The sequence below is a fragment of the Phodopus roborovskii genome, unplaced genomic scaffold (assembly GCF_943737965.1).
Source record: "Phodopus roborovskii unplaced genomic scaffold, PHOROB, whole genome shotgun sequence".
Taxonomy (NCBI): Eukaryota; Metazoa; Chordata; class Mammalia; order Rodentia; family Cricetidae; genus Phodopus; species Phodopus roborovskii.
This window is the reverse complement of record NW_026126721.1, coordinates 642,640-786,818: the sequence shown is the minus strand read 5'-3', so window position 1 is coordinate 786,818 and position 144,179 is coordinate 642,640.

Genomic DNA, 144,179 nt, shown 5'->3' with positions numbered 1-144,179 from the left:
TAAAGACAGTCCATCGTGTGTGGATTTGTCTGGTCCTCTGTGTCTGGTGTCTACAGACTCCCAGAACACAGCTGGAAACTGAATCAGGACCATAAAGAATATGTCTCACGTTAGCTTCTGAGGAGGGCCTAACACACCAGGGCTGCCTCTTTCTGGAGACATCTGCTTTCCCACAAATCCTAGGGAGACACCTGGGTTTCCCTCATATGCTTCTCTCTTGGCCACATACTTAGAAACAAGTGGGAATTGTAGCAATTGTGTCAACTAGGTAGCATATGACAATCTGGGCAAGTTTCAGAGTGAATATACTTAGAAAGTTATACTTGCCTCTAGTTTCTTCACCTTATCACCAGGGGCAAACAGCAGCAGTAAATGAGAACGTGTGTCTATGCAGATAACAAGTAAATACATGCATCTCTCAATTTGGGTTCTATGGCTTTCAAAAACACATGTAGTTTACATCTGTATGATAGGAACACATTGTATCTTCTTTCCAACTTAATATATTAAAGTATTTATAATTTTCAATTGTTATATAATGCACTCATTTTCCCTATTTACATTTTTTTTCCTGATTTGTTGTCCTGTATTAAGAACAGACATTTCTCTAGGGCAGAGTTTTTAAGGGAAGTTGTTGAAGTCTAAGGCAAGAATATTTGTTTAATTGGCTTAATTTTCAGAAATTCTTTAACTCATGTTAAGTTACCATTAATTTAAAGTCCAGTTTATGTATCATTGCTCATTGATTTATGATTAAATAATAGAGTATTTAGAAGTAAGCCTCACAATTTGATATTTCTATGATATGTATAAATATGTGATTTTTGTATTTTGCAAAAGCATCAGACTTTAAAAAAGTTATTATTTTAAAGAAATAACAATAATACCAGTATTAAAACAAAGATTATAGAAAGAATCTATTTGGATGATATGGCTTAAGTGGGATATATTTTTTCCATCATGAAAATGAATATAATTTAGGAGTATATTCTTAGGCAGCATATGAGGGTAAATGTAAAATCCAATCATTAAAACTTTTAACAAGTTTTGTTGGGGAAATCCATGCTGTGTTTGGAAGAGGAAGTAGGGCGTGACTAATCACATAAGGAATTCTTCTCAGTAGAAGGAATCAAAGGACCTGACTCTGCACAATGAAAGCACTCTGGGGAGCACCTGCCTCCCAGAGAGGTCGGTGAGATTTGTATTTCCTGTTCTGAATCTTTACCCCTAGTCCATATAGTCAGTAGTTAAAAGTGCATGTTGGTCTGTTGCTTTTCACCTCTCTCACTGTTGGCTGGAGATGAATTTCCATAAATGCTAATGATAGCGTAGCATTATTGCTTACTTGGGTTTCTTCTTGCTGTTTATGTTCTTTGTGCCATTTTTAAAGCTAGCTTGGAGTTTTTTCTTGAATTCGTGGATTTGACATGGCTATTTTTGGGGTTCTCTGTTGTTCATCTTATACCTTACCCTAGTTCTCTGCATACAGCAAGCTAGGAATTGATCTCCCCTGCAAACACTGTTGTATTTTCTTTTTCTCCAGTTTTGGTTTAAGTAATTGCTCTGTAGATTTTTGTATAGTTATATTTTTGAACTTCAATTCTAATAGGTGTTATGAGAAGATAACTTCCCCTTTCTTATACCTTTCTTCTTTATATCCATTTCTCACAACAGTACTGTATTTTCTGAACATACATACATACCTTCAATTTACAATTTCACTTTTTGTCAGCATGCTCTGTATGGTAGTGCCCCCCCCCAAAAAAAAAAAACCAAAACTGTGGTAACCAGGCATGGTGGTACACCCCCTGGATCCCAGCACTCTGGAAGCAGAGGCCTGTAAGTTCAAGACCAGCCAGTTCTACATAATGAATTCTAGTTCAGCCAAAGCTACACAGTATGAGCCTTTCTAAAAGGAAACAACTGAAAAAGGGTCTGAAATTGCAAAATCGTTCTTTAAATAGAGCGTATTTAGAAAACAAATGCCCTTGTTCCCATGAAGTTCTTCTCTGATCAAGACTGGCATTTCCCTCCCAAAATAATGCTGCCAGTCTTTTCAGAGGCTTTCAGACCTGACTATTTCGATCCTCTCTGTCCACAAATCGGCTCCACGCCCTAGCTCATAAGCCAAATAGCAAGTCAAATGAAGCCTTGAAGTGTAGCCATCTGTGGGTGTTGAAGCAGGATGATTGTGGTCAGCCCTGGGAAGCTGCTGGTGTAGACCACAGATTGGCAAACAACTGTGGGATAGGAGAGGGGGGTGAGCTGGCAGAGGGTGACATGTGCACACTGAAGCAAACAAAGAGCTTCAAGTGATCAAGTATCAGAGCAGACAGCTGGGACTGAGGTTAGCCGCCACCACCTGCTGGAGAGCAGCTGTCAAGGGGGAACAGCCAAGTTCAGGGCCCTGACACAGGCAGTGCCAGCCCAACAGGTGAAAGCTGGAGACAGAAAAGAGCCAGAATCTCGGGGACAGACATTTGGCTTGTAGCCTGGGATTTGCAATCATACCTCATGTCCCAAGAGAAATGTCAGCTATTCCCATGTCCTCTCTCAAAACCCCTCCCCCTCCTCATCCTGCCTTTTTTTCTCTTTATCCTTCATCTTTTTTTTTTTCTTCTTCTTCTTCAAGACAGGGTCTCATGTAGTCCAGGCTGGCCTTGAACTCTCTATGTGGCTGGGAAAATCCAACTTCTGATAAAGATCACAATTGTGTACCACCGCACATCATTTATGCAAAGTGGCACGAGGGCATAGTGCACGTTGCTCAGGCAGCATGGCATGTGCCACCAACTGGGGTACAGTCACACCTGCTTCTCACAAGTCTTAATGAAGACTCAAGCTCTTGGGGTAGCTTCTTGGGCCACATCAGAAATGTAATCAAGTCTATAGCCAAGATCATTTGCCTGAGTTCTGGGATCACAAAAGGAAACAGGGTCCCATACTCTTGACAGAATGATAAGCTCACCTCCATGCAGTTGTTTGCAAATCTGTAGCGCACTCCCCCCAGCTTCCTGACAGAGCAGCCCAGTGGTCGGGAAAGTCCTGAGCCACAGTAAATGCACAGGGTAGAGAGGCCAAGTGCAGGGTCAAGCATCAGCCCAGCACCAAGCAGACATGACACAGGCTGAAAGGGTTGCTGAGCAAGGCCTAGTATCTGGTCAACAGAGAAGCATAATCTACTTGGGAGGGGCTACTATATTGCAGTCTATCTCTGGTACATTTTAAAGACCTCATATCTATCACCATGGACAAATATTCATGATTGCTTTAAATCTGCTTATTTGTGGACCTATATCTGAGAAACAATGAGTGGTCTCTTGGCTTGTGATGCTTGCAATGCAGTTGAATATAAAATGGTGAACCACTTTGGCCATTAGCAGTTTCTACCAGTGAAAATGTTCAGTATTGGCAAAAGAAAGAAAAACATGTGCCCTCATATACAACCAGTGAGAGGTCAATTGAGACAGTTCCAGGGGAGCAGTCATGACCATTCAGTCAACTAACTCTACTTTATGAGCACAGCATATGCATAGAAGGTTAAGCATGTGGATATTCAATGTGACACTGTGTAACAGCATGACAGGAATCAGATAAGCAGGCATGTTTGCTCCACACCATCTACCTTGTCTCCTCCTTAGAATACCTGTGACTAGCAGGTTCATGCATGGTTCCAGCCTAGACTCTACTACGGATCCACTGTTGTGTCTGAAGACTTCCTACATCAAGACTTTCTCAGGCCACAGAAGGCCACTCAGACTGTGACATGAAGAGCAAAAAAAATTGTATAGTAGTTAACTATAGGGACCACATGGCATCAATGGGAGAAAGTGATAAAGGATGAATGCCCAACCTCCTTATTTTCTAGACAGATAATTTAAGTGCAGTTCCATACCATTCCTGAGAGAGAGACACCATGGGATTGAGCTCCATTTGCCCAAAGCTCACTAACATACCTTTTGACTCCTCTGTTCCTTTCTCTAGCTCATTTTCCCCATCTCTTTTCTGATTTCTAGGATCTTTTCTGAGACAAATTACCTGTGTCCAAATCCTTGCCTCAGATACTATTTACTTGGGAACCCAAACCAAGGGAAAATCTATTATCAAAAATATGTGGGGAAAATAAAAATAAATGGGGTACAATTATTGGGGTACATTCTTAAAGTAGAATATCATGAAGTCATAATGTTATCTTGGACTCAAGGTAAAAAGAAAGCACATGGCCATATAAGGATTTGTGTATGAAAGCTCATAGAAGATTTATTCATAATAGCCCTAAATTGAAAAAATGCAAATATTAATTATCATGTGACTGAATAAAAATGTGGTATACACATATTATAGAATACCGCTTAAAAGAGATGGAATATTGTTGATGTAGGCAGCAACATGAACCTCAAAATGAATATAGTGAATGAAAAGTATGCAGATAATACATAACAAATGATTTCAGTTATGTAAAACTTTAGTATTAGAGGGTATATTGAAGCAAGCCTCTAATCTCAGCATTTGGGAAGCAGAGGGAAGTGGATCTCTGTGAGTTTGAGGTCAGTCAAGTCTACATAATGATTTCCAGGACAGCCAGAGCTATATAGTAAGGACCTGTCTCAAAAAAAAACAAAAACAAAAACAAAAAAACAAAAAATAACACTTTAGTATAAGCTAATCTACACTGACAAAGCACATATAGTCGCCTTGGATAAGGGCTAGGAGTGGAGGCATCAATGAGGACAAAGGGGGAGAAAAGTGGAATTACAAATAGATACAAGGAAACTTTTAGAAGAAATGGACATGCTCATTATCTTGATTGCAATATTCACTCCATGAATGTTCACAAATGCTGACACCCATCAGTGTGTGTAGTTTCCTGTATGCCACTTGTTAAAAATGAAAAATGGCCTTGGATGAAAATAATGACATGAAAATTATTCATATTAAAAGGATAGCTTGAAACCAAAAGCTGATTTTAAGTCAGTATGGCCATATGAGCATAGTTATCCATAGATTAATGACAAAAATAAAAACGCCCAATTTTTACTGGTATTTATGTCAGAGTTTGGGGGATGATGGTGAACTGTTTTATTTTCTTTCTTTCCTTCTTTTTTCTTTCCTTACTTTTTTAATAGCTACAACTTTCGCTTTTGATAACAAAAAGTTATTACTTCTGTAAAGTAGAAAAATTATAAGAGATAAAGTATCTTATGCTACATGCCAGGAAAAGAGGAGAGGCCAGTGACTTTCAAATTAGGTTTTTGGAGTCTTGGGTATTTCATAAAGATGTTTCAGAGACTGACCCACAAGGAAACCAGGATAGATGTGGTCAGATTGTCATTTTGCCTTGAAATTGAGCAGCTGTTTTCATTTAAGGAACAAATTTGAAGGTCAGAAGTATGTTATTTACTGAGACTCGAGGCGGTTTGAGTACTTTATGGTAAAGACAGACCTTAGAGGAAATATGAGCCTTAAATAAGAAAGCAGCAGAAAGTGGGTCTTAGAGACTAGTCCAAGAGGTGAAAATGAGCATACTTTTCTTTATACCCATTACTCTGTCAATGCAAAAGCATAGCTCCCATTTCAAAGGGAATAAGAGGTAGTTTATTTAAATATGAGTGACCATGGTCCAGGAAGACTGAGGTAACTGTAAATATCATATTTCAATGTGTAACAGTTTGATGAAATTTTTACAGTAGGAGAACAAGAAAGGTATTTGTAAAATGCATTGATGGAAACATCAGGTAGGCAGTTACAGCCAGGCAGGGAAGTAGGTCTGTGCTATAGATCAGGGAAGTCTCTGCTATTTAATGTGTTATCTGATGACATTTCTTAGAAGCTGGGGGATCTGTTTATATATTCCAAAAGAGAATTTTACTGGATCATCACAAGGACATTAGTTCAAACACAGAAGTGATGAAAGGATGTTAAGGGTACTAGTGATATTGTGAAGTATTGATATCTACAACATTCCAGCTCTCCACAATCACTGAAGACTTAGTCAACTTTGTAGAATTTTCACACAGCTTTTCTCTGGGGACTTCAGTTCACATTACTCAGCTCTACCTTCAAGTAAGAGCCATTCACTGCACAAGATGGAGCTCAAGTGTAAGACCACACAACATCACTCTTTTTAGGACTCCAAAGGACTCCACAGCAGTAGCAAGGGTGATGGCAGAGATACTTTTCGTGGACTTTCTCCTCCTAATCTGTGGCAGAAACTGTGGTATTAAATCACTAATACTTTGTCAGGGTACTATGAATTTCCCTGCACATATAACTTTTAATCCTTACCAAACCTCCAAATGACTTTTGTCTTTTCCTAGTGCTGTCACAAATGCTACTGAAAATCCAAAGACTCCTCACTTCCATGTGAATCTCTGAACATCCTTTTGAATGCAACATCCATTTGAACATCCTTTTGATGTGAACACACAACTTTTTACTGGCTTTCTTTTTTCTTTTTCTTCTTCTTCTTCTTCTTTTTTTTTTTCAAGGATCCCTAACAGTTCTTGAGTGTTCTACAGTAAACTCATGCCACCTTCCTGGAATTACCCAAGTGACAACTAAGAAAGGCTTGTAATGTGAGCTGCTGCCAAAGTATGTGTGAGGTAACAAGCTGGTTTTACATGGGCTGGATGCAAAGTCCTGAGCCATCAACGGATACATGGACCAAGGGACTTGCACTGGAGCTTGCTATCTTCTTGATGATCCTCACAATCCTAGCTTAATACCAAATATTGTCTTTGCTGTCATCAAAATTGACATATCTTGTTGGGTTCATGTTTTGAAGACAATTGAAAGTGCATGGCAGTTCAAGGCTTGCCAAGGAAAAGCAACACACAGAGACTCTGTATTTGATATTATGCTGTTGGCCAGTTACTTGTTTCTTATCGGCTAGCTCTGTCTTAATTATTAACCCATTTCTATGTATTTCCACGTGGTCTTACCGAGAGTGGAGAAATGGCGGTTCTGTTCTCTCCAGACTCTCCATCTTGACCCCTCCTTCCTACTTCCTCTTTCCTCCTTGTCTCCTAGTCCCTCCTATCTTCCTTTCCTATTGGCCAACAGTCCATTCATTAACAAGTATGAGAAACATACATAATGGCATCTCCCATCACTCATTTCTGGCCCATGTCATGCTATAAGGTTTTCTTTTGTGACAGGCAGGAAGCAATATATCAGATACAGTATGGCCCTGTCCATGCACAGACTGCCTCAGCACAGTGTTGCTCTTCAAGTTAAATGTTCACCAGGCAATTCAGGTTCCGAATGACTTAAAATATCATTTTCATCTGGTTCAACCTAGGCTCTAGTTGAATAGGGAATGATTAAAGCAGTCTTCCACTGACAAAGATATGTTTGTGAAGACTTTCAAAGCATAGCCATGAACTAAGCATTAGCTTTGTGATTTGCTTGCAGAAAATGTACTGTTTTGGTCTTAGGAGCTCCATTTAAAAATTGTAGTTGTTAGCAGGATTCTTTTTCCCTCTGAGATAAAAAGTATAATACCACACAATATCACTTCCGTTAGGAATCCAAAGGACTCCACAGCAGTGCCAAGGGTGGTGGTAGAGATACTAAAAGGACACTGTTGAGAGACTGGGATGTAAAGTCCACTTCTTTTTAGTGTCTCCACAAAAGAGAGACTTTCTGTGTCTATTAGCTGCTAAGACCGAAACACTGTCAAGTACATTAGTATTTCTCAGTTTAGAGGAGAATAGTGGGTTAATATAAAGATAGTTTATCCAAAAAGAATGTGCCAATTATCCCCACCCAAGGAATTTCAGTTTCCTAAATGAAGTATTTATGCTTGCAGCTGCAAAGTCAAGAAACACGCAGGCAAAGGTCATAGTTTAGAGCACACTGGAGTAAGGGCTGCTCACAGTAGGTCCCACCTGGCCACTTGAGCAACTGCAGATCTGTAGCTCACTTAGGACCAGATGGCTCCTGATGCTTCGGGCTAAGAGACAAGAACAGTTTCCAGCTGGCTTGCTCCTAAGTGGTTTTGGATTCACTCAAGGAAGTTTAAGATACTGATGATGGTGTCCCATCCTAAAATGTCTAATGCCATTCATTGGCCTGGGTCTGGTCTGGACATGAGGTATTTAAAAGCCTTGAAGATAGTACCGATAGACAGCCATGATTGGGGAGTATTGTTTTAAGGAAGAGCCCATTTGCCTGTTTTTACAATAAAGTCTTATTGGAACACAATAGCCATTTGTTCCCATATTGTGCATTGTGCCTTGTACATGCCTTGTACATGTCAGTGACAGGGCTCAGAAGTTTCAACAAATATGTAAAAGCCTGCAAAGGCAAAAGTGCTTATTATCCAGTCTTTCACAGAAAATATTCAATGAGCCTGTTTTAAAGAGAAGTTTCAGGAAGCCTTTCAATGTCCTGGAAAAAAATCTCCACAGAATGTAAATATTAAAGTAATGAGGCTTTGGGATCCTTCCTGTTGCCCTGTTGCCTTATAAAATACATGTTGTTCTCAAGTCATAGCTAAGGACACCCAGGGAAGGAAAGGCTGAGCTAGTTTGTGTTAGCAAAAGCAGGGAGCTACATTCTGGGAGACACATTTCCCAAAGAATAGAGTAGAGGTATGGAGGAGTGAGCATCAGGGAAGAGTTTGAGAAGCTTTTGGAAGATGGGGGCTTGTTTGGGAGCTGTCACTCTGAGATGAGAGGCACTGCAGAGGTGGACGAATCTGGTGATTTTTAGAAATGTGGTTGTCTGGTATGAATCATATTCCTCTTAGTCTGGGAGGCTTCTGCAAAGCTGCATACATTTCTCAGACTTTTGTGGGGGCATTGGGTTAGGTTTGTTTGGGGTTTTGTTTGTTTGTTTGTTTTTGTTTTTTTGTTTTTCAATGCTGTGGATTTAAGCCACAGGATGAATATACCTAAAAGCCAGCCATTTTGAAAAATTTGGAGCAGTGATGATGGAACATCTCAAAAATGTGGTATTTCTGGGTTTGTTCTCCCAGCTGCAGCTCTGAGTGGCTCTGATGAGACAGGTATAAATTAGTATCTGCTATCCTCCTGGTCACTGGAATCCATAACATCCATTCCTACTTCACTGTGAGGAGTACCTTACTGGTACTCACTTGCCAGTATCAGCAAAGTGACCACACTGCATAATCCCCTTGCAGATCTCGACTGCCATCACCCAAAATCTAAGCCTTTAAAAAATAGATGGAAATTGCTGTAATGAAACAAGTGCATGCTTCTGGAGAAGCCTTTCCAGAATAGTCAGTAAATGTCTTACTTATTCTATGGCATGTTGGTCCTCAAAACAAGAGAAGAATGGTGGCTTCTCAATCTGCAGATCAAGATCCCTTTGTGGTCTAACCACATTTTCACAAAGTCACCTAAGACCATCAGAAAACAGATATTTACATTAAGATTCATAACAATTGTGAAATTATAGTTATGAAGTAGCAATGAAAATAATTTTATGGTTGGGGTCACCACAAAGTGAGGAGCTGTATTAAAGGGTCACAGCATTAGGAAGCTTGAGAACAAGTGCTTTGGGAGCTTGCATCTATCAACAGATTTTATAGCAAGTTGATCCATGAAAGTGACATAGGCCAAGGTGAATCATAGGACTCTGCTGTCTTAAACCAAGGACCAAACCTGAAATGAAAGGGATAAAAAGGACATCTGAGCTGTTACATAGTGTTCCAGAATTGTGGACCAACATGAGCTAGTGTTTATCTTCAATTCAGAAAACAGTAGTCATCATGATCACTTACTCATCTTCTGCCCACAGGTTGGACCTGGAGAGCATCTGACTCAAGGAGTATTGGGATAAAACATCACATGACACATGTACACTAATAGAGTACCTATTTTCCTATTTGTGATGATTTATGCATGTTTAACATATGATCTCATAAACTCTGCTTTAGTACATTTTTACTACAGTAAGAGAACACTACAGACTAGATAGTTTATAACTGACAGAAACTTATTTTCCTCATGATTCTAAAGGCGTGGAAGTCTGAAAGCATGGTACTGATACCTGACTGCAGAATCTCAAGGTAGAAAGAAGATAAAAGGACAAGTAAAAAGCAAGAAGAAAGACTGGGTGACAGGAAATAAGAATCAAAAGGGAGAAGACGAGGGAAGAGGCAAGGGAGGGGAAACTTTTGCCTTTCATTAGGAATGTATCACATCGATGGCATTAATTCATTCCCTTATGATGTACAGTTAAAGGTCCCACCTCTGAACACTGTTATATTAGAGATTAGACAGCAGCACTTACATTACCCACACATAGTACGGGTGGTGGAGGGATAACTAACACCGAGGATGTTAGAAAAGCAAAATGGAAGCATATTCTTTCAGGGTGTGTGTGTGTGTGTGTGTGTGTGTGTGTGCGCGCGCGCATGCGCGCGCATGCTTCTTCACAGCTGTTGATCAGAGGTTTCTCAGAGACCCCCTAAACCATATAAGCTAATGCCATTTCTCTTGGTTTCCCACAAGAACTTGATGGTAAGATCCTATTGCTGAAGACACCACACACTTTGGCCAAAGGACATAGAGAAGTCAAGTTGGGAGTGAACATGAAGCTTCCTCTTCCCTTCTGGGTAGCATTCCTAGGGCCAAAAGGTGCTGTGTATGCTCTATGGGGGAAAGGTCATCAATAGTCTTATCCAGCTGTGAACTCTGCCAATTACTATAATAACCAGTGTGACACAATATAACTATTGGGTACAATAGCAGCAGGAATGTCGTAGGGTTAACCAGTTGCTTTCTGATTGAAATTAAGGCCCAATCCACATGCTTGGTACTGTAAATCTAGACACGAATTTGTGATTGGGAGCATGCAGGCCCCAGGGATGAACTTAATACTGGACATAGTGTCAAACCAACCCTTCAGTTTATACCTCTCCACCCATAGTTTAGTGCAACACTCAGACATCATCAGAGACACATCTCTGTGCAGGAGACAGTGGTTAGTGCAGAAATTCACACCTGGTCGAAGTGCAGAGAATAAGTGTCAGTGGAGTGCTCAGCGATAAATGGGGCAGCTATGGCAGCACACCCTAGCCCTTATCCAAGGCTCAGGAACCATTGTGAAAGACAGAGATGAAAGACTGTAAGAGCCAAATGTCAGTGAGGAATAGAGCAAAGCAATGTCTTCTGGGCATGGCAGAACCACTGTGCTCATTACCTCATGGCAGATACAGTTGCCTGCATATGATCTTCTCAATACTTGCCAATCCAGATTCTATCATGAAGAAAGGAGGTGTTCATGAGCTCCGACCCCGAATTGAGGTAGTGTGGACAGGTGATGGCTTCTGGGTGAGAGAAAGTTGCTTTTCTTTATAGATATGGCCCCTGTTAGTTTGACCATGTTCCACTAGATAGCCATACACCCAGGAGTATATGGGCAACACACATTAAAGGGGATGGATTGTTTTTAAGAGAGAGAAAGAACCCAAAATTTGAGAGGGTCAGAGGGTGGGGTGGGTCTTGGAGAAGTTAGAGGATGGAGTAGGGTGAGTATAATTAAAACACAGTGAATAAAACTCAAATGCTTAGTACAAATATTTTAAATAAAAATTAAATAAATTTAAAAAAAGGAAGTGAAAACCAATCTGTTTAGAGCTGGGTATGTGGCTCTGTGGTAGTATTCTTTCCTCTCACATGTGCAAAGCCATGTTCTATCCCTAGCACTGCAAAGGAAAAAGAAAAACTATAATTAATCTGCCTAATATAGAAACCAAATGTCATAGTAAGTGCTAAAAAAAAGTAGGGTTTTCTGAAAAGAAAATGAATTCATTTCTTTAAAGAAAGAAAGTTTATATTTTCTTTTGGAACCAAGGCCATCATTGAGAGACCAGAAAGGGAGCAGGTCTCTGTCAGGGAATTTCCACAATGCAAGCCTGGTCCAGAATGTTTTCCAAAAAGAAAACAGTGGCCCCTTTTCTGGGAAACCCTGAGCAGCAGCAGAATAATATAACTGAAGGAGGCCAATCAAAATCAATGACAACTACAGAGCTGTCAAGCACTTCCCAGAATTAACCATTGGCCAATCAGAGCTGCCTTCGTTTGCATGACAGGGATTTCGTAGTGCATTGGCCTAATCAAAAAGGGGATATAGCTTCCAAATAAAAGCCATCACACCCAAGCCCAGGGCAGACATTTATTCTGCCATTTCCCTTGCCTGCTCCTCCCTTGCAGTGTACTAAATAAATTTCCCTTTTCTACTCTGATGTGATGTGGATGAATTCATTTACTGCTCTCTAGTCCCTACCATGTTGATTGCGTGTTAGATTTAAGATAATAGTACTACCATACATTAAGCAACAGTGATACTTGTTGACTTTTCTTTTGACACAACTCTTCTGGTAAAAGCTGTTTGATAGCTAGGTGTGCACAGCTATACTCCTAGATACTTAAGAAGTAGAGGCTAGAGGAGCAAAAGTTTCAAGGCCAGCCATCGCAACACAGCAAGACTTTGTCTAAACATAAAGTAGAAAGAAAAATTCAAAAGGGTCAAGGATGTAGTTCAATGATATAGTGCTCATCTAGCATATGTATACTCTCCTGGGTTAAATTGCCAGCACCAGAAAATGTTGTGTGACTCTTCAGTCAGAGCTGAACTTCATGCACAATCATAAATAACACTATCAGATTCTTATTCCAGCTTTGCCAGTTGCTTCAGCCATTCACCAGAATCATCATCCATTTTTATGAATGCCTTCACATCAGCAAGCTTGGCAGTTTCAGTCTAAAAACTGTTTGCATTGCAACATTACATTTTACAACATCCACATTCAATAACAGTTACTTACCAAGCTCCTTTGCTAGACTATGAACTCTTTATCTTTTAGTATCAATGACTGCCATAAAATAGGTACCAAGCAACATTAGCTGAATGTGATTGATTGATTTTCATTTAAGATCTTCGTCTTCAAATGCCAACTAGTAAAGAGCCTAGCATGATGTTTGATTGAGGACAGACTTTACTACGTAATCAGTTTCTTTCTATGATTTTGAAATTCTCTGTTGACTTTTACTTCCATGTCCAATTTATGAGTATTTGTACAATAAATATTTGAACTGTTAAAACTCACTAATATTAATTACTGACATCCTTAGTGGAGTATCTATGAGTTATTCATCTACTGCCAATGACTGCCATAAAGTAGGTAGCAATTAATAGTCATTGAATTGAATGTAGTTTCATTTAAGACTATCATCTTCAATATTTCTAGAACCACATCATAAGTAAAACCACATTTAAATTATTAGCAAGATCAGAACATATAGATGCAACTTTGGGTGCTTGTACAATGTTTTGTAAGTGTTCTTTGGGCTTATGAATTGATATTCAAGTAAAAGAACATATTTATAACCTTTACATGGAAATTTTCAATGACTAGGTATCTCTCCTTCTCTTTCTCCCTCTCTCCCTCTCTCCATCTCTCTCTCTCTCTCTCTCTCTCTCTCCTTCCCTTTCTGTGATTTCCCAGCCTTTTGGCTTGTTTGCTGACACTTGCCTTGTCAGGAGGCAGCCTTCAATGCAGAGTTCTTAAACAGCAAAGTCTGTGGTCTCATTTAGAAGGACCTCTCTAAGCAAGTTTAGGAAGATGCAAGATAATGACTCTCACTCCCCTAGAACTTGAACACACAAATGAAAAAAAGCCCATTAACTCTGCTTTTATTTAAAAACAAAGAAGAAAGAAAAAAAGAAAGGAAGAAAGAAAGAAAGAAAGAAAGAAAGAAAGAAAGAAAGAAAGAAAAGCAAAATGTCACAAAAAGTGAGATCAACTCAGATGTAGTTTTGATTAATGAAGGAGCCATGTCCCGTCACTATTTGTTCTGGGAACTTTTCAATCATTTAGCATTGGCAAAGCTTCAGAACAAAGACAGTAATTACCAAATAAAAATTGCCTTCAGTGCATTGTCTGTGTTCACAGTTTGGCATGAACGGATTTATGATCCTTTCATTCCAATAGGAACTACCAGTCTGCCTTTCACTTCAAATAGCCTATTCATCTCAGCATAAAAACAGCTAAAATCCACCAGCAGAATATGCTGCCTCTGCAGCCAGGGTTGCAGACAGCAGGAGTCAGCTTCTTCCAGCAGCCCCAAATATAACTGGCTTTGAGGAACTACAAAACAAAGGCTCCAAAAAGCACTTACATAAGTTTTTGAAAAACAGCAATTATTTAGTTCCAGTTCCTTTGACTATTGTGTGTCTTTATCCAAAATTAAATTAATTCTGTTGTGTACAAAATAGCCAAAATGCAGAGTACCATGGGCAATTTGTGCTTAAATAAATGATCTATGGCTTCTACTCAGATACATAGATTTATACTTGGAGTGCAATGTCAGAGAGTGCTATTTTTGTTTTGTTTTTCTGTTTTGTTTTTCTGTTTTTCTTTTTCTTTTTTTTGCTTCATGAAGTTAAAAAAAGCATAAAGAAACACTTTAGCACAAACAAACAGTAACAATCAGTGAAACATTATCTTTTTGCTGCCCTCAATCCCGTATTTGAAATAAATGTGTATGTTCATGGAGTCATAAAATAGCAACCATAGCGCATGGATTCATAAAAGAAGCCTCATGAAAATATAGACACTCATGGAAAACAACATACACATGCATACATATATGTTAAAACATGTGAAACAATTTCCACCTCAACAGTTTACAGCCACAATTTTCTCATTGATGCATATCTTGTTTTGTTTCATGTCAATGAGGGCCTTGCAAGTGTCCCTGTTGGCTTTTTTTGCTCTACTTGGTCTATCCCAAGTAAGCACTCACTGTAACTATTCAGTTAACATGGATGTGTAACTATAACAGAGTGGCAGGAGCCTTATTTTCATGCCTTAATCTGTTGCTAAGCCTATGTATGACAAAATGTAACTCTCTTGACCTTATTAAATCTCAAGATGTCTTTTCTTAGTAGATATATATAATTTTCTGTTTACAAGTGGTTCGCTTGCGTGTATGTCTGTGTACCATGTGTGTGCCTGGTGCCCATGGAGGTCAGTAGGGAATGTCAGATCTCCTGGGACTGAAGTTCCAGATGGTTGTGTGCTGCCCTATCAGTGTTGGGACTTGAACCTGGGTCCTCTGGAAGAACAACAGGTGCTCTTTAACCACTTAGCCATTTCTCCAGGCCCATGATGGCTTTTAAAATTTTATTTATGAAATATTTTTAGCAGTGGTAGAGATTTAATCTTGGGCAAGCCCTCTGTCATGGACATATTTCCTGCCAGTGTTTTCTTTTAAAGCTGTTTGGCAACAGGGCCTCAACAAGGTTCCCAAGCTATCTTGAAGTCACTCTGTAACACAGGCAGTCTATGAACTTGTCATCTTCCTACCTCTTCCTGAGTAGCTGAAGTTAGAGAACTAGGCCCAACTACTATGCTATTTTTATTTTCATTTGTTTGCTGAGACAGGGTCTCTTGTTTTCCAGGCTGGCCTCAGATCTGCAATATAGTCAAGCGCAACCTTGAAATTCTTATCTTCCTGCCTCTCCACTTTCAAAGTGCTGGGATTACCGGCTTGTACCACCACACCTGGTTTTATGTAGTATTCATAATCAGATCCAGGACGTCATGCATGCTAGGCAAGCCTTCTATCAACTAAGCCACAAACCTAACTCTATTAGTTTGTTTTGTTTTATTGATTGATGTTTGGGGTTTTGAGATAAAGTCTCACACTAAAGCGCAGCCTAGCCTGGAACTCATTATACTAGAGCCCAAACTAGTTTCAAACTTATAGCAATCCTCCTGCTTTAGCCTCCTAGGCACTGAAATTAGAGGTGGGAGTCCTATAGCAAGCTAGGATGCCCTTTTTAAATGCAGCATAGAGAACTGTCCTTAACTGCTTTTATTCCTCTCATCACACTCTTCCATAGAGAGGTGATCTGATGAGCTGCTAAGCTGCAGCTGGATGGGCTGGTTAGCAATGCTCTGTGCCCTGCTTGAAGAATGAAGCCTTTAAGAATCCCCATAGCAGTGAACCTGTTGAAATTTTTAACCCAGGCACATATAGCTTAAACACAGCTGAAACACTAAATAACTTCTGTACTTGAGGTGTTTCTCAAGAACATGTGAGTAAGCGCTAAACTAGAGAGTGTCTCCAAGCTCGCTTCTGTAGCTAATATTATGTAACTAATTCTAGGCTCAGGAACCACTTTTGTGAACTGATAACCCTAAGTCTCCATCTGCCAATTGATAAAAAGCCTGAGAATTTTGAAAACTCGGGGCAATTTTTTTTTCCATAAAAGTCCTTTACCTCCTCATTCTTCATCTTCCATGTGCACAAATTGTCTAAAATTCCTAGACATCAGGCCAACGTCTGTAGTAATGCAACTCTAAATTCTGCAAGCATATCCTTGGTTGGAGGTCACTGATTGATGTTGTTCATACAGAATCACAACTCTCACCTCAAAGGGAATAAAAGACAGATTGTTTTAGAACCACATATGAGTGACTGTGGCCCAGGAACACAGATTTATAGCATCCCCAAAAGCCATGTCCCAATATGAGAACAGTTTCATGAAGTTTTACAGTAACAAAACAAAATAAAGTCAGAAGTTAAGGCATTTTAAAATATATTGTGTGATGGGAGATGTCATTCTGTAAATACGTTTCTCATATTGGTTAATGAATAAAATACTGTTGCCCAATAGGAAAGCAAGATAGGTGGAACTAAGCAACTAGTAGGAGAGAGGAAGTAGTAGAGAGGAGTTTCAAGATGTTGGGCCAACAGGGTAGAACTCTGGGCCCTCTCTCCAGTAAGATAAGACCACGTGGAAATACTTAAATTAATATAAATGGGTTAATATTTAACACAGAGCTAGCCAATAAGAAATGCTAATAACAGGCCAACAGCTTTGTATCTAAAACAGCTTCTCTGTGTGTTATTTGGGACTTGCACAGCTGTGGGACCAGGCAGGCGGGAAAACATGCTCGGAACAATTGTGGGGCTAGAAAAAGAGCCCCATGTTTGCAGAGGACCAGAGTTCAGTTACCATAATACATGTCTGGAAGCTCACAACTGCCTGCTACTCCCTATCCAGAGAGTTTGTTTGATGCCTCAACCCTTCATGGGAAGCTACACACACACACACCAAGTAGATAGGTTCCAGTAAATCAGGGGAATCTCTGCTATAGGCTTTAGATGCTATCTGATAACATTCTTAGCCGTTGGGTTACTGGAAGCTAGTAGTCTACTCAACATTCCAAAAAGATTTCACATAGTAGTCACAGGATGTTACGTCAACCACAAAGATAGGCAATGAATGGCCATTAAGGGAGGCTAAAGTTAAAGCCCAAGTTAATTTGGCTTCAGATCTGCAACATTCTAACTACCACAATCACTAAAATTCCAATCAGCCAATCAACTTTATAGAATCTGGACTTCGAATGAGGCTTCTTTCTGGGAAATTTGATTCACAATATAGATTAAAGGTCAGTTCTGAGGAATTGGCCTATAAATATAAAGCAACCATAATCTGCCCTAAATCCCATCTTTGCAAATCAAGTTTCCAAAACATCTCCATCACTGCTATAATCCTGTATTGCTTGACAACACCCCTCAGGCCTTATCCAAACTTTGCTTGTCTGTCTGCTTTAAATCCCAGTTGTTCATCTTTTACTCTCTCTGGCTTCTCTCCCTGGCACACCTACAGGATAGTTCCCAACAACCACCAATATAATAGTCATTTCAATATCTAAGATCTGATTCTTCTTCTGCAATCTGTTTTTCCATTTAACTTGCATTTCTTTTTTCTAGAATTTCTCTATCCTAACTCTTAATGGCTTTGATTACTCTGCTCTGGACTGGCTCCAAGCGAACTGAAGTTCCCAGTTTGAATAGAGTACTTCCATGGAGATAAGACTAATAAAGCATTGGCTCTTAAATTTAGCTGAACATCAGGATCATACTTTTAAACTACGGATTACTAAATCCGTAGACTTTCCTAGACTTTCTGTTCTTAAGGAACAGGATTTCACTGGGCCAAAGAACAACTTTGGCCTAGTTCCTCATGAGGTTTGTAACTACAAACGGCCAGCCACTATTTCTCTCTCTCAAATATTAACTTTCTTTGATTAGAGAAGTTCTCCTGAAAGACAGTCATCATACTACAAAAAATATTGATTTTCATTCGAATAGATTCCTTCAAAAATTCTAGGTCCTTCTCAGCAGGCACTTGGAGGCCTTTCCAGTCCAACACAACTCCACCAACAGCTCACACAGTTCACGAATTCTGAAGGGGTTTTGCACACTAAATTGCTTTGCTAGTATCCTCCATGAGCTTTTAGGTTGTGGGGTCCTTCTTCTCTCCTACTACTAGAACTAAATCTATTTCAGTTCGATTAACATTTGGAACAAGTGCTCATTATATACCTCTGTGTGATTTCCCCACTAATCAGTAGCTACAGTTGGGGTCCCTTCAACATCATGGACACTTGGAACCAACCTGCTTGCCTCCACCATAAATGTATTGTACAATAGCTGCCTTTTTGTTGAATCAATTTGTTTTCCTGAATGACATTTGGAATAGTCTGAAGACAGGGGTTATGCTTAAATATGTTTAAATTCCCTTTAGGAAATGTTGTCAACGATCTTTAGTGAATATACCTTCAAAATGCAAAACACAAATGGATTAAGCTCTATATCTAACTAACTAATTGACTGGCTTACAGCTAAGGAACTTGAGGCCCAAAGCATTAGTGGGACTTGTGAAAAGAGTAGCTCAGTGAGGCTGTGAACTCGCATAGGCCCTAGGCTCTCTTTTGCTTGCTTCATCAGAGTAGGTAAATGACATCTTCCCCATTGAAATCTTGGAAGGCGTGTTTTGGGAAGGTTGGAATGTCCCAGCCAAGGAATAGAGGGGAGTGGCACCACCAGTAAATTGAAAACTAACTCTCCTTTACTGTGTCAGGCATGATCTTAGTGACTAAGCACTTACATAGACAGGGGTACACTGACATTGGGAAGGGTCATAGTATTTGAATAAATCAGTTGACCGAGAACTGTTTGGTACAAACTACTACAGGTCCAAACTCTTGACCTTATCCCAGTCACAGAATTAACATTAAGAATTAGCAGTGGGAAAAAAAAAGAATTAGCAGTGTGAGCATTTCTGTGGTGTTCCTACTCTAACTGGCTCATAGAATCAACTAACCTGGGCTCATAGGGGCTCCCAGAGGCTGAACAACCAGGCAACCTTCATGCAAAACGGACCTAGTCCCTCTGTATATATGTGACACTTGTGTAGCTTGATCCTCTTGTGGGACTCCTAATAGTAGGAACAGGGACTGTCTCCAATTTTTTTCCTGACTATTAGGACCCTGCTTGTCATACTGGGTCACCTTGCCCAGACTTAATACACGGGGGGGGGGTGCTTAGTCTTACTGTAATGTTATATGGACTGTTTTATTGATAATTATAGGAGGCCTTCTCTTTCTGGATAGGGAGAGAAGAGGAGGGAATTGGCAGGATGGGAAGAGGAAATGGGGGAGAGAGCCTTGGAGGGGAGGATGGGGGAGAGTTTGCAGCTAGGATGTAAAATAAATAGATTAATAAGAAAAATAATAAGCTGTAGTCAGCAGTTGTGGCACATGCCTTTAATTCTAGCACTTAGGAAACAGATGCAGGCAGATCTCTGAGTATGAGGCCAGCCTGGTCTAGAGAGTGAGTTCCAAGTCAGCTAGGCATATTACACAGGGAACCCTATCTCAGAAAAAAAGAGAGAGATTTCAAAGTAAAGAGTAACAAGGAAGATTTTCATGCAATTGGCTGCACTAGACAACACTTACATTCCCTTAGCAAGACGTCATCAGAAGGTTCATCCTGCAAACTGAGGTCTATCTTGTTCTTATTTGCTTCCCTTGTATACAAGTACACTTTGGAGCATCTCAGTGTGATTGCTGCCACTGCTGTTGCTATCACTGTTGGATGCTGGGACTATTATCCCCCAACCAGGCTCTCACCCAGCTGAATTAGCCTACAGTTAGATCCAAAAGAAATTCCCTGTGAGGAAGAGGCTACAATTCAGTTCCAATGAACCCAGGCACTGTGGAACATAAGAGACTTTTTATCAGCCAAATTTCAGGGAGGAAGAAAAAGGAAACAAATTAGAGACCAAGTCTGTAAGTTTGTAGAAGGTATTCTTTGGAGATGATTCCCAAAGGCAAGTTAAACCTTTTCACTCCAAAGCAATGCTTGGGGAGTACCGTAAGGGGGGGGGGGTAAGGTTGGGGATTCAGAGGCATTGCTCAGAGCAAGAGTGGCTTCATTGATATCATGTGCCTATGAACTCTTGAAGCTCAACTGCAAATGAGTCAGCAGAGTGTTCTGGAACAACCAAGGAGAGGATGTTGCCTTTAGAAGACTATTTATTTGGTTGCTACATAATAGTCTAGGTTAATTAGGAGCAAGAATGAGTGAAGCTATTTGGAAAAAGTGATAGCAGCTTGAAAGCCTCTCCCACCCCTGAGCTAATGCATGAAGAAACATTCCAGCTCTGCGCAATTCATTATTTTGAGGGGGTGTAAGAAAGTGACATCAACCAAATATTATTACAAAATCTTTGATTGTATTGGCCCAGATACCAGTCTCATAAAGTCAAGATTACAGAGGGGAAAAAAGAATTGGCTCAACATTTGAAACAACCCTTCATATTTCAAAGTATCGTATATGCCCAGTGTGACTCCAGGATGTTAAGTACATCAAAAGCAAACGCTGGCCAACATGCAAATTAACATAGCTTGGAAAATATCTCTTCTCCTTTTCTGAATCTTTCTAACCTGGCAAAATGACAAGGGTGGAGCTTAAATGCTTTCAATATGCTTAGTAAAGTAGGTTTATAGTGATGCTTAGAGTGATTCCTTAAAAAACCCTGGTCTCAAGCAAACAAAAATGAAGCAGGGAAGAAAGGAGATTTGATTTTGAAAATCTATCTGACTTCATATGACATCCTTAAATGCTGCTTCTGATATTATTCCATCTCTCTTCTTAGTCCTTGGTTGCCTCAAATATATACATATGTTTACGTGTGTGTGTGTGTGTGTGTGTGTGTGTGTGTGTGTGATATTCTCACATATTCAGCACCAGCTTAAACTTATTTCATCCATTCTCATTCTCCCCCAAATGTTTTGAAGCACTTTCCAAGCTTTCTGCTGTTTTGCCTATAAATAGATAATTATCTATGTCTGAAAAGCAATAGTCATTTTTTAAAAATACAACCAGGCTGGGAATACAATTGAATGGTAACTTGTTTCCTTCAAGTGTATGAGGCTCTAAGTTCCATCTTGTCCTAGAGTTTCTATTACTGTGAAGACACACCATGACCACAGCAACTCTTAATAATAATAATAATAGTTATAATAATAATAATAATACAACACTTAATTGGGCCTGGCTTTTAGTTCAGAGCTTTAATCCATTATCATGATGGTGGGAAGCATGGTGATATGCAGGAAGATATGGTGTTGGAGAAGGAGCTGAGAGTACTATATCCAGATCACCAGGCAGCAGGAAGAGAGACACTGGACTTAGCTTCAGCTTCTGGAACTTAAAAACCCACAGCAGAGCAGGGCGATGGTGGAACATGCCTTTAATCCCAGCACTCAGGAGGCAGAGAGCAGGCGGATCCAGATCTCTGTGAGTTCAAGGCTAGTGTGATCTACAGAGTGCCAAGATAGGCTCCAAAGCTACACAGAGAACCGTGTCTCAAAACACTAAAAGGAAAAACAAACAAACAAACAAAAAAAACCCACCACAGAAATACACTTCCTCCAACAAGGCCACTCCTCCTAAACGTGTCACTCCCCAGTATCAGATATGTAGATATGTGGATAAATGTTGATCCTATATTTCTCACTAGAAAACATAGTATAAACTAACCAGGTAGAAAAATTTTAAATTGCTTGGTCCTTTACTGTAGTCACTTGTTCATCATGTACCACATGCCTACATAAAGAGGGTGTGCCCATCCTTATTCTCTCTCTAGCTATTGCATTGGACCTAGAAGCTACACTTAAACAAGTCTGTTTTGGGGTTGCCTGTTTGGTTTATAAGAGATAACGTTGAAAACCTTCATTGTGGTCTTGCAACACCAAATCATTCCTTCAACATTGACTGCAGGTACAAGGACAGGGTATATTATAGATGTAACAGGCTTTCTAGAAATGCCTTTGCTTCACAGAAAAAAAGAAAGCAGACTGTCTCAGGAAAACTATGCCAGAGGTGTGTATAGCTCCCTAGTGCAACACTTTCTTATAATATTGGCTCTAATTGAGTCTTAAAAAATGGCTCACAGGCCACATCTGAGCAGGCCAGCTAAGAATGAGCTCCCAAACTGAACTGTAAAGTTATTGAAAACATTAGGATTCTTGCATTTTAATTCTGTAACTCCATTGCAGCATACTTAGAATGAACTCTGTAGATGGCAAGTGTTGTATAAAAACGTCCAAAGGATGAACATATGTAGAACTGAAACTGAAGAAATGCCTAGAAGGCTCTTGACTTTGTTTTATGTTCATTGCTTCTGATTGTTTTTTCAGAGTTTGAAAAGCTGGTCCAGGAAACTTACAGGTTATTTCCTCAGAAGAGCACTGAAGAAGGGGAAGACCCCAGGTTCCAAGACACTCAACAAACTAAGACCCAAACTGGATTATCTCATAGAACAAGCAATCCTCTAGCCTTTTGCCAGCCCACAGCTTCCAACTGGCCCTAAAATTTAGCCAAAGTAATGGTAAATTGCTTTGGTTTCTGCAGTGAGCTTTTACCAAGTCATATATTCTGTAACAGGGGAAACCTCAAGGGTGAAGAGATGATTCAACAGTTAAAAGCACTACTTGTTCTTCCAGAGGACCCAGGTTCAATTGCAAGTACCCTGAGACCCAGTTTCAATTGCAAGTACCCTGATGGCAGCTCACAACTGTCTTTAACTCCAGTTAGAGAGGATCCAAAGCCCTCTTCTGACATCCAGAGGTACCAGCCAACAAACATACATACAGGAAAAACATCGACACACAAAATAAAATAAAATAAAATAAAGGACAACCTGAGCAAATGCAATCCCATGTCTTTGAGATCTCCTTTACAGAGAACAGGACCATCCAGATGTTCCCCTGAGCATGGCAGCAGCATAAGAAATCCAGATGCCAAATACAAATGGACTGTTCAACCTTGACACCACTGACATAGGGAACCAGACAGTACCTTACTGAGCATGTCTTATGCCCTGTAAGATGTCTACACTGTCCCTGGACTCTGTCCATGAGATGGCAAGAGCATTCTCTCTCCACAAATTATGAAAACTAACACATCTCCAGACATCATCAAATATCTTCCCTTTGGTATAGGGCATGACAAAATGAATCCTACTTTATCATCACTGAAATACGGTGTTGTTAAATGTGTGAAACATAAAATGGTAAAAGGATATAGAATAGAGTCAATCAGGTGACAAATCTTCAAGGAAACCAGTCATATCATCATTACCAGAAATTAAGGGGAAAAAACTGAAGCAACAACTACACATTAAATAATTAAAGCTGCCTTTGTTTTGAAATCATCCCTGAGGAACTAGAACATGGGTGTGTCAATTCCATCCTTTCACCTGGGAATATGAGTGATAGAAAAGAGACTGTCCACAGTGTGTTCTGTGATTTACTCATGAGAATGTTACCTAGTTTGTAGCTACAGTTGCCATGCTGCAGCTTTCAGCTGGCAATCCTTGTCAACCACACCCCCAAATCCCCACATTGTCTCCTATTGAGTTTGGAACTCTGGGAAGGTGAGCCTTAGGGCCAAAAGTAAGGCAGGCTGACCAGAGGAGTAAGACGCAGGCCTAGGCACTTGAGACCAGTTGACTTGAGTGCCTGTGGCTTCAAGTGCCCATAAGGGAAGAGAAGAAGGGTTGATTTTTTTTTTAATTATCTTCAACTCATCAGAGGCCTTGTCATGCTTTTTATTGTTAGAGACAATAAAGAAGCCAAATGGAGTGCAAGGATGCTATAGATATGCTGTTATGAGCCTGCATTGTTGTGTGCATATTGAAGACAATGAAGTTATATGTCTGCATGCATGTAAAATGGTCATTATGTGCACACATACACATGCATATGCATATGGAGCATCAATTCATCTCTGGAAGTAGCTAAGGCGATGGCGGTGATGGGAGTAGTTTAAAAACATTAAGTACAAATGAGACTGAGACGCTAAGAGAAAACTGATCTGTAACCCTTAGAAAGAACCATCTGTCATGGCTGGAGGCTCAAGCAGGGAAAAGATAGGTGGAGAGGCCTCAGGGACAGATGGAGTGGCTTCAACTCCCACACAGAGCAGACGGTACAACAGCTGGGACAGATTCATCCAGATGGATGGCTATGACGTCATGTGTCAGTTTTTACCCAAGTGAGTGGCTGAAACTCCAAGAAGTCCACGCCAACATGAAGACACTTCACAGACAGCGTTCACCTCAGAATTCCACAAGGATGAAAATACCACACCTTTCTGTTTTCTGTAGAAAGAGCAGGAGGAAGGATAACCCCTCTCTATCCCTTTTTTGCCCCTTGTTCCCAGAGTAAATGGAAAGAGAAAGGGAGAGAGATTAGGCTTTTTGGGATTATTGGCTTATGTCTTTATTTTGTGTTGTTCTGCTCACTCTGTAAATTACATGATGAAGGAAATATTTCACAATTTTCATGTGTAAATCCAACAAAGTGATTTCATAGTACAAGATTCCAGAAAAGGGAATGCACTGAAGGTTATCTTAATCCAGTCTTCCTTTTAGTAATCCCACAGGCACTTCAAACAACACAGCAGAAGCTAGTGTTCCTTTCTAATAAGAAACCCTAGTGCTTAGTGCCTAGTTCATTTAAGCCTCTGAGCCTTGTAAAATTAATAAAGTCGTAGATTCCACATTCTCAGAATCACTTGAAGCCACTGAGGCTTCTTTGTCCCCATTGTGTTGTCTTCATTCTTGTGTTTTTCAATACCTGCTTGGTATGTTACAACAATCTCTTCTAGACTTATCAATTTTTAAACTTTTCTCTTCTGCTCCAATAAAATCTATTCATAGCTTCCTTTAAAAAAAAAAAAGTCAGGGTCCAATTATGTAGCTCAGTTGACAGAGCACTTGTCTAGCATGTACCAAGCCTCCTCTTATGACTAAAGTCTCTGGCTTCTCTAAGAAACTTGACCAATCTTAAACTCACAAAGATTTTTTTCCTGCATTTATTTTGGATGCTCTATAATTTCAGCATGTATATGTAGGTCAATTATTCGTCTTAAATATCTGCATATGATATGAGATGAGTCAAAGATTTCTCTTCTATATACATCCAAGAACTGGGCTATAGATCAGTTGGTAGAGTGCTTTCCCAGCATTCCTTAAGCCCTGACTTCAGTTCCCAGCACTGCATAAACTGAGGGTAGTGGTCCACACTTTTAATCCCTTCCTAAACTACATAGTATTCAAGGCCAACCTATATTACACAAGATCCTGTCTCAAAGCAAATCTGTTCATATTATTTTTGTGTCTACAAATATTGCATGCCTAACCATTCTCAAAGGTTTTCAGATGCTGGGCGATTTTGTTTTTGTTTTGTCCTGAGAAAGGACAAAATTTTATCAGGGCAATTTTTTTCAGGAAAATCACATCAGCACAGTGAGTCATGGTGCCTCATTCCAAACTATGGTGTAGATTACAGAGGCAAAGCCATGTGCACAGTTGCTTTTTTTTTTTTTTTTTTTTTTTTTTTTGCTAAATATAACACATCACCTCTCATAAAAGGATATGTGTTGATATCAATAGAAATGTTTTGTCCTTGATAAGGATTCCATGCTCACTGAAGACATTAAGAGAAGCCAGGAGAAAGTATACTGTATTGCATTTATAATTACTCTGGGCCATTCATAGTGGAGACAGTTTGGTCATTTTGAGACACATATTTATTCAACCACTATGTGAATCAGGATTGTGGGTTTTGCCTTGGACGAACTTTACTATGGGTTGTTCACTGTTGTGAAAAATCACAACACCACTAATTTTCAATATATCACGACTGTTCCAAGAGACATTGGTAACTATGGCATTCTTGGTAACCCTTTAGATAGGCACAGGAAGTTAATGACTGTCTTCTGCTCTAGTTTTGCACAAAGTAAAACTGTGTTCTTGTTGCTCTGGATTATCTTCTTCACATACTATAGGAATAACATTTTCAATTTAGAAAATTGTATAGATAGGTTTCAATAATCATTTTAACTATATATAGCTCTGTGCTTGCATGCGTGCGTGCGTGGTGTGTGTGTGTGTGTGTGTGTGTGTGTGTGTGTGTGCGCGCACGCGCGCATGCACACATAAGTACTGGTGCCCTCGGAGACCGGAGACTTCAGAAGCCCTGGAGCTAGAGTTACAAAGGGCTGTGAGCTAGCTGATCAGTGGGTGCTAAGAACTGAATTCCGGCCCTTCAGAAGAGCAACAAATGCTCTTAACCACTGAACCATGTCTCCAGGCTCTAGAGATAGGTTTTGATTGTGTACACATTTCATTTCAGAATAGAAAAAAGTTGTTACAAAATCAGTTACTAAAAAGGAGCAGTAAGTCTGATGAGGTTGGGAATCTGGCTTCAATTTCTTTAAAGTAGTATGAAACCTAAGTTTCTTGAAAGAAAGTAGAGAATGAAAATTTCATTTTTTTTTACTTCGCATTCAGGCTATGGGCTTCTTTCTCAAGGTCACTGGGGTTTTCTAGATCAGCTTAACTTGAGGCAAAGCTACCCAATCTCAGGACCTTTTAAACCTTTTGGGAGGCAGGAGTGAACTGTGGAAGGTTCAGCAATATCACTTGCTTCTTATCTATTAAATACCAGCAGCAACCCACTCCCCAAAGTCAAGACAACTGGAAGTATCCCCAAGTGTCCCCTGGTGGGGTAAAATTGTTCCCTGTTGAGAACATCTGACTTAAGGCAACTTTACTCTGGAGTTCATTTCAGAGTCCAAGTTATAACAATATTTCACAAAACACAATTTCCACATCAAAGAATAATTATGAGATTCTCCCCGAGGGTACAGGCAGGAAGTGCAAACCAGAATGTGGACAAATCAAGTTATGGGCAAATGATCTGATTCAAACAATACAAAAACCTTTATCTCAACTCAGCCCACAAGCAATGGTGTGACTGCAATTTAACCTCGTTGGTCTTCAGATCATCAGCAGCAGCATGAGTGAGAATCACATCACAACCAGAGTTCTCATGAAGATGAATTACAACCCTGTGTTGGAGGAACTCCCAGAGCCACAGGCTTACTTATCTCTGCAATGCCTTCTTCTCCTAAACCTAGCTTGGTGCATACAGCATGTGGGAACTGAGGAATCATCCCTGGCCTTTAAGTGGCAAATGCTTTGAACTATTGCTATAGATGGTCTGCAGCTCAGCCCAGCTGCCATCCTTATCATCAGCTTAACTGTGACTTCATCCATTTGGGTGTGGGAATCCAGACTCCTTCTTCTTTCCTGTTCCCTTCCCTTCAAGTGATCACTATAACCTCAGCAAGCAAAATTAAAAAGAAAAAAAAATCAAGATGGATATAGCTCAGGGGTAGAGAACTTTATTAGCTTGTACAAAGCCCTAGATCAAAGCCCCAGTGTCATAGAGAGTGAACGAGAGAGAAGACAGAGAAAGGGGGAGGGAAGGAGAAAGAGAGAGGAGAGAAAGGAGCAGGAATGAGGGAGATGTAAAAATAATTAATCACAGACATTTGGTGTTAATAACAGACATTTTGAGTTAATTACTTTAACAACTTCAGGCCCAGTTCTTCTATAAGACATGTTTTTTTTTTTACTTACATATTTATAATTTAAATAACTTTTTTTCATATATTTTTCATGTCAACCAGTTTCCCCTCATTCTCTCCTCTCCTCCCTTCCCACCTCCTTTCCATATATGCCCCTCCCCATTCACTCCTACTCCATCTCAATTCAGAAAGGGAGAGGCCTCCAGGGACTTGCAAGTTGAGGCAGGACAGAACACCTCCCCTTATGTCGAGGTAGGGCCAGGTAATCCAGTATGAGAAACAGGTTACCAAAAGTCAAGTAAGTGCCAGGGAAAATTCCTGATCCTACTCTTAAAAGGCTTACTAAGAGACCAAGACACTATTGCGCAAGACAGCTTCTACACGTCGCCTCCTCCTCATCCTATTTCATTTCATGTGCAACATTTACAGCTCTCAAATCTAAAGAGGTCGAGTCGCTTGGCCAATGTTACGCAGCTAGCAAGTCTTTGACTCCAGGATGATCAAAGTACATGCTTCAACAAATAGAAACATGAAGCAACAGGGATTACACATTAAGACTGTAGGCTAACACTGTGGGTTTAGATAGTACAGACAGCTTCAATACCTATTAATTCAGATTTCAAATATTGTAAACAAATCAATTCTCAGCCATACTAGCTATATTCAACTGCACAGCCACACATGACTAGGGACTACTATATTCGATTATAATATATATGTGTGTGTGCATGTGCATGTGCATATGTATATATGTGACACTACATATTCAAATATACCATATAGTATCATATATACAATAATATGTGTAATATATTATATATATAATATGCTATATTATATAGTATGTTACATATCACAAATACAGAACATTTGTGTCAACCCATTATGAATTTTAAAAGTTACAGTGACCCAGTATTTTTATTGTATTAATAAGAATATGTAAAAACAAGATGAAAATACACTAGAAATTCTTGAGGAAGGGGAATCATTAAAGTTTGTTCATCTTGAGACTGTGTGTGTGTGTGTGTGTGTGTGTGTGTGTGTGTGACTTTAGAAATTAAGAAGCAAAATATTCCTTACACCTGTATTGATTCATTAAGTTAATAACAACCACAAAAAAACACTATTCCATTTTGTAACACTGTTTAATAGCCAAGCTTCCAATTTTCAAAGATAAGTTATTTAGAAAATACTCTACGCAGAATTATTACATTATCTTCAATTATGGGTTTGTCTGTGTTTTAATTAGCTAGGAAATCTTCACAAAAGTATTAGAAAGGTTGTTATTCATAAGTAGCCATACATCATTTTCCACTGATTACCTCAAGAAAGAATAAAGGAGAGCAAAGCACACTTGATTTTTCAGAGTTTGCAAACCCAGTATTGACCAAAAACAAGTGTAGCTGTCTTCCAAGGAGAACAAGACATTGGAGGTTCCTCAACAAAATAAAGTAGTCCCATTTACTTCATGGACTTTGAGTATCTTGGGGCTTACTAGAGGAATCATGTACTGAAGAGGCGGTGGGAAAAAAAAAAAAAAACATGAGAAAACACTATATCTATACTTGTCAATGGAGAACCCGAGATTTTGAGTGAAGGGAACATTCATTCACAAAGTAGCAGGACCAAGATAACAGGAGTGCTAAGCTTGTATTTGGCTTCACATCACTGGTTCTTTCCTTGCATAACTTTTCCTTGGGCAGAATAGTGGCTGTCCTTTGACAATGGTACCAAGAGAAGATAAGCACGCCTGGGAAGTCTGCTAAGTTAATGTCTCCAGATGGTGTTTATCAAATCCATGACACAACATAAAACCACAAACACCCCTTTCCTTTCTATTCACTGGTTCTAAACATCTTTGAAAGTAGAGGTCAGCCACTTTTGCCCTCCAAGGCTCTCTTCTGCTTACTTCAAAGGAGGTAGAGTTCAAAGGGAAAAGGCAATGTGGAGGCCCATTGTTCAGTCATGGGCTGGCTGTATTCCCAAGGCCTCAAGGGAACTGGGAGTTGAGGACCATGTCCACTTAATTACATGATCTTCACCCGGCCTTTCATGAAGCAGTTCTCTCATTTAAGAGTAACAGAACCTTTATCCCCACACTTAGTACATCATGCCTGGTCCCTTCTTGATGCCTTGCTTTCTTCTCATTTTTGAATATTTGTAAGTCACTAGATATTTATGAAGAGATTCCCCAAAGTTTTTAATACCCCCCACATTTGTGTGCACTGCTAAAACATGATACTTCCTTTTCTTCTGCTTTAAATCGTTCAACTGGTTCCTACAACCCAGTACTGTTAAAGGATTAGCTGTAATTCTTTTATTAAGTGAGTTGGAGATTCTGGGTTACTCAGTTCCTTTGGGAATTTCTGCCACAGAAAAGGCACAACAAATTATTTCAAGCAAAAGTCCTTCAGTCTTAACAGAAAAAAAAAAAAAAAAAACTAAAGAGACAATCGGTACATCCACTGCCAATAAGGGAGAACAAGGGTCAGTCTCTCTATTGCCTTTTTCTTTCACTGTGGATGAGAACAGAAAGATCTTCATACTTGGAGTATGATGGCTGGGTCCAAATAATGACACTCTGAGTGCCCATATATGCTATCCTTGAAACAACACCCACCCCACGCCCCAATAGCATCACTCAGGATGATAAACATTGAGTATGCCTAGGGGATGAAGATTCAGGAGCAGCTTCACTGAGTGGCTCTGGATTTTCTTGAGGTTTCAGTGAAGATGTTAGCTGAATCTATTCATCTGAAAGCTTGACTAGGGTTTGTGGATTTACTTCAAACATGGCTGCTTCACAATTTGTGTCAGGTCTCAATTTCTCACCAAGTGGACATCTCCATAATGCTGCTTTAGTGTCATAGGACAAACAACAAGCAATCTAGTTCCCAAAGTTACACAACATCACTGCAGCCATATTTTATGAGGTAGAAGTGAATACTCTTTCCCCAAAACTCAAGGGGAAAATGAGATTCTATCCCTTAAAGGGGGGAGTTCAAAATAATTAATGGACTTATTTTAAGTCATACGCTGAAGTGGCCTACCGGTCAGCTTTTGTATACTATTCCATATAAGCTCTGAAGCAGTCAAACCTTAGTGATCACAAGCACAGATGTACAGCCACAACTAAAACGTTCCGAAAAACTAGATAGGAGAAATCTAAAATAGTGTATGGCTTTGCCCTGCTTCTTCATTCCCTTTTAATGTGTTTTCACTGGAATGGGGACTTCCATAAACTACATATTCAACTGCCTTTATGGACCATTGCTAATCTAAAGCTTACGGTCATTTACTTTGGGATTGGATTATAAAATAGCTTTCCTTGTAGAAACAACAAAAAAAAAATGTGGAACTGAGATCTGAAGAGCAGCATGAATATACTTAATAAGGTCACTGCTTTGGGGAACTTGATGAGCAAACTGTCTGCTTAATTGAATTCTAGAAGACAGATGTTAAGCTGACACTTAGAAATGTTCATTAAAAAGTAATTTTCTTATACCCCAGACCTGAAGGAAAAGCCATGGAGGCTAACACTATGTTCTTTACAGAATCACATTTTGGAACAACAAGATAATCTACTTTTTAGAGCTATTTTTCTTTGTTAATGTTACTTTTGTTGAAAAAGAAATTATGAAAAGTTTTAACCTTCAGGAAATTGAAAGAATGGCACAGTAAACACTGGTAAAAAGCCCAGATTAGATTTTTACCATATTTGCTCATTTATTCTGTCCCTATCCCATCTCCCTCATACTGAGAGACAAGGGAGAGAGAGAGAAAGAGAAAGACAGAGAAGCATGTCTGCATACAGACAGACATGTTATTGTTGTTGTTTACTCATTTGAAAGTTGAAAACACTGTGATATTTCAGTCCTAAATACAGCTCCCCCAAAGAAGAAATCCTTCTATATAACCAATTGCCTTCCGTAGCTGAAAGAATTCATAATAATTAAACTAACTGTCAAAGGTACACAGAAGTCACCTTAAATGCCTGTTTAAGCTTAAGATACACTAGCAATTGTGAGGGGGGGGGGGGGAATGTGCATCAACAAATGAGTAAGGAGCTCTTCACAACACTGCTCAACCATCACCATGGGGAAGCTGAGCAAAGATACCAAATATAGGCTGTAGCAGCTTTGCAAGGATGGCCAGTTTGCCATCTGAGGGGATTTACTCCCCTTGTGATTTACCTGGATTTATGGGCAGTGAAGACCCTGGAATGCCTGGCCCATCCATGTTAAGCCTACTTTGGAGATAAAGAACTGGTCATCTGATTTTGGAAACAATACAACATTGACGGGTGTGTACTCTGTCTGCCTGAGATAGGAAACAGTGTTTGGATGAACCCTTGTCAGAGTGGCATCTCTACTATAGGTTATCAAAATAAATATTTTTTTAAAATGTTTCATTAAAAGGATGGAAATAAAAGATCATAACGCTCAGAACAAAATAAGAAACTACATCCAAAGACTAGAGAGATGGCTCAGCAGTTAAGATCACTGGCTTCTTTTTTACAGAAGATCAGGGTTTGAGTACCAGTACCCACCTAATAGCTCACAACAGTCTCTAACTCTATTTTCAGGGGATCTCATGATTTCCTGGAGCACTAGGAATGTAAGTGGAACCCAGGCAAAACACACATATACATAAAATAAAAAAAAAAGTTGAAAAAGGAGACTGCCTTCATATTGATGTTATTAAATAAGTGAAACCTTATCTTTGTTATAGAAAATCTACCATTAAATAGAAAGAACAATGAAAAAAATGGTTTCTAAATTCTCCTAAGATATCTTTTCACACTAAGCCTCCACTGCTCAAACAAAAGTGAACATAGCTGGTTTCACCTTGTAAGAAATGGAGGGTTTCTTTCTATCAAAGGTAGTCAGGCAATGATCTGTATTTCTTGAACTGCCTACCTTCTTTTTGAGCCAATTAGCCAGTCTTGTCAGATTGTAAAGCCTGTGAAGTTGAGCTTCTACCAATGGGATGAAATGCAGTCGCGATAACCACTTATACTAGTGATAAAGACACACCTGGAGGCGTGGGTTTGTATCCCACGTCTAACATCAGATATCAAATGGAAAATAAGATTCACTGGGACACAGTATAGGTTGACTGATGTTTATTTGGGGAGAACTCACTTTACACCTGAAGCATATGACCGCTGCAGGCCACCCGGATGCTCTAGTAACCCGACCAGGAAGTAAGAGAGCGAGTTGGGGTCCTGGATCCCAGACCTAGCTTTTCCTGACAAGTCCACACCTGTACCAACTCCCCAATGGGCATGGTCAGTGCAACAGGTGTGGGCAGGGTGGGTATCTCATTACAGAGGCCATTTTGGCCAGTATGTTCACTCTCCTTGTCTGGGTTCTAATGTACCCTTTTTGCAAATGAAAATCTGTTGCTGTATTACCTTTGCTTTGTTCATTTGTTCCCTTGTGCAATAGCAAGATTATTCTTTCCAACCATGTTCCTAAGTAACTTGACTAGTTTATCTCTGACCAGGTCATGCTTCTACTCAGCTTACTATTTGAAAATGTAGAATTTATTACTGTTATTTATCTACAGGCACTTCAATAGATCAGGAGCATACCTTAACTGATCAGACTGAGCACATTTCTGAAGACGAAGGGGCATTGGATCCCTCAACGAGTCACACAGAGAGTAAATGTCAAGGAAGAAGAGGATTAGGATTTGAGCATTGGAGTAGCTGCATTGCATATGAAAGATAAACTTACCGGCCAGTGATTGCTAGTGACTGGATAGTCCTGCAAAATGCTTTCTCTCCCGAGGCTACCAAGGAACTAAGATGTCAAAGCAGCTGAAATACCTGGTGAAAGTGCACACCCAGAATATGGAACTACTTATTCAGTTTTCCAAGATGACTCACTTGTGTGGCTGGTGGCCTGATATCACCAGTCTTTACCAGGTGGACTTTCCCAAGGGTCTTAAAAGTCTCCCATGCCTGTGATTTGAGTCAGTTGTTGGTAAAGTGCTTTTCTATTAATTACACACAAACTCTTAGGTTTTATCTCAAACAGACAAACATCACCCAATTCTAAATAAAAATGCTTAGCCACTAAGCTAAGGCCCCTTTAAAGCCAAACTTCTATATTAGTGCTTTCAAAGTATCCCTTCCTTTTCTTTCAACTGCACCTTTTTTGGTAGAAACTGAAAATGCCCAGAGGTGTTCCTGTCTGCCATTTTATGACACAAACTGAAAATGCCCAGAGGTGTTCCTGTCTGCTATCTTTATGACACAAACTGAGCATGCCCAGAGATGTTCCTTTCTTCCATTTTAGTATTTTGAACATACGATCCATGACTTTGATTTAAACATGCCCCAAAACATTTTCAGCATGTTTCCCTCTTGAACTTAAGCCCTTGAAGTGAGCATGCCACTATAGTACTTTCTTATACATGACTCCTTTCTATTCAGTTACAGAAAGAAACAGAAAAGCAAACTGGAGCCCCTTAAGTGAAGGACACACTGAGGTTTCAACAGTTTGTGTCACATCCTGTAGGTCTTGATGGGCTAGAAAAATGACAAGACCCTAACTCACTAAGAGCAGGAAAAGTGTGAGGAAAGCAGATAAAGGAGGGTGCTATTTGCTTCACTGATTTCCTCAGGGGTTTTGCCTACCACCCATTGAATGAACTTGATTTTTTTATACTATGTCATTTATCAATAAAAATTAAAATTACATTAGTTTCTGTAACTCAAGCTTTCTTTCCAGTTGGTATTGAAATTTCTGTATATTATTAGCATTGCGCTGAATAGAATAAACAGCCAGTTAATTCAATCAGTATTTTTGGAACCCATTCAATGTGCTAGGCACTGTAATGGGCACTGGGGGGAAATGATTAAAACAGCAACAACAAATATGTGCTCTAAGCCAGAAGGCAAGCAACATACAAAAAAGATTCAAGACTCTAATAAAGTTAAGTGCTACAAGTCACAAACAACCAACACTGGGTGAAGTTTCTTAAAAGGAAGGCGAATATCAGATGGTGATCCCTAAAATAGTATAGCCATAGCTATGTTGGAAGCTACATATGGTGAAAATAAAGCTCAAAGACCAGGCACACATGTCCTGTGTGAATACTAAGGTGCACAGAGGTCAACGCAGGAGAGAGAAAGCAGGCACAAGTATCAAATGGCATGAGCTCAAAAGAGGTTCCATTTTCTAAAGAATGGTGAGGATGATTGGATGTAATGAAGAAAAAAGAGGATTGTGAAAAATAAATACAAACATTTTAGTTTTGTGTACACATGGAGGTGGTATATGAATGTCTACTGTTAATATGAGTGTTCTGTGTTAATGTATGTTGAAGACCGAAATTTATATTGAATGTCTGCCTCAATCACTGTCCACTGTGTATGTTCAGGCAAAGTCTGGCTGAAGCTAAAGCTTAACAAATGCAGCTAGCCTAGCTAGCCAGCTTCCCCAGGGGTTCCCTGTCTCTGCCTCCTAAGTCTTGGCCTTACACAGTGGCCACCATCCCTACCTTATTACCAGTGGGCTAGGGATCTGAAATAAAGTCCTCAAATTGCATGGCACAAAACTATTATTTTTAGCTTCCTAGGAATAACCATGAGTCTTCATTCTCTCCTATTGGAAGTCAATACAATATAGAATTGCTTGAAGAGAGTCAGTGTGGTTCAGCACTGCATTCAGAAGCATTTTGCTAATGAGCCACTCCTATCTCTATCTTTCCTTCCTGTGGCTTCATGCTTTGTCTGTCGTCCCCATAAGCCAATTGCCAAATGGTGGTTTCCAGTCCAAGCTGACTTTCACAGTCCTAGTGCCTTCAAATGCACAATTTGTTCCCGGGTTCATGTGCTCCTTTCAGCAACAGATCTGCTTTCAGAAAAGCAGCCTGGAGGAACAGCAAGCACAAAATGCAGTCCATCAAGCACAGAGGGCGTTCCCAACAACCCACTCCCTGCTCACAAATCACAGAACAATTGTTCTCACTGATTTGCTCCGAACCTACATTCAATTTGCAACCCAACCATTTTGATTGATAAAAGTAATATGCTTTAATGGTTTCTGCTCTCTGAACTTTTAAAAACTAGAGTGCACCCTAACTAGCTTGTTAAGATAGTGAAATATATGGTACATTACAGGTAGAAACTGGCCATTTATGAAAACTTGACCCTTCTTTTTACCTAGTGAGAGAAGAGGTCCAATTTGAAGAGCTTTTGGCAGGAATTTTGACAAGACTCCAATCAGCCAAAGGCTTCCTCCCCATGGAAGCTGGTATCCACCCATCTGGAGATCAGCAATTCCAAAACATATACCCAGAGGTCACTGAGATTTTCAAGGAAACAAGTAACTTCTCAATTACTAGAGAGGTTTATTAACTTCTCCATTTTTTCCCTGTAGGAAGCTTGAGTTTGCCTTTGAAAGACTTTGGAAGGATATGTGATAATAGCTGTTGTGGGAAACAAAGATCATAACAAGTATGAATCTCAAGTTCCAGAAAAGAAAAATTGATTTTTTTTAAGGCAACCTCAAGAAATACAAGCTTTGCCTTGTATTTAGGCTTGATAAACTAAAAGCAAATCAATAGGCAAGGACTTGCATAAGCTTTATTAATTAGATTCCGTGAACTGCTAATGTGTTATTAGATAACATAGTGACATGAAAGAATAGGTACTTATGTTTGTGGCCATTTGGAAAAGATTCCATACAAAAGCAGAATTAGGAAACCCACTGGCTATCCCTGGAAATGTGTCAAAATAAGTTGAAAAATAAATGACACCAAGATAAGGATGACGTTGTAAGGACATGACAGAAAAAGTAGACCGGCTAATAAAAAGAAAAAGATACAGCATTGTGCAAGATTTCCATGGTGTTTTTAGCATTCTCCTGCATTGCTGTTGCAGACAAGTTTTGATGAAACAAAGAGGTGACTATGGACTTGAGCCTTCTGATTTAGGTTAGCTACGCAAGAACCTTTGCATCAACCTAGAAAGAAGCAAAGTGTGGTGTGCCAGTTCTCAGGCCTGACAACCTCATTCTAGAAGAAGAGCAGACAGGCCAAGCCACAAGTTTTACAGACAAGGATGACTTCATATTTCAGTCTAGAAAGGAAGAATCAGTGTGTGACTCCTATGAAGTGTTTGAGCAGATTCATCAACCTCTCACAGTTGCAGGAAGTGACTCAGAGGTCAGATTCAGTGGCCCATCCAGCTGCACCTTCCTTGGAATGTCATGAGTCATGAGGATATCAGCTGGATAAGGAGACCTCACAGACCTTGTTCATTTTTATCTTTTTTGTGGATTTATTTTGTATTATTATTAAAATATAATTTTGCATCATTTTTTCCCATATAGACATTGCATTCAACTCACCCAATTCCAACAAACCCCAAGAGTAGATAGGGAGAAGAAGTAATTAACAAAAGAGAAAAATTGTCCCTTTTTAAACCTTTTAGCCAGTATGAAGGAATAAAATGAGGACTTTTAAAGAGCACTCCCCGAAGTATGTTTAAAATGACTTGAATGCTATAATACTTTCTTATAATCTTTTTGCCTTCTCTACCTCATAGATGAGGGGAGGGATGTGACATAGGTTCCCACACAGGAATGAGTGCTCCAAAGTTTCTGACTCTCTACATGTTGTCTAGTTGTGAGTCTCTGTAATTTGTGAGTCTCTGTAATTGTACCCATCTACTACAAGAAGAAGCATCTCTGATGAAGGCAGAGTGAGACACTGATCTATAGTGTAGCAATAGATCCTTTCATGGCTATGTTCATTTATGAGAAAAAAAATGTAGTAGGTTTTCCCTTAGGGTCTATGACCTACCTAGTTCTTCTGTTTGTTTGTTATTATCTTTTTAAAAATTGAAACAAGCTTGTTTTACATGTCAATTCCAGTTCCTGCGCCCTCCCATCCTTCCCTGCCCCCCACCAACCCCCCCATCACATTCCCTTTTTGCTCCCCAGAGAGGGTGAGGTTTCTCTTGGGAGCAGAAACCAGCATAGGACTGACCCAGACCCCCTGAATATGGGCATTAGTTGGGAGGACTAGGCAGTCTTTGGGGACTCTGGTAGTGGATCAGCATTAATACCTAGTATACAAATGGACTTTGGGAGCCCACTCCACATAGAGGGATACTCTCTCAGCCTAGACACATGGGGGGAGGGCCTAGGCCCTGATCCAAATGATGAAAGTTCCTGGTTTTTAGCCTCACTAACAGTATCAGGTGTGGGCTCATCTCATGGACCAGGTCTTAAATTCAAACAAAATGTGGGAGCACCATTGTGAGTTTATAACCCAGCACATAGGCCCTAATATCTACCAAAATGGAAACAAAAGACCTGGTCCATTGTTCTTGGCAAACATTTTTGCAAAGCTGAAACATTTTTGATAGAAGGTACTAGCTTGGTCATTCACATTGTATACTTGTAATGAGATCTGGCCTTGTGGTCTTTTGTTAGTTATATGACTGATATTCACATAGCATGTTGGGGCAGAGGAGAGGATGTGTGAATGAGTTGGGACTGAAGTTTGGAAAGTTCTTAGGGTGGGATAAAGTCAAGTAGACTAAAGTGCCTGGGCTGGTGTCAAGGGGTGTGTCCTGTTCCGTGTTCAGAGTATAGGGATAGCAATGGCTAGGTGGTTGAGAGGTTGAGTGTGATGTGGGAGGGGCATGTGGATTGGAGTTTAGGAAGACCAGGTCCTAGCAGAAGCCTAGCGGTTGGCTGAGGGCATGCAAGGGCAGCCAGAGTAGTCTGTGACAGAGGGTGTGTGGAGGAGAGGGCCAGGCAGACCCACCAGGCTAGACTTTGGAGAAGGATATTCAGAATCTGGCTGGGTAAAGAGTTTGGATATCCAGCTTTTTAAATGTAGGCTCTGGACTCTGAGCTTTATCCCCAACCCCTCAACTGCACTCTTTAGCCAGCCTGAATATCTGTCCCGAGTGGGAAGGACAAATATGTTAGATACTAAAAACCCTAGGTCTGCAAGTCTCAGCTATGCAACTGTGTTGGTTGTGACACGGTATTGAAGACACAGCCCACTCGTTTTGAAAGCTCAGCAAACATGAGTACAGGCTGTCTTGACAGTTGAGCAGAGTCAAATGAGCACATTGCTTCTCTGTCCTTCACAGTTCTCATGCAGACCTGGCTTTCATTCTCAATGTAGCAAGATGCCATAAATCACCTCTACTTTGCAACAATGTAAAGGAGGAAAAGCAAGAAGTCTGCTGTTACCTTTCAAGATTTACAGGAAGTGCCACCCAGCAGCTTACAGACCAGTCAGAACTCAGGCATATGGCCATGTATACCTAATAAATATACTCTTCTTGTTGAGCTGCTATTCTGAAAAGTTCCAGGACTCTGACTAAAAATAAAAACAAAACTGAGTATTAAGTAGGCCATATGCACTCTCAATCAGGGATACCTAAAGGTATTCACTTGTCTGAGTCTGTGGACTTGTTGTAAGCTAACTCCACCAAAAAAACACATGCATAAAGCCAAATAGAGTCTTTATTCTCATTGGCCTGCTGCTGCACAAGGAACTCGCCCAAATCATGCAGACCCCAGCCTTGCTACTCCTGGTACTTTATGTAACAAAAAAGAAATCCTAGTTTGACACACTTTAGTCACTAAGAACAGTTAGCAATAAGTGGAGCCACAGAAGCCAAGAAAGCAAGGTTAGTACATTTTGTGACTTTACTAGAAGTATGGACTATAATGGATTGAGTGTTCATTTTCATCTGGGATCTATGTGCTGAGTTCTTAACTCAGACTGGCACCTCTAACATGGTGTTAGTTGTGTAAGGTCTGGGGGGGTCTGTTGCAGACCCATTTGTAAAATGGGTAGTCAGTACCCAGTACACATAGATGGTGCAATTAAAAACACTATATGCATGTTAGCTGTCAGTAGCCCCCACGCATTACCTTAGAGTGACAGGCACTCAGTACAAGACCATCTATTAGTTGCTTTTAACATTGCTGCTGTGACCAAATACCTGACAAGCAGCAACAAAAGAAAGAAAGGGCCTCTTCTGGTTTACAGTCCAAAGGAATACAGTCCGTCACGGCAGGAAAACATGGCAACATGAGGTGGATCACATTTTTTCTGCAATCAGGAAGCAGAGTACATGAATACTTGTGCTCATCTGCTCCCCCCTTTTTAGTTTAATCCATACCCCCAGCCAATAGAAAGGTGCTGCCCACACTTACAGATCTTTACACTTCAATAAACCTAGTTTAACTAATACCCCACAGGCATAAGCAAAGGTTCATCACCCTTGCTTAATTCTAGATCCTAGCAACGTAGAGCTTGAGATAAAAATTAACTGTTACATCACTCTTTCTAAAAAATATTAGTGCTCTAAACCTTAGAGAGCTCTAAGAGTTCTAGAGACCCAGCTTCCTTTGCTGTCTGATCTCAGTTCTAGCAATAGTACATGATGACTGATTTAGGATGAACATGGGTATGACTTCATTATAGGTTTTAGTTCCCTGGTCCCTCTAGAACATGAGCCTGGCCTTGCTCTCCCATGTGTTTTTCTACACTGTCCAAGCCTATGCATTTCTCCATCAGAACAAAAATGCCTGCTTCATATTCAAGTCTACATGAACTACATTGCTCTATGTTAAGATTCATTGAGAAAATGCCAGGTTTAAAACTTAGAAGTCTAAAATATGCTTCCATCATGATAAATTGCACTACTGTATTAGCTCTTAGGATTTCAAACACTAAAATAAATGATGGTAGTAAAGAGAAATTAATCCATGCTAGTCATTTATTTATAAGCATTTATCCTCCACTAGTCTATTTGATGTATAGACAGGTCAATCAATGTTCACTATAATGAAAAATTTTGCTTGACTAAGAAGAGGCATAAAGCTCAGACCATGTTTTTCCAAAAAGAATTTTTCTATAAATAGCTTTACAAGAATATAAAGATTATTGAAATTTCATATTTGGGGATTACAGACAAAATTTCAAACTGCCAAGGTTAAAATAATTGTTTCATATAGAGATGCCTTAGCATCTAAAGCTGGTGTATTGATGTGTGTGTGAGGGGGGAGAACCTAGCCTAATATACCCAAACAATTTATATACAGAGGATACAGAAGAGCAGACATAGAGAAGAGGCTTCACAAGTGCCTGGAGCTAAAGGTATTGATTGAAAAGGTCAGCATACTAGCAGAAGCATCCATTAAGCCAAATTATTCATTGTAACCAGGGAAACCAGAGGGAAAATGGAATGCTCTTAAACAATGAAATGGCGTTTGTTTTCCTGAGATGAAACCTGAATATATCTGTGTCTCTATCCCTGTAACATTTTCTTTAGATTCTTGACTATGGTGGTTATCCCAATGCAAAAAATGAGAAGTCTATTATGGAGCACAATTACACAGTGAGGTTTGTTGATGACTCACTGGCATGCAAAACTAAATGACTCGCTTGATCACAACAATCATGACTTGTCTTGATAGTTAAATAGACAAGAGTCTACAGATAATGACTACCAAAGTTAGTATTGTACAGAAGACAGTCTGTTGCATTGTAATTGTATATAAGCAGTTACGTGAAAGATTTCAAGAGCCACCTATGGGTTTCAATTTGTGCTCAAGAAATCCTGGCCAATATAATTACATTGAACTGGCAATGGGTATCTCTTTGTGATGTCATACACATATTAGAGACCACTAATATAAACCTTAACATAGCCAAGCTATAGCTTGGTTTCCAGCAGTGGCTTAATTCCCTCCATTTACCATCACCACCCTTAGACTCCAATGGCCTTGGTCTGTAGGAGACAGTGTCTATTGAGATTTATCATGGTATAGCCAAACACATGGACCTAAGATCATTGTTTTCCTGCTGTGCCAAATGGAAAGATAATAGATTTTCCACATTACCACATAAGAAGATCCCTAATGTGTTTTCTAGCAAGGAATAACTGGTTCCCAGGAACTATCACATATCTTCTCATTCTTTGTTGCTTTTGTTTTGTTTGAAATAGGGGTTCCTATAGCCCAGGCTAGCCTTGAACTCAGTATGTAACCAAGAATGACTTTGAACTCCAGTTCTTCCTGCTTTTGCCTCCCAGGTGCTGGAATTACAGACCCTGCAATGCTATAGCCAAATTCTTATTTTCCTTCTTTCAGCTCAGAGAAGAAAGAAATGGATGTAGCCTCTCATTCACAGGAGGAGGCAAGCTATAATAGCACTGGTCCCACATGGCTATTGATCAATCAAAGTAAAGTCAATTCAAATTCATCTGTGCCATTAAAATCTACACTTTTGAACATTTTATAAAAGAATATTTTAAAAATTAATGTTATAGTTACACGTCAAAGACAACATTGTGGATATACTGGATTAAGTAACCTATATTATTGAAAGTAATTTCATTTGCTTCTTTGCAACTTTTTATGTAGAACAGAGAAAATTTCAAATATTTGATTTATTTTGTGGCCTACATCCGTCTCTATGAGATAAAATTGAGACAGTGTATAAGATTCTACAAGTGCTTAAAAGAAAATCATGGGCTTGGAAACAGCTTGGTCAGTAATGTGCTTGTAGTGCAAACATAAAGAGCAGAGTTTGACCCCCCCCCAACCCACATGAAAAGCTAGGCATATTTGCTCTTGGTTGCCCACCAGAACTCAATTGTAAGATCCCATTTGTGAAACACCACATACATAGAGAAATCAAGTAGGTACTGACTGGGAAGCTTTCTCTTTGTTGGATAGATTTCATAGTACTGAAAAAGTGCTATGTATACAGCTAAGGGCAAATTACCCACCAAAATAGTATTACCGAACTATTATTATTCTGCTAAACGTACATAGTATCAAACTTCCACTTAAATTTGTATCTCTCTACCCATAGAGTAGTTCAGCTCTTGGACCTTGTCAGAGAAGTTTCATTGTGCAGTGGATGGTAGTTAACACAGAACCTCATAAGGGAAAAAAAATAAACAAAATAAATGACTATGGAGTTCCCAGCCACAAGTTAAGCATTTATAACACTGCTCCCTAACCGAAGGCTCAAAGACCATCAAGGAAGAGAGAGTGGAAAGGCCAAGATTCAGAAATTTAGGCAAACCAAAGCAAAACTGTTTCCCAGACATGACAGTACCACTGCAAACATGAATTCAGAGTAGCCGTAATTTAATTACATTTCTTCCTTCTCTTTACTCCCTCCAGACCCTCACATATACCCATTCCCATTCTCTCAAATTCATTGCCAGTGCTATTCATATTCAAGGTGCACATTCACATTTCTCTTAATGATTGCATTGATGTAGAAAGGTCTACTTATGGGATGTTTGGCTTTAATGGACTTTCCCAAAGTGGGATTAGCTGAAATATCTAAATGCATAATTATGGGATGCACTTGTTCTCAAAATTCCACCCTCTCCCATTTATGCTGTCAGCCCTTAACTGTTCTTTCCTAAGTAGCTATTTGAGTCTATAAAATCTCTACAGGAAAAAAAAATGTAATGTCTAATTAATGTCAAACAATATCACCTCTCACGAGATGTGCATTTTCTTGAGTGACAAGTGCTGCATTTTGTGTTTTCTTTCACTGTACTGTACTCGATATATTAAGACTTTGGAAAAATCATCAGTCAGGGTTACAGAATTAATGGAGGGGGCTGGAGATGCCGTATGTGAAAGAGATCAGGGATGGTCAAGGAGTGTGTTGTTCTTATTGCTGTGGAGGAGGAGACAGCACAAAGAGAATTGATATCTAACATAGAAAGCGCTATGATGAGAGAAAGACTATGAATTCGCAGGTCACATGGGCAGCTATGTTACTAGTGGAAAAATAAATGGCTGCTTTCTTTCATTTAAGTAACAAGAATGAAAAAATACAAGCACTTCATTTATTTAACAAATGATATTGAACTGCTGGTTTCATGTTAGTCCAGGCTGGCCATGAATTAGAAATACAACCAAGGATGACCTTGACCTTCTGATCTTCCAGCCTCCACTTTTGGAATCCTGGCATTACAAGTGTGTGGCATCATACATGGCATATGTGGTGCTAGGAATTGAGATCATTGTTTTGTGCATGATAAGACAAGAACTCTACCAACTTAGCTACATCTATAGCCTATACATATATAAATTTTTAAAGATAACTTTGGCTCTTACCTCATAGCACATGCAACTACTTAATTAGAGATGAATCACAGACCCAAATGTAAATGCTAAAATTACAGCACCTTTAAATCAAATGCAGGGAAATATCATTGCCATTTCCAGATGGATAGAGATGTTTTTCAGAACATTAATTACAATAGAAAACATTAATAAATTGAACTCCCTTGAGATTATACATGCCTGGTATTCAAAGAACAGTATTAAGAGTATAAAAAGGAAAACCATATGCTGAATGAAATATCTACAGCCCACAAAACTAAAGCAGTACTTGTATTTGGAAAGCAGAATACATTCATATAATTCAATAGCAAGAAGTTAAATGACTTAATAAAATGTATGTGAAACTTGAATAGGCATTCATAAAAGAAAATATAGCAAATAAACCATTTTAAAGAATTAGACAGCCTTATTCATGCGTGAAATGAAAGTTAAAAGCCCAATGAGCTATGCCTCTATACCTCTAAATGGGCTAGAATGAAAGAGTTAGTCAACAGCAAGTGTTGACAAGGATGCCGAACAATCAAAACACTCATGTGGTTAAGGGTTGGAAACACTGCAACCACTTTGTAGAAAGCTTTGGTTTAAATACACATTGACCTTATGCGTCAGTAAAGATTAAACACATGTAGACCCTATGCCTTAGCAATCACATCCATAGGTATCCAAGATAAATAGTTACCTGCTAAGCCAAGCAGACACCTAGAAAAAAAACTCACATGTTTCTACATTTTCAAAGTATCCTGTCCTTTAGTTTTAGCTGAAGGCTTTTAGAGGAAAAAAAGCCAGTCAAGTTCACAAAGCTACTATAAGGCATTCTTTTAGATACCTAAGGTGAACTTGGTTCATTATAATATTGTGTGCTATCTTAAAACTTTGAACATGTGCTCTATGATCTTGAACTAAGCCTTTCCAGAAACATGTGACCCATCTTTCTAACTTGAACAATGATCTTACAGTGAGTATGCTTAAAATAAAATTTACATAAATAAAAAATTGTTCATATACTGTCTGAGTAAAATCTCCACGTTTCTGATTCTTTGAAGAGAAATTTGCTTAGTAGTAATTCATGTAGCAATTCATATTGTTGTGAAGAGACACCAACCATGGTGATTCTTTTTTTTTTTTTTTTTTTTTTTTGAGACAGGGTTTCTCTGTATTATTTTGGAGCCTGTCCTGAAACTTCTGTTGACCAGGCTGATCTTGAACTTACAGAGATCTGCCTGCCTCTGCCTCCCAAGTGTTGGGATTAAAGGTGTGCACCACCAATGCCCAGCGATCATGGCAACTCTTATAAATGAAAACATTTCATTGAGGTGGCAGCTTACAGTACATCATGACAGGGAGCATGGTGGCATGCAGGCAGATGTGGTGCTGGCTACAACTTGATCAGAAGGCAACAGGAAGTAGACTCAGGTTCACACTGAGGGAAGACAAAGAAAAAGGCACCTCAAACCTGCCCCTACAGTGAAATATTTCCTCCAACAAGACCACACCTCCTAATAGTGCCAGTCCCATTGCGGGGCCATTTTCTTTCAAACCACCACACATATGCTTTTCTCCGTCACCACAGATGATGAATCTGTCTCTCTCCTTCTTTTTCTTTAGAAGAAATTTGTTTACTGATTATACAAGGAAAATGTGTTTACTGCAAGGGCCAGCAGGCCAGGTAGTAAAAACGTTCTTCCCACTGTTCTTTGTTCTGTCTCTAGATTTTGTCATCCTGATCAGGATTGTCTCTTGTTACTTACCAAGAACAGAACATATCATGTTCCTTTTCAAAATGGGAGCATATGGGCAGAAACAATCATGTTGACAAATTATTTGTAGCAGCTTTATTTATAATAGCTAAAAACTACAAACTGCTTGTGTTAAACAAGACAGTAAGTAAATAAACTATGGCAGAGTTTGACAAAGGATTTCTAGTGAATAGTTTAAACAAATCAGCAGAATTGTCTGGAGGTATAGCTCAGTAGAACAGTGCTTGCCTACTCTACACAAGTCCCTGGGTTTAATCTCTAGTACTGCTGGATGGGGAGGTAAGGAGGATCTGGGAGTGGTTGAAGAAGGGGAAACTATGATCAGAATATATTGTATGAAAAAATATTTTCCATAAACATGTATTTTTATTATTGATACTTTTAAACATTAAACTGTTATATTTTAATTTTAAATGTTACATCTTAGTAAAATGAACTTTGCAGCATTTCATATACACTATAGCAGGCAAGAATAAAAGATACCTCTATTTAAAAAATTCCAGTGTTGGGCTAAGTTGTCTGGTCATCAAACTCCAGAGATTCACCTACTCTGCCTCCCCATACACACCTTTTTACACTGGTACTGGGAATTCTAATTACTCTCAATTGATAAAGCTTAGGGGTCTGACTTCAGATCCTCAGTACCCATATAAAAATCCAGTGGAAAAATTCATACGGACAATCCTACTTTGGGGGAGGTGGAGACACTCTGGATCTCACTGGTCAGTCAGCTTAGCCAAAACAGTGAGTGCAATAAGGTGGAGAGCAATTGAGGGAGACAATTAACATCAACCTCTATCCTCTAACGCACCTACATGCACACAAGAGCACACAAATACACACACCACAGGTAACCAAAGACTATGACAGTACTGATTGATACTAACAGCGCGCAGATTTTGCTTTTGAGATGTTGATGGAAGGGTCAACTATTAAGCTGGTCAATGAGCATAGGGATCAAGAATAGAGTTGCCTCATGTTTTAAGGAGAACTAAGAATTATGTGGTGGTTTGAATAATGTCCCCCATTGGCTCATATATTTGAAGACTTAGTTATCAAGTAGTGGCACTACTTAAGAAGGACTAGGAGGTGGGGCCTAGCTGGAGTAGTTCTGGTGTTGGAGGAAGTATATCACTGGGGGTGGATTGGGTTTTAAAAGCCCAAGCCAGGTCCAATGTCTCTCTCTTCTGCTGCCTGCAGATCCAGATGTAGAATCCTCAACTACTTTATCAGCACCATGTCTTCCTATATGCCACCATTCTTTTCTCCATGATGATAATGGACTAAGCCTCTGAAACTACAAGTATGCTCCAAAGTCTTTCTTTCATAAGAGTTGTTATGGTTGGGCCAGGTGGTGGTGGTACACATATTTACTCCCAACACTCAAGTGGCAGAGGCAGAGGCAAGCAGAACTCTGTGAGTTTAAGGCCAGCCTGGTCTACAAAGTAAGTTCCAGAGACAGCCAACAATATTACACAGAGAGAAACTCTATCTTGTGGGGCGGGGTTGGAGTAGTTGTCATAGTCCTGGTGTCTCTTCACAGCAATAGAACACTAAGATACATTACTCTCAGTTTTTTAAATTTTTTAGTGGGGTCATGTAACAAGTACGGTTTTTCTGCCTCCCGGTCTTGTCCCGCTGCCACGCCGCCAGCCCCAAATAATACACAGAGACTCTGTATTTGATACAATACTGTTGGCCTGGTTACTTGTTTCTTATTGGCTAGCTCTGTCTTAATTATTAACCCATTTCTGCTGATCTATGTATTTCTCTTACCGGGGAGCCGGCGGCATACTGCTTTCTCCATACTCTCCATCTTGACTCCTCCCTACTACTTCCTATTTCCTCCTTGTCTCCTAGTCCCTCCTATCTTCCTTTCCTATTGGCCAACAGTGCTTTATTATTAACCAGTATGAGAAACATACAGAATGACATCTCCCATCAGGGTCATTTGTATTATCCTTTGACATCTTTATACATATATAAAATACAATTTCGTCATTGTCATCCTGCATTATGCCCTCAAATCCCACCCTTGCTCCAGCTGAATCTTTTCTTAGCAACACTATTTGTTTCCCACCTATTTCCATGTGTTTTTCGTGGTATTATGTTTTGCTTTAGCTTTTGTGACCCACGGAGTTTAATCAGGGCTGCTTGCATGATCATGGGTGTGGGTTTGTTTATTAGAGCATGAACAACTTACCATTGGCTACAACCCTGAAGAAAATTACTCCCTTTTCCCTTAGCAGCCCCACCTTTCAGCAATGCTCTCTGAGCCTTACTTATAGTTTTAAAGAATTGTTTTCCCATCACATTTTCTGAGCATACCAAATGTGTTGCTATGGCAAATACAGCAAATGCATTTCTAAGAACTAAATGAAAGCCCTGTGGGCAGTTCAGAAGCAGCTGATTGAATGCTTCAAAAGAGAGAGGAAGAAGTAAGCTTGGGGAAAAATTAAAAAATAAAAATTACTAAAATATGCATATTTAATTTTCTTGATAAAAATAGTTTCAAATAAGATGCACAATTGTAATTGATATTTGAACATTAAAATGATATAATGCTTCCAGAAATACTGATAATTTTGTACTGATGTATATGCATGTGTTTTTTAAGAATCTAAATAATCCAGATAATGGTACACACCTTTAACTTCAGCCCTCAAGAGAAAGTATGTGGGTCTCTATGGATTGGAGACCAGCTTGTTCTTCATAGGCAGCTCTAAGCCAGCTAGCTCTACATGGTAAGGTCATGTCTCAAAAAAACAAAAAAGATTCTAAATAATTAAAGCATGTCTACAGGAACTGAGAACACAGAATCACAGTAACAGTCATTTGACTTATATTCTCTTGCAAATGATCAGGACCAAACTGGTAAAATGATCTCATGGATATGATTGCATATTTGACAAACATGGCAAACTCAATTGCAAGCCCCAATGAACTACTTTTCTTAGTTTTTCTCTATACTCCCATTAAGACATCCAAGGATACAATCTGAATTTTATAATAGATAATAGCCAGAGTCGTTATTTTTTTTTTTCTGAAAAAGGCCAGGAGGTAAATGTTTTAGGAATGACGGGCCATATGTTCTCTGTCACTGCTACTGAACTCTGACATTGCAGTTGTAAAGCAGTTATAAAGAATATGTAAGCAAATGGGGTTTTGGGTCCCAGTAAAATTTTTTTATGGATGTTGTAATCAAATTTCATACAAATTTTGTAGCGTGAAATATTCTTTTGCAAGTTTGAAACCACGTAATGATATTAAACCGTCCTTTATTTGAGTAAGATCCATAAGCACATAGCATGCTGGATTAGGCCCAAAGGCCATAGTTTGCAGATGCTTGGTACCAATATTTTTCTAGTTACTTGACTTTTGTGAAGTCATTTATCTTTCCTGAGACTCAGTATCTTTGTGCAACTGGGGGTTGCTGGGCATTCAATACATAAAATACAGAGAAGTGCTGTTGATTTTTGAAGAGCAATTAAAAATGAAACATTCTTATTCTGAATATGGTAAAATAGGTTTATTGTCATATACCATACATTGGATGTTACTGCACAAGTGATCATTGCTACTATGATATTATGTAAACAGCATAATAATAAAGCTGGCAATGAAGACCCTGAGGCAAAAACTCTCATTTTTAATGATTCTCCATGATCCTGTTTCATCTTTCTTAGGTAGATAAAATGGTACATCAGGACTGTTGGAGGAGCTGGGAGAAGGGGAGACATAGGTTAAAATGTACTTCAAGTCCCATTTGAAAGCTTTCGCTCATCCAGTTAAGCAGCAGCTCCCCACTGAGACCTTTCAGGAGAGAAAGGTCATCTGTTCTGAATGACTCAGACCTTCACCTGCATGGAGATAGGAGATGGTCTTCTGTTAGTGGGAGACATAATCAGTTCTTACCTGAATGAGGCTGGAAGGAGACTACTGCAAAAGACACTGTCCTGGGGTCATTTTCAGCTGCAGAACACCCAACCGAAAGAGCAGTCTTTTACAAACTCTTTCATGCCCTAATGTTAGGGAGCTAGTTGATATTAGCAAGCATGAAGGTCATTAGGGCTGGAGCCCTGCCTCATAATCATCAGTTTGTAAAGCCAATAAGTAAAACCTCAGGGCAATAATTACTGGCAAGAGGAATACGGACTGAATCCTGTCTCTGCTCCTGGAAAGAGATGTGATATCGTGAACTACCCAGATAGTCATTAATAGATAGCTGTATAAACCTGCTTCCAAAAGCCCTAAGTCATACAAGATTACTGTCTAGTGGGAGGCTTTATGATAAAGAACAAAGGCATACCACTGTCCCTCTGTGAAAGTCAATCCAAATGGGTCTGTCAATCCCCAAACACTCCCCTCAGGAAAGCTGTTTGTTCCAGGGCCTTTAAAACCAATACAAACCCTGTCTAGAATGTAAATCAGAACAATTATCTTTTGGGCCACTGTGATCTCTCTCTCTCTCTCTCTCTCTCTCTCTCTCTCTCTCTCTCTCTCTGTGTGTGTGTGTGTGTGTGTGTGTGTGTGTGTGTGTGGTGGGTGGGTGGGTGGGTGGGTGGGTGTGGGTGTGGGTGGGTGTGTCTGTCTATCTGTTGGTCTCGGTTTCTGTCTTTCTGTCCCTCCTTCCCTCCCTCTCTCATCTGCCCTTCTCTCTTGTACCCTGGAGAATGCCCCACTTTCCTCTGTAATAAACTATACCTATCTTTACACCACATTCTGTGTATCTTGCCAAAACTCTTTCAACAGAGATCATAAGGCTCAAGGAGCCCAAGGGAGCCAGGAATGAGATCCTGGTGACATTAATTTATAAAGAGCTAGTTTTGCAAGTCATTAGAATTCATGTAAGATGGAAGCTTAGCAGCCTCCCTCTTTACCTTCTGTTCTCTCACTCCTCCAGCTATATGATGCCAATGCGAGCCAATTAGGAGAAAAATGAATTCAATCTCCAAGCTCTTCTACTTCCCCTGGAGTAAGTAGATCCTGAACATTGTGATTTAATGGCATGTGTTTGAAGGGTTGCCTTAACGAAGTAATTATTTCATACTGAATGAATAAGTAATTTTAGAATCACATGAGTCCACACTTGTCACTACTAAACCTTTCCCCTGTCTCCATTATGTTTCCTCTTGTATAGGGCTGTAAAAGCCATTTAAGCCAGAATCAATTTGAATGACCTTGTGATTTGAAATGGGCCTCTAGACCTTGGTTTCCCACAATCTATATTGAGATGAGTATGAAAGTGTTCAAAAAGAACTCATTTAGTTGTTTATTTTATTGTGTTGAAAAATACACATGAAAAAGATCTCTCTCTCTCTCTCTCTCTCTCTCTCTCTCTCTCTCTCTCTGATATGGCCCCACTGTGTAGCCTAGGCTAACCTTGAACTTGGGCTCATCCTGCCTCTTTATTCAATGTGTTGAGGACTATAGTTGTGTATATTTCACATAAATATAGTTCACATCAGCTGAAAAGGAAATCTTTGTAATGTTGTAAATTTGAAATTTGTATATTGTTATTAGTTTTAGTGATCCTTGTTGATATTATTTGACAATTAGAGAGTAAATTGGAGTTTCTTAAATATCATAAGTTCACTCTAGCCTTATTGGGTTTTTTTTTAATACTGTAGCTATAAAGTAAACATTTTGATAATGAGCATTTATACTTCAGCTAACGCCATTCAAGACAACAGGATCCTATATATGGTAGTTGATTAACACAGTCCTGATAATACCTGTGGGAAATACTTTAAGAACATATATTCAAGACTTAAATAAAAGGGAAAAGATGATTGACATAGGTCTGATTTTTTTTACCTATAAAACCTTCGTATTGTCTCATATATGTATATGACATTTTATTTATTTATTGACAGATACCTAGGATGATGACACAGTGGCTTTGAATGGTGTTGCGATAAACACTGTGACATATTTATTAACTTGATGTCTTTCTGATAAGTTTACAAGAGTAGTGTGGCTAGATCATATGGTAGATCTAATTTTAATTTACTGAGGAACTGCCATACTGATTTCCACTAATAGCTACACTATTTTATATTCAAACCAGCAGTATATAAAGGTGCCCTTCTATATATCTGCAGCTTTGTCAACATTTGTTGTTGCTTTCTTAATGACTGTCATTCTGACTGGAATGAAATGAATCTGTGTAGCTTTAATTCACATTTCTCTGGTGGCTACTGAGGGTAAACTTTTTTCCATGAATTCACTGATCATTTGCATTTCATCCTTTGAGAGCTGTCCATTCATTTCAATTAACTTGTTACTTAATCAAGTTGTTTGATTTTTTTTTTTTTTTAGTTTTTTGAGTATTCTAGATATTCATTCGCTGTCAGATATATAGCTATCAAAGACTTTCTCTTATTCTGTAGGCTCTTTTTGTTTAGTTGTTTCCTTTGCTTTGTAGAAGTACTCATGTAAACCCAGGACTCTGGAGGCTACAGCAGAGGGATTGTGAGTTCCAGGACAGATTGGGCTGCATAGCAAGACCCTATTTCAAGCAACCTTCTCCACATCCACATACATCTGAAAAAAAAAAAGAAGAACTAACACAGACAGACAGGAAAGAAAGAAAAAGAAAGGAATGGAGAGCAACCAACATTCCTACTGTTTCTTGATCCATCAGTCACATGTGTCCTTGAGTTGTACTTCATAAAACCACCTTACAATTTCATTTATAAAAGGAAATTCTTCAGGAAGAAATAAGGAAAATAGATAGCGTTTTTGCTTAATTTTGAATTCCACTTTCATTTTCTTCCTTTTCATTATTTTTTAAATTTTTCATACAGTTTATTTTGACCAAATTCTTTCCCTTCCCCAAGTCATCTCAGATCCTTCCCATTTTTTATCTCTCTCAAAAGAAAAAAAAGAAGACAAAAAGGAACAAGAATTAAAAGAACAAAAAATCCCAAGCCATAACCAAAAGAAGCACACATAAAATTCCAGAGCTTGTTTTATGTTGGCCACCACATCTGAGCAGCTTTAACCTGTCCAGGTTTGTGCATGGTATCACCATTTCTGTGGTTTCATATGTACATCACCCTATTGTGTCAGGAGAAAGTTTCCTTGGAGGCATCCACTACCTCTCACACCTACACTCTTTCCATCTACTCTTCTACTTAGATTCTTAAACCTTTAGAGGAAGGCTTTGATCAAGGCATCTGACAAAGTCTCTCATGCTTTGCATCCTATTCAATTATGGAACTCTGTGTTATCTTCTGCAAAGAGAAGCTTCTCTGATGTGGGTTGAACAATGCAATGGTCTGTAAGAATAACAATATATCAAACACGGAGAAGTCAAGCTAGTGTCCAACAAGAAGCTTCCATGCTGTTGACTAGTGTTCATAGTGCGGGGAAGTTTATTATTGGACACTAGCTTGACTTCTCCATGTTTGATGACATGAGTACGTGATGTCCTCAGCAATAACTATCAAGTTGTATAGGATAACCAATAACATTGGCATTGGCCTATAATGTTTTGGGGGAAATCCATGGGATTCCTTTGACTAATGACTCAACCAAAGATAAACCATTCCCAATTCTGGGGTTTTTACTTGGTGAAATACAGTGCTTAGTTGGGACATTGTCTCATACATTATGTGGTAATTCCATTTCAATTCCTTTTATTCATTTTAGAAAGCTTCTAGAGTAGTAGGGTTCCATAGAGCTCTTCTAAAGGTCGTTAGCTTAATTCTAACATGTTTTATATAAATTACAACCTTTGAGAAATGTAACTTAGAAAGGGGGAAAACTAAATATATAGCCATTATAAATACACATAAGTGCAGTACTCTCTTGAGAAGTGTGTATTGTCCTTTTCCTGCATGTCTCTCTACCTAAATACTAACTACACTCACTGACTTACTTCCCTGTGACTAGTCATGAGATACCTTTCTTTTGCACAGTCAAGGACTCTTCTGTGACCAGAATGGAGAGCACCATGTGTGAAGGTGGGAAGCCTGATCCTGGCAGCTGTGCTAGGCTGTGTCTCACTGGTGCAGCTGACAGTATCTCACTGTGCACTTGTTTTGCACTTCCCCAGTAGCCATTGATGCTGGGGCTCTTTTCATCTTCCATCTTGCTCAGGTGGCTGTTTTACAAATCACAGCATGGTTCCTTTGATTTATCCAAGTGGACATAAGTAAATCTTGTATGCTCAAGCCAGGCAAATTTTGTCCCCTAACAAGTGCTGCCAATGCTACAGAGATAGCTCAGTCAATAAAGTGCTTGCCTCACAAACACAAGGACTTACCTGAGTTCAGTCCCCAGAGTCTATTTTTTAAAGATGAACTTCATGTGATATATGCATGGAATTCCAGAACTAAGGAAGTAGAGACAGACTGATAAATTCCCTGGGACTCACTAGCAAGCCAACCTAGCCTAATAGGCAAGCTGCAGGCCAGTGAAGAGAGAGAGCCTGCCTCAAACAAACAAAAACAACAACAACAAAAAAAAAAAACGCAAGGTGGATCGCTCCTGAGGAACAACACCTGAGTTTGACATCTGGTTTCCACGTGCATGCACACACACACACACACACACACACACACACACACACACACACACACACGCATATAAACCTGCACACACAGATACAAACATGTACACCTACACTTGTGCATGCATGCATGTGCACACACAAACAAAGAAGTACTACCAGGTAAAATATAAATGCCCAGTTCAATCTGAATTTCAAACAATTAACAAATACATTTTAGTGTACATATGTTCCAAAATGTGAGATACATATGCTTAAAAAAATATTTTGTTACTACTTAACATCCCAGAATACACAGAAAACAAAGAATGATTCTGCATAAATTGTCAATACCAGTGCCCAAGCTGTGAAACCCTGCCTCAACCGTTTAGGAAAATAAATTCTGTAAAATGAAATAAATCCGGTGAGGCAAAAAGGCCTGGTGGCCTGGAAGAAGGGAGGCCTCTGAGAAGTAGAACCAACACAGAGGATTGAAGTAAGAATCAACTTAACTCACCTGTATTTTCATAGTTACTAAGGCCTGCCTTAGCTAATGTAATAGAGTCAATATGATTTGACCTCTCTACAGGCGGGAAGGGACCCACCTGACTATCAGGGAAGCTGCTGCCAAATACACGATCCACAAACAGTATCATGTTCCTGATGAAATCAGAGCAGATCCTCTCAGGCAAGAGCCACAAAGACCCTCCTAACATCAGGCACTGTAAGCATACATTGCAAATACACACACACACACACACACACACAACACACACACACACACGTACGTGCGTGCGGGCACATATGCACACACACATGCACACACTCCAGCCCACAGACTAAGAGGCACCCCATACAGCTTCATTCCTGTGAAGTGAATAAAATTGGTCAAACATTCAGACAGAATGACTGAAAGACAGCTTCTTCAGGCAGCCACCTCTGCACATCTTGCCATTGTCTCTGTTTTCTCCTCTGACTCAAACCACACAATCCTGTGGGTGTTATGACAGCCCTTACCAAATTCTTCTGTGCAAGAGTCATCCCCAGTAATGTCAAGTATCCTCATCTTCCATAACCCCATACAGTAGAAATAAGAAGTTAGACCTGGAGTGGCCCGAAATCCTAGCACCCAGCTTTCTGGGTCTAATCTGTCTTTTTGCTTCATTTTTATTTGCTATTATTTATGCAGTATCCCCATGGTAAAACAGTTGACGTGTGAAATTCTGTGTACAGGGATATGAGCAATTCAATTATTCAGAGAGCTCCTTGTCAACCATATGAATTTGCTGCCAGCGGTCCTGTCAAAAGTAATTTAATTGCTCAGAGCCATCTTCAAACTCAAAAGACGTCAGACAATTATTTCCTTCAAGCGACAAAAAACAAGTGCCAGGCTGATTGATCGAGAACGCATGACAGAGACTTGTGATATATGAAACTTTTTCGGTGGTTTGGGGCTATTCATTGTGTTTGCGGCTATAGGGAACCAGGGGGTTTGGCATTTGTGTTGTGTGTCTGTTCCAGAGAGCTAAGCTTCTTGGAATAACTAATTTTTTTTAATGAGTGTCAAAATCTAGGTGTGGTGGCATCTGTAACTCTGGCTCTTTGGAGGTAGAGGCAGGAGGATTAGGGGTTTGAGGCTAGCCCCAAACACATGAGACACTGTAAAATAAAACAAGAGTGAGTATCAAGTTCAATTGCTATTGATGAATCTAGGAGTATTTAGTACTGGTTCATAAAATTGTAAAGAAAATACTTGCTTTTTACTGTTTAAACATTGACTGTATGTATTTTTAACTAAACACTATTTTGCCTCCAAAGTCTTATATTTCTGTGATATATAAATTGAAGGAGCAAGAAAGGTGCAAGGGTACAAAGTACCAGCCATTTGTATTATACAAAAGGAAGCAGAACTCTGCTGCATAGAACAGCTCTTCCCAAGCAGGTAGTTGTTTTTCCTAGAGGATACGACACTCAGTGGAGCATGATAATCGGGAAATAAATCAACGCTTTCTGTTCCCATTGGCTTTCTCTGCATGATAGCCACACTCACTCTGTGAGAAAGTAGCATTGAATCATCATATGGGGAAACGGTAGTATCACGCAGCCAGCATGTGTGCAGTGCACTTATACTTAGGCATCCACTTCAGTGCCAGAGCTGTCATTCTATGTGAACACTTCATTCCCTGTACTCTCATTTTATAGCTCACCAAAATTAAAAAAAAAAAATTATTGTTTGTCCCAATAGTACCTTCTTTTGTTGTAAAACCATAGTAATTACCAGACACCCAAGACACAAGAGTTGTGTTTAGCTGTGATTAATTATTGAATTGTTGTTTATTCATCTTGTGTGTGTGGTATATGTGTATGTATATACACATGTGTGTGCACATGCATGTGGAGATCAGAGGCCGATACTTGGTGTCTTTCTCAATCACTCTACCTTGTTTGATGAAACAAGGTTTCTCACTGAACCTGGAACTCACAGATTCAGTAGACATAATTCCAGCAAGCCTCAGGGATCCTCCTATTCCTACCCCCACCCCAGTGCTAGAATTAGAGGCGTGCACTATCATGCCTGGTTTATGTGGGTGTTGGAAGTCGAAACTCAGGTCCTTGTGTTTATGCAGAAAGCACTTTACCCATCTCTCCAGCCTGGAGAGAGGGTTTTATTGTCCCTTCTTTCTTATATCATGTGAAGTATGCAATGGTATGAATGTATTTCTCAGGGAACATGTACATCTTCCTGAACATTCTTGAAGCACCTTGGGTCCTGAGGAAGTGACTCCTACACAAGGCTTATGTCTCAGGTACTTTTCTATTGTTGTGACAAAACACCATGACCAAAGCAACTTATAAAAGAAAGAATTCATTTGGGGCTCACAGTTACAGAAGGTTATAGTCCAAGACAATCATGGCAGGAAGCATGGCTCTGGGTAGTCAAGGAGGGCACTGGATCAGTAGCTGACAGCTTACATTGTTCCACAAGCACAAGGCAAAAAGAAAGTTAACTGAGAATGGCAAGACCTTTTAAAATCTCAAAGCCCACCCGCAGTGACACATATCCTCCAACAAGGCTGGGAACTAAATATTTAAATACATGATCTTATGAGGGCCACCAGAGCTGATGACAGCATTTCCCACTTCTACCACCAAGAGCATGGTTCCAGCCAGACACGATATCCTAAGAGCCAGGATTAACTTTGTCTCCTGGGATCACAGGATATTTAGGTTAGGCTGTTTACTGTTCCATACACTTATATCATCAATAACCCCCAAAATAAAGAACTTGCTTGGAAAGAAGATCATCACTGTATCTCTCATGGTAATCTATCATGTCCATGCTCCATCTTTTGAATCTGACTACCACCTCCACATTCGGTGTTTCCAACACAATCCCTGAGCAGCAAACAATCCTCCTCTCCTGTAACCTGTAATCTATCTTTTTGTTCTCTCCAAAATCTTTTTATTTATAAAGGATTCGATCTTAACTGCCCATAAGTTCTGCTGTTTCTACTTTTAAAAAGGAAAGGGAAAGGAAAATCATGTCCTTGTACTATAAAACCTATGTGAAGACAAAAGCCACTGGGAGAAGAGGCTGGCTCCCTGTCACAATCCCTACCAAATCCCAAAGAGCTGCTATCTGCCCACCAAGAGGGTAAATTGAAAAATGGAAAAATGACAAGATTGTGGGAGGAGGCAATTTGAGAGACCAGTTCCTGTGAGACAGACTCAAAAACAACTCCCTGGGACTGTACTACAGGAAGGGTCTTGAAGTCCAGTTCAACTCAAAGGGATAGCTAACTCAAAATGACATCTATGAAGCACCTTTTCTGCCCTGTGTGTCCTCCTGCATCACAACAGTAATCAGCTAGGGAACGTGTGCACATTTAAAAGGCCAAACTTCAAGTACCGCCTCAGCAATGCATTATTTTTAGAACATTATTAGGAATTGTCATTTATTGCTCAATTTCCTGTTTGCCTAAAATTAGTCCCTTAAAAGACAGCATAACATTCCTAAAACAGAATGCTACCAGCACACAGAATTCCAAGCCTGGCAGCAATATCATTTCAAGGAAAGCTGTAAGAAGGCAAGAGATGGACAGTGATGGCCTCTGGGCCTCTTTTGACAGGTGACAGGAGTCATGAGTCTTAGGAAAACAATCTACCAGCTAGAAAGCTCTGTTTTGCTTAGGAACATAGCACAATGTCTGAAAATTCAACACCTCTTAGAGCGGAAATGTCTGTGGACATGGCTCAGGGAAGTCATGAGGATTCAGTATTACACAAAGGTTCTCTTCCTAAAACAGAATGATCAAGAATTATGTGTTCTTTCACCCACGCACTTTTGAGATCAGGGTAGTGTGGCCATAGCCTATTCCTGATTTCTTTCTTTTTTCTTTCTTTCTTTCTTTCTTTCTTTCTTTCTTTCTTTCTTCCTTTCTTTTTCCTTGTAGGTTAAAACAGGATAGACTGAGAAGAAAACTCAGTACTCTCAAGGAAAGCAGTTTAGTGCTAGACGGTGATAAAGGCAGCTGTCCCACAATGGCCACTTGCCCTCTTGGGCTTTTCTAATTTGCTTTATCAGACTTGCTTTGTCTCCTAAAGGTGAATCAGTGACCACAATCAAATTTCTGATTTACACAGTGCAAAAGGGCAGGCTCAGTTCCCATGCTTTCTCTCTTCCTACAACTCTTGGCTGTGTAAGGTATTTGCTCTGTATTTAATGAATAATCAATTGTGATCAAGTATATTTCAAGGACAGTCTAGAAACTTACTCTTCTTTGTTGACCCAGTTCTCATTGTCATGTTGCATCCTCAGGTGCTAGAGGCACATCCAGTGGAATCCGCATGTAAAAGTGTGGGTTCCACTCCCAATGGATATATCTACAAAACAACTCCCATGCCTACAGCTCAAGGAACACTGGGGAAAAGATCGTAAAGACTGCAAATGCCAAAGTGCCAAGGAGTTTTCTATGAGATTGTGTCTTCCAGAATTTTCATAAGTTACACCCATAAAGTCTCACCAACATGACTGTTTAAATATGAGCTGCATATGCACAACAAGAAACATGCTAACATGGACTGGGAAAGCCCGTGAGGCCTCTGCCATTCACAAAGACCTACAAGCAACTAAGAAATTCTGAGAGGAGAAATAGCCTTCCCCAAAGAAGAGTACATACAATACCAAATGGTCAGTCCTGAAACATACATGCAAGTAAGATTATATTGACTGAAAGTGTTGTATTTATGTATTTAGGAATATATATAACATGTATATATTATATAGTATATATTATATATTTATATGTTGTAATAACAATTAATGAAAAGGTTATTAATTTGAGAAGATTTAGAGGAGGGAAAGGAGGAAATGATGTAATTATAGTCTGGTCTCAAAAAATAAAAGAAGTAATAAAAACCAAAGCACACATCAAGTCTTTGGAAAAGCTAAGAAACTAAAGGAACAGAAGGATTATTATGGACTTTGTCTAGTGTAGTCTGAACACTTAGTTCCCAGCTAGTGGTGCTTCTTGGGGAGACTGTAGATTATTTGGGACACAGGGATTCATATAGATCACTGGAGTTGGCCTTTTGAGAGTCATTGTCTGGCCATACTTCTCACTCCATTCTACTTCTTGATGTGTAAAGATGTAAGCAAATTACATCACAAGTTTCCTCCACCATGCAAGAGCCTTTCCTCCTTCCCAACTTCACAATGGACTGTATCTTCTAAACTGTGAGTCAAAATAACCTCTTCCCACTAACTTACTTCCTTGAGTATTTTATCATAAGGACAAAATGTGACTAGTGCAAGGCCTATGAGTATCTCCTAATGCGGAGAAAATGGCCCATGATCCAGCATCATCAAAACAAGCAGACCAAGTGTCTTGCATAATCTAAAATAGTCAGATCCAGAGAGGAAGAAAGTAGAACGGTGTCTGCAAGAGAGGAGACAGGAGGGAGAAATGAAATGGAAGTTTCAGTTCTGCAGATGAAGCAGTTCTGTGAATCTAAAAAAAAAAAAACACAATACAATGAAGAATACTGCATAATAGAATTAAGTTTGCTAAAATACATTTGCTGCAGAAAGCAATGAAGGGAGGGAGAGAATCCTCCCTTGTTATGATCATTTCACGATACATACGTGCATCAAAACACCAACCTATGTATTTACATATGTACATCATGTCAATTTACCAATTACATTTTAGCAACACTGACAAAATAATCCACTGAGAAAATTGCTTTACTGCTTGCCCCAAAGCCACTCCAGTCTTGAGGTCTTTAAAACTTCCAGTAAAATTCATCTAACCAATTCCAAGCATTAGCCAAGCTCCATTCCCCTCCTATCCACACAGCCAGAGGATCATGAATGCTCACAATGAATGGGCTCTTCTCTCACTCTCTGGAGCATTATTTCTTTACAAGTTGGGCTGTATGCTCACCCCAAATCATTCTTGTTTGTTGGAGAGTTCTTTATGCCTGTCGGTTTTATTGAAAGTACTATGCAGGATGGTGCCATGATTTTCCAGTGCGTAAGCCAGGCAGCATAAAGTACACATCACATACCATGAACAGAAGCAACTTAAGAGGCATAGGTTCAGAGGAAACACCCTTTCACCTACTCCTCCAAACAGGCAGTGATGTCAGGGATCCTCCCATGCTTGTACATGGAGGGAGCATTGTCACATAGCTGGAACCAGAAAGTTGGGAATCAAATTGAAAGGTAACCATTTCTAAAACTTTTACTAAGCTTACAATTAGAGATGAACATTTGTGTTTACAAAAATGACTCAAACTAATTAAGCCAAGCTAACCCTTAGAAAGACTTAGAGGAGAAAGGTCTGTATTTGTACTGAAAAAATTAAAGCAGTGAAATATCAATGATGACAATTCAAAAAGTTCTTCTTAAACCAATATTTGTGACTCATGCAGCAAGATCATGTGATACTTCTTAAAGAAGCCAACAGTAATGGGTTTTGCCCCACTTTCAATATTAAATATGAAAATACTAGAAAATCACTCAGAAAAACATGTGAGGTGATACACTGGCAGAAAAGCTAGGAAACAAGGAGGACCCTAAGAGAGACATACATGGTCCCCTGGAGAAGGGAAAAGGGACAAGATCTCCTGAGCAAATTGGGACCATGGAGGAGTGGAGAGGGAGTTAGGAGAAAGAGAAGGGGAGAAGAGGAAGGGAGAGGAGGACATGAGGGAGCAGGAAGATTGAGTCAGGGAAAGAATAGAGGAGAGCAAGGAAAGAGATACCATAATAGAGGGAGCCATGATAGGTTTAAAGAGAAATCTGGCACTAAGGAAATGTCCAGAGATCTACAAGGATGACCCCAACTAAGAAACTGAGCAATAGTGGAGAGGCTACCTTAAATGCCCTTCCCCGAGAATGAGATTGATGACTACCTTATATGCCATCCTAGAGCCTTCATCCAGTAGCTGATGAAAGCAGAAGCAGACACCTACGGCTAAACACTGAGCCAAACTCCTGCAATCCAGTTGCAGAGAGGGAGGAGTGATGAGCAAAGGGGTAAAGACCAGGCTGGAGAAACCCACAGAAATAGCTGACCAAACAAGGGGGAGCTCATGGACCTCAGACTGATAGCTGGGAAACCAGCATAGGACCAACCCTCTGAATGTGGGTGTTAGTTAGGAGGACTGGGCAGTCTATGGGGCCTCTGGTAGTGTATCAGTATGTATCCCAAGTATACGAAATGACTTTGAAAGCCTACTCTTCATAGAGGGATACTCTCTCAGTCTAGACACACATGGGGGAGGGACTAGGCCCTGCTCCAAATGATATGATAGACTTTGAAGGATCCCTCTTGGAAGGCCTTACCCTCCCAGGGAACAGAAAGAGGATGGGATGGGGGTTGGGAGGGGCACAGGAGAGGAGGGGAGGGTGAGGGAACTAGGATTGACATGTAAAACAAGCTTGTTTCAAATTTAAATAAAAATATTGTCATAAAATAAAAAGAAGTATGAGGTGATAGTCCAATATTATTTATGTGAAAAAACACAAAATTAGCCTTGGCAGAAAGGTTCTTGAGTATTTAAAAATATTCATGTAAAGAGGATTATGTGATAGACTGTTCTTGGACTTTCAGTCTTCCACAGTTCGCTACTTAAATCCTTCCCATTATTAAAGCATCCTTGAAATTAAAGATGGAAATATTCTTTCAGAGAGACCATCTATCTCCAGGAGGCATCACATAATTATTCCTTGCAAAGTGCTTCCTTGATCTTGGTACAATGTCAGTTCAAGAACAAAGAGTTACTCTTAGTTCAAGCTGGACCAAGCTGCCCTGACAGCTCCAGAATTATTGGAGAGATTCTGTATTCAGGAGGGAGGATTGAACAAAATAATTAGGAGATTGGAGCCAGAGATCTTCCGGGAAAGACTTTTACTGTGTTCCACAGCTTTTCTTCAAAATTTCTTTTTCTGTCTTTTGGCATCATTCATCACACCCACACTCTTCATGCCAGCGAACAGATGATTCTGGAAAATGAGAACATTATATGTCCACTCATTCATTTCATTGGGAGTTGTCTCAGAACCAGAAGTCTGACTACTCAAGAGTTTCTGTTTGAATTTTTCTGTAGGCTGCTAAGAGTTGCCCTTACCATGTTGCATCAATTATTTTTGTACTACATGTGGTAGGGCAGAGTGCAGGTGACCTGTTTACATGTTGGCTACTCCTTGTTGGATCAAACACTGCTTGTCTGATGGCAGGGTTTAAATGAGTCCACCAGACCAAAGATAAATGATAATTAGATTTATTAGGAAAGCGCTTGCACAGTTAATAGTAAATAACTGCTGTGGTCTTCCTGTTCCAGAAGATGCAGTCTCTGTTCTTCCCATGTGCTCACCGCAACCCAAGAGAGCCCAGCCAGCCCCTTATCTACCATATAATGGGTCATGCCTACACCTGAAACCACACCCAAAGGATGTGGCCACCACCCCAATTTCACTGGTAAGGCAAGATGCCACTACACTTATCCCTTTCAAGTTTCCATTTCTGCACATCACACACAGGTATTTAGGCATCTATCATACAACAAAAACACTCTCTTGCTCTACATGCTAGCCTAAGGGACACAGGATTGGTGCAGTTTTAAGGCCCACTTTGAAATAGGGGCAATTTATTGGTTTAATTCTTTTTTCTACCACATGGTGAACTGTAAACTAAGCCCTGAAAAGTTCTAAAAGTGCCTATTATGAATGACACTGCTGTGACCTTCTTTGTGGTATGACTGAACATCCTTTGTGTATAGCCGGCTTTGGGAAATCTATTCTTCATACTGAGTTGTCATGCTCAGCCTTAATACGGGGGGGGGGGGGGAGGAGCTTAGTCCTACCTCAACTTGATATGCCATGCTTTGTTGACACCCATGGAGGCCTGCCCCTTTTTCAACAGAAACAGGAGGTGTGGATTGGGGGATCAGAGGAGAGATGGGGGGGGGCAAGAGGAGAGAAGGGGCAGGAAACTGTGGTGTAAAATAAATGAAAAAAAATTAATCAATTAAAAAGAACTTTCTGAAAGTGATACTTGGGTGGCTGTTTTGTCTAAGGTACATTTAGAGCTATATAAAAATTCATAATCCAGCTAGGAAATAGAACTTGAGAGCCTAGGGATGGAGCAAAATTGGAACTAGCTAAGTCTTTGAACCATTTATTCATGAATGTTAAGATGGACATGTGCCACTTAAAGATTTTATCAGAAACAAAAAAACTGCTCCCCAAAGGGTAACATCATATGTTCTTATCCAACCAATAGCATATGAATTTCAGTTTCTTCACAACCTCACCAACATGATAGTATCAATTTTTAAAAATCTTTTCTTTATGTATATAATGGCTCTGGTGGTTTTTTGTAGTTCTTATATTTTTCTTTTGTATTTTTACTTACATTATTCACTTGTTCGCTCATCATATAGTTAGTTTATTTCATTTGTTTCTTTCTTCATTTTATGGTCCTAAGGATCAAATTTTGGGTCTCATGCATGCCAGCATTGTGCTTTAACTCTAAGCTACAACCTCCTTTTTATCGTGAGAGAGTCTCAATGAATAAGTCAAGCTGACCTTGTACTCCCTATATAGACCTGTGGCCACAGAACTTGTGATCCTCCTACATCGGCTTCTGAGAAGCCAATATTACAAGCCTGTACCATCACACTCAGTATCACCGATCATCAGGATATAATATTTTGTTATGTGCCTAGTTAGTGAATGTTTACTTTTGCCTCTTTTATTGATTTGAGAATCTTATTTACATATTTTGATCACAAAATCTCTCTCTCTCTCTTTGTGTGTGTGTGTGTGTGTGTGTGTGTGTGTGTACAAATAGTGATAGCAAGTATGTTCTCACATACTGAATTTTCTTTTTTACTTGGCACATTAATTTTAGTGTCAAGTTGGAACATTCACTGCTCACAGGGTAGAATAAATTCTTTGGAGTTTGCTTTTACAATATAACTGCCCAATATACCTTTATCAGTTGTAATAAAGTCAAAGTCTTTTTCCTGATAGATTGAGCTTTGCTAGTGTACTTACTAGCTAGCTATTCAGAGAAGTCTGTGATCCAAGTGTTGAGCCAAGACTGGGTCAATGATGAATAGGACCATACCTTGAAGGAGATAGTTAGTTATGCATATCTCTTGCTCTTTGTGTAAACCAGTGACTTCAACCTGTAGGCTGCTACCCCTTTGGGGATTGAACGACTCTTTCACAGGGTTTGCATAATGAATAGCCTGCATATCATATAGTTATTTTACGATGGATAATGTCACAAAATTATAGTTATGAAGTTGCAATGGAAATAATTTTATAGTTGGGGTCACTACAACATGAGGAACTATATTAAAAGGTCATAGCATTAGGAAGGTTGAGAACTGCTGTCTGTTTTAAACCAAACTGTTATGATATAAGCTTCACCCCAGCCCCTGGCATCCACATACCCAAAGATCCTGGGATGTTACAATGGAGAGTTCCACCCAAGCCCCCTCCCCTATCTCCCTCCAAACCCTGCTGCATCTCAAAAGCCCAACAAATGATGACCACTCCCACAGAGTATTTAAATTGCCCCCACACCCCCAGAAAATAGATATGTTGTTTTCCAGTCTCTCCCATTTCCTCTCTGGGGAGCAGGAAGGCCACCAGGGAATGCTGTATCCATTAAAAAAAAAAGTGGGCTTTTTCTCATTTGGTTTGATTTAGTCTGATTTGGATTGCTGCATCAGCAGAGAGGCTTATCAGTGGAGAGGCTTATTGGGTTGCAGAAACTTCACTAACCTCATGTCCAAAAATGAACTTGGAGGTCACTGTATCTACTTACTTGTTCCCAACTTTCCTGCTGTTCTCTATTAACTTTATCAATGTCTATAATTGACATATTAAATATAAATAGCCTACATTGTCAGAGCTGTTAGGGCACAGGCTTTGACCCTAAAAATTCTAGTAACAACCCTGCTACCTATCTGAGCTCTTGACCTAGTAACTCCTACCTTGCTCCTGGGTGACACCACTTAAATGCATGACCCTTCTTCAATCCCCCTCTCCCCATCCCCTTGCTTTCTTCCCCTTCTGGGTGGTGATCTGATGTGGCTGTCTCTTCGTGTTTTCCCTCTGTGAAGATCTTTTATGGTCAATATACTAATATGACCCTTTTTCAGAAGGCTGGTAACTTGTATGAACTTCTTATTTAAGGAGGCAGTAAGTCATAGCATCCTAGCCAAGTGCTGCCTAAAGAAAGCTTGCTGTCAGTTCACAATCATGCTCTCTCTATGGTCAGCCCTGAAATCCATAGTCTCACCACACGTATTATGCCTTTTCATCTTAGGCTTTTTTTCAATGTAGCAATACATTCATGGCAAATTGACCTCACTCTTCTATACACCTGCATAGTACTCCATTGTGTGGGCATGTCAGCAAAGATTTAACAAGTCCCTGTTGATGGACACTTTGATTGCTGCCAATATTATGTCACCACAGTAACACTGGGAAGAATAAGCTTGTGCATTCACTATTTTGTTCTTGTGTGGGCAGACATGTAGGATAAATTCCCAGAAGTTTGATTGCTGCGCCAAAAGGTAAACACATTTGTGTATCTGAAAACCAGTGCCAAATTGCTGCTCTTAGCAACCATACACAAGGGGGTCTATTTTCCCACAGTCGCACCATTTCTTAATCTCCTAGGTGAAAAGAAATGAACTCCTCATCTTCCACTTCTCACATGATAAACACTGTTAGGATGGCATTTGTGAACATGTTTATCTCTGCCACTGGATTGTGACACCCTTCGAGTCAATTTCTTACTCTTCTTTGTGTCCTGTTGCTGAGCTAACAAAGTTTCTTGGACAGCACAGCTTCTGCCACATCCCTCCCCCCAAGGAGGGTGGGGAGGAACCACATTCATTGAGTTTAATCCATTCCCACTTGAGCCTAGGGAGGCCCATGGGGCCTTTTCATTATGGTCTGCTTGCCTGTCTTTCAGCTGGCTGTCAATTTTCTCTGGAGGCTGGGGCTGCCTGCCCACCCACAGAGGCAAAAGGCCTGAGAGCAAATGCTTCATGCCATCCCCAGCGGCTCCAGACCTAAGCCTGGAGGGACATGGCATTTGAATAGCTCAGCAAGGTTGTCCCTGGGAGGTGGGGCGGTACTCTGAGACACTGCTCATACACTAAGGACTCCTAGGGGGATGAAACAACGTGGGCTGTTCCTTGCCCACTGTGGGAAGCGGCTCGCTATTAGCACCTGGATTTGCATTAGTGCCTTTCTTCCCCTTCCTGCATCACTTCCCCCACTGCATTGGTGAAATTCCCTTGAATCATTTTTTACTAAATAAATAGCTTATACTTTCTCAAGGTCTTTTTCTGGGAAAACTAAAACAAAGGTAACTGATGGTGTCCCACAACTCCTGGCTCCAAGATATGGGCAAGGTGAAGTCTGTCTTTGGGGTGAACAAAAAACAGTCATAGAAAAGTGTGAGAGAAGAAGACATGTATATAGTTGGTCCTCCAAATGGGATTCAATGAGTGTGGATACAAAATGTTTGAGGAAAAAAGTTGCACCTGGACTGAACATTTATATACTGTTTCTTGCCATTATTCCCTAAGGTAATATAGTGTTGCAACTATTTGCATAGCATTTACATTGTATAAATATTGAAATTAACTTAGGGGAGATTTAAAGTATACAGGAGGCTATATGTACATTGTATGCACACTCACCTATGTATTAGTGATAACACAAGGCTATGTAAAGCAAGTGGTAGATAAGCAGAATAGCTCTCATCCATGGCGTACACTACGTTGAAGGCATGTAAGTGCTGTTGATGCAATGATTTGTTTCATAGGAAAGTCTATAAATATAGTGGCAGCAGCAGCAGCTCATAGATGAAGAAAATAAAACAAGAGTTTAACCAAATTGCCAAAGGGCACACTTGCCAAGATCTGACTCCTAAGTTTGCACTCATGCCCATCACCTCACATTGCTTGGGGGACATACCTGAGAAGTTCTAGAAATGACAGTTCACTGTTGGCTCTTAGCAGCAGGAGTCTTGAAAAAAGGAACATGGGATTATGCCTAATTATTGAGAGCTAATCTTCTTAGGGCCATCAAAGAATCCATTCATGTCAGCCAGAACAGAAACTAAATACCCAACCAAGTATGACTTAAGCAACAGGGGTCTACTAATAAATCTTATAAAACAAGAGGTCATAGAGGCAGGAGGTTCTAGAAAGTTTATTCAGCTCTTCAATAATCTGAGAGCAGCAGCAAGGCTTGTCTTTATTTTTATTTTCCACATGAGTTCATCTTCTTTATGTTTCTTATGGTTCATCAATATGGTCTTTTTGTGCAGGTTGCCTCAGCTCCAAGTAGCACGTATAATCACAAAGGGATGAAAAGGTTTTCTCCTGGAACTCCCCAGAGGATATTTCCCTTTATTCACCAGCCAGGATAGTGTCTCATAGTCTAGACAAAACAGAAGCTAGGCAAGTAAGTTTCTGGCACTTTCTACCATTGAAGATGGGTTTAGCTGAAAACAAAACAAAACAAAACTCCAACCCAATAAAAGTAATAGTAATCTAAAATAGTAAGGCAACCCACGATGATTCCATTTCACTTATATCCCATATGTAAGTTTTCCTTCTTCCCTGATTCTGTTAAAGTTTGCAAAATCTATGGAAAAACAACAGGAGGAGGGGTGCAGAATCTAGCCAGAGAACATGCTACTTGATATTTTATTTCAGAGCTAGTTGCCAGATTAAGCCCAAAAACCAACACATAAGACAACCAATTCCTGCTCTGGTCATGGGGGAGCATGTGGACTATATTTAGGATGCTTCAAAAACTGGCTGCCAAGTCATGGCCAGCGTCAACAGGCAATGTGGGTTGCTGGGCCAAAACAATTAGTTTGGTCAGTTGAATAGGAATGGCCCCCATAGACTCACGTGTTTGAATGCTTGGTCCATAGGGAATGACACTATTAGGAAATGTGGCCTCGTTGGAGGAAGTATATCACTGTGGGTGTCAGATTTGAGGTCTCGTATATTCGAAAGTCACATCCACTGTGGGACACAGTTCACTTCCTGCTTCTGGTGAATGAGGATGTAGAGTTCCACTTTTTAATTGAAATGTTTGGTGTTTTGGTGACTAGCTTCTTGAGTTCTTGTATATTTTGGAAATCAGCCCTCTGTCAGATGTGGGGTTATTGAATATCTTTTTCCATTCTGTGGACTGCTGTTTTGTCTTGTTGACTGTTTTCTTTGCCTTACAGAAGCTTCTCAGTTTGAGGAGGTCCCATTAATTAATTGTCAATCTCAATGTCTGTGCTACTGGTGTTATTCAGGAAGTGGTCTCCTGTACCAATTTGTTCAAGGGTACCTCCCACTTTCTCTTCTAAGAGGTTCAGTGTGGCTGCATTTATCTTGAGGTCTTTGATCCATTTGGATTTAAGTTTTGTGCATAGAGATAGATGTGGATCACCAAATAATCCAATTAAAAAGTGGGGTACGGAACTAAATAGAGAATTCTCAATAAAGGGATCTACAATGGCTGAAAGACACTAAAGAAAGTGCTCAACATCCTTAGCTATCAGGGAAATGCAAATCAAAACAACTCTGAGATAACATCTTACTCCTGTCAGAATGGCTAAAATCAAACACACCAAGGACAGTTTATGCTGGAGAGGATGTGGAGAAAGGGGATCACTCCTCTACTGCTGGTGGGAGTGAAAACTTGTACAGCCATTTTGAAGATCAATATGGCGGATCCTCAGGAAAATGGGAATCAGTCTACCTCAAGATCCAGCAATTGCACTCTTTGGCATATATCCAAAGGATGCACATTCATTCAACAAGGACATCTGTTCAATTATGTTCATTGCAGCATTATTTGTAATAACCAGAACCTGGAAGCAACCTAGATGCCCCTCAATTGAAGAATGGGTGGAGAAAATGTGGTACATTTACACAATGGAGTACTACTTAGCAGAAAAAAAGCAAAAACATTTTGAAATTCACAGGCAAGTGGATGGAAGTAAAAGAAACCATCCTGAGTGAGGTAACCCAGAACCAGAAAGAAAAACATGGTATGTACTCATTCACATATGGATTTTAGACATAGAGCAAAGGATTATCAGCCTACAATCCATACTGCCAGAGAAGCTAGAAAATAAGGAGTTCCCTAAGAAAGACATACATGGTCCCCTGGTGAAGGGGAAAGGGACAAGATCTCCTGAGCAAATTGGGACCATGGGGGAGGGAAGAGGGAGTTAGGAGAAAGAGAAGGCAAGAAGAGGAGGGGGAATAAGGACATAAGGGGTCAGGGATATTGAGTCAGGGAAAGAGTAGAGGAGAACAAGGAAAGAGATACCATAATAGAGGAAGCCATGATAGGTTTAAAGAGAAATCTGGCACTAGGGAAATGTCCAGAGATCTACAAGGATGACCCCAACTAAGAAACTGAGCAATAGTGGAGAGGATACCTTAAATGCCCTTACCCAATAATGAGATTAATGACTACCTTATATACCATCCTAGAGCCTTCATCCAGTAGCTGATGGAATACCCATAGCTAAGCACTGAGCCGAACTCCTGGAATCCAGTCACAGAGAGGGAGGATTAATGAGCAAAGGGGTCAAGACCAGGCTGGAGAGACCCATAGGAACAGCTGACCTGAACAGCTAGGAAACCAGCATAGGACCAAACCAGGCCCCCTGAATATGGGTATCAGTTAGGAGGCCTGGGCAGTCTATGGGGCCTCTGGCAGTGGATCAGTATTTATTCCTAGTGTAAGAATGAATTTTGGAAATCCACCCCCCATAGAGGGATACTCTCTCAGTCTAGACATATGGGATGAGGGCCTAGGCCCTGCCCCAAATAATGTGACAGACTTTGAAGATCCCCCATAGAAGACCTCACCTTCCCTGTGGAGCAGAAACACAATGGAATGGATGGGTTGATGGGGGACATTCAAGGAAGAGAAGAAGAGTGAACTGGGATTGATATATAAAATAAGATTGTTCCTAATTTAAATTTATAAAAAGATTTAGACCTCTCAGCTCCTTCTCAGTACTATGTCTGCCTAGATGACACCATGTCCTGCCATGATGATAATGGACTAAACCTCTGAAAGCAAGATTCAGTTGAATATTTTCCTTTATAAAAATTGTCGTGGTCATGGTATCTCTTCACAGCAAAAGAAAGCCTAATTAGACAAGCAGAACTTTTAGCATTTCCAGGAAAGTGTGATGGGAATATTTCAAATGTGCATCTGACCTCAAGAAAGGTCTAGTAGTCATATTCTGAATGAACATAGTATTGCTACATAACAAGTTCTTTGAAGCAATTCACATCATTCTTGATCTTTCAATGTACATTTGATCTTCACAGTATCCTATGAAACAGGCTACATTTATTACTATCCCCTCTTACCAGTATGGAGTCTGACACTGAAGGAAACTAAGGCCATTTAAGCAGAGGAAAATTAAATAATCTTGAGATTGTAGTTAAATGTTTGTTGAATGATTTCATAAATTATAAAATCCAATTAATAATTTAAGTCAGTCGCTATACATTTTTTTCAGATAAAGAAACACTGGTTGACATAAATATTATATTTCTCTATAAAGATCAGGGCATGCAATTCAAACTGACTTTTTCAAAAATAATGAGACTTACCCCAGGTCAGGCAGACAATGTAATCAGCTACCAAGAAAGACTATAGTTCCCTGGGTAGAAGGTACCTGGAAGATTATTCGTTGTTTGTAGGGAGACATGTTCCTGTAAAATAGGGAGCTGAGTGAGAATCCATAAGGTCAAAGAGACAATATTTTCACGAGTCTGGTGAAACTTGTTCCCTGATCTCCAAAGTCCCTTCCCAGAACGCCATCCTGGAAAACCATGAAGATTCAAAAATGGCTTCCAAAAATACAGAGAGAGCTCAGGCTGTGTTGAGTGAAAGCAACACAGATGCTCTCCTTAAACTTTTTGTGAACAGTTTATCTCAATCTACCTGGGAATTGCTCTGATTTCGTGGCTGAACTCCCACATCCTGAGCCAACTCTCAGTCCTGGGGAAAGTAGAATGCTTGCTCATCCTACAAAGGAAATTCTCGTAACAACAACCTTTGAAGTGCCAATCAGAGTTTCTATAATATTGGGTTTTCTTGGAGTTGGAAAAACTGCTAATGCACAATAAGGTATTGAGCTGTCCAAAAACAGCAGCCACTAGCTAAGATATCTACTGAATATTTGAAATGTACATATCCAAACTGAGGTGTGCTGAGGGAGCAGGGGGAGGGGGTCAAGTGTAAAAACTAGTCACTCAATTTTTGAAGGCGTCACTCTCCAAGTATAAAAGCTTTAATAAGTCTTATACTGATTTAGTATCTTTAAATGTGGCTTTTCAAACATGAAAATGACATGTATATTCCCAACTATAGTTCAGTTAGAGATGGGCGCTCCTAGGGAGAATGTCTTTATTGAGACATTTTGTTTACAAAAGCAAATTAAACAGTAGTTAGTTAAATTGACGGGAGACAAGGACAAAATGAACCACAGTGTTTTGGAGGCGTTGTCTTGGTGCTGTTGAGGCAGAATACTGACCAAAACACAGTCAGGCTTTCTTAGGACCAGTGGCTCCAGGCCAAGTGACAATGCACATAAAAAAATAACTCTGATGAGTTCATTGTTCTGCACATAAAGCCAAATCGGCTGCTGGCTCTTTTCATATAGTTTGAATCTTTTATGACCATATGATAGAAAACACATTTTTAAAGCAATAACTAATATACTCTAAAGCTTAAAAAAGAAAACTTTTGAGTATTGAGCAAGTTTTAACTCTCCAAAGAATGTAATGATGATAATAGCTTCTATGCAATTTTTCTTTAACAGTTTTCACTTATGAGTGTCTTAGTTAGGGTTTCTGTTGCTATGAAGAGACACCATGACCACAGCAACCCCTATAAAGGAAACATTTACTTGGAGCTGGCTTATAGTTCAGAGGTTTAGCCCATTATTGTGGCAGGAAACATGGCAGTGTGGTGCTGGAGAAGTTAGCTGAGAGTTCTCCATCTGGACTGGCAGGCAGCAGGAAGAGACACTATTATTGGCTTGAGTATCTGAAATCTCAAATCCTGCTCCCAAATACACACTTTCTCCAACAAGACCATGTTCACTCAAATCACCACAGAATGTAACTGGATATTCCCTTGAGGCAATCTGACCTGCTGCTTTGTTTTGACTTTGTGTGTGTGTGTGTGTGTGTGTGTGTGTGTGTGTGTGTGTGTGTGTTCACATGTGCGCGCAATGAAATTGGGTGTCTTTGCCCTCTACTATATATATGTTTTTTTGAGACAGGGCTTCTTTGTGTAGCTTTGGAGCTTCTCTTGGCACTTGTTCTGTAGGAGAGGCTGGCCTCCAACACACAGAGATCTGCATTCATTCCTCTGCCTCCCAAGTGCTGGGATTAAAGGTGTACACCTCCAATGCCCAGGCTCTACCTTATTTTTTAAAACACCATCTCTCACTGAACCCAGAACTCACCAATTTGATATGACTGGCTGGCCAGCAAGCTCCCAAATTCCTGTCTCTTCTTCCCCAGTGCTGTGATTGCAGGCACATGATGCTGGGACCAACTTTTTGAGTGGGTACTGGGGAACCAAGCTCAGGTCCTCATGTTGTCTCCCCAGTCCCTGAGCTGCTGTTTGGTACACACATTAACAGCAGAAGCCAACCCCTGTCTCTTTCATCCTGCCCACTCATGTTAGTTGTTCTGATCTGGTCATATCTTAGCAACTATATCCTGTGATGCCTTGAAACTAGCCTAGCTGTGGAAATTAGCAAAGTCTACCAACCAGGTTGATCTGTTTTGTTATTGTTGAGTTCTACTTCTGGGGAGCTGGCTACTGAATATTTAACAGTATAACATTAAGTACAATTCCAAAACTGAGGGGAAGGGGATTATTAGGATAAAAAGACATGTTTTAGAAAATATTAACAAAACACACATTCACGGCATACAAGAACTGACTTTTAGAAAATTCTTTTAAAATGAAAAGATCTAGGGTCAGTGCATGCATCTAAAGAAGGTTCCCATGTTGTCTTTTTCCCTTCACAAGGCAAAACCAACATCATTCAGTTGAGTGAGGTGTCATCTTCAAGAAGAGAGAAAACCATTACTACTGCTCTAAAATAGTTGGTGCTTTGAGATTTTTATCACCTCTCTCCCTCCCCTTCTCTTCTATAACTTTTGCACTTCCCCCTTGTATGTGCATTATTATACACATACAAACACAAACACAGATATTTTTATTTCATGGATTCCTAAGTGAAAGAGCTAGAACTTCAAGAGACCTAATAACCATGCAAAGAATTTCTCCAAATAAGGGTGGGATATTATGTTTCCCTTTCTGTGAAAGAAAAATAATCCAGGACCTGGAGAAAATCATGAACTAGAGAAGAAAGGGTCTCTGGATGCATACACACACACACACACACACACACACACACACACACACACACACATATATATATATAGAGAGAGAGAGAGAGAGAAATCAGTTCAATCATCAGCAGTTGTCTCTCAGCAAATCAAGCCTGCTTTTTTCTCAATTACTTCATTATTTCCCAACAAGAGAGCCAGATTAGATAATGAGGGCTGAATTTCAGATTGTGCTTGTTTGAGAAAGTTTGCCATTGGCAGTGAGAGCTGCTCTATGATACACTGTTCTAAATCAGTACTTTAGCTCGACCATTCTCTCTCTCTCTCTTAACTCATCCTCTCCCACCCACCCCAAACACTTCAATGAATGAAGAAAATGTTTTCCAGATGGCTTCTCAAGTTTTCATATTAGGCAGGGTGTGGTGGCACACGCCTGTATTTCCAGCACTTGGGAGATGGAGGGAGGAGGATCAAGAGTTCAAGGACAGCCTCAACTGCGTGAAACCTTACCTACAAAAAATATATTTTCATAGTAAACTAATAGAAATCAGTTGGTCCTGAAAAATGAAAGAAAAAACAAGAGATCCCAAATGGTTGCCAAGTCTAGCTAATATTAGTCGACCAAATTTGAAAGTACATATCAAATGCAAAAGTATAACCAAATATTGTGTTTCATTACAGTGATTTTGATATTTCAAAATGAAGCTAACAGTGAAAAGGCAGATTTCTGGAATTTCTGTAGCAAACATGTGCTGGGCCAATGGGCAGGTACTCACTCCCTCCGGCAGCTTCATTCACTTGGATTACTTCATTGCGTGCCCTGAAGGCACTTGCGTTTGCACTTTGTAACAAACAAAAAGGGCATCTCACCACTCTAAACTAAAAAGTAAGGGATTAAGTCACAGAATAGCATTGCTTGGATTCAAAAGCCCTTTTACATTCAGTAGCTTTTGTTTCAGGTTAAATTTCTTAGGATTTAGGGATCCATGCTAACACAGCCTCATTGTGAAATATAGTGAGTTCACCAGCACCAGTGTGATGGAGAACTTGGCAAATGGAGAATGACCCAGGACACAAACCTTTGGGCCTATCTTTAAGTAAGTACATTAAGGTTTTGGAGGTGGAAAGACCCACCCTAACCATGTGCAGCACCATTCCAAGGGCTGCAGTCTTGTATTGTAGATAAAGGAGAAGCAAGCTGAGAACCAGCATTCATTTTCCTCTGCTTTCTGTCTCCATGCAATGTGAGCAACTGCCTTGAGCTCTTGCTATCATGACTGCCCCAACCATGACGAACTGAATCCTCATACTGTGAGCCAAAATAAACCCTTCCCACCTTAAGCTGCTTCTGTGGTGATGATGACAAAAGGTGGCTAGTATTTAAAGCTGCCCTTCTGCAAACAAAATCTTGCTCATGGATCCTTGGTGGCAAAGCTTAATGTAAACAAATAGAAGGCTATTTAGTGGCTTTATTCTTTCTGCTAGTATGGACATCTAAGTATGTACCTACAGGAACATGGATATGTTTGACTATAAAATGCTACACAGCTCTACTGGTAGTGATGCTACCTGTCTCCTGTGTCAGAGCAAGAATGATGAACACAGACAGTAAAAGATGGACAAGGAGACAAAATTTCTTGAAAAGTAAAGAAATAGCTCCCAAAACCCAGAAGGTTTGAGTTAGCCAAATAGCATTCTGGATCAGAGAGGTTCTTTAATAACACAGGATTGGGCTGATTTTGGACTGTATGTAATTTAGACATGCATACAGTTTATGGGATGAGCCTGGTTGGCTAATTTGATCTCATGTCCAAGAGATCACGTGGTAAGCACAAGCTCAGAAAAACCCACTAGTAGGAAAAAGTCCAACCCAAAAGTTCCAGAGGAGGGGAGGAAGCAGTAAGAAGTAAAAAGAACAAAAGCTGGTGGTTAGCTGACATCTGGATGAGTCAGGGCTTTGGAATTCCCATTCCTGGGCTTACTGGCTTTGCAAAGCTCATTCATTGTAAAGCCTTAGTGTTCTCGGCACTGACACTATTGGTTCAGCAAGAACATAGTCATTTTGTTGTCTTAGGCCCATGACCATGACTAACTGTGGAAGGAAGTTCTCTTTGCCCCTGACTCCTATCAATGTCTGCTATTCCACAATGAAAGAGTCCTCCAGATCTCTCAGTCTGAGATCTTCTACCCTGAAGATTTCCCATGGGGCCTTGGGACCTGTACATATAAAGCACTTGGAATAGTGTCATCAGGTAGAACATACTAGATCAGTATCTCCTATAACAACATATTTCCTAGTCCTCAAGAAGTTTGAGAGTACAAGACTTGATGGGTAAGGTTGAAAGTGACCAGAAGGTACTTTATGGCAGTTGGAAGACAATGGGCAGAGGGAAGGTCCCAGTCCACTTGCCTCAGGACTCTGAAGTAGCCCTTTAAGAAGAGGGAGATGGGACCTGAAAGGACAGTCCAGCAGCTTATCAGGGTTGCAAATACAGTGACCCCAACTATGGCTAGGACTGAAATTCCATCTGTCTTCTGCCACAGGGACAATTTGTCTGAATTTTCCAGGAAGGACTTTGAAAAGGGCTAGCTGTCCCCTATGGTACACTGGATGTGGTCTTTAATTTGACTTTATCACCTTTTTAATGTTGTACTTGAATGGGGTTGCCTTGAGGCGATCTGTGACCAAAATGGAACCTCTTCCAAATCCAGGGCTGGTCCACACCCTCAAAAAAGCTAGAGGGCCAAAAGCTGCCCTTAGTCTGTCCCCACGTTATCTTAGAGATGCTTTGTGGTTAAAAGGAAGGAAGATGAGAAATAGGTAGAGAGGTCATGTCTGGAAAGCAACAACAGTACTAGCTATGTTAGCTTTCCTCAGCAGAACATCCTCAGGGATTCAGGCATTGCTAAGCTAAGCAAGGACTCATTTGTCTTCCTTGCATACTGCCTTCAAGTTTCAACTCCTTGAAACCTCGAAGGCAGAAACTAGCTTGTGGGACCAGAATCTTCATTTAGTTTCCCCAAGGGTGGGGTCTAAACCAGGCATATATCAATATTCCCTCTTCCTTTTTCACCCATAGCCTTTCTTTGCAGTTTACTGCCATATACAAAAATGACCTTCAAATGAAGCAGAAAAGGGGCTAGGGATTCCTAGTTCTCTCATCCTCATCTTAGGTACTTCACCTCCTGGGGGAAACATGGTAATATTTTGAAGTTCATAGTCATAGTCCCATGAAGAGAAGGCATGTGTCTTTGGCCCTGGTAAGGATATATAATACAGAAGTGAGTTGGCCCCAAAGGGAAGACAGTCTGGTTCCCTTTACAGCCAGTGAACTTGGGAACCAGGCATCCTTTGTTACAGTGATACTGAAAGGGGTACTGCCTCCCCCAGTTCTCATCAGGAGCCTTCCATTTACACTGAAAATGTCCTCTGCCAGCTCTGCAACCTGTACTAAAAGGAATACATTTATGGTGCAAACTGTTCTTAAGAGAAAGTATTGAAAGCATGGGCAGAAAACAAAATGATTATTCCATTCCCCTTTAAAGTTGCCCTGGAACATCATATATTCAACTCTCTGTAAAGAGCAGCTGATGCTCGAAGGGGGCAGATATCATCCATTAAGACACTATTTACTATTGATTAGAGTCTTTCAAAAAAAAATAGTGGAAGACTGAATTGAAGAAAGAAAGATTTCTGGATGTACTATCTAGCATATTTTCCTACGCTTTTTATTGCTTTTGCTGATACAAATTATTTTACAACTCAGTACATTATGCAAAAACAATAACAATGCAAGTTGTGCTTGTTCATGCAAATGCAAATAAATTTGTGCAGGCAGTACTATCGATCTTTGTTCAATGAATATTGACCTGTTGTGCATCTATTAATAAATTTGCCTCAGTTTTCCTTGCTTTCTATATATGCCCTATCTATGCTTGTGTTCTTTTGCTTTATGTTTGCACTTTTTGTGTCATCATGCTTGTGTCTTCATTAATCAATGTAACATTTTATAATTGTTCAGGTTTTATGGGACACTTAATGCATAATGAATAGGCTTGATGAGATTTAGAATCACCATGGAAACACAGCTCTGGCTGTATCTATAGTGTAAGTAAGAGAAAAGATGCCACCCAAATGGGGGTAGCTCTAGCATTATTCCATGAACTAGAGTCCTAAACTGATTAGAAAAGAGAAAAACAATTCAGTGCTAGCATTTACCCCTCTCTGCTTCCTGATGACAGAGGTGATGTGACTGGCTGCTTCCTCCCTTAAGTTGCATTTGTCACAGCAACAAAAAAATAAATAACTAGTCCTAGTATTCCTTTCAAAATTTAACTTTTAACTGGCTTAAAGATTTTGCTAAATTATATATTAATTTTCAGAAGATTGACAAGTTGTAAATGATTTCTTTGGGGTAGAAATAATCCCAAAGGTAACATACTTATTTCCTTGTAGTCAGTTTTGTTAATTATTTTACAATATTATTCTAGTATTTTATTTTAGTTGAACATACATATTCATCCATACATTTGCTACTTCTTTTATCCCTGAACCCATGAGTCTACTGGTTCCCTTATTAAGTCCTTCTTAAGCAATGCCTACCATATATATGTATGTATGTATGTATGTGTGTATGTATATGTGTATGTATGTATGTATATGTGTGTGTGTGTGTGATATTATAAAGTTCCTGATAAGTAAAAAAAATAATCATTACGTTGAAGGCTATCCCTAGGATTTCAAGCCAGAGACAGCATAATATTACTTAAAATTATTCCTAAATAGGTGTAATGGGCTATTAATCAAAGGTCTCAGGGAATACTAAACTGCCTGCACAGCTTAAAATGGGATAATAAGAAAAGTTACTCAGGATGTTTTAAGGTCAAAGGGAGGAGCCTACAAACTGGAGAGAAAAAAGAAAGCACTCTAAAAGACTTGATAGAGATCCCAGAAACACAGCAAGATGCTGGCTGTAGATACAGCAGCAGCTGGTGGAGATTCTTTTGTGCCAAAAAGAGAAGATCTTTAAGTATAAAATATAGGACTATTCCATTTTAGTTGATTGCTCTACTGGTCTATGAAACAACCAACACACACACACACACACACACACACACAAATTGCCACTGTCCACTGTCCATGGCTTTCAGGAAAGTCTTTTGAGTAAAAGCTTTGACTTGGGAACATTCGGATGAAGGATCAAACAAGGTCACCCAATCTAGAAATGAGTGATGATGAAATCACAAATAAAGGTGAAGAGCAGAGAAAGGTTAAGGATTTAGCAGAACCATGGGGCTGGAAAGGGAATGCATGACTGCCAAAGTTAATGTGAGAACTTTCACTTCAGCCTATGGAGTACACTGGAAGATTAGGGACTTCCCAGTGCTGACACTTCCTCATGCAAATAGCACCCTTTCACAATGCATGTGAAGACTTTAATATTTCTACCCTCCTGTAAGGAAGAACCAATTTTTCCCTCCTTGGTACTTTAAAAGCATTTTAAAGATATTTAACTTTAAAATTAATGTGCACATGTTATATATGTGTATGTATGATACATTTTTTAAATTGGCAATTTTGTGAGCATACCTTTTTTCCTTTCCTGGATGAGGATGGAAACTCACAGAGATGGAAACTATTTCTTCATGGATTTGTCTTTATTATACCAAAATATCTAACAGTGCCTGGGTCCTTCATAGGTATTTATATATTGACATAGACAGCTGCCTTAGGCTCAGTTCGTCTTCATTTCACTTCTCCCTCATCTATAAGAATCAGAAACTGTAGTTCCTGAAGGACTAAAGGCCTTTATGATTATTCATAGGCAAGGACACAAAGCAAAATCTAAAACCACCTTACTGGCTGCTCCTGGGCCCAGAATGGGGCTTCGGTCCCAACTAGAATCTTAAGTTTCTGTAGGTTCTTGAGCTTCCATAATCATCATTTGAAGTAATGTCCTTTGTTCTTCTCATTCACTTTAGCCTGTCTCTTCCTGTTACCCCACTTTAATGCCTTCTCCTCCACAACATTTTCTTATTGGGGTTATAATCATCTTTGCACATGTGGTTGATTAATGATTGACTCCTTCATGAGACTGTAAAGTCTTGAAGAAGACAGATCATAGAAGTTCCGAAGAAATACTTGCAGTATGGATGAATGAACAAGTGTTGATTTGGGGGATGCGGTTTTTCCACTGGACAAGGAATCTAAACAAAAGATGGGGAGGCATTATGTGGACAAAAGGAACAGAAAAGTACTAAAGAAACTTCTTCATTGGCAACTCATTTGGATTGAGTCCTAAGTGCATTAGTGAGGCATGCCTTTGGGTGTGTCCATGAGGGAATCTCCAAAAATGATTGATTGAGAAAACAAGACTCACCCTGAATGTGGGTAGCACTACTCCACAACATGGAGTAGACTAAATAAAATGAGAAAGCCAGCTAAGTGCCAGAAATCCCATCTTTCTTCTTCCTGGTCCATCAAAACATGAGCAACTAGCCTCATGTTGCCATAAGCTGCCACATTTTAAGTCCCTTAGCCACTGTCATGTCTTCCCCACTACAATGTACCTTCAAGGCAAAATAAATCTTCTGTCTCTTAAGATATTTCTTATCGGGTTTTCAGTCAGAGCAACGACAAAAGGAAGTAAGATGAAATGAAATTAAACTTCTTCAATGAAGGCATACAACAGGGTAAGATAACTTAGGCCAAGATTCCAGACACTGGAAAGTCTTTTTACTTGGATCCAATGGCACACAGGAGAACAGCTGACAGAGATGCCTGACAATCAATGTGATGTGACCCAGGAGACCAGAGCAAGGAGGGGCAGGTCAGAGGATACCAGGTAGTTGCATCATGCTAGTACAGAAGCACCAATGTACCACCACTCCCATATTTGCCGAACAACACTCAACACTTCAGAAAGAAAAGTTACTAGAGAGTACTTGTGCATCAAATTCTCTCTACATGCTCATGACAGGCATTCTTTCCTTTTTGTGTGACAGGAGATTCTAGAACACTTTTATCTAACTTAACCTAAAAATAGTCTGTTTACTGTTAGCATTTGAAATGCTCAGCAGAAAGTTTTCAAACCCACTCACCACCTCTATAAGAGAAGAATTGGCCTGAACAGACTGTAATAGCCATGGCTCTAGCAAAATAGAGACTGCATGCAAATTGACTACTAGTCAGGGAAGGGAAAGCAAATGAAAATAAGTGAGTTGCTAACATCTTCACTAGGATGCTCTTTGTTTCAGATTGCTTAGGCTGCTGTAACAAAATACTTTAGACTGGGTCATTAATAAGCAAAAGAAATTAACCGCCCTCAGTTCCAAATGTGAGGAAATACATGATCAAGTTGCTAGCACATTCAGGGACTAGTGACAGTCCCTTCTTCTTCATATGTGGAATCTTTCTAGTTGTGCCTTCACAAAACAGAAATCGATAGGCTACCTTAATTTGTAATATAAGGGTGCTAATCCCATTTGTTTTTTCTTTTATCCATTTTTTAATTTTTTCATTTCATTTTACATTCCAACTACAGTTCTCCCTCCCATGCCTCCTCCTGCCCCTTCTTGCCTCCTCCCATCCCCTCAACTCCTCCCTAAACCACCCCAGTCTACTCCTCCTTACAGGTAAGAGCTCCCATGAGGAGTCAACATAGTCTGGCACAATAGGTTGGGGCAGGACCAGGCCCCTCCCCCATGCATTAAGGCTGAGCTTATCATCCCATAGGGAGTGGGCTCCAACAAGCTAGCTCATGTATCAGGTTTGTATCATAGTCCTACTGCCAGCAGCCCCTCTGATATTCCAAGCTTTACAACTCTCTCCCCATATGGAAGGTCTAGTTCAGTCCCCTGGAGTCTCCACAATTGTAAGTCTAGAGTTCATGAGTTTCCACAAGCTTGGTTCAGCTGTTTCTGTAGATTTCCCCATCATGTTCTTGACCTCCCTTGCCCATATATTCCCTCCTGCCTATCTTTGAATGGATTCCCAGAGCTCAGCCTAGTTCTTGGTTGTGGATATCTGTGTCTGGTTCCATCAATTGCTGGATGATGGCTCTATGATGATAGTTGTGGGAGTCATCAATCTGATTACAGGGATAGGCCAGTTTAGGCATTCTCTCTACTATTGCTAGGAGTACAAGTTGGGGTCCTCTTTGTGGATTTTTGGGAGTTACCCTAGCACCAGATTTCTCCCTAAGCCCATAGTGGCTCTTTCTGTTAAGATACACTTTTCATTGCTCTTCTACTGCCTCCCTCCCTGCCTCAACTTTCTAGTTCTCTCCTGTTCTCATCCTCCCTTCCCTCCCCCTTACCAACTCTTGCCTCCAGTTTTCCCTGTAGATATTATCTAATTTCTCTTCCCAGGGCGATCCGTGTGTCCCTCTTCAGATCCTTCTTATTACCTAGCATCTCTGGAACTGTGGACTTTAGTCTGGTTATCCTTTGCTTTACATCTAATATCCACTTATGAGTGAATACATACTATTTTAGTCTGGGTTACCTCACTCAGGGTGTGTGTGTGTGTGTGTGTGTGTGTGTGTGTGTGTGTGTGTGTGTTTCTAGTTCCATAAATTTTCCTGAAATTTTCATGAGGTCATCATTTTTTATAACTGAATAGTACTCCATTATGTAAATGTACCACATTTTCTTTATCCATTCTTTGGTTAAGGCACATCTATGTTGTTTACAGGTTCTGGCTATTCTGAATAATGCTGCTATGAACATTGCTGAGCAAATGTCCTTGTGGTATGATTGAGTGTCCTTTGGGCAAATGCCTAAGGGTAGCATTGCTGAGTCTTGAGGTAGATTGCTTCCCAATTTTCTAAGAAATGACCATACTGATTTCCAGAATGGCTGTACAAGTATGCATTGCCACCAACAGTAGAGGAATGTTCCCTTGGCTCCACATCCTCTCCAACATACATTGTCCTCATTATTTTTTATCTTAGCCATTCTGACAGATGTAAGATGGCATCTCAGAGTCATTTTGATCTGTAATTCCCTCATGATTACAGATGTTGAGCATTGCCTTAAATGTCTTTTGGCCTTTTGAGATTCTTCTGGTGAGAATTCTCTGTTAAGGTCTGTACACCATTTTTCAATTGGGTTATTTGTATTTTAATGTTTAGTTTCTTGAGTTCTTCGTATATTTTGGAGATCAGCCCTCTGTTAGATGCGGGGTTGGTGAATATCTTTTCCTATTCTATGGGCTGATGTTTTGTCTTGTTGACTGTGTCCTTTGCCTCTCAGTTTCAGGAGGACATCATAGCCTAAATGTCTCCCAAAAGTCCCACTTTCTAATATTATCACATTGAGTATCAGGTTCCATCATATGAATTTTAGGGGAACACCAACTTTCAAACCTAAGGAATCTTCCTTTTCTAATTATAAGCTGATTATAACCAAATAAGATTATCATTTTGTGTGTAACACCAACCTTCAAAGCTTATAATAACATATAAATGCATTATAACAAAATAAGAGGTGAGTTTTAATGCATGTGACATGACTTTGGTTCAATTTAGTGAAAATTTTAAAAAAAGGAAAAGAAGAAACACATTTACTGTCAATTTTCTCTGAGCTGGGAATGATTAATGTTTATAATGTCAGCTCTTCACTTACAAAGATATGTCCGAGAAGAAAGCCTGGCTGAAATATTTGATTATGTTAAAGAAACATTTAATTTGCTAACTTCTGCTAATATCCTGCCCTACTAAGGGTCAATACTTGGTATTGGAGTCTATTAGGGTCAGAAGCAATGCAAATTGTGCTTTTAGGGACCATAAGTGACAAACACGGTTTGTATAGTAAGAAAAGTCTTCTACTAAGGACAAGAAAATCCCCCTGAACTGTAATAACTTCACAAAGTAGTTTCTTCTGAAAATGTCTATGAAGTATATTTTTTTAAAATCACTTATTTTGAAGAGGCCTTTTGTAATTTTATTTTGTTCTGTTTGTTTTTGTTCTATTCTATTTTGTCTGAGTCACAGGGCCTCATGTAATCCAGACTGGCCTTGAATTTACATTATAGCTTGGATTGATCTTGAACTCATGATCTTCCCACCTGCCTCCCACATGCTGGGATTAGCAGCATGTTCACATACCTGGCAAGAAGGTTTTGTTCAGGAACTACCCACAGGCAGCCAAAAGGAAGTCTACGGAGGCATATTTACATCAGCTTAGCATAAGATTGAATGTGTGCCAATGTCTACACATGCTGGGCCATTCCAGGAAGGTCTTTTCATCTTCTGTGATGTTATTTAAACTGACAAAGTTGCACTTCAGGAAACAGTATGGTTTAGTATATTTTGTCTATAGGTTACCCATGTAGAAAACGGCCATACATCATAAGATTGAATCAAATCTATAGATTGGGGAAGGGATCACCTTAGAATAAGGATGGTTGATATTCATACAATAAGTAATTAAAGGAATCCTTCTGAGAATAGAAGGAAAGAGCAACCTTCAAGACATCTTGGGCTGGGACCTGGGATGTCTCTGAGAACCAATCTGCAATGTAGACCTTGACATTCTGAGTCTCACTGTGTTCCAAGAGGGACCACTGCTGATTATTTAAAAATAAAAATAATAGTATCCATATTTTGGTTTTAATGATCTCATTGACTTTTCTTAGAAAGTCATGAATCAGACCCATCTTACCTCTAAAAGAGAAAGGCATGGGCTCTCCTCTAGGTATGGCAAAAAACAGGTCTTTTAAACAGTAGTTTGAGCAGAAACAAAGGAGTTGCATATGGTTTGGTAATTTTTAAGGGACTTTTCTGATAGGATCAAAGCATGCAGACTTTGCTATCATGCCAGCTGAAACTGACTAGGCTTCCTATAAATGTTTACTAGGCTCTGTGTGATTGACCCCTGACTTGTGATCAGCAAGACTCCTGAACAAATTACAACACTTCCCTGTCTATATTTGAGCAGAGACCCTTTTCTTGCTCTACACTACACATTGAAAAGGATGGTGAATGGTTTTTCCTAGGGTAAAGTATGGGTATGAATAAGCCCAGAGACAATATATAATGGCCATCCACTTGAAGGAACAGCTCTCCAGCATTATCAGTTCATAGAATTCCACCTCTTGGCTCTCTTAGTTCTTTTTCTTCCCCTAGGCCCTGACATTTTTTCTTAATGTTTCATTCAGTATTTTTGTATAAAAATGCTTTTCACACTTGTATAACCAATTGGATTTTTTTTTATTCTCCAAGAAACAAGGAAGGACTTTGAATGGTCTTGCTACAGTCATTTTCCTTGAAGTTCTAGTCAAAATATTATCTAACTAGTGAGCAAGAACAAGGAAATTACTGGTAAAATACAACTTTCACATAGACGTTCACAACATAAGCAGTATTTCTGCCTCCACTGAAAACCCACTTAGACTAGTCCCCCAGCTTCCCAGACATACATATATACCTTACTCTCCTGGGCTAGTAAGTCTTGTTTGGGATCCACATTGATTTTTCTCTTGCTGCATAACAAATTATTATAAATGCATCATCTTAACACCTCATAAATTTGTGGTCTTACAGTTTCTATGGGCAAGGAGCACAGCCATAGGTTACCTGGATGGCCTGAAAGATCACAAACAATGTATCAATTGATGCTGCAGTCTTGCCTGAGAGCCACAGTTCAATTCCTAGAACCCACATAAGGATGGAAGGAGAAAACTGACACCATAGAGTTGTCCTCTGACCTTTTACACATGTGTCATGGCATGTGTATGCTTGCACACACACACACACACACACACAAGATTTAAATGTGTCATGCTGCAAGACTCTCTGACAGCAGCTTCTTTCCAGTTGTCAAAGGTCAGAGAGCTTTCTTGCTGTGTACTGTCCTATGCAGAGGACTATAAGGTGAAGTTGCCAGGCCTAACCCAACAGGTGCTTTTTTGTCTGCTAATCCATCTTGCTGGCCTTCTGCATTCAAATCTTGTGTAGCATAAGTAGGGGTATCTCTATGTTACTGTTGTGGTAATAAAACAGCATGACCAAGGCAACTTATAAAACAGAGAGTTTATTTGTACTTGTGGTCTGTTGGGAGAGTTCATATTGGTGTGTGTGTGGTGGCAGCATGGAGCCAGAGCAGGAAGCTGACAGATGACATGGTCAGCTGCAAACACAAAATGGAGAGAATGAACTGGAAGGGGTGGTTGAGGTTGTGAACTCTCAACACCTGCCTTCAATAATACACATCCTCCTGCATGATTGTACTACCTCCCTAAGTAGCTCCCTGAACTTGAAACTAAGTGTTTAAATATATTAACCTATGGGGGATAGTTTTCATCAAATAACTTATCAGTAAGTGATGAGTGAGTGTGTGTGTGTGTGTGTGTGTGTGTGTGTGTGTGTGTGTGTGTGTTCTTTTGGCTTAAAAACTAAAAGCCCAAGAAAAAAAGGGCCTTGAACATTACAAAATGAGGGAAAAGGAAACTGGAGGAAGAGTCCAGACTTGTTTGTAAATGAGAAAACAAGAGGAAAAGGGCTAGGTATTCAGACTCATCTCCTCCTCCCTGAGGATATAAGGACCCTGCCTTATCTCTGACCTTGCTAACTCCAGATCTAATTCATAGTCTCTTTTCAGATGCACCTGACTTCTAAGATCTGATGGAATTGCTCATCCATGAAGTGATGGAGAGTAGTAATTACTCGAATGAGCTCTACTACCCACTGGTTGGTTCTGATCCCTTCCCCAGGTCTTACCACTTAAGTTATTCCTATTTTCTGCAAATGCTTCTCAGCTCTAAAGTGGGTTTGTACAAATGCTTGCTTTGAATAGTTAATAAGATGAAATGAAGTGCAGCACACAGGAAGAGCTTATAACTGTAGATAGATACATTAAGTGCTTCCTAGGGGGAACTAGACTACATTTTTTTTAACAAGTATGTATTAGATGTCTGCTACATGTCCATTTAGACTACCTCTTGCACCCAACAAAGTTATTCTAGACACAATCAAAAAATTGTGTCATCTCCATATTAGACAATATTGTTGTGGTGATTTAACGCTACTGTCTCATACATTTTCACTTATTAAAAAAAATAAGCCAGATGCAGTGAAACATGTCTTTAATCCCAGCAATGAAGTAAGTGGATCTCTATGAGTTCAACAACAGTCTGGTCTCAATTGTGTTTTTTTCTTTGACTATTAATGTTGTTATTTGCTTGCTTGCCTGTTTATTTTATTTCTCCAATAAGAAAGGGAAAGGAATTGTGTGGAAGAGAAAGTGGAAGGACCTGGAAGGAACTGGGGGAGGGGAAATGGAGATCAGAATATATTTTAAAAATTCAATTAAAAATAATGAAAGGAGGAAAAAAAATAAAGATCACCTTTGCACACATCTAGTCTTGTTTGTCCCTGAGCCATACTGACTTTTTATCAAAGGCAAGAAGATTGCAACAATAACTGCAATTTTATTCCACATTCTACCAGTTTCTTCATATACAAATTATGTACACTCTTACTGAAAGCACAAAAAAATCCAACTCGGTTTCACATCCACCATGGTTCATCCTTCCTTCACCCTCCCCTTCACTCTACTTCTTCTCCAGAGACTTACTGTGTAGACCTCATATTACCTGAGTGCCTCCCTATAGACCCAATCAATCCTCGCTCACTTTAGATTACAATTTAAAAGCAAATGAGTGCATGCATTAAATCCTTTAGTCTGCCCAATGTTATTAGCCAAGGACAGTTATCAGGAGAATTATCAAAGGTCCTGTTATGTTTTAAACCAAATCCATAATACATAATGAGTAGCCATGTTGGCAGCTAGGTTCATTTTGACATCTTCCTCTTACAGTATCCTTCACATACTCATGCTAATGGTATTCTGTTTGTTGTTTGCTTGCTTGTTTGTGAAAAAAAAAGTGGCCATGAACTTGAAGAAGTGTGGGGAGGTGCATATGAGAGGGTTTGAAAAGAATAAAGGGAAGGGAAGAATGTTGTAATTATACTATAATCTCAATAATTAAAAAGAATTCACTCCCATTCACAGTGGCAAAGTCATCATTGCTGCATTTGGACCATGTATTTCAATCTTATATTTATTTACTTCATTTTAATCTTCCTTTGAATTTGAAATGGGAGTCATGATAATGGTCCCAGTGTTTAAAAGCATTTTAGTCATTGCAACCCACAGGGCCTAAAGGAAGCTATGAAATCTGGTGATTGTTCCTCTGTTTGGGGCTATGTATAACTCTTGACATAGCACCTCATTGCTTACTCTGCTTGCTCTCAAACTCTGTTCACGGCTATATTTTTGTCTTTGCTTTACAAAATCCCTCACCTACTCCATCTCTGCAAAGATTGGTTCAAAGTGGTGCTTCTCAAACTGCCCTGCACAAAACATCCCATTAAAAATCAGGTTCTGTTTCAGATCTACAGCAGAGCCTGAGAATTTGCATTCCTAGCAAGTGCTCAAATGTAGCAATATAAAAACAAACAAATTATTTTCCTACTCTTTACTCCCAGACACTCAACAATTGTATAATTCTCAGTGTGTGAGGAAATTTCCCCACACAATTCTATGAATGAGTCTCCAGGGAACACCAGGTCAATGGCCTCTGATTCAACTCCAACATTCTCTACCCGGAGGAACCATCAAATACTGATAGATAATTAGTTAGAAATGTACAGTCTTAAAGATCACTGAGGAAGAACACGCAAACCTCAAAATGAACTTCAGGACACACCTTCTATGAGCCTGTTAACACACAAATTTTAAGGAAGCAAGACTTTTCACAATTGACATTCCTAAAGATTTAAATATCATATGAAAGCCTAGCCATGAGTTAGACAAAAAGGAGAAAAATGGAGATAGCAGCCCTTTGTTGAGGTCTACTATGGAAACACTACTTCTTCCTGGTAATACTGTGGGAAATCATAAACATTTCTTTAAAGATTTATTGTTTATTTATTTACATGCATTGGTGTTTCGCTTGCTTGTATGTCTGTGGGAGGGTGCCAGATCCTCTGAAACTGGCGTTGCAGACAATGTAAGCTGCCATGTAGATGCTAGGAATTGAATCCAGGTCCTCTGGAAGAGCATCCAGTGCTTTTAACTGCTGAGTCATTTCTCCAGCCCAAGCCAAGGGGCTTTTATAGATGCAGTTTCTCTGTTCCATATTTGCTCAAAAGAACCCCATCTGAGTCTTATCTCCAGCCATGAGTAGAGTTAGAACCTTCTGAAACACAGAGATGATTGGAAGATTCTCATGTTGCAAGAGGCTTTCTGGTGAATAACAAAGACATAACCACGCTCCTCCTCCCTAGAGAGTTAGTCCAAATGGACCTGTCAGTCACTTGAACGGAAGAACAGCCTCCAGGAAAGTTATCTGTTCTAAAGCCTTTAGGAAATGGTATAAAGACTACCTACACATGTGGGTTTTCATGATGGGCTCTCTAGCCATTGTTCATTTTCATCACATGAAAATGTTTTCCTCCACAATGATCCCTTTGACACTCACCCTTGATAGTGCTTGTTCTGTAAAAATTCTGCCTGTTTACTACACTATTCTCAATGTCTTGAATGACTTCATTCAGGGATGTCCACAAGGATGATGGAGCCAAGAAGAGGCCACAGAGTGATCAACAATTCCAGGTTGAAAGTTCATCTTCACAATTCGGAGTCACTTTCTACATGCTAAATACCACCACAGGTGGATTATGCTTGGCAAACTGGCTAGAAGTGAAGGTTTTTGGAAGGCTTTCACTACATTCTATTCATTTGCTAAAGCAGCTCACAGAACTGAAGGAACTGCAAACATGGTCTTTAGGAGCTCTAAGCATCTGAGGGGAAAAGGGATGCGGGTGGGTGTGTGGCAGGTCTAATGATAAGCAACCAATTGCATCCTTCTGTTGAGTAGGCCATTTTTGTTGTTGTTGTTGTTGTTTGTTTTTTTGTTTTGTTTTTGTTTTGTTTTTCATAAGTCCTTGTCAGAGTGAGAGCAGAAAGCAAGCTGAGCTGTTACTTATGAATTTGAATCAGCAAGAAACCGCAGTTGCAAAATCCTAGGTTTCTTCTTGCAGGCACTAAATTGAAAGTCAGAGTTGTCAGAGTTACAAGAAGGAAGCAAATTATTTTCTTTTCAAGAAAGTGATAATTAATGGTGACTTGGTATTCAGAAGCTCAAGATAGCTTGAGTAACTGCTCTGGATATAAAAACTATTTATGAAGCTGAAATCAGAAGGAGGAGCTATGCAACACTGTGGCAACAAGAAATCAAAGACATTGTGAAAGAGAAGCAAACCTCTGCATGAACAAATACTGATGGATAAGTTATGAGACCTACCTGGGTGTCCAACAACAGAGAAATGGATAGGGTACAGTGTACATACACAATGGAAAATTTTACCCACGAAGAAGAATGAAATAAATTCATTTGTGGTAAAATCCAAGTAACTGGAGATCATAATATTGAGCAAATTAGGCCAGTCTCAGAGATAGAAACACCATTCCTACATTTTGTACAGATACATAAAATCATGCACGTATTTAGAATGCCCTGATTGCCTTGGCTTAGGATAGTGCCAAACTTATCCACACCCCCCTTAAATGGGGAAGTGGTCCCCAGTACACAGATAGAGGAAGGAGAAGGTGGGAATCATAGTAAAGAGGTCCACTTCAACCTCTCTTCAACTGAAGAATGACTGTGTTTTTCTAAGAGCTAGTGTGGTCATCCTGGCAAGAAGGGAGATAATCTAAAGAGACTGTGTCCTCTCCTTTGGTTATCAGACTGTTGAAACAATGAACCCTAAGAAACTGGAATTTCCCCAGGAATCTCACACTGTGAAGAGGAAAAGGCTGGAGGCCTTGATGCCAGACAGACAGGAAACATGTCTACAGGAAGAAATTTCACACAGTTCTAAAAGACTGTTTGACAGTCTACCTTGCAGGAAAGACTGGGGCCCAGACAATGATGGGTAAATGATGACAGGAACTACACTTTGACTAAGAGTGTTTATCCATGCATACCTCTGACCTTCTCTGTAAACCTATACTTCATGCACGACCCCAAAGATGGACTTGTGAAAGCATTGCTGGGCTTCTTGATTCCTCTTCCTAATGTGCACACACTAAGTAGTTCTCCCATTTCTACTTCTTAACTATTACTTTGCCTCTCTAATTAGCCTACTGAGGACAAGTGGATGTGCCTGGCTTGTTAGGGCTACCAAGACCCAGGCTCTGACTCCAGCAGTTCTGGTAACACTAGCAGCCACATTAACTTAAGAGTTTTAAAAGTCTCTGATATGGGACCCAGTATGCCATGGATTTGGATGGTAACAGGATGAAAAAGAGTTGGAATATTTCTGTTATTGACAGAGAGCCAGTAACAGGATTTTGGAATTACATAGAGGAGTAATAAAGTAGTATTATAAAAGATTGATAAAACTTAGTTTTATTAGGAAATTTGAAGAGGAAGAGAACTCGTTTAAACACTATTAAACTAGGCCAGCCAGCATATACAAAGCCTTGGGATTGATCCTCAGAACAAGCAAGGAATAGGGGTAGGGAACAGAGGAAGGAAGAAGACAGATATCAGATTAGAATGATATGAAAGAAGGCCATATCCTTGGAAAGTGAGTACAGGAATCCAAGGACAGCATTAACTACATAGAAAGTTTTCAACCTACTCGAGATCCTGTCTCAAAATATAAAGTATGCCTGAAAAGCATGTAGTTGATAATCTTTATTAACTCTAGGAAGTTGCTAAGCATATTACATACATGTCAATTCTATGCATTCATGTATCTTGGCTGGAAGTGATTAGTCAAGATTTCAATCTTCCTTGCTTGGCAGGGAGAAACATCCCTAAATCAAGTTTATACTACAGTCTTTCCCCACTCCCACTTCCACTCCCAGTTTCTTGGTCTAGGTTCAATGTAGATAATTTATGTGTGTTTTTGACCCACTACTCCTCCACAGAGACATTACCATACCAGAAAAAACATTTTACTGTGTGTATTAGTTCCTTTTCTCACAGCTATGATTAAATATCCAACAAGAAGCAACTTAGGGGGAAAAATATTTATTTTGGCTTATAGTTCTAGGGGATACAGTCCATTGTAGCTGAAAGGCATGGTGTCAGGCATGTGAGGCAGATGCTCCATCAGAAATCAGAGAGACAGATGTTAGTTCTCAGCTCAGCTTCTCCTTTTCATTCAGTCTAACACTCCAGCCCATGGAATTGTGCCAACCATAGTTATAGTGGGTCTTCTCACCTCAGTTAACCTAATCTAGAAAATATCTAATAGATGTGTCCAGATGTGTATCTCTTAGAAGATTCTATAGCCTGTCAGGTTCATTAGTCAATATTAATAACTACGACTACAGCAATTTTTTCAAAGACCTTTTCTCATTCTGAAATGTTTGGAGCCAAGGAGTTCTCAAGCTACAAACTCATGGTGCCATTGTGACCAAGATTTGGTCATTTTCTTTCTAAACAATTGACCTGTCAGGAAAGAGAAAGGGTCCTGCATTGGAAATGAGGAGAATGTATGTTCAATTTAAATAATAAATACTAATAAAAAAAGACAAAAAGAACAAAGTCTTTCTAACCATTGGAGGACTTGTTCTAATCTTGGCTGTCCAAGTTGCATATTTGTCTCTTTTGATATTAAGCAAAATAATCTCTGTGTATATATGTGTGTGTTATACTAATAAAAATAATAATACATTGAATAGCTTCTTTTATACATATACGTAAAAGATAACTGATTTGCAACCAAGACTGTAGAAGCCAGCAAGATGGCTCTGTGGATCAAGGCTGCCAACCCTGATAAGCTAAGTTTGATTCCTGAAACCCATATGGTAGAAAGACAGAACAGAGAAGTTGTCCTCTGACCTCCACATGCAATATGGCATGTGTGTGCACACACCTACATATGAATTAAATAAATTAATATGATGTGAATTTTAAGAAAAGTACTAAGGCATGATAAAGTGACTTTCCAAGTACGTTTTGTGAATTCTCAACAGTTGTGCTAGCAGTACAATGAGGAGGACATGGAGAAATTACTAAAAATACAGAACAGTTTTTGCTTTTCATTAGTGAATAAGAGATGAAACCAGTATAGCAGGTTTTAGTAGAGGAGTCACAAGTGCCAATAAATATGGCTATTGAATCTGTTACCTTTGTCATCATTCAGCAATGGATTTTACTAAGGGATTTTCATATAATGAAGGGATGTGGCCCCCTCTCTGGTGACAGTACTCAACTGCTATCCCCTTTGCCTGTAACTGTCTGGTTCCACAAGATGCCTGTGTGGGTGAGCCTAAATGGATGGGAAAACTGGTTAGGTTCTATCGTGGGTGTACTTTTGCAAATGTGGTATTTCAGCAGCCTGGAGAATTACCAAGGCAAAGGAGATGATTCTGCAGGCAAGTTTAATTACAACAAGCAATTCCAAATCTCAGATGAGGCTTTTCTTGACTTTCTCAGGGCTTTGAACAAGTTGTTTTCACTTGGAAATCCTAGTGTAGGGGGATTAGGATTGATTGGGAGTCTCTCAAAGTTTTTGAAAGTAGAGAAGTATGACAGGGTTTTTAAAAAATATTCACAGCAGTGGTTTAGAATCTACCATGGCACTCACAGAATTAGGGCATGAACATTCTTCATATAGGAATACCTGAACCAGGAATGATTACCATATAAAACAGTGAGTCTGAGGGAAGAGAAGGTGGCTCCATAGACAAAGCTTTACAAGTGTAAAGCTCTTATCTAGGATCTGGAGGGCCCACGGAAAAAGTCAGAAGCAAGTGGTACATGCCTGGATTCCCGCAGTGAAAGGATGGGTAATGACAGACATCTTGGAAACTTGCTAGACATCTATTTTTAGCCCACTTGGCAACATTCCAGGCAAATGAGAGGCCCCATATGAAACAAAATGTGGAAGGCACTTGGGGGAATGACACCTAAGTTTGCCCTCTGAACTTCACATGCACCTGCATACACATGTATATAAATATCTTCCCACATACAAGTGCACCCACATAAACAGGCACACTCAAACACACACACACACACACACACACACACACACAAAGCTTCTGAGAACCCAAGTACCATTCCTTCTTAGATGTTCATCTAAGGATTATAAACATGAGTACTCAGGGAGAATTGTATTCTTTTTATTTTTAAAAGTCTAAATAATATTGAAAGCAAGCATTTATTTGCAATTCTCCTAACTATAGTCAAAAAAAGATCACTTTTGAATCCAGCTGTATTGTACCTACCCATAGGAAAATTAGGACAATAGATTAGGATCCTGTAGTTTCTTCCATGTGTGGTCTCATGAGTGAAGACAGATCTGGAAACCTGATTGCCTAGCTAGGACTAGATAGGACCATTCAGATCACAGTAAGTATGTGGACTGCTTTGGAGACTAGAGTCAGTCTCATCCAGCCCTCTAAGGGACATGGTAGTTGATTTAGATGCCTTTTCCCCTCCTACGCTTGTTTTTGTCTGAGAGTTAAATAAAACATCAGGACAGAGAAAAGACCCCTGCAGGAAGCCGAATCTAACAGCTTTACTTCTTAGGTCACTTCAAAGAGTGATACTCAGGAGCATATCCTACTGCAGAAACTCTAACCCAGCCCTGTCCTACAAGAAAAGATATTCCATCCCTTGTTCATGAACAGAAACAGGGTTCACTCTGCCAGTGTAAGAAATACAGCTGCTAACAGACAGACAAATCTGTCATCCAACACAGATATCAATCACTAGAGAAAATGGAAGATTTAACAAGAACTACACATGGGAACTTTAGTATTATACAGTTCTTGTCACAAGATCCCTGGAGCCTTAATAGGTACCTTTTTTGAGTACCTCCATAGGAAAGCACCTCCCCAAACATCATCCTGCTGTTGTGTTAACATTGTTGGGGAGACAAAACAAATATCTATTCACCCCCACATGGACACTGAATCCAGACAAAAATAACGATTCCCACACAAGTGCATACAATGAACCTGATGTCTATTGGGCTTATTTATAGGAAAGTAGGTGTCTTAGGGTTTCTAGTACTATGAAGAGACACCATGACCATGACAGATCTTATAAAGGAAAACATTTAATTGGGTGGCTCAGAATTCCAGGAGTTTAATCCTTATCTTTATGGCAGGACACGGCAGTGCACAGGCAGGTATGGTGATGGAGAAGGAGCTGAGAGTTCTACATGTTGATCCACAGGCAACAGGAAGTGAACTGAGACACTAGGTGTGGCTTGAGCACATATGAGAATATGAGACCTCAAAGCCTACTTCCACAGTGACAAACTTCCTCCAGCAGAGCTACCTATTGTAATAAAGCCATACCTCCTAATAGTGCTACTCCCTATGAGATTATTGGGGGGGATTTATATTCAAAGTACCTCAGTAGGCAAGGGGCTAATAATAGAAAGTTTGCAGTCCCCAGCACATCTGCATTACTGCAAAGCCCCCATTCTACCACGGATGTTGGCCTCATTGAAGCTGCATCATGGAGTCCTGTAGTCCTTCTGTAGCACTGACCACGCCCATTGGGGGGTGGAGCCATGGGCGGAAGTGACCTGTGGAAGGAGGTCGGAGGGGACGAGGAAAGGCGCTCTCTTTTTGGCGTGACTCAGACAGGAGAGGATCGGGTTGAATTTCCTGGTGTTCATCTGTCTAGGTTGTAAGTTATTTATCCCTGAATAAACATCTATTCGGCCTATTTGTTTATCCTGATCCTTATTTACCGCAATAGAGTCCCATTTTCAGTTACCCTTCCACCTCCTATATACTCCAGCATCGTCCAAGATTACTCACAGCTGGGAGGGCAGGAGAAATTGATAGATACAATACCCACTAAAATCCTGTAACTTTTTCCCATCTCCTCCTAGGGAGTCTCAGTAGTCCATTGCCATCACCATAGCTCTAGCTGTCAGTGTATTCCTCTACTCAGTTTCCATGGATACTGAACAAGGTTATCTCTTTACCTACTTGGTGACAGGAGGATCCTATCATTCCCAGAGGAAAAAGGCATACAAGAATATCTGCAAACACATGCTGGATCACCAGCTGCACCGGATCCCCTGTAATCAGCAAAAATAGGTGATCTGGACAGGGAGATCTCACTCTAGGGAAAGAATTAGAGATCCAGCTGATGGCAAAATACAATGTTCTACTGTGGGAGTTCTCATAGCATAGCTGTTGGAGTTTGATATGAGAATCTCAACTACAAAGAATCACATAAATGTTGAACATGTTCAAGCCTATAATCCAAGACCTTGGGATGTTGAGGATTGCCACCAGCTCAAGGACAACATGGTAACATAATGAGTTCCAAGTCAGCTTGATCTACAGTGTGAGACCCTGTCTCAAGAGTACAAATAAATAGACAAAAATCACAGCAGTACCTAAGAAATTAATAGGAAGATTACATGCATGTGGTTGGATTTTTTGTTTGTTTACATTATTTCTATGGTTGTTGTTTAGCATTTGCTCCACCCCTCCCCCCTCAGACAAACTTAGAAAACTTCAACCTTCTTAGGAAACTACTTGTAGAAAAGTACAGAAAGGTGAAACTAAGAAAAGTTTTGCTGGGAGATGGTGGCTCACGCCTTTAATCCCCACACTTAGGGGGCAGAGGCAGGTGGATCTCTATGAGTTCAAGGCCAGCCTGGTCTACAGAAAGAGTTCCAGGACAGGCTCAAAAGCAATACAGAGTAACCCTGTCTCGAAAAAACAAAAAAAGAAAAAAGAAAGAAAGAAAGAAAGAAAGAAAGAAAAGTCTTCTTGTATGCACTATATTCTTGTATATTATGGGGAATATTGTCAAAACTTTAGGAGCAAGAAGAGAAGGCTCAGGCCATCTGTGGGTGTTGTAAAATCCTCATTATATACATAACTTGTATGCTTCTGTTTCAAAATATATTAGATCATCAATTAGCATTTTGTTGCCAGTTGATATTTATTAGGAACTTAATGGAAGCCTAGCGTTTGAGAACATGTCATGCATATTTATGACAAGCAAGTAAATATGAAATGAAAATTGTTTCTGTGACCTTTCTCAAATGCCATGATTTGTCACCCCTCATGAAATCTAAATATTTATTTTTTGCCCTGGTTTTAAATTGCCTTCATCACTGAAAGCAAGTGTATGGTTGATGAGACAAAATTCAGTGCTCTGGGGAAGGTAAACAAGCTTAGGTTCCAAGCCTCACACCTTGAACTGCAACAATTATGTATTTTCTTAGTGAGAAGACATCCCTATCTCATTCCAAGAGAATATCTTTCATGACACCTTACTCTCAGCTCTTTGCTTTCTCTTCTCAGCATCCAAGGAAATCTACGGCAAACCAAATGCACCTAACACTCAATTGGGTTGGTTGTGGGAGGGTGTATGTTGCTCATTTGGTAGATCACTTGCCTAACATACACAGAGCCCTGGGTTTTATCTCTAACACCAGACAAACAGGCCTAGTAACTCATATTTGTAATCTTCAGGAGTAGGATTCAAGAGGATAAGAAGTCCAAGATCATATAGAGAAATGTAGGCCACCCAGGGCTACCTGAGAAAATCAAAACAAAGTAACCAACCATGTATCATTCCCACTAGGCCACCCAAATCCCAGACAGCACTCTCTAGCTCCATTAGAGCAATAGTCTTCTTCTCTGTTTCCGATCTGCTCCTCTCCCACATCCTCTGTATGCAACAGAGTGACTCTCTTCAGAAGGAAAAAAGAGCATCTCACATCTCTGCTCAAGAGCCTCCAATGACTACCATTTCACCCTCAGCCAATGCTCCATCTTTGCCATTTAATCTTTGGGGTCTTTGCAGGGGCCATTCTCACCTGGAAAACTTTATTCCCCAGACAGCCAAGGTTCATTCATTCATCAAAGAGGCTGAAATCAGCCACCTTTCCCAGGAAATCACTCCCCACTGCCACAACACACCTTATGTGCCTTTTTCTGAAAGGTTTTTCTCCATATCATTTATAAGCCACCCAAAGCATTCTATTTATCATGTATTGGCTTACTCTTTGTCTGCTCCAACCCAAAGGAAGTTCTATGCAGGTAGGAATTTGGAGCCATTTTATGCACTACCATGTCCTCAATGCCCAGAACTGTGCCCAGTGAAAATACTTATTGAATAAAAATACCATCCCTCTTCAAAAATGTTTATTTTGTTTTTACTCCATAGGAAGAATCACAAGATAGAATTAATCATGAGGAATACTAAGTAGATAAGGGTCTATCCATACTTCTTAATATGTGATTTTAGTAGAAATCATTTAGGTAGGATTCATTACATTTTGCAATAGTTAATCTTAATTATCAGCTTGTTATGGTTTGAAATCATACCTCTGAGTATGTTTCTGGGGGCCTTATCTGGAGAAGTATAACCAGGATAGGAATAACCACCTTGAATAAGAGCAGTAGTGGGTTAGGGTCCCAGGTGAAATAAAAAGAAGAAAGTGAACTGAGCCCAAGCATCCAACTCTCTACTTCCTGAGTTTAGACAATAAATTTCATATTTGCAGACTCAAGTTTCACCACCCATCAGTCCATCTTCTCTAAAACATGAGCCATATTAGACTGACTTGCTAGAGGGAGCTACCTGTGTGTAGGGTAAAAAATAATAAGCACAGAGCATGAAAAGCCACACAAGCTCAATTTTAAGGGCTCTAGTACATCAATTTAAAGAGCAAAATGAAAAGGGGGAGATTCTATAATATGTGATGTGTGTGTGTGTGTGTGTGTGTGTGTGTGTGTGTGTGTATGCGCGCGCATGTGCCTATGTGTACTCATACATAAATTCAGAAGCCGGAAAAGGATATGAAGTATCCTCCTCTATTGCTCTTTGTCTTGTTGTCTTGAAGCATGTTGGCTTGGCTAGAGTCATCATAGAGGAGAGAACCTCAATTGAGAAAGTACCTCCTTAAGATCTGAGGCCTTAGGACATTTTTAAATTAGTGACTAATAGGGGAGGGCCCAGCCCATTGTGGGTGGAGCCAACCCTGGGCTGGTGGTCTTGGGTTCTATATGAAAGCAGGCTAAACCAACCATAGGGATCAAGCTAGTAAGCAGCAATGCTCCATGGCCTCTGCATCAGCTCCTGCTTCTAGGATCCTGCCCTGTTTGAGTTCCTGTCCTAAAACTCATTAATGCTTTCCTCCCTAAATTTCTTTTGTCAGAGTGTTTAATCATGACAATAGTAATCCCAACTAAGACACAGGGTATTTTACTAAATTGAAAAATCATCATTTTGTCTAGGTTGATTGACCAGCAAGCTCCCAGAATTCACCTGTCTCCAACACTCAATACAGCCATGCCCAACGTTTTACATGTGTGACAGAGATTCAAACTCAGTGATTCAGGCTTTCATAGGAATCACTCTTACCCACTGAGCCATCTACCCACCTCTAAAATTTCATAATTTTAGTAATACTTTATTTAACCTAGTATAATCAAAATATTGTCACTTGAATAAGCTAATCAATAGAATGATTAATGAAGTAATTGGTGTCATTTTAGTTTCAAGTCTCAAATCCCATGTGCTTTCATTTTTACAGAACATCTTAATTTGACTACATTTTAAGTATCCAGTGGCCACATGGGGCTAATATTAGGCTATGATATTGGACACAGACATAGACTTTCCCTTTCGATATCTCAGTGGCTCACATTATCATGTTACTATTTATTCAAGAAAAGGAAATTTTTGAGTGTCTGCTATCTTAGGATCTCTTCTAGGTAGGATGTAGCATATAATTAAACCAAGTTTCCCTTTCCATCCAGAATTTATTTCCTAGACAAAGGATGTAAACCACCCACAAAATAGGAAGGAGGGAAATATCTATGATAGGAAAGACAGAAGGTTGTGCTGGGTAGGGAAGTAATAAGAGTGCCTTGGGTGGGGCCTCACTGAGACAGGGACACCTAAGCATCTAGGGAAAATAAGAAAGCAGGGTAGGGGACACGTGGAGGAATAGAACTCCAAACAGATGGGCAAGTGGTTACAAGGCAACCCTCTAGAGCGTCCAGAGAATTTCAAGCGAACCATGGTGGCTGAGCTGGGGAGAAGCATAGGAAGCAAGAAAATGGAGGAGTCAAGGGAAACCACTGTGTAGACTTGGGTGAGAGGCTTTGGCTTCTCCCCAAGTGAGATCTATGTTTTTTACCAGCACCTTCTGGTTAAGCCATATGGCTGCAAACCCACCCCCACTTCCTTCTCCCTGAGCCTTGCATTCCCTCTACAGGCTGCACTCAGATATATAGCCCTAGAAAACACTGCTGAAAGACAGCTACTATGTCTTCCAACGTGGTCCCTGCCCGTTACCTGGTCAACAATTTCTTCAGCCACTCAGCCATGCCGAACAGGGACCATCCGTTTGGCTGTCAGAAAAAAACACCCCACATGAAAGGAAGCAACAGTTTCTGAGCAATGTCTTCCACAAGGCAGATGCCCTGCAGGAATCAGATACCCCTCCTTCATCAGGCATTTCATTTGTTTGGCATAAAAAATGCTTTTATGAAAATGAAGGCATCATCTTTCATAAGCCTGCCTCTGGGCCCTGGAGGCCAGGGACATGCCCTCTATCTAGATCCCTGCTGCTCAGAGTGACTGGGAAGCGGCAGCATAGGCTGTGAGTATCTGATGAAGGCAGCACCTGGGCTCCAGCCTTCTCTCAGAGAGTGAATCCCAATTGCTTTCAACAAGCTCTCCTGGTAAATGGATTGCTGATTTGAGTTAGAAAGCCCACTCTAGGCCTTTTAGCTCAAAATCTTCTCTGAATTGTTCAGATGACTCTCTAAGTTGTTTTCTAATGACTTCAAATGGTAAGAAGCATGTCTCATTGTTCATGATTGCAGGAGTTGACCGTCCTTGGGATCACCTTAAGGTTGCAGTCTCCTGGAGGGGCCACTGGGCTGGAATTGCTTTTGAGTAATTGCACTCCAAGTTTTGTTCATTGGAAGCTAAAAGCATCCAGATCCTTGGATAGGCTAGAGCACCCAAGGTGGCCCCTTGCACAGCTGAGAGTTAGTGCTGCTTCAGGCTGTCTGTTAGAACACTGAGTTCTTACAGAAGTGGCTAACCTTTCAACATGGTGACACAAGCTTGTCTACAAAGTCATGCTGAGGAACCACAAAACCAAGTTACAAAAGAAATTTCAGCATGGGGGATTTGTATCTATGGTAGAGCACTTGCCTTGCAAACTAATCCTCATTGCCAGGAATAAAAATCAACAGCAACAACAATAAAAGAAACTCTAAAAACCATCAGACATCACAGAGATAATTACACTGCAGCACAATTAACAATAGCTAAGCTATAAGAACAGCCTAGATGTCCAACAACAAATCAATGTAAAAGGAAGATATGCTGTCTACACAATGGAAAGTTTTTCATCTGTAAGGAATGAAATTATGTCACTTGCAGGACCATGAATACAGCAGAAATAATCATATTAAGTGAATTAAAGCCACCACAGAAAGAGAAATATCTATTTGTCCTCTCATTTGTTTTTCCTAGATTGTATAACACACACACACACACACACACACACACATATATATATATATATATGGGGGTATGAGGGTATAATTAAAACTTTCTAGGTAGGGCGACTAGTAGATGTAGGGGTGAGAGAAGGAAAAGTAAGGGTTATGGGAGAATATGCTTCAACATACAGCATATACATTTATAAAAATCTATAAGAAAACTATAGAAAACTTAGCAAATTATACCCTTGAACTATGCCTTAATAAAACCATTTTATATAAAACTTGCCCCAAATCGAATGTTTTAAGTAAGTTTATGATTGTGTGTCAGGGAAATTTCATAGCCATTCTGGGGTACATGTGTCCCAGGCACAGGTAGGACATGCCTGATAGAATATGGGGGTCTCTAAAATGAAGGGTCTCTTGGTATGTACAGATGTTAGTCAAAGGTAAATAAATAAGTAGGGCTGGAGGATGGCTCAGTTAGTAAAGTTCTTGCCACACAAATTCCAATGGAAAGCAGGAAACGGCCTGGGAATAAGAGATTGTACACAAAGAGAAGTTCTTGCTACTACTTGGCTGGTTGGATCTAAAAGCAGAACATGATGTGGTCTTGATAGCTAATCTTCAGTGTGCAGGGGAAGGATGTGAGCTTTTCTCTCTCTCTCTCTCTCTCTCTCTCTCTCTCTTTTTTTTTTTTTTTATTTATTTAGCTTGAAGCTGTCAGTTAAAATAGACTCATCCTATCTGTTTCCTCCCTCCATTTTCTGGTCTGTAACTTAATTTAGGGCATTGCAGAATTCCCTTATCATTTCTGAGGGATGAAGTGGCACCTTTTTTAAAGAAAGGAAATACGTTTATATCAACCACTACCAGGATGAGAATAGGGACCACAACAGTAACAAGAGAGTGAACACCCACCTGAAAGCTGCAATTTAGAACTCAGCCTGGGAAATTGCCTGGTGACATTATGCTGTATTCTATAGGTCGAAGCAAGTCACAAAGCAAAACTCAATTCAAGGAAGGTAGACATAGCCTCTGCTTCTTCTTGCCGCAATCTTTAATTCATCCCCAAAGAAAACAAATGGCACTTACTAAGCAATTGTCAGTAATAGTGTCTAATTTTATCAATCCTAAAAAATATGACTTTACTGCTACTTTTTATTTGGAAGCAGCCATATATTCACATTAAGTTATTAAGAAGGTACAAAGTAGTCACATACACACATCTCTCCATTTTTTCCCAAGCATAGGCCATACAGAACTTTGATAAAATATCAAAACCAGTACACTGACATTTTTTGGATGTGCTTGCATAATTTTATATTAGTTGAAAATGATCATGTATTTTATTCCCAGAACTTGGGAGACAGAGGCAGGCTGAACTCTGTGACTTTGAGGCCAACCTGGTCTACACAGTGCATGCCAGGCTACCTGATGTTACATGGTAAAAACCCTTTCTCAAAAAAAATTATAAATGAAAAGACCATGACTGTGTTGTTAACTTATTTAATTAATTTTACAGGCATATATAATTTCTCTATAAAAGACTGTATACTACCATAAAGTTGTGTAATAATTATAAATTTTCTTTTGTGATACATAACAAAATGGTGTGTCCTGTGATATCTACATATCTTAGATGTCTGTTTTTAGTCAGGGATTGAACTTCCTAGGCACTGAGCTACATCCCTAGGTCCTCTACAATGACATGTTGCATTAGCACATTCATCTGATTAAAAAAAACAAAAAAAAAAACAAAAAACTGGAGTCTAGCTAGGCAAAGGGGTACATGACTTTAATCCTAGCACTCAATGGGCAGATACAGTTGGATCTGTATGAGTTCAAGGCTAGACTGTACTGCATTGTGAGTTCTAGAAGAGCAATGGTGTTTTTTTAAAAAAAATGGCCTCCATAGGCCCACAGAGAGTGACACTTAGGAGGCGTGGCCTTGTTGGAGTAGGTATAACTTTGTTGGAGAAAGTGTGTCAATGGGGGTGGGCTCTGAGGTCTCAGATGCTCAAGTCAGGGTCAGTATGGCAGTCTTTTCCTGCCCATGGATCCAGATGTAGAACTCTCAGCTTCCTCTCCAGCACCATGCCTGCCTACATGCTACCAAGCTTCCTGCCATGATGATAATGGATTAAACTTCTGAATTGTAGGAAAGCCCCAACTAAGTGTTTTCCTTTATAAGAGTTTCCATGGTCATGGTGTCTCTTTACAGCAGTAAAACCATAACTAGGACAACACCCAAAGCTAAACGGAAAGACCTTAAAAGAAATAAACACACTAAATGGAGTAAAGGCTAATTAAAAAGCTCACTTAGGGTTACATAGCTACTGGGGTTTACTAATGAGAAATCAAAACACAATTCAAACCCAAAGCCAAGGCCAACATGTTTAACCTATACTGTTCTGAAAACTAATGATAGCCTATACTACATTACTTAACAAGCTAACAGCCTGCCACATTTCTCTCATTGCTATGACAAAATATAAAAGCCAGTCAAGTAAATAAGGGTTTGTTTTGGCTCACTGTTTGAAGTATCATTCGTATGGCAGAGCAAGCATAATGGAAGAGTGTAAAGTAGCTGATTAATTGCATCTACAATCAGAAAGCAGAGAGAAATGAATGAAGGCACCAAGCTCACTTTCTTCTTTGTATTCTATCCAGGACCCTATTTGATGAAATGGTGTTACTACTGTTGGGGTATGTCTTTCTTCCTTAGTTCAGTCTAGAAATTCTTTCAGACTTGCCCAAAGGTTTGTTTCCTATATAATTCTATAACCTATCAAGTTTATCATTATGATTAACCATTCCAATTTTATAATTACAAAGTCTGAGGAAATAGAGAATCCACAGAAGAAACAAGCTTGTAAACCAATAACAAACATGAAACCATGGCCTGCTGCACTTATGCAGTTGGTCACTGGGTACCAGACTTCACACTTTCTGCTTTCCAATACAATATGAAAACTTCCCTCAGTAGAAGACATTCAGCTCTGCATTTAATCAACCCTCTGCAGAAAGTAAAATTATTAAAAAATAAAATGAAGAAAATGGGAAAGAGAAGATTCGATTGCTTTACATATATAACTAATGCAAATTCTAGAGACAGGTCACCTCCAGGCTGAAAGAGTTTAACTGGAAGGCCATTTCCATCATTTCTTTAAAATGATCCCTATTTTGTACACTGTTAAAAATTTTATAATAAAACGTAAAAGCAAGCAAGAAAGACTAGGGCTGACCATGTACCACTTGTTTAGCATATGAAAAGTCCTGGCTTCTGCCTCCAACACAGCTTGTAAATCAGGTATGATGTAAATCTTTAATCCCAGCACTTGGGAAGTGGAGGCAGGGGAATCAGAAGTTAAAGGTCATCCTTGGTTGCATGGTGAATTCAAGGCCAGCCTGGGCTACATGAGAACCTGTCTCAGAAAAAAAAGAGGGAATGAAAGAGGGAGGGATTTAGAAGGAAAATGGGAAAAGCAGAGACAGAAAGGCAAGAAGGGGAAGAAGAAATGGTTTATTCATTGGTAGGTTGGAGCCAAATAGGATATTTAACACATAGATAATTACCAGGAAAAGAAGAAATTTGTGAAGCAGTGGTTGAGGGAGATACAAAAAGAATAACAATTTGAAAGACTAAAGTTTTATCCTTCTGAAATGTTGACCTCTAACTGGGAGCTAACAATCAAAATCCACTTCACAGCATTTAAGAAAGTGCCATTGGATGCCAGTCAGCTTGCATTCTAAATTCAGTGCAAAAGACAGACCTAACTGGCTTAAAATATGCACACTCTTCCTTTAATCAATCTTCCTTTGATTGATGGTACTGTTTTGTGCTTCAAGAACTGTAGCAAAATTCAAATCAGTTTGGGTCTATTCATGAAGTAAAGGGGGTGAACTAGAGCTAGAGCAAATGGTTGTTTATTGGTCTAGTTCCCACTAAGCATTTATGCAATATTGCATTTTATCATAGCTGGAAGGTTGAATGGTATGCTTACAGCAAGATGGAATTATCTTAATTACTTAGAAAAATATAAAAGGGCCAAATACACAGTATTTATTCAGAATCTAGACCTGGTTTACAGAACTTGGAATAAGGATGGTGGCTGAGGGTAATAGAATAGTATTTTTTTTTAATCTATCACAACACTTGTCATTTCATCTTACTGAATTCCTCCTGTGAACTCAAGGGGCAAATAGCCCCATGTGACAAATGAGGAGAACAGAGATTATATAATTTTTTTCCCAAGGCCACACATATCTAACCAAAGAAAAACAGGGCTTTAAAAAATTATGTCATAGTCAGGTATGGTGGTGCACACCTTTAATGCCAGCACTTGAGAAGGTGAAGGCAGACAAATCTCTGAGTTCAAGGCCAGCTAGGTCTACAGAGAGAGTTCCAGGACAACCAGAGCTACATAGTGAGACCCTGTCTTGAAAAAACAACAAAATAGTTACATTGTGTGTGATGCCCTGCATAATCATTTCTTTCTCTGTATGTATGTTTGTGTACTTGTGAGGGTGCACATATATCTACAGGTATGTGTGTACATGTACATATGGTGGCTAGAAGACAACCCCAAAGGTTATTCTTCAAATGTTGTCTGAAAATTTTCTGCGTCCCCATAAGCCTCTCTGCCAATGCAGAAATCCAAATCAGACCAAATTGAACCGAATTAGAAAAAGCCTGCTTTTAATGGATACAACGCTCCCAGGTGGCATTCTAGCTCCCCAGAGAGGAGACGGGAAAGAGAGACCGGAAGCCACACATCTATTTTCTGGGGGGCAGTTTAAATAACCCTGTGGGAGTAGTCTTGAGCGTCTCTGGAGGAGGGTCATCATTTGTTGGGCTTTCTGAGATGCAGCAGGGTTTGGAGGGAGATGGGGAGGTGGCTTGGGTGGAACTTCCACCGTAACATCCCAGACCTCTTTGGGTATGTGGATGCCAGGGACTGGGGTGAAGCTTCCACCAGAACACTGTCAGCCATTTCCTTCCTTCCTTCCTTCCTTCCTTCCTTCCTTCCTTCCTTCCTTCCTTCCTTCCTTTCTTCCTCCCTCCCTCCCTTCCTTCCTTCCTTCTTTCCCTTCATTGTTTCTTTCTTTCTTTTTGAGACAGACTCTCTCACTGGCATGGATTTTGCCAAGTGGGCTAGACCAGGGATCTGCTGGTCTCTGCCTCCCCAGCACTGACATTATTGTTAATATGCACCACCACGCTTGGCTACTTTTGCCTTAGTTCTGAAGATCCAACTCAGCTAATGACGGAGCCATCACCACAGCCCTCTTTCTAAATATGTAAATTTAAACATCAAAACACACCTGGACTAAATGGCTTCAGTAAGGAACATGGTGGCCCCTGAAACAGAGGAAGAATGGAACTGAGAAAGAGGAGAGGTGGCGGGTTTGGCGGGGTGGGAGGGGGTGGGGGGACTGGAAGAGTGGAGGGAAGGGAAACCTCGGTCAGGATGTACTGTATGAGACAAGAATAAATAAATTTAAAATAAACAAGAAATATTGATAAGGTATATATTTATAAGAGAAAAGATTCTCATTTTTAATAGTTTTAGATTATATAATAATAAGATTCATTTTCTGGTGTATGGTCAGACAACTGGCGTTTAAAAAAAAACTTGCCTAGTTGGCATTAACTGCACAAAAGCAGTGCCCTCCCTCACAGAATTAAATAATTTTCTACTTTGTGAAAGGCAATGTAGTGTCTATTATTACGTTCCCCTACAGACTCTGGGGTAGCATCCTATAATCAGCTCCATTAGCGTCTCTGCAGTGAAACACATGGATATTTACTCTATATGAGAGCAGAGGCTATAAGAAGCTCTGGGACAACTAGAGCCAAATTTTGCTAGCAAATCACTAATGAGAGGAATTTGTGGCTATTCCAAGCATTTAGGTCATGGATTGTGCATTAGGAATTATGAATGCATATATTTCATACTTCTTTGCTTTGCAAAAAAAATAGGATACTGAGTGATCTCAACCACTGGCAGACAAAAGCTCTTCCTTTTAACAAGGATGCTTCTCTAACCAGAGTTAAACTATATAAATATTCCCCTCTTCAACAGATAGATAGATAAATACATACATACATAGATACATACATACATACATACATACTTAGTTACATAGTTACATAGATACATAGATGAGAAACACACACAGAGAGACAGAAATCATTTATTGGGCTTTCCTTCTATGAGACCCCCTTTGCCCTTCCAGTGGGTGCAGCTTATCTTTGTACTAACTGCTGTGATATCAGAATAGCTCCCAGTGGATGGAATGTCAGCAAGCTGCTCTTTTGCTCTTTTCCTTTGTGAAGGGGTGTGTGTGTGTGTGTGTGTGTGTGTGTGTGTGTGTGTGTGTGTGTGTGTATTACTTCTATACAAGAACATAGAACCACTCAGGAAAGCAGGAACTGTAAATTCCATGGAAGCTTTCTGTGATGATGTGATGGTTTGAAGTAAAATGGCCCCATAGGCTCATAAAAAATGACACTATTAGGATATGTGGACTTGTTGGAGTAGATGTGACTTTGTTGGGGATGTGTCACTGGGAGTGTGCTTTGAGGTCTCAGGTGCTCAAGCCAGGCTTTGTGGCTTATATATCTTCCTATGGATCCAGATGTAGAACTCTAGGCTCCTTCTTCAGCACCATGTCTACCTGTGTGCTGCCGTACTTTTTGCCATGATGATAATGGCCTAAACATCGGAAACTGTAAGCCAGTCCTAATTAAATATTTTCCTTTATAAGAGTTGCCATGATCATGTTGTCTATTCACAACAATAAAACCCTAATTAAGACATATGATAATATTCAAGATGTCCCAGTGGTCCCTATTGCCTAGTATTAGCACCTTAGTACAGTCCTACTATAGTCCCCTCCACTATTATAACAGCTTCTGTTCCCATAATCAAAAGAGGACAAAGGAAATTATGCACATTACTTCTGAAAGAAAGTAGGTCATAAGAGAGCCCCTTCTTATGGCAATGTCAAAGAACACTCATGCCCTCGGGCAACTCTCCAGACATTACATGTGACGAGGAACCAAGAAGCCCTGCATATGAGCAGCCATCTTAGAATCTGGTTCTCCAGAGCCAGGCTAGCCCTCAGATGACTGTAGCCCCAGCTAATGTGTTGACTGCAACTTCAGGAGAGAGCCAGAACTACCCCACTAAAGTGCTCTTCAATTTCCAGCCCACGGAAACCTCTGAGCAGTAAATGCCTGCTGTCCTGAGCCAGAGTTGGGACAGTGCTCTGTTATACAGCAATACATAAAATCCATTCCCTCCCATTCACAGGTAAGGAATGTATTAGTTATCTTTCTTGCTATTGTGATAAAACACCTGGCAAGAGCAATTTAAGGGAGGCAGGGTTTCTTTTGGCTTACAGTTAGATGGTACAATTCATGGTGCTGGAGAAGTCATGGCTGCTGGAGCATTTGAAAGCTAGTCACATTGTGTCTGCAATGAGAAAGTGGAGGGAGATGAATGTTGCTGCTAAGTTTTCTTTCTCCTTTTCATCCATCCAGGACCACAACCCATGGAATGATGCCACCTGTGTTTACCGTGAGTCTTCCAATGTGAAAGCCAACGTTACATTTTAAGTTTTAATTACTACCCCTATGAGATCCATGAAACAAAAATGCCTCCAATTTGCAAGCTGCATGCCAAAGGACATATATTTCCTAAAATGATAAAGGCTATTGTTTATGTAGATCATAAGCCACATGTTTTTCACTTCCCTAAACAAGTTTGTTTCACCCATCTGCACTGGATGTGCTGGATCACATATGGGCAAGAGATTCTTAGGTAGGAAATGCATCTGATTGGATATAGGCTGGAGGTATGGCAGGATGTATGCTTGGCCCTGATGGGAAATACTTAAGCTGCTGTAAATCATGATTTGGGCCATTTTCTGGAAACCCATAGATGGATCTGGCCAGAGCCCATCCACCTGACTAGTATTTGATGAAAGTTTGCTTCCAATTTGGCTTTAAATTGTGGTTGTGATCTTATTCTCAATGGGTGAGAGTAATACCTCAGTTTCTCTGATCTAGAAACACTGTAACAGATAAGCCTGAAAGTTTGTCTCTTAGATGGTTCTAGATTCTGTCAAGTAGACACTCAATGTTAATCAGTACAAGGTGACTTAGAAACACAAAGACCCCTGATGCCCTGGGACTTAGCGGGACAGCCCAGATCATTTGACTTATATGGAGTAGACAACAGGCTTATAAGCATCTTACTATCTTGACAGCAGTTTCCTGGAATTTGGTGTTTTCTCATAAAGATGATTAGAAGCCCCTGAAAAAAAATAGAAGAACAGTTAGCACAGATGTCCTGCTTCTAGAAGGAGTATGTCCACTTACATTCCCTCCCCCTAATAATCCACTTTGGTTATTTGTCCAGAGGTTATTTGTCCCTGCAAGAGTGAAATTTTCTGCACCATGTTTATTAACCAGAAAACACAAGACAGTGGGGAGCCTCCTTCCTCTTCTGCCATAGAAAAGCATGTTTTAATACCATGTGCATTCTCTCAGCAGTTTCCCTGCAGCATTGACTGCAGTCTGGTCTGGGAGGTTGCATCAGGATTGCATCAGATACCAAAGCAGCAGCTGACCCCCTGCCTCCTTTACATGATGAATGGTTCCGTTCCCTGCTAACGAGGAGCATCTATTCTCACCAGCTGCAGTTTACACACAGGATGTGTTTCCTGTCTGAAGCCCCCATCTGACTCCTCAAATCACCATATGCCATATGCTTATGTATTTTAGGTACAGATGGAGACATTACTCATGTAATTCATCACATGGGAAGATCCACAGGCTAGTGACTTTATTTCAGCTGACATATTAATTTCTACCTTTGCTCCTGTTAGAAAAATCCAAAACCAGGGCCCACAAGATGGCTCAGTAGGTAAAGCTGCACAAACCAGATAACCTGGGTTCAGTCCCTGGGTCCCAAACAACTGATTCTGAGAGTTGTCCTATGACCTCTATACATGTACTGTGACACATTCAATCCCATGTGTATACAGAAAAAGAGAGAGAGAGAGACAGAGACACAGAGACACAGAGACAGAGACACAGAGAAAGAGAGATTGTACAAGACTTTAATCCCAGCCCTCAGGAGACCAAGACAGGTGGATCTCCATGAGCTTGAAGACAGCCTGATCTACAAAGTAAATTCCAGAACAGTCAAGGCTGTTCCAAAATAAAAAGAAATAAGTAAATAAATACATTAAATAAATATTTTTTAAATCTTTGAAAAATCTGAAACTGTCAGTGAGATCTGTAGGCAAATTATCTGTCTCCACTTAATATTACTGGAGTCTTCCTTATAATGATAAGATGAAATATAACATAGCAACATCTAATAAAGCACACAAGCTTAGCATAGACGATTGTTGCAAGGTGGTCTCAATATTTTACCCCTGACATTTTTTGGCCTGCAATTCTTGTTTGAAAGTTTCATTTGTTTTTAATTCTCTCTCTCTCTCTCTCTCTCTCTCTCTCTCTCTCTCTCTCTCTCTCTCTGTGTGTGTGTGTGTGTGTGTGTGTGTGTGTGTAGGGATGTGCATACAAATGCAGTATCAGTACCCATAGAGGTGAGAAGAGGGTATCAGATCTCCCAGAGCTGGAGTTACAGATGGCTGTGAGCTGCCTGACGTGGGTGATGAGACCCAAATTGGGGTCCTCTGCAACAGCAGTGGCTCTTAATCCCTAAGCCATTTCTTCAGTGCCTCTGCATCTTTTTCTCAAATTGTGCCTATTTTCCATGCCTGAAATCTAGGGTGACATTTAAGATGTTTGACCAATGATGTATCAAAAATGATTATGTGTCAGTTCCAAGAATTGCTCTCAAAAGGACTTAGTGTTTCCAATTCCTCTTCTAGAGTCATGAAACCACTGTGGAGTGTGGCCAGGCCAGCCAATGAGGAGCAGACAAGTCAGTAGAGGCAAGAATTTTACATACACCTAATCACAACTGTGTTCATTAGCACAACAACAGTAAAAGCCCTCCCTGGGCTGGAGAGATAACACAGTAGTTAAGAGCACTGATTGCTCTTCTAGAGGACATGGGTTCAATTCCCAGCACCCACGCAACACCCTCACACAGGCATACATATAGTCAAAACATCAATGCACATAAAATAAAAATAAAGGAAGAAAATGAAAGCCCTGTCTTCTTGTATAATGAAAAGTAATAATTAGTTGGCTCTTCATGGCACTGAGCTTAGGGATGACTTGTTATACCGTACTACAATGGCAATAGACAACTGATACACATAGGTCAGTATGTATCTCTTGTATTAAGTCAGTTGGATGGTCTACAGTTCAGATGTAATTAAGGATGTTCAATGGTTTGTGTATCAGGGACCTGATCTCCAGAATGTTGGTATTGGAAAGTGATGAGAATTTGAATTGATGGGAACAAATAGTGGATTGTTAGGCCATTTGTAGGCATGTCCATGGAATTGATTATGAAATGATAGTGTCATATTCCTTCTATGAATACCTTCCATGAAGAAGTAATGAAACCAGAGGGAAGGGGCTTCCCCACGTATTATGCCTCCAAAACTGTGATCTAAATAAGCCTCTTTTCTTTATAAAGTTAGTGGAGCTCTGGCATTTTGCTATATTAATAACAAAAGGAATTTATGCATGTAGTTAGATCCCAAGGCAAAAGTCAGGCTACAACAAGTTTTCCATACAGTGTGCTTTCTTTGGCCTGTGCTCTTCTTCTAATATACACAAACTACTGTGACAGGATAGAGTGATCTTCCTCCACAGTTCACTGCCACAGATTTGAGATTTCTGTCCAGTATCTGCTAGTGTTTTAATAACTTCTTGTAAGTATGTTTACCCCAAATTTAAGTGGAGGAGAACCATTTGCCTACAATTCTCATTGACACCAACTGGGGACCAAGTGTTCAAATACATGACAAGGGGATCTTCATTCAAAGTGCCACAAGCAGGTTAGAGATTTTTCAACTAAGCTTCAACAGCATGTTCAATGAGTAGCAGAAAAAAATAAATGCTAGATTGCAGCTAATGAGCAAGGTCCTGCTTTGATAAAACCTCACAATCATTTGCAGTTTAATCATTGTAACTCTATCACAAAGACTCCAAAGCTCACTTATGCTCTAAAACAGTGGTTCTAGACCCCTTACACCATGAGAAACTGTATTAAAGGGTCTCAGCATTAGGAAGGTTGAGACCCACTGACCTAAAACCATCAGTGCAATAAGTTTTTCTACAAACTCAGTTTTTCTAAATCACTATTACATTGTATGTGGGAACTATTACATGTTTCATCTTCTTTGCATGAAATAGTATGCTCATTTGTGGTTTTCTGGGTTCTTCTTTAAAACTGTCCTGGGTACCGTGTTTACAAACAGCCAGCAAAAAGAAAAACATTAATGGTCATTGCACAGCATGACCATTTCCCTAATATTCTTTCTCTGTCATTCAGTTCCCAGACTTCTTTTCCCTCTGAGTCTGGGTCCTCCAATACTGGTTTCAAAGTAAACATGATATGAAGAAGATTGCCCCGTACTAAAGTGATCAGACCACTTCTTACAAATATCTAGCAATATAAAGAAATAGTCATTTATTATCTACCACTGAATATTGTGTAAGTATATGTGCTCTGGTTGTCTGCCAGGCTTTTGTTTAATTAAAAGGAGGGGCAATCCAGGAATGGGGGGCTGGTACCTTTAATCCCAGCACTGGGGAGGAAGAAGAAGGTCTCTGTAAATTCAAGGCCATTTAGGTTTCTGCATACCTAGTTCTAGAAAAGCCAGGGTTATACAGTGAGACTCTGTCTCAAAATAACAACACAAAACAGAGGGCAGCAGCCAAAAGATCCATGTTGTAAAATTTCATGGAACCTTCCCCCAACAACTCTCTATGCCATCTTTGACATCATTGCCCTTTTAACTTGGCAATGTTTTCTCAAGTCAGGAGGAATATTTGCTTCCTGGTTCACTTTCTCTTGCATATTTGTAAATACCAACTTCCCTTCCTTGGTGATCCTAGACTCTAGGCCCACCATTGGTTTGTTAGCAGGGTTGACATTTTAATTGTCCCTGTAAATCCTGACCCCCATTTCAGAATGGAGGCCACTGCATGCTCTGTTTAGCACTTTTGGCTTGATTTCAGATGAGTGTGGAGCAGGTTGATAACTATCTGGTCCAAAGTAAACTCCACTCCCCCAAATTCTGGCACCCATTTCCTCTACCAAAGAAGCAATGCATTGCCTTATCTGTCAAAAGTTATTACTGGTTACTGTGGTGTCCATTAGCACACCAAAGAGAACTTTGTCCTCCAAGTTCTACCAGCATAGTAAATATGGATTACACAGTCCATGCTGGCATGCTGGCTCTTCTCACCACCACTCACCGCCCCCAAACTTCTCCAGCTTACAGGCTTCCCTCCCCAGCTTCTTATTTCTATATGAACTTGACATTTTGGCCATAGTTCTCTTGCTCCTCCCCGCCCCCGTCCTCCTCTATTACCCTCTATTACTCTCTTCATCTCTCTCTCACTCATCTCATGGCCTGGTTCCATCTGCTGGCCATGTTTGGTCTACTACGTTTTTCTGCTGCTCTGGACTCTTCCAAATGCTTCTGGCTGTACGCACCCTAAAAGCTACAATAAAAACCTTTGCCCATGCCTTGGAGTGGTCATGCCCTCACTTTCTACCGTAACATTTTTTCCAAGATTGAAAATAATCAAAATATTCAATTATTCTCTAATTTCACACATACAATATCCTAGATGGCTCCTAAGATTTATTGAGGTGGACTAGATATATAAAACTGAGAAGCCAGGCCTTGGAAAAATGTACACGGACTAAAGCAAGCAGCAGGAAGAAAAATATTCAGGCTCCACCCCAAAGACAAACCTAAAATTTGGCTGTATGCTTTCTAATGGCCCAGGAAATGTTTGATTCATTGTCTAAGAAAAAAATTGACAGTAATCCTGAGGTGGTAAGTTTGACCCAGAATAGAGAGCTGAAAAACCATTCCTGCACAGGTCTTCACACAGGGGACATCTTCATTGCTTCTAGAATAAATGTTACTGCTGAACTAGAGGGGTATTATTTACAAAACCCTTTGTCAAAGGCTATCAAGTGTGGCTATGGATGTACCTCCTACCAAAGGTACCTTTTCAGAGGGCTATAACAATATGATCTAGTGTTCATCTCTCCTGTGGTGAACCACATGTAAAATGGTGAGTATCCAGAAATGAATAAAAGCTCACTCTTTTTTATTTTTATTTTTTATTAATTTATTTTTTGCATTCCTATCTCAGTCCCCCTCCCTCATTTCCTCCCACTGTCTCCACTTCACCCTCCTCCCATCTGCTCCATGGAGAGGACAAGGCTTCCCCTAGGAAGTCTACTAAGTCTGTTCCGTCATCTTCTTGAAGCAGGATAAAGGCACCTCTCTATCCCCCCCCACCCCTGTGTCTAGGCTGAGCAAGGTATCTCTCCATATAGAATGGGCTCCACTGACTCAGTTTGTGCACTAGTGTTAGATCTTGAACCCACTGCAAGTGGCTTCATATATTGTCTCAGTCACACCATTGTCACCTACATTAAGGGAGTCTAGTTTGGGCTTATGTAGATTCCTTAATTGTTAGACCTGAGTCAGTGATCTCTCACTAGCTCAGGTCAGGATAGCTCCTTGTTAAAATAAACATTCATGAATATTTTTCTCAAATCAGGACTGATGGATACTCCTTTAACTCCAGCATTTGAGAGCCTATGGGCAGCAGAATCACCATAGGTTCAAGGTTAGCCTAGGCTTGGGAGTTCTAGGACAGCTTGGGCTACAGGGTGAAACCGTGTCTCAATAAAATAAAATAAAATAAACAAAAGAAAATATGAGGCTAGGGACGGAGCTCAGTCTGTAGAGTGTTTGCCCAGCTTTCAGAAGATTCTGAATTCTATCCTTAGAGCCACATAAACTGGGTATGATGGTTTATGCCTATAATCCCAGAAATTGGAAGGTTGGAGGAAGAAGGATCAGAAGTTCAAAGCCATCCTTGACTACGCAGCAAGTTTGAGGCCAACATAGGACACTGTCTCAAGAATATGTGTATGTGTGAGTCTATGTGTATGCCTGTGTCTATGTTGGTTGGTGTATATATGTGCACCTGTGCTGATATATTATTTATGATCTAATAAAGCCACTGGAGATCAAACTGCAAAGCTAGACACAGCCATAGAGCCAGACAGTGACGATTCACACTTTTAATTCCAGAAGACAAACTAGTTAGCCATAGAAACCAGGTGGTGGTGACACATGCTTTTATCTCCCAGCACTTCAAGTACATAAAATGGGAGCAGATGTTCAGTCTGGGGCATTTTGATCTCCAGCCACATTCAGGTAATTGGTCTTCAGCCATGTTAAGGGCAGGATTGCTTCAGCCTGGGTAGAGAGGTAAGAGCTACTGGCTTGGCTGCTTTGCTTCTCTGATCTTTACCTTGAACCCTGATGTCTGTTTCTGGGATTTATGTTTCATGTAACATGCACCAAAATATTCTCTCTTTTTGTAATGCTTCACACTGGGATGATCAGGTAGATAGTTCTGAAAAGGCTAACTAAATGGAAATTCACCTAATTTGCAATGTGAGATTTTCAGGTTTATGAAAAAAATTATTATGGAATATTCTTTTACATTGTGTGAAGAAGCATCACTATGATTATTTTAATAAAAAGCTAAATGGCCAATAACTAGGCAGGAAGGATAGCAGGGACTTCTGGACAGAGAGAGCTCTGGAAAAAGAAAGGCAGAGTCACAGTGGAGACAGAGGGAACAGACATGCAGGAGGGGAGGTAAAAGCCACCAGTTGCATGGCAACAGGTAGATAAATAGAAATGGGTTAATTTAAGTTATGAGCTAATGGGACAAGCCTAAACTATATGCCAAGCTTTTATAATTAATTATAAGTCTCCATATTGGGTTGTTTGGCTTTTTTGTTTTTGTTTGTTTGTTTGTTTTTTGTGAGCTGGTGGCCCAAAGAGAAGTCTGTCTACAAGAAGGAATATTGGAGCAGTGAGCTACAGCAGTTACATTGCATTTCCTGTGAGGATTGAGTTTAGTATAATACAGCTGTGCCTTGTGATGTCTTAAAGGGATGGAGAAAGCTACCTAAGACTTTCATAACAGGTTGCTGACAATTAATTTCCATTATGTTGGGTTTAAAAGAATTTTTCATGCAGATCCTGGGAGCCTATATTAGGACAGGTTGAAGAAAAAGAGGAAAAATATTAGAAAAAATGGTTCCTGGTTAACCCAGAGGTAAATTTCACTTAGATAGTGTCTCAAGTGCCATATATCCAGAGTCCTACTGGTGGCCATTTGTATGAAGCTCTGTGGGAACCAAAATTGCAGAGCCAAAGGACATGGGAAAGCATCCTGGAAACAGACTCATCATTAACTCTTGTTTCCATTCCAAAATGAAGAATCCCCAAGAGATCCCTTCCTCATGATGTTAGGGCCGGGGAAGGAGCTTAGTCAGTACTTATGGAGTTTAGACTTGGATGTCTTGTGGTGCTTTCCTATAAAAAAAGCTAACTCTTAGAGTCAGATCAATGAATATTCCATATGTGCCCCCAGAGACTGAATGACCTAATAAATGCAAAAAGTTATCTGTGATCAACATGCCAAATCTCCTGTTTTTTTCTAACCTCAACAGAATCAAACTGCAGATTACAATTGGCGTTAGCCAGGACAGTAGGTTTCTCCCCGTTTCTATTGCCTGGAATAGTTCTCACCTAAAGTTAATGTTCACGGAATTAAATGTCACAAGAACCTTCCAAATCATTGGTAGAATGTGAGAACTGTAGATTTAAGGCATCCAACAATGTAGAAAATGGGCTAGTCAAATCTAGGTCGAGCATCTCACTGAGAGCTCTTGCTGTATGCCCAGTCTCATATTTGAACCCATGAGAGGAATGTCTTTGAAGTGAACTTGCTAATTTTTAGAAACAAAGCTGATGTTGGTGGTTCTCAGACAAGTAATCTTTGTATTGGCAAAGGCTGTTTGTAGGATAAATCTATAAAGAAAATAGGAAAATAGGATTGGGAGAAAGCACAGATGCTGTTGTTTGAGAATCCCAGAAGCTAGATGTCTCGCCCTCACCTTTTCCCTCTCCATCCTCTGCCATCTCTCTCCCAAATCCCACAGGAACTGTAGTATGGAAATAGTATAGTAGAGCCTCACATGATCAATCTTCAGGCAAAGAGGCTTTGGTAAACTGCCATCATCAGTCTCTGGCTCTGAGCCACCATAGGTATACATGAGGAAGAAGACCTGGAAACAGCTCTGCTAAGGCAGCTTTGGTTGCTCAGGAGCATTCTGGGCTTTCAGCAGCAACGTGGGAATCAGGAAGACACAAATAGCAACCACTAAGTGTACCTGTCTTGAACTTTAATGAGCACCAAAGTCTTCAGAAACACTTCTTATGCACATATTGTTTCACCTCATCTCCAAAATTCTGAAGCACTTGGTCTGGGATGAGGCATTCATGACTCCTTGGTGATTTTGATGATGATGGTCCCAGAACCACATTTGAAGAAGCATTGTTCGTAAAATCAATCAATCACCCTTGGAAAGCAAGGACATGGCTAGCTTTAGGCTCTGAAAATTTGCACATCAACATATTTACAAATGTTAAAATTACTGTTAGCTCATCAAAAACATAGGTAGACTTATAGTATCATTAGGCAATTGGATCCACTAAAGACCATCATCTCTTAGCTCTAGCAATCCCCAACTCCCAAAGGTAAAGGACAGAAAAGAATGAAATGACAATAACATTTTATTCTAGAGGCAATCCCTCAGCAGTCAGTGCCTGGGTGGGAAAAATGCTGAAGAAGTTAGGAAGTCCAGGTTCTCCCATAAATGGCTTTGTAGCCAAGAAGCTTTGAGGCAAGCAACCTCAAAGTGGTATACTTCCATTCAGTCACATATGATGGGATACCTTAAAGATCACTTACATCCTTGAGATGGTCCACCAGTAGTCCTACCCATGTTTAGCTCTAGGACCTAAAGCAACACACACACACACACACACACACACACACACACACACACACACACACACACACGTACAAAGGAGAATACCAGGTGTTTTCATCTCTTACTCTCCACCTTACTCCTTTGAGGTAGAGTCGTTCACTGAACCTGAAGTTCACACACTTGGCTAGACTGGATGGCCAGTGAGTTTTCAGGATGTGCCTGTCTCTGCCCCCCAAACGTCAGGGTTACAGGCATATGTGCCATGACCAACTTTCTTTACACAGCACTGTGGATTAGAATCAGGTACTCATGCTCAGATGGCAAGCACTCTTACCCATCTTTCCAGCCTCATGCTCTAGTTTATCTACAGAGTATAGTATGGTCAGGGAATTCTGCAGTGCTTCCATCTGACCTTCTATATTGTTTTACCAATAACATGTTGATGCCCCTCTGTATAGAGGCCAGGTTCTTCTTTTTTCGTTACTTTTCAATACACTATATTTTGATCATATTTTTCCCTCTCCCACTCCACCTCCCTGGATCATGCCCCCCACACAAAAGAAAGCAATAAAAGCAAGCAAACAAAACAAACCAATAAGATAAAAAGGATAAAATAAAACAGAAACCACACACACACACACACACACACACACACACACACACACACACACACGAACATGGAGTTTGCATTGTATGGATCAACTATTCCTGGACGTGAGACCGGTCCTGAGGGGAGAAGTTTGTTTGTTTATTTTCCCCCACTTAAACTGGAAACACCTTTATTGATAGTTTAAGACAGTCATATACATACAAAGACAAGAAAATGAAGTGTAAAATTGTAGCACATGGGCTAATATTCTCCCTCATCATCTCCTTCAGCACTATCTGCTCCAAGTTCCTCATAATCTTTCTCTAGGGCAGCCATGTCTTCATGGGCCTCAGAGAACTCCCCCTCCTCTATGCCCTCATGAGAAGTTTGATGAAGACATCCCATTTAGAGCTGATTGTTCCAAAGTTTCTCACTCTCTACACATTGCTCATTCATAAGTCTTTGTGTTAATTATCATCTACAGCAAGGAATTTCTCTGATATGAGTTGAGTAAGACATATATCTATGGGCACATCAATATATCATTAGGAATAATCTTCTTACCATGTTCCATGTTCCTTTATCAGAATAATAGCAATGACTTTTCCACTAGGCACATGACCTATCTACTCTCATGTTCTTATCCACATTAGCAATATCAGGTATTGGCTCCATCTCTGGAAAGGACCTTAGATCTAATTAAAAAGTGGTTGGTTACTCCCATAACATCTGTATTACTATTGCACCAGTATATCTTGCAGGCAGGTTATTGTTGTAGGTTGCAGGGTTTGTAGCTGGGTGATATTAGTGATTACCTTTCTCCTATGGTAGCTTGAAGAGCACTTTCCAGTGCTCAGTAATGGTAGCGCTTTTAGTTGGATACCAGCTCAACTTTTCCTTGCTTGATGAACTAAGTAATTGTTGTCTTCAGCAACAGAGTCTTAGCATCATGTTATTAAGAGCAACCAATAATGGCCTGTAATGTTTAGGGAGGGTTCATAGACCCTTTTGACCATTGACTCAACAAGATGTAACTATTCCCAGCACTGAGGTTTTACTTAAGGCCAGATTCTTTCTCCCCAGCACGAATCTGAGAAAAGCAGGGACACCTGAAAGTGTTCACTTAAATTTCTACTGTATTACAAAAGGAATGCAATATATATATTGCTCTTTCAGTGAATATTCTGTCACTCGACTCTGTCATAGTTCCTGGAATACTGTGAATTGGGATCTTTAATCACCAAACTGACTTTGAGGGCCTGAGAGATCACAAAGTCAGGGACATTCCCCATGAGATCTGAGGTTTGATTTTAATCCTCTGGGATGCCACATGGAAGTTTGAATTGGTTTCTTCTTAAGTATTACAGTCATTATGTGAATGCATACTTAATGAGTTAGATCAAGAGCACAATGGGCCATATAACATAAATGAAGGCACTCCTGCTTAAAAATGAATGAGCTGGGTATTACAGAAAGAGCGCTACAGTGCAGACCTCGAATGCTCCTAGGAATCAGAAGCTGCCATGCATCTAGTTCCTTTCATCTCCCAGGCTCCAAAGCAATACAGAGAAACCCTGTCTCAAAAAAACCAAGATTTAAAAAAAATCATTCTTTCATCTTCAGTGGTGAAGGAAATTCACAAAATGTGCATGAAAGGCATAAATTATCTTCATCTAGCCACTCAATTTTCTGGGTAGGTAGGGGATACTAGGGGCATTAGAGAGCATAGACAGGGTAAAGTGGGAAGGTGTTGTTCTCATAGATGAGCATATCAAGTAAGACCCTGGATGTGGGGCCTTAAGCACAGTCCTGAGTGCAGTCAGGGTGAAATTTACAGCTATAAGGATTGTGGTTGACACATTTTATGAAAATATCTCTTACATTCTAAAAGAGTGGGACTTTTGCCAGACCCATTCAGTACTACACCCTCAAGTCACTTAAGACTTAAAACTGCTGTCCTACTCTGTACTTGGTTGGCACTTTTCTTTTTCTGTTTTCCAACCTGCCTTTAAGAGAACAACATATCAACCAATCTTACTTGCCTTGGATTTCTCATGTAATCAACTGTTACGACTAAACTAAAGCATAGCTGTAATAATAAAGTATGTACTCTACTATGCACTTGACCCAAAATATAGTGTGTGTGTGTGTGTGTGTGTGTGTGTGTGTGTGTGTTTTGTGGTAACAAATGTTGAACACAGTAAATAGATTGATAGCAACTTTATACAATAAATATCCACATAAACATTGTAAACAATATGGATACAGTGCTTTCCCTTAGTATTTCAGAGTCAATTGGAATGAATAACTTGATACACTGTAAAACTCCCAAGATTTCTGAAAAACATCCCTTATTCCTTTCTGTTGTGATCCTCCTTATGATACACAATAAGTATAGAGCAAAATTCCTTCATTAGGTACAGATGTAGACAAGACAGTCAACATTCAGACAAGGCTTGAGGCTCAGATTCAGACCAGTACAAGAGGCAGGTTACAGATAGGCCAGAAAATATAAGATATGGTGAGATGAAAGACACAGGGAGAAAAGAAGGGAATTCCAATCTGGACTTTCTCTGGGTCAAACTACTCCAATGGAAAGCGTTTATATTTCTTTCCTTAATGCCACATTAAATAGACACATTTTGATGCCTTGTGTGAGAAATTTCTAATGTCTTTAACATATTCAAAGGAAGGACAATGTTCCAAGCAGAAGAAACAGGAATATATAGTCAATAGAGTCCTCAAGAAATAGCAGATGGGCTTGGAACTAGAGTAGAATGGTCATGGAGAGGACAAGAATATGTCAGCACAGATAGGATGAAATGAAGGTGAAACATGTTAGGTCTTCACTGTGGCTGAGATGAGTGTCCCTAAAAGAGTTAAGCACACGAGCAACATTACCTATGGTCCCCTTTGAAAGAACTCTTCTTGCTTTATGTGGCTAACACGCTGTTGAAGGAAATGGGATATGATGACCAATTTGGGTTGTCAACTTGACTAATTCTAGAATTAACTAAAAAAAAAATCCATTTCAGCAACTGAAATGGATTTTTGCATCAGGCTATTTGAAATAGGATGGCCCATCCTAAATCGGGGTGGCAGGTGGGGAAAGCTTTGCTTTTTGACTCAGTGCCTTCACATCTTGATGATAAGTTCGTCTACTCTATTGGTGAATTCATCTGTCCTGCTCTGCTGCTGCTGCTGCTGCTGCTGCTACTGCTGCTACATTTCTTACCTAACATCAGAACCAAGCTTCTTTGGGCTTCCAAGATGTACTGAAAACCAGTGTCTCTGTGGTAATACCCCCATGCCTTCAGCACCAAGTTGGAAATACTGAGGCATCCAGCCTGATGGATTGAGAAGCTATTGAGATCTCAGCCTCTCCAATGTGAAGCTAGTCATTGTTACTACTCAGCCTATGTCATATAAAGCAATCTCATAAACCCCCTTTGTAATATATATTCACTTTATTCATTCTGTTCCTCTATAGAACACTGGCTAATGGGGGGGGGCAGGCAGGAGACCAATAAGGGTGTAAGAATGTGGGCGAGTAAGATATGTGATGTGCTTTTAACTGGATGGCATTCCTGACAGTTAATAGAATCATCAATTTTTGGATGTCTATACTTGCTAGCTTACTAAGCACCTACGATAATGATCTAGACATAGAATGGGAAGCAAAGAAAAGAATCAAGGATGAACCCAATAGGTTTGATCTGAGTTACTGGAAGAATGGCACTGCCTTTTGCTGAGATGTGGAAAACTGAGAGTGCACAGCAACACAAATGGCCATTCAAAAGCAAATTATTAGTTAGAGTTCTAAAGTTGAGATGTCTTTTTACACACCCCTGGAGAGATGGCATGTAGCCTGTTGCATATATGAGTGCAGAGTCACAAAGTCTGGTGTGAGCTGGAGAAACAATAGTGATGGCAATAACTACATACTCTTTCTTTCTAAACCAGCATGCATTCTAAATTCCACTAGTAAGTGGCATTAAAAGAGAAAAGGATCTACACTTATCACAGTAAATATTTCTCTTTTATTGAAAAACATTTTCATACAATACAGTCTGCTCACTTTCCCCTCCCTCAACTCATCCCTGATCCTTCCCACCAACCCAACACCATACCCTTCCTTTTAAAAAGTAAACAAATGCTTCTTTTTTTTCCTTTCTTTCTTTTAAGAAACAGAGTCTTATGTTGCCCAGACTGGCCCTTAACTCACTATGTAGTCCAGGATGACCTTCAGCTTCTGATCCTTTTTCCTCCATGGTCCCAGTGCAGGGATTCCAGGCTTGCACCATCATGCCTAGCACATGTGGTGATGGAAAATCATTCCAGAACTTCATGCATGATAGGCAAGCATTCTACCAACTGAGTGACCTCATCCTCAGAAGTAAACATTTTTAACATTACAACCATCGATAAGCAAGCATAATATAAAAGTGTGCTAGTTTGAAATAAAATTGCTCTTCAAGTAAGAACTGAAGGTGCAAACTGACCACCATGACAAACATGGTGTAATAATATTCTAAAGATGGAGGTATGCTATTAGTGGGTTTACACAGAAATAACTAGCCTTCCTCTCTACCTCCATGTCTATGTCTAAGACAAGATCTGTGGTACTAGACTTCATCAACATAAAAATCCTTCTGTGCATCAAAGGACATTTATCAGCTGGACATGGAGGCACCCACCTGGAATGCCAGCACTCAAGGCTTGAAGCAGGAGCCTCTGGAGTTCAAGGCTTCTATCTCAGAAAGGCATTTGTTAAGAAGGTGAAACACAACTTACAAAGTAGAATAAAATGCTTGCAAAATACATATCTGATAAGCATCGAGTACCCAGAATTTTTACGGACCTTTACGACTCAAAAACAAAAGGGGAAAGAAAGTTGAAAAACATTCTGTCTGGAAGGAGCAATTTTTAAAAATGTTCCTAAGGGAAATGCTAATTGCAATCCTAATGAGACCTACTTCAAACATACAAGGATGACTATAATCAAAGAATGAAAATAATAAGAGCTGATGAGGATGAGGAGATTTTGTGCATTGCTGTTAAGAATGCAAAATGGGGCTGGAGAGATGATGGCTCAGTGGGTCTCTCAGTGCTGCTTTTCTAGAGGACCTGTGCTTAATTCCTGCACTTTCATGGTGCCTCACAACTGCCTGTAGCTCCAGTTCCAGGGGTTCTAACATCCTCTTCTGCTCTCTGTGGACACCAGACACACATATGGTACATAGACAAACAGTCAGGTAAAACAACCATGAAGATAAAATGAAAAACAAAAATAAAACTTTAATTAAAGCATGTCAAATGGAGGCTGGGGAATTGCCTCAATGACTGGGAGTACTTGCTCTCAAGCATGAGGACAGGAATGCAGATCCCCGAACACATGTCTCAAGCTGTGCATCCCACACATGTCACTAACCCCAAGCACTTAGAGAAACAGAGGTAGGAGGATCCCTGAGGTTCACTACATGCAAGCTTAGCCAAAATATAGTGAACTTAGGGTTTGCAGAGGGACCCTGAATCAAAACAATAAGGCATCAAATGATAGAGGAAACCCAATAATCTCCTTTAGCTTGTGAGTATACACGCAGGCATGTACATCCATATGCACACATGCATATGTACCACACTCACACATATAGATGGTCATAAACAAAAATGAATTAATGTAAAATGGTGCAGCCACTGTGAAAAAGTGGTTTGGGAGTTCTTCAGAAAGCTAAGTATAGAATTGCTATGTATGATTCAAATGAGGATGTTTCTCATAGACTCACATATTTGAATACTTAGTCCCCAGTTTGTGGTGTTGTTTGGGGAGGCTTAGGATGTGTAGCGTTGTCAGAGGAAATATGTCAGTGGAGGCTGGCTTTAAGAGTTTAAAAACTCACACCATTTCCAGTTGCTCTCTCTGCTTTGTACTTCTGGTTCAAGATGCAAACACTCAGTTTTGTGCTGCAGCCATCATGCCTGTTGCTTGTCACCATGTCTCCCTGCCATGATATATTCTTAGCCCTCTGGAACCATAAACATGATAAAGCCTTCTATAAGGTACCTTGATTGTATTTTTATCATAGACACAGAAATATAACAAATAGGACCAGTTCTAAGTATCTCTTGTGATTTAAATATGAAACATCCCCAAAAGGCTCATGGGTTTGGACATTTGGTCTGCAGCTAGTGTTGCCATTTGGGAAGGTAGTAAAATCTTTAGGAGGCAGAGCCTTGCTAGAGGAAGTAGGTTACTGTGGTGGGCCTTGATATTTCATAGCTTGACCCCACTTCCTGTTTTCTCCCTCCCTGCTTCCTGTGTGTGTGGATGAAATAGGATTACTCTGCTTCCTGACTTCTGGGATAGCCTCACACTCTTACTGCCATGCCTTCACCATTACAATGGACTGTATCCCCTTTGGAACTATAATCAACTTCTTCCCTATGTTACCTTTGTTGGGTATTTTATCACAGTCACAGAAAACAAATGAATACAGTATGTATCCAAGAGAATGAAAACTAAAATTCATTTTACAATATTGTTTCTATCACAGTGCTTTACAGTGTGGAAACTGAAAACAATCCAAATGTCCATTGATAGCTGAATGAATAAACAACATGTAGTATATATACCCACACCAGAATAGCACTCAGTCATTAAAAGAACAAAATACTAACATATATTATAATATGATGAACCTCGAAAACTTAGTGAAAAATGAATGAAACCAGACCAAAGGCATCACATAAAATTCTGTTTGTGTGAAATGCCTAGAAGAAGTAAAATTTACAGAGGCAAAAAGAAAAATGAGTAAGCAGGGAATGAAGTAGAGAGGAAGAACATATATTGATTTTTTTAATAGGCACAGGGGTTTCTTTGGGGTAATGAATGTGTTTTACAACTCAAGTTGGTGATTTGAAACATAATAAATGTCACTGACGTGTTCATTTTAAAATCGTTAATTTTATATTATATGCATTTCATGGAAAATTGTAAAAAGAAACTAAAAAGCAGAAAGGATTGGTGAAAGGAGAAGTTTTGAAAGACATAAATCAGAGAAAGAAGCTGCCACAGTATCCAGAAGCCATTTTGAGCCTGGGACATCTCTGCTAAAATCACTAAATCAACAAAATCATTTTCTTTATGCTAGAACAGCCAACACTTTTGGGAAAAGCCAGTGTTGATAAAGCTTGTCATTTCCCTGATTTGCATCTATTGGAGATGTATACATACCTATTTTTTCCCATTGCCTACTATGGTGAACTTTGCAAATAGCTTGTAAGCAAGAGAAACCTGAACTAAAGGCAAATGAAAGGCAGAACTGAGCAAACTGTGCCTTTGAAAGCACAGACTGTACAGGGAGGGACGAGCTGCTATTTTCAGACTTGTGTGGGTGTGAGGATAACAGGCCTCTGGAAACAGCTGTTTAACAAGAGAATGTGGGAAGTCTTTAGGGACACAGGCCCACCCTCCACAGAGAACCAAGGACAAGTTCAGGAGTTGAAAGAAAGGTCTGAAATGGGGATCGATGTGAGGGCTTGAATGAGCTGCACTATTTAGTAAGAATATATTCATTCTGCTCAAAAGAACAGCTTTGGAGCTGGAATTGCCTGGTCGCAAGCAGACATGGTGTGCTACTTTGAGATTATCCTCCAAGCCCCTTCTGCAGGGAACAAACCTTCTCCATGCAAGACTAAAGCACCACCCACTTCCAGAAGGAAATGAGCCCAAATGAGACACATTGACCCCTGGGTAGACTTTTGCTTCAGAACCTAGCATTAGATACAAAGTCTTTATTAATGGGAAGGAAAGAGGGTTGGTCAAACATTAGAGTTGCTCTAATTTTGTTTCAAGGAACCATGGTATCCATTGTGGAAAGCTTGTCCCACCATGGCTTGCCAGTAAGTAAAACCAACTCATTTCCATGCAGCCACAGAGAATGCCCTAGAAACAGAATGCAAATGCTAGGTCATTAAAAAATGGTTGACAAGTTGAAGCATATCTTCTATGCAAAACTTTGTTGGTAAAGAATAATGAGAATAAGAAAGAAAAGAACGCTTCAAAGTTGTGCTGGCTAGTGTTCAGTCATCTTGACTCAAGCTAGAGTCATTTAGGAAGAGGAAACCTCAATTGAGAAAATGGCCAGATCAGATTGGTTTGTGGACAAACCACAGGACAGTATTTTTGACTGATGATAGATATGTGTGGGCCTAGCTCACAGAAAATGCTGCTACCCCTGCGCACATGGTCCTGAATGATAGGAAAGCAGGCTAATAGCCGGTAAACAGAATTCCTCTATGGTTTGCTTCAGGTTCCCATCCTGCTTGTGTTCCTGACTTGATTTCCTTGGATGATGGACTGTAATATTGAAATATAGGCTGAAATCAACCTTCTACTCCTCAAGTTGCTTTTGGTCATGATGCTGTAGGAGCCCCCACTAAGAAAGAAATCAAGGCTATGTATTTAACTATAGTCTTGTCAGCACTTTCAGCATTTATTCATTCTAATAATAATTCATCAATTTTATATTTGTTACTAGTCATGTGATAGCCATCATGCCAGGTGGTAGAATGCATTGCAGAGCAAGGCAGACACCTCTGCTTTGGAGAATAAGTGCTCAACAAACCAATATAGACAATTATTAATCCAGCCAAGGGCTGAATTAGAGAGGAACATTTTTCATCATTCACATTCAAGGTCTCCCTTCCCAATCCTTATTCTCTACTCTAAAGTTAAACTCAATCCACTATTAAATATCACAAGACTAATCTCTAGTAATATAGGTCTGATGTCATTAGAAGCAAGTTGTTCAACTGTGCATTTCCTAAGAGCAATGTTACATAATGGTGATGGTTTGAACTGAAAAAAAAAAAGAATATTCCCAGGGTCTCCACTTTAAGCCTTCTATGAACAGCTCCTTAAATAAGAGCACACACAAATCTAAATGAGAAACAACTTAAGTTAAATTCACTGAGGAAAGTAGCAGCTTGTCCCCCAGAAACCTGTGAAGTCTACAGACAACTAACACAGCTGAAGAAGTTCCCAAATGACAGAACTAAAATACATACTTGTAGAGTCAGATGGAGAAAATGCAGGGATTTCCCAGGAAGTCTCCAATGCTTTTCTCAATGAAACAGGTACTACTTGACTTGTGTCTATACAGCTAAAAGATGGTGTGTGTGGTGGGTGGGTGGGTGTGTGTGTGTGTGTTTGTGTGTATGTGTGTGTTCATGTGGATGCGTGAAGGTGTGCATGAGGAGGACAGAGAACATTCTTAACTATTATCCACCTTCACCTTTTTTTTTTTTTTTTTTTTTTTTTGAGACAGGGTTTCTCACAGACTTGGAACTTGCCCGATAGACTAGGCCAGCTGGTCAATGAAGCCCAGAGAACCACTTGTCTCCACCTCCCCCCAGTGCTGGGACATCAAACCAATGCCATCCCACCCAATTTCTTTTAAACGGGTTGTGGCAATCAAAATTGGGTCCTTGTGCTTTCAAGGCAAGCACTCTACTTACTGAACTATCTCTCTGACCCTACCCATTATTTCTTTGGACGGGGTCTCATGTATCACAGGATGATTCCAAACTTAGTATGTAGCTGAGAATGACCTTGAATGTCTAATCTTCCATTCTCTACCTCCTCAGCATTAGGATTCCAGATGAGCACCATTACACTGGAGTTTTATGGAAAGCTAGGAGACTAACACAGAGCTTCCTGAATTCTAGACAAGTATTCTACTACCTGAACTACATGTCCATCCCCAGCCCCAACAAACAACCATGTATTTTCTCACTGAGTTTCCCCAATAAGAGTGATTGAAATCTAGTGCTACCCAGGAGTGCCTTTTTACACTGCTTTACAGATTGCGTAGATAACAAGAACCAAGTTTAGGTTGGAGGACTAGCTGATAAAAAATCAGGGACCACAATAAACCTTGATAGTCAGAACCCAGGCACCAGCAATATACAGGTGACAACTAACCTCCAACTCCCAGTCCTCTGTGTGAGGTAGGACATGTAAATGTCAATATGATTGGATTGGGAAGTTGTCACTAAGTAATCACAGAATTTGAGGCCTAAATCAACAGTAAATTCTACATGAAATGATTTAATGGAAAGATCACAACTCTACGGATTATAAAACAGTACTTTTGCCCCTAATTTAACCTGTCTTCTATTCAATTCCTTTAAACATCATGGTGGTCCCTCTCCCACAGTGTTCTCTGGTTTATCAGTTTGAAGGTATTTTCCATCTCTTCAGCAGTTGAGAAATATGTCCTTGTCTTAACATTGAATTATTGACTATTTGGAGTGGAATCTCTGCAGATGCAACTGCCTTAAGGTTCCTTGGTCTAAAGTCAGTTAAGCAGCAATGGAATAGTTAGTTGATCATGGTGAGACATTGACATTCTGAAATGTAAAGAACAGAATGGCAGTGGAGGAAAAGGACTTTAACTAAAAATATTCTGTGTAGAAGAAAGTAAACAAGAGAGAAAATAAAGACAGTGTTGATTTGTACAAAGAGCAGTAAATATGTATGGGTAATTTGACTTTCACTCAATGTAGAGCATTCATGCTTTAGAATTTAGCTACAGTAAAATATGATTGCTGGTTGCTTTTTAAATCAGACATGAAACCTGAAATGTACCTCTACCTCCTTTACAATGAACAGTGACTATTCTATTGTGTAGGGTCATCTTGCTGTCTTCATGATTCTCCTTCATCTTCCCTTTTTTCAACCTCCACTGATGCAGTCAGTTCTAAGGCCTAGATCCTAAAAAGACTTAATTTTGTTGCATTTGTACTTTGCAACAAGTACTCCATTGTCTGCTGTGAGGGATTTTTGAGTAGGGTAGGGAGGCCCCTAAGGAGTCTTCTGAGTAGAAACCACTCCAGGGATACCAGACAGCCTGAGGTGATGGAGCTTATTAAAGCTATCCAGCGAGGCAAGAATGATGGCTTGCTATGTCCATGCTGTCTGGGTCAATGGTGTGCATTTATTCACAGTTGCCAAGAACCCCAGAGAAGGCTGTATCCATCCAATATATCATGAGTACATGATCAGATACCAAGACAAACCTCCTTGGCTTCCCCATGGCTGGAGGCGCAAAGAAGATCAAAGGCTGACTGGCTGTGTACATTGATCTTCACTTGTTCCCCAATGGGATGATCCTGATGATTATGATCAGGTCTCAAAGAGATGTGGACTGTCTTTGAAAGATCTAAATTTGATGTATGTACATCAAATATTTAGAGATAAACTCACTCCAGAAACACTAAGGCTCATATTGTGAAATATAAGTAGGTAAAATGTCAGTTTCGCATCAGCAGCAGGATCCTGAAATTATAATGAAACACACCCTATGTTTATAATTCTTCAGGCCTGCTGCTAGCAAGAGCCTTCCAGTAAGGCAATTAACAGCTCCACACTCCTATTCCCTCATCAACACTAGAATCATACCACCTACTTATCCCAAAGGAGTCATATTAGCTTGAGCCCATAAACAAATCATTTAAAAAACTATTCATTTATACTATTAAAGACTTCATAAGATCTGAACTGGGAAAATCCAAGGCTGTTTATGTAACCAGAGTCCAGAACTTTTACGGCAAATTCTGGGCTCTAGAAGCTCCCCCAAAGTTAATCTCAGCCATCTGTCCCCACCACAATCAAAGTGATCAGTAATGGTTAAAACCAGAGAGAAATGTATTCAATGTGACCGACCATCCTGGGAAGAGGAACTAATAAAGGGCTACTACCAACCCAAGTCTTTCTTCGGGGTATTAACATGCACTTTGGCCTTATATTTAATAGGAATCAGAGTTGGGAGAAACCTGTATAATTAAGTCCTGGTCAAGGTGAGATCTGATTGATCATTGTCTCAATTCTAGTTCTTCGAGATTGTCCCCAGCTGTCCTTGTTTGAAGGGATCCATCTGGTTCCTTCAAGATGGTCACTTTTGTTCCTGGGCCACAGATAATAGTTCTCACCTGCACAGACAGATGTCTATCCTGTGAGGCATTACACTTCCTGAAATCCAAGGTGACTGCAGGTTTAAGAGAATGACTTATCTTTGTATCCTCAGGTAAAATGAAGGGGACAAACAGACTCACAATGAAGGCTTTCATCCTGCAGACTCAAATGTAGGGTCAGGGCATTTTAGCAAAAGCAACTGATTTATGAAATTTTTTCAAATAGGAAACTGCATTCTCCTTTGTAGGGTCCCCTAGACCTTAAATAATCCTATGATATTTCCCCGTGGTTTATTTTTTAAGATAAGTCCAGTGTACTTTCCTTTAAAAAAAATAAAACCTGAGTGGAAAGGAAGATCTTTTTCTCCAAGTTAAGATAAATACATTAAGGGTGATTGAGGGCAAGCCAATGAATGACAGAGCTGAGATTCATGACACAAACACTACCACCACCTCCATTTTAATGGGGAAAAAAATGTCTACTATCCTCTCTTTCATGACTCACTGCCTGCTTCCATTCATGAATGCAAAGATAGGACATAAACCATTTTCATAAATTCTGCCCCAAAGATACCAACCTAAACCATTAGGCAAGACCTCATGGAATAATTACATTTCTTCAAAGTTGCTGCTGTGGCTCATGCATTTCAACACTCAGTCCTCAACTGATGCTGCTGTCTGAGGAGCTGTAGAACTTTTAGAAAGTAGAGATTGCCAAGAGGGCAGGTCATCTTCTGAATTAGCTCTCTGCTTCCTGGCTTGTGAGCTATAAGCAAGGCATGTTACCCATTACTGTTGCCACGTTTTCCCAACCGTGATGGGCTGTACCCTCTCAAATTGTGAGCAGAAATAAATACCCCCGTAAGCTTATTCTTCAGCTATTTGGTCACAGTGGCAAGGTTAGTAACTGATACACTTGCCCATGAAAAATCAACACCACTCAGAGCCTGCAGCTGCTCCACCCAAAACTAAATCCTCTCAGAAGATATCATAGCAGATTCTTTCAACCCCTCAAAGTCTTCTACTTGCAACCTCTTGGATGCATGAAGCAGAATCTGCCACCAGTAACTGAAATAAGAAAGGTTAAGTATCAGGATACCCCATCTGAAGTAAGGGAAGAAGAGGGCCATAGACACAGCAGAGATACATAACTGACTACCACAAAAAACTACAGGAGTTGGAAGCTCGGACCCTAGGCTGTTTTCCCAGCATTATCACCACACAGTGGCTTGCCTGTTATTCTGTACATCCGTTCTGTATTTAGGATCCTGAGGGTGAAAGTGAGCTGGCCCAGTAAATCTATGCCAGGTATGATTCAGTACGGGACTTGGTGCACAGGGCTGACCAGTTGGTTGGCTGCTTCTTGGGTTCATCTATCTACACGTGAAAGGAACAACCCTAATGGAAATGGGTAAGGGGAAAAGGCAAATTCTGGAAGAAGGAGGAAATAGCCTCAGTAGGGAGCATAGCAAAAGCTCCCCAGGCTTACAGTAAGCAAGAGACAAGCCGCAAAGGCTTCCTCCCTGCTCACCTGGTTTTCTCAAAAGAAATCTGTTCCTTGGGAATTTTCTAAGTGTAGCTAACAAGCTTTAAAAAAAAAACTCGGAGAAAATACTAGAAGTACCAGGACTCTATAACCTCCTTGGGTACCTGGTGTAGGATAGACAATCCCATTACTTGCTGAATTTAGCTATAGCATGGGGCCCTAGGCACCATGGGAGTAGATAAAACTTAAGCAGCACTTAAACAGTATGGGGGTGGGTTTTTACACACAAGATGTCATTTAAACACCTCCATAATTCATAAAGAAAATTCTATTAGTAGGACCACTCAAAAGATGCAGGAACTGAGCCACAAATATCTTACTACTTGTGACAGTGTTTGGATTTGAACTATGTCCTGTTCCCACGTAGATGCCTTATCCACTGCATTGTGACTGCTTCCCATTCTTCTTCCTGGCACAGTTGCTCTGACCTAGCTAGCATTCCTTAAGATAATACCTACAGACACCAAAGAAACAGAAAGTTCAAGAGATCCACGCAAAGCCTGCAGCTGAGGCATGCTATAGTCAGGACTGCAGCACAACAACCATGTTCCTGTCACTCTGATGTTTCCAGATCCTCTTCGGACAAACAGCAGAAGCCATCTGCTATTTTTCCCAGACTGTTCCACAAGTCTCTGGGCGGGTCAGTTCCCTGTCTCCATTGATCCCTTAGCTGATCTACCCACCTTTCCAAATTTTCCCTTTGAGATGATTCTCACAACGACTCCAGTCCACTCCCCTTATCACACAGGCCTCCCTCCGTGAGGACACTTCAGACAACAAAGGGGAGAGGTCTTCTGCAAATAGAAAGCCCTGAGTTCATTTCTCCTCAGTCAAGAATCCCCATGTTGTTGATAAGGACAGCAGGGACTGAAAAGTGGTTTAAGCATGCCCACACTGCTATGATAGGCACTCTGAGGCCTGGTTATCTCCTAAGCAGTCCTTCCTACCATCAACCACTGCCTGGCTTGCACTGGCTCTTCACAGATCACTTCTCTGTAACAGTTACAGTTCACTATGATCACAGAGAAGCCAGTACAGTCCCCTGCTGGATAAAAAGCATGCCATTACTCACTTGGCTCTGGAGCCATGTTACGATCCCAACATCTTTCAAAACTCCCTGGTGTAGTGATTCAAACCTGTAATTTACTCCAGCACTCAGGGAGACAGAGTCAACGATGAGAAATTCAAGGTCATATTCAAACTACACAGTGAGTTTGAGGTGAGTCTGGGATATGCAATACTCTGTGTCAAAAAAAAAAAAAAAAAAAAAAAGTCCACTGGAAACAAAACGCAGATCCCTAATGCAGATGGAGAAAGAGACAGAGATAAAGGCATTGGACCTGTTACAAAATGTTTGCATCAGTATCCTGTCAATTGCAGATGACAACTTATAATGAAATCACCAGAGACTTTGTGCCTTTGTGCTTATTAAAAACGGAAAGTTATTTCATTTGTTATGATAGAGGCACAGCATTGATACCACTGTGCAAACTCTCCAATGTACCATTACTGGATGAAATAGTCTGTATGCTGATGCTTAGGAAGTGATCCTCTAGTCAAAGTACAAGGAAGGGGTGCTTCCACGCACACTAAACCCAGCCCATTGTTGTAAACCATGTTGAAATGGGAGACTGCCATTCTGCTTTGTCTCTGTGCTGACTTTCCCTGCGTTTGTGCTGCCATCCCCAGGTTCAGTGATTGTGACAGATTGCATGCCTGTAAAAGCTTTTTAAAAAATCTATTTTCTGGTCCTGGACAAAGAATGTTTGCCACTGACCTCAGGGAAAGAGCATTCTATACACACCAGAAGATTCTTTGTGTCCCTAAAAATGCAATCTATTCATCAAATATTGGAACTGCAAAGCAAACATGAGAGCAGGTAGAGAAATGTACGAGGAATACTATAGTTCTCCATTTTCTAGTCTGGGCTGATTATCTCTATCACTGGAGCAAGCAGGCGTCTAACAGGTTTAGCTTGTCAACAAGTCCCCTGCCAATGTGTTGCCGAGCTGCTATTTTTGAAATTGTCTCACAAGAGTGACTAAGAACTCCATTTCTATGAACAAGAATAAAGACAGAGGCAGCTTTCCCAGGCACAAGCAGCCTGTCTGTAATTCTGGAGACAGAGCTCATTGGGACTGATTCAGGCATTCCTGTTGACATTCAATCTCCCAGAATATGATACATCAGAAGGGGGCCTGAGATTGTAGCACAACTTTGCTTTGGCTCTGTTTCTTCTTATTATTAAGTTTTCTGTTTATTTGACCTTACTTTCATGTAACTTGCTTTCATGTCCTTTGAATTCCCTTTATCTTCAGTCTGCTTCTTCCTTGAGATTGCATAGACGCTCTCCTGCCAGCACAAAGAAAGAGCCACATAAATCAACCCAAAGGCTCAGTTGCACCTAGTCTTTGGCTCTTGGCAGAACAGTGCAGGAACTGAAATGGGAGCCCTTTAAGAGATGGGCTTGACGAGATGTGTTGAAGAGGTTAGAGGGGCTGATTACAACCTGCAACTGCGGCTTCTCAGCAATTACACAAAGCACTAAAATTGCAAGCTGTTTGAAATAAGGTAGTGGAGCTGCCTAATTCCTATTACTCTGTTATAGAGTTTTAGGGTCATGTTTTCCATACTCTCTGTCTCCTTTTTTTCAGGCACATAAATCATACTATCCTTGTTTCAGCAAGAGGAGTGTCATTCCCTTCCATGGTCTTCACACAAGTGGTGGGACTTGGTTGGCTGTGATAATTACTTTTGCACATCCTTCCTTTGGGTTCCTCCTCCTAGTACAGGCTCCCACCACCCTTACCTTGTCCTCACTGTTCTCCGTTACTAAGGACACAAAAATAGCAGCTTTCCTCTATAGATGAGAATCATAGGAAGCTGGTCTCTCTTTCTCTACCAGATCCATCATTTCACACATGCATTGCATGCACATGGCCAGCCTTCACTAAAGGATTAAAAATGACAACAACACGAAGCATCTTCAACTGGGGTCTACAGCAGACTGTTCTAATACTTTAAGAAAAGCGTTGAAAGTAAAGAAACAACTTTACCCATCATTCCTTTGGATATATGAAATGTGGTCAGCCTGGTAGTTGTGTATTTTCTCTGGCTCTAGGAATGCCTGAATCCAAACCTGTGCTCTACCACTCCAATAGTAACTTGAACAATTGACCATCTGTGCCTTAATTTCTCTGTTTGAAATCAGGGACAATAATGGTACTTTGCTAATAGGGTAACTGCAAAGAACAAACAAGTACAGAATGTTGTGCTGAGTGTTTTGCATATAGAATGCTAGAGCTGTTAGCCAAGATCCATGTCCTTTCCCTCAAGACAGAGCACATTCTCAAGGACAAGACAAAAACAGCACATTTATCCATTCCAGGATCTGGATTTAACTTTATGTACATATATACATTCATATTTAGAAGCATAGATATGAGCAATTATATGACATGAAGGAGGATGACTTGAGAGGAGAAAAGGATTCGCCAAGGAGAGGAGGGATTGGGGAAGATAGCGAGTTTTTGGAGCTGGCTAAGTAAAATCAAGGTACAATCATATGCATTTATGGACAGGTCTATAAAACATTCAAACTTTAAAAAGTTACAGTGTAAGCTACTCTGAAAATCTTTAAGAGACAATTAATGACAGTAAAGAGGCATGTCAACATATATCAACTTGCACTTACTTGCACATGCATGTGCCCGCTTGTGTGCGTGCGTGTGCGTGTGTGTGTGCGCGCACACACACACACACACACACACACTTCCTAAGGACAAATAAGGATTCCCAGAAACACAGAACTCTCAGCTCACTAGGGGACAACTGCCTCTGTCTTGGCTCTCCCATCCACAGGGAAAGGGCATCATCTACTACTGTTGTAAAGAAAGTGAGCTAGCTCTCCACCCTCATCCTTTTCTTTCCAGACCTTTCTTGAGGCCCATCATACTATGAAACAGCTGACAGCAGTAGCACATGCCCAGAGCCATGTAGCTTTATTTCTCTTTCTAAAAACTAAGAACACAAAGGCCTAACATATCATTGGAATCAGATGCTTTTCTTACCTTGGACCAGAAAACCTTTTTAGGCAGGAATCCTGCCGACTTTCTAGTTTCTGCAAATGAAAGGAAAAGGTTAAGATTGATTTTTTTTTCATCCTTTGTCTGAAGCAAAAAGGAAGGGTGGTGATTTCAGTAATATCCATTCAGCACATAATAGTTGGGCACCTACAATATGTAACTGCTGGAATCTAAGTAGAAATCAAAGAAATGTAAGTCTGTTCCTATTTTGAAAATTATGGTACAGAGAGGGAAATACTGAAAGGGACAGAGAGAAAAAGAGACAGCGCCCTGATCAACACATAGAATGGCCTAATGAGTAATTAACTTGTTCTTCAGAGCAAAGTTTAAAATGCAGTAGGTGGAGAGATGGCTCAGCAGTTAAGAGAGCACTGGCTGCTCTGTTGGAGGACCCAAGTTCGATCCCCTGCAAGTACATGGTAGCTCACATCTGTAACTCCAATCCCACAGAATGTGATGCCTTCTTCTAGCCTTTGTAGACATTGCATGAACATGGTGCAGACAAGCCCCCCATATGCATAAACATAAATAATTTAAAAAAATACAGCCTTAGAAGGAGCTGAAGAAAGCCCCAGGAAACGACTTGTTTGGTAAAACACTTGCCTAACAAGCATGACAACTTAAGTTCCAATTCTAAGAACCCATGTAAAAAGCTGGGTGTGGTGATGCTTGCCTATTACCACAGCAGTGACAAGATGACAGCAAATCTTTGGTGTACGCATGCCAGCTACTCTAGTCTACTTGGTGAAGTTCTAGGGTAGTGAGAGATCTCACCTCAAACCAAAAACAGAAAGTGCCTGAGACACATTTCAAGTTATTTTCTGACCTCCAGATTCATACACACACACACACACACACACACACACACACACACACACAGGAGGTGAAGAATATTCTTGTGCATGTGAAAAATCTGTTCAGAACCCACTGTTCATCTTATCGATGGTTTCCAAAGCCAATTTAGTATGCTATGGCATGCCCTCTTCCTTGACCTGCCTCCCCAGTGTGCAGTACCTGATAAGATCTATAGTACACACCTGCAACCTCAACAAATCACCTACCATGCCCCACAATTGCTCCTAAGACACCCCCCCCATCTACTCATCAGCTACCAACCAATATCTGAACAAGTTCGGGGAAAGAGTTTTGAGGGACAGCTATTGCTTTGAAGCAAACATTTTAAGGTTAAAGATGAAAAAGGTGGCCCTCCCATAGTATGTGACAACCACTCTGGCATATTGTGTCGATGCTAGCAGATGATGTCACTCTCAAAAAAAAAAAAAAAATAGAGAACGGTAGGCAGTTCAAGGGAAGAAAATGGTGACAGATGACAGTTCCCATATGTTGTCTCTCCAAATCAAAGAAAGGGTTTAAGATGAGTGATGGTAAATGTATATGCCATGCTCTGGCTGACAGCTCTCACCACTAAGCCTGTAGGCAGAAAGACAGAAAAGCCAAAATTCACCCTGCAGTCACTTCCCGGGGATGAGTCACTGAAGCCATGCTCACGTTTCTCCAGGCTGAAAGCAGGAGACTTTCCAAACAAGGCTGTGGGTTTGCTGTTTCCTTGGCTCCCTTCACACATAGCCCAGGCATGACCACATGCAATGACAGGCAGGAACCTGTTGCCTTATTTGGGAATTCTGTGGCCCTCTTTGTAGGAAGAGTGGAGAAAAATGAAAAGACCACATCCAAACCACAATAGCTGACAAAAATAAAGGGAATTCGATAAAGGAAGCGGCCTTTTTAAAATCTAGAACAAATATAGAAAAATATCTGATGAAATATTTCCATACACACTGCTTTTTATTGGTCTCTGAGGAAAATATCTAGAATCTTTCATTTTTCTCTAATGATGTCTCCCACTTGCCTTCTAGCGGTATTCCTGGCTTTCTGCAGTTTGCAGTTAGTGCTAGGCCAGCCTTTCTTCCAGGGAAATCCTGTGGGTTTTATTCACCCATAATCCTCTGAACTGGCTCTTCTCAAGCATCGCTTATTTTGTCCTTCTGCCCAGCGTGTGCTGTGTGACATTCATTATGTCCTGCTGACAGCAAAGACCTTGTCAGTCCCAAACAAGTAGTAATGCAGTGACCAAAGAGAGTAAGCATGTGAAGGATCTGGGCAAAATAGTTTCCTGCTGTCTTTCCCTTAGGTGGGCAGAACCAGAGCAGAACCCCGCTGATCTCCACCGTGCCTGTTAGGACCCCCGTAGAGATGTCAGGCTTCTAAAGCAGGATGAAATACCTAAAGCTAACCCTAACCCACGGATCTTGTGCTCAGGTGTCCCTACGGAGGTCAAAGTGGCTCCCTCCACCATTTTATTCTGTATTTCTCCATATCTAAAGACGCCCAGTGCTGAGAAAGAGAAGGAAGGTGAAGCCAGGAGACTATGGAAGTCTTGGGTGTGTCATCTCATACTGTGTCCATTGTTGGCTCCAGGAACCAAGAAAGCAAAGAAAATCCTTCCCCCAAGTGGTGAGCATGGGAATTCACTGGCAGAGGTAAGAGCTCCCTCTGCTGTCGCATATGAGATTTTTCTGGTTTTGATTCCAAAGGCAGCCATCATACTTCATGTAAAAGTCAGGCAATATTGTCTCCACTAAATAGGAAAGGCACTCTGAGATTTGCACTGTTTTACCCAGACTGTGTTCCGCCTCGTGTGAGAAAGACCTGAGGGATGGCATGGGAGTTACCAGCATGTGACTGCTGAGAGAACCATGGGAGAAGTCCTGGAAACTCTCCACATCGTAAACATTGCCTAGAGGTGCAACTATTGTTGAAGAATAGGGCTATCTTTCAGGGGCACTGTGGTCTGCCCAGAGCCTGCATTTATCTCCCTGTTCTTATCCCAGTAAGGCAATGTGAGCTTATTGTTGCATTCATCAATGTGTTTCTTTGGGAAAGAAAATATGCTTTCCACATTGGGAAGCTGAAAAATCAAATGGCTTAGCTTACAGATGTTTTGTGAAGATAAGAATTTAAAATAAACACATGTGACCACTCTGATGAAAGAGCAGTTATGTAACTCTGTGCTACCTTAGGGATATGTTGGCTTTACTGCAGCATGAAACAACTGACCCAGACATCCACTTGCCTCAGAGCTAATCCAAATGCAGTTTGCAGAACAAACTTAAATTCACAGTTATAATTAATGATTGAATCCTGAAAATGTCCACAAGTGACATGGATATTAATACCGTGGCCATTGCTCCAGAGGAGGGCAGGAAGAGCCACCAAAATGAGAGATTATCTTATCACCACCATTGTCTGCCAGTGTCACATGGTGCATACTATATGGTACTTGCCATGTGGTCTCTTTTTAGCTGAATTACTGCATCTAAAAAAATGGTTGTAGTTGGAGTATCTGCATGCCTAGATTTCAAGACTTCTGATTGCAAACATGTGTATATCACCTGGTCCTTTCTGAAGTCAAGTAATAGACTCCAACTTGACCAAAGGACTCTATCTGCTCTGGTTAAAAGACCTTGAAGCTAGTGTTGCAACCAGATCTCAGAAAAAAAAAATGGAAAGCTACCTGAGACCCAAATTTCACATGGTTGAGTCCACCTTTCCTTGATGCTAACTAGTCTCTCTCTCTCTCTCTCTCTCTCTCTCTCTCTCTCTCTCTCTCTCTCTCTCTCTCTCAATCAGATTGAGTGTGGCCTCGCCAGTGCAACTTCTGATGCTTCTTCACAAATACAAGCAGAAAAGATGGTCATCCAGAGTGAAGATCATTGTCCCACCATTGTTCCTGAAGGCTGCTTTGCAAGTGACTCCAGGAGTACTGGGCCGCACTGTGACTTACAATCAAGTCAAAATGGACAGCTTTCGTACCGCTCATGGTCACACCACCTTAGCTCTACCAACATTCTGGAGTCAGTCATGTACACTGTAAGATGTTTAACAGTCTTTCTGGAACATGTTCACTAGATGCCAGTAGTATCTCCATCCCCTGTTTGAGACAACCAGAAGTGTCTCCAGATACTTAAATGACCACAGAGCCAAAGTTTAATCTTGTTTGAGAAGCACTAGTATAGGTTCACTCGTTGTTAATAAAGCAAACTGCCATTTTGAAACTTCAGTTTGAAATAGTCAAGAAGGGTTTCCTCCAGAATTCCTCAGCTGTCTAATTCCTTCTCATCCCTGTATACATCCACCACACATAACACACATCAGCATGTATGGGAGCATTGCCATCATACCTAACATATACCTGCTTGAATGTGAGCATTGCTCTGGGACAGTGGTTCATTTTGTTCTTAGGAAGACCATGTCTGTGAGGTTTAAGTTTCCCTAGGGAAATGTGATCAAGTCTCTAGTCATCTCAGATAGGACACCAATGACAGACCAAAGGAGCAATTCCACTCAAGCATTCAGCATGGTGAAACAACAAGTTTATTGGGGTTTTACCTACAGGTGCATGGATGACTGAAAGGCAGGTGTGTCACCAAACATCATATTCCAACATGGATAATGTATCAAGAATGCTACATCCCTGGACTTCTATGAACAACCTACAAGCAGCTCCACACACCTCTGCCCCAGCAACTGTCTCCTGCTTCTATAACTTTAGGGAGTAACTTTGTGCATCTTATAATTTTCTGAGCTAAGCTAAGTTTTTATAAGCTTCCTGAGCCTTGTAAGTTTCCTTAGTTTCCAAAGTGTCTGTAACCTTCTTCACCCATCCAGGAGAGAATGATTCAATTTGGATATTCTACTATCTGAAAACACTTTTGATTATGTGTCATGCATGACCCAAATGTCAATAAGTACTGAGAATGAGAACCTTTGATCAAACCAGCCATATCTACAAAGTCTAAAGAATCAATAAAGAAAAACTTTTATAATGTAGTCAGGAGATTCTCAGTTGGGGGTGATTTTTCCCCTTCAGGGATATTTTGCCCTTCAAGCAATGCATGAAAAGACTTTTCCTCATCCCAATTCAGGAAGCACATCATTGTTGGCATTTAATAGTTACAGGCTAAGGATGATACTAAGCATCTTATGATATACTAAACAATGGCAATGCCAAAATGGAGAAATCCTATCCCAAGATCACTTGTAATGAGGCCATGGAGGGTCCCTGTTTGTTTCCACATTCTCTTTATATTTTGTGCTTTGGATCCTGTATTTCCTAACTACCCTGGTATTGCCAAGGTAGTTTTGAATGTCTAGACCTTATACAATGTAGGCACAATGACATGGGTCTGAGAAGGAAGATTGACTCAACCCCAGACCTAAAGCAGATCCATACTGGAGAGCAAGCCAGGTCACATCCAAGCTTCAGCCATGATAGGGACCAAGACAAAACATAGTCACAATTCAAAATGACAGTTGGCACAAACGGCCCTGCCAAAGACACTCTGTCCTGCCAAGCACAGGGACAAGGTGGCTGAGAATGTGGAGTGGTGAAGACTATAAAATCAGACCATTTCTGTGAAGTCTTACGATGGCTAAAGCACTTCTTGCCAACAAGCTGAGGCTTAGAGAAAAGGTTTGTACCTGGAGAGGGACCCATGATAAGAGAAAGTTAGGACCCTGGCTTAAACTCTCACAGCCTTAACTTATATTTGTGTTATCACACCTCCTTGTTAACTACTAATAATGGCTGGGACTTGAATACTGGCATTACCTTCTCTCAAATTGATTCCAGTGTGCACATCTCACTTTGTTTGCTTGTTTGTTTTTCAAGACTGGGCTTCTCTGTATTGCTTTGGAGCCTGTCCTAGACCAAGCTGGCTTCCAGCTCACAGAGATCTGCCTGCTTCTCCCTCAAGTGCTGGGATAAAAGGTGTGTGCCACTAACGCCTGGCACACCTCTTAACTTTCAAACCATATATTGTACTGGTACTTGGAGTTGCATGAAATTGTGATGTTTTGGAAGGGTCAAGTTTCTCAGCTAACCCTACTCACAAACTCAAGGCTTGCTCTGCAACAGTGTAAAGAGCACTGCTAGGTACATGAGATCTCTAGACCAAAGATTACTTTCTTTGTTTTGAAATTCTATCACATTCATTTATTGGGGGCAGGGAGCCAATTTTTGGAAGTGAGTTCTCTCCTTCTACCATGTATACTCTGGGAATAGAACTCAGCTTTCCTGGCTCTGTGGCAAGCACCTTTATCCTCTGAGCCGTCTTACCAACCAGTTTCATCATTCTTGAGTCATAGCAGTTTGAGTTTCATGCTCACATCATATGCTTCGTGCTTCTAAGATTTTACCCAGAAGCTACCAAGAGCAACCCAGGAAGAGCAGGGCAGGCAGAGTCTGTAATCCGAGGCAGGAAGTTAATCACTGTTGGTAAAGGCGGATGTGGGATGTAGGAAAAGAAGTCATGATGAGTCAGATATGTGGGGACATGGAAAGCAAGGCTTTAGAATGCTGCATCTGAGAGCTGGGGAGACAGCTCTGTGGATAAAGTATGGTTTTTCCGCCCGCCGCCTGGTCTTGTCCCGCCGCCGTGCCAGCCCCAAGTAATGCACAGAGACTGTATTTGATATTATGCTGTTGGCCAGGTGCTAGTTTCTTATCGGCTAGCTCTGCCTTAGTTATTAACCCATTTGTGTTAATCTATGTATGTCCACGTGTTCTTCTTTCCAGGAGCCGGCTGCCGCATACTGCTCACTCCAGACTCTCGATCTTGACTCCTCCTTCCTACTTCCTCGAATCCTCCTTGTCTCCTAGTCCCTCCTATCCTCCTTTCCTACTGGCCAACAGTGCTTTATTTATTAACCAGTATGAGAAACATATACAGAATGACATCTCCCATCATAAAGTGCTTACTGCACATGTGTGAGGATCAGAGTTTGGATCCTCAGAACTCATGCAAAAGCTGGGAAGGACCATGGTGAGCCTGTAACCCAGCACCCTGGAGAGAAGTAGCTACTAAACTAGCTGAATCAGTGAGTGCTGGGTTCAAAAGAACAGCTCTACCTCAATATGTTAGGTAGAAATCAACAGAACGGACACCCAATGTCAATTTCTGACTCCATTGACATATATACATGTGCTCATATATATGTGAACATAGGGACACACACCACACACACACATGCAGCAAAGACAGCTTCATCTAGTAGCTCAGGAGTGGAAGTAGCATCAGACACTAATAGAATACAGTGCCATATAACTATTACAATACAGCAAATCTTTTCTATCTCCCAAAGTGTTTGATGCCACCAGATGTCATGAGAACAAACTGACAGTAAAAGATGTCTTACAGGAAAACACACTCAACGCCTGACTGTAAGCAAAGGAAAACAAACGCACACTCGACACGGACAACAAAAA